This window comes from Rhopalosiphum padi, chromosome 3, assembly GCF_020882245.1.
Source record: "Rhopalosiphum padi isolate XX-2018 chromosome 3, ASM2088224v1, whole genome shotgun sequence".
NCBI lineage: Eukaryota > Metazoa > Arthropoda > Insecta > Hemiptera > Aphididae > Rhopalosiphum > Rhopalosiphum padi.
In genome coordinates this window covers 24686270-24798062 of record NC_083599.1, presented here as the reverse complement: position 1 = coordinate 24798062, position 111793 = coordinate 24686270, and the positions used below count along the sequence as shown (strand labels likewise).

General features: G+C 24.9%; 9 protein-coding genes and 1 pseudogene across 27 annotated transcripts; 5 read left to right on the top strand and 5 right to left on the bottom strand.

Annotated features, from left to right (window-relative positions):
- Window positions 1-1512: 1512 nt before the first annotated feature.
- On the bottom strand, window positions 1513-10480 carry LOC132927211 (MARVEL domain-containing protein 1-like). The gene is made up of 5 exons (XM_060991693.1): window positions 10103-10480; window positions 6113-6261; window positions 4933-5106; window positions 4725-4823; window positions 1513-3520 (listed from the first exon to the last, which is right to left on the bottom strand). Exons 2-5 carry the CDS (start codon window positions 6242-6244, stop codon window positions 3392-3394), a joined length of 534 nt encoding a protein of 177 aa, XP_060847676.1. The 5' UTR covers window positions 6245-6261; window positions 10103-10480; the 3' UTR covers window positions 1513-3391.
- Window positions 10481-16136: 5656 nt separating this feature from the next.
- LOC132927504 (signal recognition particle 9 kDa protein) lies at window positions 16137-18530 on the bottom strand. Its single transcript, XM_060992045.1, has 3 exons — window positions 18228-18530; window positions 16915-16983; window positions 16137-16625 (listed from the first exon to the last, which is right to left on the bottom strand). Exons 1-3 carry the CDS (start codon window positions 18294-18296, stop codon window positions 16530-16532), a joined length of 234 nt encoding a protein of 77 aa, XP_060848028.1. The 5' UTR covers window positions 18297-18530; the 3' UTR covers window positions 16137-16529.
- A 5376-nt stretch (window positions 18531-23906) lies between these two features.
- On the top strand, window positions 23907-44309 carry LOC132927325 (probable phospholipid-transporting ATPase IA). Of its 6 annotated transcripts, none has more exons than XM_060991841.1 (20): window positions 23907-24082; window positions 29430-29623; window positions 30492-30590; window positions 32465-32625; window positions 32680-32877; window positions 32948-33228; window positions 34383-34489; window positions 35340-35435; window positions 37443-37559; window positions 37729-37855; window positions 38978-39174; window positions 39259-39543; window positions 40329-40481; window positions 40858-41052; window positions 42207-42365; window positions 42426-42611; window positions 42818-43075; window positions 43177-43295; window positions 43569-43703; window positions 43792-44309. In XM_060991841.1, the coding sequence occupies exons 1-20, from the start codon at window positions 24028-24030 to the stop codon at window positions 43832-43834; spliced, it is 3165 nt and encodes a 1054-aa protein (XP_060847824.1). In that variant the 5' UTR covers window positions 23907-24027; the 3' UTR covers window positions 43835-44309. The 6 variants fall into 6 exon arrangements, 5 of the variants coding, with proteins under 5 accessions (XP_060847824.1, XP_060847822.1, XP_060847823.1 ...); XM_060991839.1 differs by having other exon boundaries at window positions 29328-29623; XM_060991840.1 differs by lacking the exon at window positions 35340-35435 and having other exon boundaries at window positions 29328-29623.
- Window positions 26602-28561, top strand: LOC132927801 (uncharacterized). Its single transcript, XM_060992389.1, has 2 exons — window positions 26602-26881; window positions 27047-28561. Exon 2 carries the CDS (start codon window positions 27058-27060, stop codon window positions 28111-28113), a length of 1056 nt encoding a protein of 351 aa, XP_060848372.1. The 5' UTR covers window positions 26602-26881; window positions 27047-27057; the 3' UTR covers window positions 28114-28561.
- Window positions 44310-46770: 2461 nt separating the features above from the next.
- LOC132924366 (deaminated glutathione amidase) lies at window positions 46771-50574 on the top strand. Of its 7 annotated transcripts, none has more exons than XM_060988629.1 (9): window positions 46771-46973; window positions 47046-47191; window positions 47256-47418; window positions 47516-47671; window positions 48192-48392; window positions 48853-49065; window positions 49120-49411; window positions 49494-49669; window positions 50308-50574. In XM_060988629.1, exons 2-9 carry the CDS (start codon window positions 47151-47153, stop codon window positions 50461-50463), a joined length of 1398 nt encoding a protein of 465 aa, XP_060844612.1. In that variant the 5' UTR covers window positions 46771-46973; window positions 47046-47150; the 3' UTR covers window positions 50464-50574. The 7 variants fall into 7 exon arrangements, with proteins under 7 accessions (XP_060844612.1, XP_060844611.1, XP_060844613.1 ...); XM_060988628.1 differs by having other exon boundaries at window positions 47033-47191; XM_060988630.1 differs by having other exon boundaries at window positions 46771-46977.
- LOC132924368 (uncharacterized) lies at window positions 50575-53895 on the bottom strand. 6 transcript variants are annotated; one of them, XM_060988637.1, is made up of 6 exons: window positions 53601-53717; window positions 53269-53537; window positions 52514-52692; window positions 52307-52388; window positions 52026-52210; window positions 50575-50968 (listed from the first exon to the last, which is right to left on the bottom strand). In XM_060988637.1, the coding sequence occupies exons 3-6, from the start codon at window positions 52646-52648 to the stop codon at window positions 50879-50881; spliced, it is 492 nt and encodes a 163-aa protein (XP_060844620.1). In that variant the 5' UTR covers window positions 52649-52692; window positions 53269-53537; window positions 53601-53717; the 3' UTR covers window positions 50575-50878. The 6 variants fall into 6 exon arrangements, with proteins under 6 accessions (XP_060844620.1, XP_060844624.1, XP_060844622.1 ...); XM_060988641.1 differs by lacking the exons at window positions 53269-53537; window positions 53601-53717 and adding an exon at window positions 53873-53895; XM_060988639.1 differs by lacking the exon at window positions 53269-53537 and having other exon boundaries at window positions 53601-53727.
- LOC132924367 (lys-63-specific deubiquitinase BRCC36-like) lies at window positions 53837-58415 on the top strand. The gene is made up of 6 exons (XM_060988634.1): window positions 53837-54330; window positions 54400-54616; window positions 55425-55513; window positions 56737-56853; window positions 57611-57716; window positions 58014-58415. Exons 1-6 carry the CDS (start codon window positions 54211-54213, stop codon window positions 58307-58309), a joined length of 945 nt encoding a protein of 314 aa, XP_060844617.1. The 5' UTR covers window positions 53837-54210; the 3' UTR covers window positions 58310-58415.
- A 2260-nt stretch (window positions 58416-60675) lies between these two features.
- On the bottom strand, window positions 60676-75674 carry LOC132924487 (single-stranded DNA-binding protein 3-like). Of its 3 annotated transcripts, XM_060988840.1 has the most exons (15): window positions 74934-75673; window positions 72897-72969; window positions 72671-72732; window positions 71600-71684; window positions 71477-71518; window positions 71309-71395; window positions 71131-71226; window positions 70968-71045; window positions 70850-70895; window positions 70629-70661; window positions 67815-68017; window positions 65633-65671; window positions 65413-65473; window positions 65274-65344; window positions 60676-65186 (listed from the first exon to the last, which is right to left on the bottom strand). In XM_060988840.1, exons 1-15 carry the CDS (start codon window positions 74987-74989, stop codon window positions 64962-64964), a joined length of 1257 nt encoding a protein of 418 aa, XP_060844823.1. In that variant the 5' UTR covers window positions 74990-75673; the 3' UTR covers window positions 60676-64961. The 3 variants fall into 3 exon arrangements, with proteins under 3 accessions (XP_060844823.1, XP_060844824.1, XP_060844825.1); XM_060988841.1 differs by lacking the exon at window positions 70629-70661; XM_060988842.1 differs by lacking the exons at window positions 65274-65344; window positions 65413-65473 and having other exon boundaries at window positions 74934-75674.
- Window positions 75675-79959: 4285 nt separating this feature from the next.
- Window positions 79960-80453, bottom strand: LOC132926757 (thioredoxin-2-like; annotated as a pseudogene).
- Window positions 80454-85402: 4949 nt separating this feature from the next.
- Window positions 85403-92677, top strand: LOC132926756 (MAP kinase-activated protein kinase 2-like). The gene is given in 9 exon segments (XM_060991148.1): window positions 85403-85957; window positions 85959-85985; window positions 86071-86210; window positions 89311-89375; window positions 89479-89586; window positions 89732-89830; window positions 89902-89977; window positions 90780-90990; window positions 91062-92677. Coding segments are annotated over 9 exon segments (1062 nt in total). The 5' UTR covers window positions 85403-85828; the 3' UTR covers window positions 91269-92677.
- The last annotated feature ends 19116 nt before the right edge of the window (window positions 92678-111793 follow it).

The following is a 111793-nucleotide window of genomic DNA, read 5'->3' as shown; positions in this document are numbered from 1 at the left end:
CTGTTGTGGTCGAGACGTGAATATGAAATGATTTTGCAGACTTGCTGATATAGTAAAACAATGATTAATCATTATTAGTATTACATAGCTTATTGATATAAAATATATTAATATAATAAAATTCATAGACCAAGTGTTAAAGAAGTCCATCCGAAAATATTGTTTATATGAACTTTGAATCTAGACATACAATGCAATCAGCAATGCTAAGACATAGCTAGAACAGTGCAACCGAGTACATCAAAAGACCTAAACAATAAAGCAACTATCATGACAAACATTCAATTGAAGGAGATAGTCCCCAGAGAACAAGGTTTTTGTTTAATATCTACACAGAGCATCAGGGTTTTTTCTAGCTATTAGTCACCAAACTCGTCTCTCCAAGAATTCTTGGACTTCTAAGAAAACTGCAAGTTACCATCAGAACGACACAATCAGAGTCAAACTCTTAAATACTATTAAATTTTACAACTTACATACATAAATTTCATAGCATCATGTTTTTTGTAGATTTTATTTATAACTTTTTAATAATAATTAAATGTCGACCTTATAAGTTACAACATTATACAACACTAAAATTTCACCCATTGACATGCAAACATTTACTGGTCAGTAGTCACGGTTGTTCAACAACCTACCTCAACAGTTTGGTAAACTTTGATCCACTGCCTGCTGGTTCTGTAATGCTGAGCAAAACGATTCGTTCCACGCCCTGTTTGCGACGCATGGCAAAACGGTAAACACTTGCCATTCTAGTCCAAGTCCATATTTTCTCCGGAACTCATGTTACTATCAGTGAGGAATAAGGAAGCAGACGAAAAAATACAACAACTTCCCACATTAATTTACTTAGATAATAAAAATTTACGCCAAGGGCAACTTTTAAGAGAATAAGCCTCTTGTTTAATGTACTTCACCTTCATACAATATACCCATTGTACCCTATAAATTATTGATTAAAATATTTAAAAAAAAGTTGGGATATTTAAGCTTTTAAGTTGGAACCAATTCTAATTGTATAGCATACAGAACTTGTATTTATACATTCTTAGTAACTTGTGTAAACTCAGTAGACTAGAAGCAGTAACAAACCGGTTCTGCTTAAGATAACATTATTAATACTATTATTATATTGATTTAGGGTTATTGTAACCCAATTAAGCCGATATATTTATCCATAATTTCTTACATATATATAGAATTCTCATCGTCATTTACCAAACTGTACATAACTTGTAAAAATTATTATTATTTATTAGTCATAATAATTTGGTTCTGTGGAAAACCATGGACAAATTTTATCCGGCCCGCAGACAAAGAATAAATAACATATACTATCACTATGACAACATTATATGTGTTATTATATGTACTTAGAATTTTGATGGCCCATAAAAAATGTTCAGATTACTAATATGGTACTTAAAAAATATTATTTGGTAGCCCAAATAAATTATAGCAGAAATAACATAAAAAGTTATACTTCGTAAAAACATTATCTGACACAAATACACGTCGATCGACATAAAACGTCGTGCTTTATTTCTCATTTATTATTTTTGCTAAGTTGATTATTAGTCATAACAGTGATAAACGTTTCTATACAAAATATTAAGCATATAACATTGAATTATAAATAATTAAATATAATTGTTTAAATTGCATATACTGTTACAAAGTTAAAAAAGGCAATAACAGAAAATAACATATTTTAACTCATATGTATACGAATATAATAAAAAAAAAATTTATATCATATATTATTGGACGGATGTCTTGCTGATTTTGATTAATAAGTGCACTTAAAAATCATAAAATTGACAGATTTATATACCAATACATAAGTACATTTATCAAAATAAATCCATGTGTAACTAGTTTAACAGTTTAGAAATTTAAAAAATATAGATACCTTAGTTCAATGACATTTTAAACAAAATATTTATCAGTAACTTTCTATAAATAAACTTTGAAATTCTTTAAATGTATATTTTTATTACAACAATAATAATAATAAAAAAATATGACCAGATTTGAACATTTAGAATTTATATCACATATTACATTACTTGAATAATTTTAACCATTCTATAGAATGTAGATCTTTAACATTTATCAATAATAAGTTTGAAGTAATAATATTATAAGCTCATATAATTTTACAATACAAACATAATTATAAACAATACACGCATTGTTTAAACTGTTAAAATAAATAAATTAACAACATTAAGGCATGTAGATTTTAATATGACTAGGAAAGAATTATTTTTTAAGACATTCTTTGGTAATAGTTGGTTTATATGCAAAAAAACGCACATTATTGATTACAGATAAAATAAAGAAAAAATTATATGAAATTGTAATAAAAAACAATAAATCAAATTGACCAATGTAAAAATTTTTTTTCGTTTTGATAAAAATAATATAATAATTTATAATCCATAACGACCATAACTATTAATTAAATATAAAAAAATATATTATCAAACAAATATTTATTGTAAAACTTAATATCGTTTTTTGAATAAGTAACAAAGATTTTAATATTGTTTTTGTTTTGGTAATAGTTTAAATCATTTATACATTAAGATCTAATAAAAAACAAAATAAAATAAACAAACAATTTTTAACAAAATATAATAATAATAAAATGTCTTAGGTCAAGAAATAACAAAAGATCAATTAAGCTGATAATTTGGTATAAAATAATCAAATTAATAGATATATTTTATTTTGCTATTATACATTATTAATTTTGATTTCTTTTTTTTATTAGAAAAATATTATATTGAATTCAATGATTATTTTGATAAAAAAATTTTTTTTTTATTAAAATTATATATAATGTTTCTATTTAATCTAATTTGATCTTAAAATAATTAATATGTTTAAATAAAAACATATTCATTTTGTAAGTGCTTATTATACTAACCATCATAAAATGTATATATATTAAGTAAGACAGATACGTTAGATAAACTTGTTAAGTTTTAATGTAATTTTATATTCTTTAAACTTTTAAAGATTTTATACATAATTATTTAAGTAGTTATTTATACCTGTTTACTGTTAATGTATAATAATCAATTAAATTATTTATTAAATCAATAATAAAGATACTAAATACCAAATAATCAGCTCTATTACTCTTTAAAAATGATATGATATTTTACAGTGGTATAGGAATAATATTAAAAAATAGCTATAAAATGTCATTAAAAAAATATATGTTAGTATAAATATTAAAATATATTAAATTAATTTAAAACAAAAATGATTGTGATGTTTGATTAAAAATTATTATTATATATTAATGTTAGTAAAATAAATATGGTAAATAGTGATGAAATGTATAAATTAGTAAAAAGAAAACTATTAAATTGTATCAGTATGATGCAGTTGATGTGGTTGTTTGTTTTGATATATTTCCTTGTGCAATTTCTCCGCGTTGTATTGCTTGATACTTCAATAAAGCATCATATCCATACGCAAACATTGCAGCAAATCCAAATAACTATATAAATTCAAAAATATATGTTAGTATTATTTTTTAATTTTCATATATTAATAAAATATTTCTTAAATAGTTTATAATTATTATTTATAGATAAAAATTTAAAAAGTAATACATAAAGAAGAAAGCTAGATTGATAAATATGTTAAAAAAATATAGAAATATAATTTATATTTATTAATTTTATAAATTATGTTCTTAAGATGAATGTACCCTATAAAAATTATTATGTGAATTGCGTATTTTAATTGGTAAATATACCTAGGACATGACTAATCTATTATGAATTTCATTAAAATCAAGACACATATTTTTTATCATTAATTCAAATGTAATTATTGAATTAAAAATGTTAAATTTAATAGGAAAAAAGTTTTTAGTTTTAAAGTATGTTAGGATAAAATACTTAAAAGCCATGTAATAATTTTGATGAAGAAAATGTTCTTTATCATTTAAAAAATACAAGTTTTATAACAAAAAAAATAGGAACAATTAATCAATTTGTTTTTTACAATATTTATAGTTTTAGATGTTAAGAATACATTAATATAATAATTACCTAAATAATTTATTTTTTACTTTTGTGTAATTAATTTTTTAATTTTTGCTTTGTTGGGATAGGGGGTGAATCAGGTTTATCAGGAGAGAAAATATTTTCTAAAGATTAATCTAACCTAAATGAATGTATTAAAATATAAACATAAAAATTTTAATTTATAAAAAATAACTTAAATATATAGTTTTATGATCAAAATAATAAAATAATTTAAGTTGAAATAGAAATACCTATCTTCAATTATTATCTGAATTTTTAAACAATTATTGAAAGTATAATATTATACCTTTCATAAAAAAGAACTTCACAATACTTAGTATTGACAAATACAAATTAAACATGTTAAGTTCAATGTGTATAGTAGTAACTGATTTAATAACTGTAATACTTTATAAAAGATAATTTAAATAATTTATTTTATGTTATAATATCAAACAATTAATAAATTTTTTTTTCACAACAGATGTATGAAATATTTTTTGATTCCAATTAAAAAATATCCATAAAATTCCATAACTATTGAAACAATTTTAAAAATAGCAGATTATGTCATAAACTCATCAGGTAAACTAAAATAAAATATAAAATCTTGGGTCATACAACAAAAATTGTGATTAATAATTTTAAAGTTAACTTATAATTACATACCAAACTTATCATGTAGCTAAAATGTAACCCAGTATAAGCTGCTGCAGATGACGCTGATAAAAGGTAAAGTATTGGCCAACAAACGTCAAAAATCATCTCCTAAAATTAAATTATTTACATATTAAAAATAATAACATGGTAAAAAATTTTTAGAATCTTATTATGATATATAATAATATAGTTGCATTTTCAGTTCAACAATACTTACAATTTTAAGCCATGGTATTTTATAAAAACATTCAACCACGTGAAATATATAGAACACCAACATAAATAAAGAAAACCAAAATCCAAACATTGATATTGATGTGACAGCGCTATTTTGATACCACATACTGTATGTAGAGAATGAAACTGCTATAAGACTTAATAAGACAAACACCTAAAGATAAATATAGTTGTATTAATTAATAATTTAATGTCATCAAAAGGTAAGTGTTGTTGGTATTATTTATAATAATTTTAATCTTGGTTTCTTATAATATGAGATATTTAAATTTAAATTGGATATTTAACTTAAGATTATCAGTGATAACAAAAGCATTTAAAATTTAGAAGTCTTATGATATTACATATACTAGGTATCTTAACAATTCACTAATAAACTGTCTTAAGATACCTAATGGGACCTTGTTTCACTTTTAATTGATTATGAATCATGGGTATACAACCTGTAGGTTTTTAGCTTAAAATGCTGATTGCATAATGAAATTTTAAAGGCAATTTTTCATTATTAAAAAAAGAAATACACAAAACATTTTTATCTAAAATTACGAGAGAAGTAAAAGCAAGGGCTATCCACAATAATAAATGGAAACTTTGATTTATAATTATGAGTAATACTTTACATTCATATACAAACTGTGGCTTATACCCAGTATGATGAGTGATTAAAGTGTGTTGCAAAACAAAAATTTAATGTAATAGCGTATCTCCTTTGCTTAAAAATCAGTTGCAAAAAATAACTCAAATAACTTAATATTTGAAGATTTTTTTAAATAACACGAAAACAATCTTTTGTGGAATATTTATCATTATTATTTACTCAAAACAACATTTTTAACCATAAAATAATTATTAATGTAACAACCTTTATGTTTATAAGTTAATTTTAATACATTTTTATAAATTTATAAATTAACCTTAGACATTTTTCTTTTTATTCTTTTGTAACCATATAAATTTATGTTAATAATAAATACATTTATTTTAAGAAATCAAAATTACAAAACCAATGATAAGCCACATAAATTATTATTATTATTATTAATTAGGTACTGAGTTATAATAATTTTATTTATACAAATTATATATTATATTATAGCTAACTATAATTTTAAAATGTATACTTAGTTTTTAAATATCTGCATTTATTTTAAAATACTTACAATTTGGGCAATTTTTAATTTTCCTTCTAATGTGTATAAGTATGTATTGTCATATCTCAAGTTTGAGATAATTTCAGTATTAGTAACAGTAGTAGTAGTTGTATGTTGACTAGGAAATCCTGGATCAGCCATTTTAAATTATTTGAACACTATAAATAAAATAAAATTTAATTTTAAAATTATTTTTGTATAAAATAATCAAGCTAAAAATAAATTCTTTGTAATTCAAAGTAAATGCCTATTTTAAAATTACCTATGAGTTATGTAAATTTTCTTAACTATATCATAGCCAATTTTATATAATACTATCTATGAATGTATACATGCAAGGGCACCCAAATTTTAAAAGAGGGGTAATAAATGTTTTAGTTGGTATCGGTAAATAAAAAGTGCACATTTCTTTGTTTTATGATAGTTAAGTCATTTGAAATAATAGTTTAATTTCATGGTAATATATATAAAATTAATACAATTTTTATACAAAAAAAATCATTGTATTAGTTGTTATTCTTGACAATGTCTACTTATCATAATTTTATTAATTCTCAAAGAGGATAATCAGACCTCACTAAAAATTATTAATTTTTGTTTTCTGTTATAATTCAAAAACGAATAACCATAGATATTAGATACTTAAAACTTTTACCAAATGTTTATACTATCACTTTCATTATATGAAAAAATGTTCAAAACTCTTTTTGAGCTATTTATAAGTATAACAAATTTGGTTTTATTTTTTAGCTTCTTTTTCTATAAAAGTTGATAATAAGTTATTTGCTGAGATAAAACCAAACTTGAAAATTGAATTAAAAATCCCAGATAAGTTATTCTTATAAGTGTATAAAATTATTAAAAATACATGGACAAAATGTTAACAATAACTGTATATACATTTGAAATTCAAATGTAGACTAAATTATATATTTCAATAATGAAAACAGATGTTAATCATTTTTCTTTATTATTTAAAAAACATTTGGGGAACTTAAAACTTTTATGATTTTATTAACTTTATTATACACTGAGCTATACACAATGATGTTTTCAAAATATGTTAATTAATTAAGATATTATCTATGAACCCATTCACACTATTTTAAATCTACCATAATAATCAAATAAATTACTTTATTGCAATATAAAAAACATAATATGAAATATACTAAGTGATATAGGCTGAGATTATTTTCCCTGCTCAAAATCATTTTTTGTTACAATGATATATGATTGAATTCAAATTGAGCACACTCATTTGACATATAATGTATGATGGATCATTACCTACTTGCATACCTTTTTTAATCTAAATATAACATGTATATTATATTTAAGTTGTACAATTAAATAGTACGATATAAAAATCTATAAAAATTAAATTATAAGCAATTACAAAATTTTTCATCTAATTAATGCAACAAGTAGTGGAATAATCCTATCCTATACATTTGATATAGATCAGTGATGCCCAACCTTTTTTATTCGGTGTGTCACTTTGGTAAACAATCATCTCCGAGCGGGCCATCAAATATAAAAGTACAAATAATCCCAATCTTAATATAATAATATAATAATATAATTTTATTATACATAATAAGTGTACAATCTATATGGCGTGTATCTTATCTTTTATTGACTATTGAAAAGATCACGGATTGAAATATATAAGTGATGTGAACTTTGATATTAAATATTATTAGTCTAATACCATTATTTTTGATAATATAAAATACATAACTGATAACATACATTAAATTCCATCTTAACTAAATAGACTAATTTTAATTATTTAAAAATACAAACATATCAAACATGTATGTATATTGCAACACATACTATTTAAAATAAATCAATTTTTTTATAAACATTTTATAACAAAAATACATTATATGAATATAAATTTCATATAATAGACAATACCTAAATTATTAACTACTTTATATAATTGTTTTAAAGTAATTGTTAATACACAATATATTAATTTAAATATTTATATTTATAAATAAGATTTATCATAATAAATGTATTTTATGTTATAATACATTTTGAAATTAATCAATCAACGAGTTGTATTAGGACTTAGGAGTAACAAAAATTGATAGTGGCAAAAGGGTTCACTAAATTGTCTAAATTAAAAATGTGTTATCACAAAACAAAAAATAACTTAGATGTATAAATTACATAAAAATTGTATATTTCATAGATTTTTAACTACAAAATAATTTGCACATTTTAGTGAATTTGGCAAATTTTATCCAAATTAGAACTACAAAGTACAAATATTCATAAAAAAAAATATAGTAACAATGTATTTTTAATATTTTTATATGACTATAATAATAACTAATGAGGAACTTGGTATTAAATTTTAAAGCTCTTTGATTATTAAATATATATTTTGTTAATTTTATTAACATTATAGAAAAAAACAAAAAATATCAAATATTGAATGTCTATTATAATATATAGTTCAAAAAGTAATATTATAGTACTATATTTTGAATCGTATAGAAAATATTAATATAAACATTTTGTGAATATTTTAAGTGTTATTTGTTTTTGAATTACAACAAAATAAGAAAATGGATATGTTAGTAGTGAATATTGTCAATATATAAACTCCAGACACTTGAAGATAAATAATTTTTATATGACTGTAAACTTTTTTGTTTATTCTAGTAAAAACAACTTGTGATAAACCTTGAATAAAATTTATTTATCTGGTTAAAATATTAAATTTAATTTTAGACATTTTAAATACCATAATTATTTGCAAACTTTTGAGATTTTTACTTAAACATTATTTGCATAATAGAGACTAAGTGGTATGTAGTCATGCTCATGCAAAAAATGAAAAATTTTAAAAATATGAAGCTAAGCAAATTTAAAAATAAAAATTTTACTTAGCCACTTTTTGGATAATGGGGGCAATATTTTTATTTAAAATTGAATGTAATTGTTAATGAAATAATTATTGAAGTAAAATCATGATTAGAAATAAAAATACTCCAAAAAAAATATTATATTTTATATATTGTCATTTCTTGTCAATTAATAGGTACTTAAAAGATTAAACAATTAGGTACATTTGAAAAACTGTTATTTTACAACACTTGTATACAGATTTATACAATCTCATCAAAATATATTTTTCCTCTTCACACACGTCTTCTGTGTTTAATTTGTACGTGGTATTATATCAATGTATTTTAAAAATTGAGATTTTTCATGATAATTAGATTTTAGAAGTCATCATAAAAATAACGATTCTATTAAAATCTTCTGTACCTACTTTGTTATAATCAGGAAATAATTTTCTATTTGAAATAGTGAGTACATTTTTAATTTATAAATATGTTTTAAGAAATAGGTACCTACTGTAGTTTTGTCACATTTTACTATTTTAGGTGTACCATACGGACTATTATATATAATATTAAGATAAGAGTATCTGTCTATTTATATTATTATTCACATGAAAACATCGAACCTTACTTATTGTTTATCAACAAAATAATAGTTTATCTATACTGTATAATATACAATGTGAAAGTATATAGTATTATCACACATTTTACTTATGTATTCATACTTAAAAATCATTGTCCTTGCCCAGAATTTAAAAATACCAAACAATGCAACATAACTTTCGGCTTGGTAAAATATATGTCAAGTATAGCATTAAAATAAATTGATAATTAAATATTATATTTTATCACTAGACGACGAATTTTTTTACCTTCTATACTGTTTACAAGAGAAATACCTGTTGCGAGTAACGAGCACCTACGGCTTTAATATTAACATACATTACCCTATCAAATGAATCATAATGGGCGATGTGTCGCAATATGACCAAATTTGGTAATTAGCAGAAGGACAAGGCATAACAGATACATTTATAATAAGTAATACTCGACGTACACTCACACAAACACACACACACACACATATATATATATATACACGCACACAGTATAAGATAGTACTTACGCGGTGCAGGACGAAAACCACAATATTTACGACCGAATCGAACGCGGTGGAGAGGACTGAGAGGAGATAAACAGTAGTGTCGAAAATCAAAATTCTACAGGACCCGTGTTGGTCGGGATTGATAATATTACCAATAAATTGGCAATTAGTAATTTATTGTTAAATGTATTAACTACATACACACGCACACGCCAATGCGGTTTTACGTCAAAAACGGTGATAATAATAATAATATGATATATGATATTATATAATTAAAAATTTTAAGGTACTACACTAGTATCACTGTGGCAACTGGCGAGGATTCCCGATAACGCTCGACAAACCGCTGAGTATCCGTCGAACTCGGACAGTTGGTCGGGCGAGTGCAAGTGGTGTTCGACTTCCGTTCGCGGGCCAACGCTCCCGCAATTATGGTGGGAGTGTTTCAAATCTTCCCCACCCCGTCTCTGCGTCTCCACGCTAATTAATAAATGGACGCAACACCCGTAAACGGTAAACGTAATATCATTGAGTACATATACTATATATACTCAATGGTAATATTTAAGGACGCCAGCAGCACACTGCCACACTATTCGTTTTTTCTCTCTCTCTCTCCAACAGTCCGACCCACGCGCAACACAACAAAATTTGTGATCACCAGAACCAACAAACCTCATGTCAACTTGTGTTGTTAGCTCTAATTTACAGTCATAGTATAAGTTGCAGAAAACACGCTCAGCAGCGACGTGGTGAACGACGTTCGTCTATAAACGTACAATTGCTTAGCCCTAGAAATGTATGTTGGGCTTAAAAATTAAAATTTTTATGGATGAATGAATACCTAGTTAATTATCATAGTATTTTTTATATTAAACTGTTATTGATAGCCTATGAGGCTATGACCTATAATGAAAGTTCTAAATTATCAGTAGTTTTAGATTATATACTGTGTTGTAGGGACTACATAATGTAATAGTGGTAATAGTGATTGGCGGATGGGTCATTGCTTAATTATGGACTTTGCTTTGTTTTGGGTTAAAATAATATAAATATTAAATATTCTATAAATTTGAATATCATCAATATAGCCATATAGGTATAAATATTAAATAATAATACACCTACGAACTATATGTACCTATCTATATGCACAGCGGCATAACTAGTTACTTGCAACATTTTTACATAACTCCCGAAAAAGAAACCAGTAACCATTATGCAGAGTAGTGTCGTACTGTCGTGTAATTATGTGTAGTTACTAGTTAATAGTTACTATTCACTAAAGTACGCGAGTGGTAGCATATAAAATATAAATATATAATATTAGAGTCTAGAGAATCTAGATACCTATACCTACCTACTAGTTACTACATAATAGTACTGTACATAGGTACCCATGAAAAATTGAAAAATAACGAGTAATATACTAATATATTATATATCTATTACCTATGTATTTATATACTAATATTATTATAATATTCTGTATATACCTATAGATAATATAATATAAATATAATAGGTTTTCTAGGTAGCGTCTGGTTTTAGCTGTCGATAATGTGCACACTTTCAACTTCTCAAAATGATTTATTGATTTATCAGAGCTAAATCAGTTTTGTAAAGTATTGGAATACAAGTATTTAAATACATTTTGAAGTAAATTTTAAGTATTCTGACTACATTTTAGAAGTATTTTTAACAACATTTAAATACTTGTAATTAAGTATTATAAAGAAATCAGTTTTATCAATTTCAGTAAAATTTTAAATATTAAAAAAAGATCAGATAAAAATTTCGAAAAAAAATTTACTTTATAAAAGAACATGTTTTGGGCCAACATGTTATTATCCCTAAAAATCTTCAAAGAATTGATTGTAAACATTTTTAAATTTACGGTATTAGGTACGGTTTAGGTATGTACATTTGTAAAAATTAAAAAAAATACTTATATTTGTATTCAAATACTTTATAAAATATATAAATGCAAATACTAGTATTAGTATTTTAACACTTTTTTAAAAGTATTTTTTATAAGACTGGAGCTAATATAGGCAGTATAGGTAGGTACTTAAAAAGATTAATTATTTTATACAACTGTAGGAGCACCCTCACATTAAATAACAAAATATAATATACTAATATAGGTATTGCCTCAGTAAAATTTGCTTCTTGGGCCCTGCCAATGTTAGTGACTTGCATGCTAAAATAGTAAAATATATATCATAATAATTAATATTATGATATTTATGCGTCATATTATGGCTTAAACTAGTTAAACTACATATATATAAGTAATGTATATTATATTTTTTATGTTAAATTCCATTTATACATCTATAGTATATTATCTAGTATAGATAATAGATACATGCAACAATTTATAATGTATTCTGTTAATTTTTATAATATTAATGATAGGTAATAATAGATAATATTTATTAAATCAAATCAATTATTAATAAATATAACGCCCCAGTAAAAGTACAGTTAATATGTGAAAAACAGCATTATCGTTAAATTAATATTTAAATAGAATAACAAAGTATTCAAATAAAAACTGTACATCAAATATTTAAATTATAAATACCTACAAGTTTATAGCTTAGTACAGGAATAATAAAAAAAAAAAATCAGGTATATATTTGATTTAAGCACATTATCGGCAAGCAGCATACGACTTAATTGACGTTTGATTAGTAAACATTTTATATTTTGAACAAGGTGTAGCAAAAGGTGGATTAAATCTGAATTAAATCTTTAAACAGTTTAAACTATATTTAATTCGTCGATGAACTAATCGATAATACGATGACGGCTGTTAGTTGCTATATCGACGTATATTCGTTCATGAGTTGAATTGCAGAGGTTCTTGATTGATTACATAGAAATAGAACTTAGAGCTTATACAGCTCTAGGTATAAGAAAAACGTCTTTTCATTATTCTGGTTTTTAGATAGGTACCTACTAAACGAAGCTATAAATATGACCAATATAGGTATTACGTATTAATGGTGTAGGTAGTTTTTTTTTATAAGCCTATACAGGATATACATAATAGAAAAATGCTTTGGTTTTCAACTTAGAAGGTGATTTCGAATAGAAAATTTGATTTAATTTATACTTTAGAGAGGTCAAAATTCTTTATAGGTACTTTTCAAAATAATCAGGAAAAACAAACAAAACATTTTTTAAAAACGGGAATTTTTACTCAAAATCCTTTTTTAAAAAAATCGATTTTTTATTTTGTTATAATTTAATAAATAATAACCGTGAATATTTAATATTTTCAAAGTATTAAAATTATAAAACTAAAAATATTAGTTGTCTAAAATACTATCCCAGAATAATTCATCATTGTTTATTTACGCGATAGTACGATACAAAAATTATATGTTTATCATAATTAATAACCGCAGTGAAGACGAGGTTATTTTCATTCACAGAAAATGTCCTAGGTAGTAGGCGAACAAAAAGAACAGTGATTCAGAAAATATAGAGTAGATACTTCTTAGTTCTTACCTATATTTAAAAACTTAATGTTTTCTAAAAGAGAAAAATGTATTGAAAACTGTGATTAATGTTTGCTTTTAAAAATATAAGTTTTTCAATCAATATTAAGTAGGTACCTATTATTTATATTTATTATATTTTATTATTTGTCATAATTTTAGATTATATTAAGAGGAGTGTTAAATTAACACTTATTTATTAGCACTGTTAATAAATATATTGTTTTACGAAATTCCTAATACATATTTTTTTAAAGTGTTTTGAAGTTCAAATTTTTATGATTAGTTATTTTCTATGTATAATACTAATACTGCAGTTTAATTTTTTTTACTACTTACAGGCAAACTGACAATTTGTCGATTTTAACATGAAATCTAAAACATTTTAGTTAGTATTATGCTATTTATATTTTATAGATATTTAAAATATGAAATAGGTATGCATATAATTTTAGGTAATATATTACTTATTTATAGCTTTATTTATATACCACGAACCTTTTTACACAGTTCATCGGTATAAGCTGGTATATTGACTTAAAAGTTAAAATATATAATATAATATTTTAATTTTAAGTTTTTTTTTTTAATTGTATTATAGATAAAATTGAGTGTATCAATATAATGAGGTGTTGTGTCTTGTGTGTGAAGAGACTCTACTCTCTTTTTGTCCTTAAAAGTTGAGGCCTTTTGGGCTTAAGCTTTAGCCCTAAATGTACTTGTATTAAAGGACCTGATTTACGACTCATCTTTATTACAGTGACGTGTCCGGCACAAAATAATCGGGTAGGCTCGTTTTGTTCTGTATTCTGTAGTATGTACAGAAGCGTATTTACAATTTTAGCGTCCTAGATGCAAAAATATATTGGCGTCCTTTCTTCCCCTTAAAAAAACTGAATCCTAAAAATTTAACTTTTACTATTAATTAGTTTTTATGCATTTTTAACTAGAAAATAGTTTGAAATTTTTTACGATGTTGAAGAATTTTGTCAACATTTTAACTTTAAAGGCATAGAATAAAAAAATATAAACCTGTGCCTATGCATTTTTTATATTTTCATAGGAATATAAAAATATCTTTTGTGGGATCTTGTATTAAATTTTCAAGCATAACTACCCAGCAGATAATTTTTAAAATGTTATCGTATAATGAAGATGATAATATAAACATTTAGTATTTTAGTGAAAATTTCAAGTATTTGCAGTTACTCGTTTTCGAGTAACCTAAAAAAAAACAAAATCCATTTGCATGAAAAATTCTGTTTTTCTTACATTTTTCGTTTGTATTTCCAAATTATAAAAATAAGTATTTCAAATTTTTTAAGTTTGACCTCTGAAAATATATAAACTAGTTAGTAGACCCAATTTAATATTTAAAACCACCTTCATTTTTGAAAATTATAGCATATTATTGACAACTTATCGTACACTCATAAAAAAAAACTATTATTCTAATACATTTTTATGTAACTCAGCATTAGTATTTTAATATATACTTATAAAATATAACATAGCTAAATAAAAAAAAAATTAATAAAACTTGATTAACTACAAAATAAAATTGGTAAATATTTCTTTGTGTCAATGTTTAATTTATTATGTGTGTAGTTAAAAGGACACCATACTCACATTTGTTTTTATGTTTATGTTCTTCAATCTGTAAGTGTAATACCATTGAGTATAGATAATACTATCTATACTCAATGGTAATACTTAGCAAATGTACATTCAATATTAATGGTTTAATTTTTTAGTTTTAAATGTTAATATTACAATGATTGACCATTGACCAATTATCAAATCTATAAAAAGGTAACTATAACATAAGAAGATTTTTAATAATTTAAAAATGTTGAGAGCACACATTTAAAGGTAACATCTAACAATGTAATTTGTCTTAAAGATTGGTTCAGTGTTTTATAAATTGCTGCAAATATTTTTATATTACCCACTTGAAGTTAAGACAACAAAGCAATGTGGTGTTCTAATAATGAATAGTTATTAGTTATAATTGTGCATTGGAATAAAATGTGTCAAATTTAAATCAAATTCACAACTTAGAATATTAAATAATAGTCGATACCCAATGCTTATTTATAAATATATTGACAAATTAAACAATGTATTTAATGATATTTTTATAAATATATTAGCAGATCCAGTTTTCAAAACATAATCTTTAATTGTATTACACATTGTGATTTTTTTTTTTTTATACTATAGAATTTTAAGGCTTATCTAGGGCCCTAGATAAAATTTTTACTTTTGAAATTAATAATTATAATTATTATAATTATTAAAAGTTGTAGTAATATAGAAGATTATTCTGAACATAAAATATAGTATGTTATGAGTTAGTAAAATGGATATAATAGATGTGGGTAAGAAGTCCTCTTTATACATTTTATTAGACAATTTGAAATACTGCAATAAGTTTAATTTATATTGAAATGTATTACACTTTTAAAACAAATTTCTTGAAAATATAGTCAGTCTTAAGATTACCAAGCTAACTAGGTAAACAAAAATACATATATTAGTTAATTTTTTATTAATTTTTGTTTTAATTATTTAAAAACATTCAAATGAAATTAGTATTTACACAGTATTAGTATATAAATACAATTTATAATACATTGTTTAATTTCATTATCAAATCAAAATTACAATTTGAATGTATTTTATTTGAGCAATTTTTTTGCTATTTTTAGGAGTAGCAAACTCCTAGCTCATATAATAAAAAATTATTCAAAATAATTACGGCCTCAAATAATAAGACAACTAATCTTATATGGTGTTTTGTGTTTTCGTTTGGAATGTTCTTACATTGTATTATTTATATACTTTTTTTGTATATTTTGATGTTATAACAATAAGTACTTATACAATTATACATTTTCACAATTTAAAATAAATAATTTTTGATTATAATTTCAAAGTTCATTAGATATTATTTGTTTCATAATTGTAGCATAAAATACTTCAATTTTCTTTACATTTTGTATATCTGAGGTTTTAAACTGCAAGCACTGAAATACAAATACATTATTATTAAATGTTATCGTTAAATAAATGATGGTATATTGTAATATATATTATGATGGTGTACATATATCTATCTAACATAAAGGGTATAATTTATTCTGCAGAATTAAAAAAACCTGAGTATTTTTTTCAGGGTTAGCAGAGATATATGTATCAAAGAAAACATTTTAAAAATAAGACAATTTAATTTGACCATCAAGTATATATTACAATAAATATAAACATCATAATGTATATTTTAATAATATAATATAAATTAATTAAGTTATTTACCGAAATATCATCAGTTACTTTTAATTGCACAGTTGATTCACTATGACAATACTTCATAGTACATCTGACCTAGAATAAAAATATTTTCCATTATTGTCCACAATACGGCATTCAATTTTTACAACAAAAATTATTATTGCAAATATAATTAATTAACATTAATTATGCAACTTATTAAATTAACATTAATTTTGCAACTAATTTAATTAAATAAAATAATTATTTTATTTTATTAATTTATTAGTAGATATATTAATTGTATAATATGTTTTATTTAACAGGTAGGTATTTATTAGAAATATAATACTCCAATTCACTAAAACAATTTAATTATTGTTTTTATCCATTTTTTTTTTTATGAAAAGTATAAGGTAATTTGGTACATATGACTTTTTTTCAATACCGAAAATTTAAAATTTGTTATAACTATAGTAAGCAAGTTTGATTTAAACTAAAAAATAATTATATTGTTTTGATTAAAGTTTAAAATTTGATTTTGTTGCTTAAACTACTAACAAATTATAGAATAAGCCATACAAAAATACATATTTAAGCAATAGAAAATTGCATTCTTTTATAATTGGATTTGTTACTGTGGTGCTAAATTTTTAACTTTTAAATATTAGTCTACTATTTTATATTTCTAATGTTTTACTTACACAGATATACAGGTGTTTAAACAAATTTTTTTTTTGTAACGGTAATACATGTGTTTCTTATTTTTACAAATATTTAAGTAATGTTATTTATACTTTTCTTTTGCAAAACTAAAATGCATAGTAATTAATAGACTAATTATAATTATTGAATAGTTTTATGTGATTTTATTTTAGTGTTAAGTTTAAAGTATTGTATGTGAAAACTTTAATAAAATGATAATAATTAATTTTTACAAATTAATTTATGTAAAAAATTGTAACAGATTTGAGATTGTGGATTATATTATGAAAAATAAAAAAAAAATATATAATTTAATGCCTATTTGTTTTTTTATTAGATGCACTTAATACATAATTTCATAAGGTAGGTATATCATTTAAGGAATAGATTATAGAACATACTACATACTTCTAACTTCAACTGTGAAACACAGAACATAATAGCTTAAAAACAACTGCCTAACATAGAATACTAATCTTGATATTATCTGAATACACAAAAAAAAATGTTAACGATAAATGAAAAATTTATAAATTGGTTTTATTAAAAGTGAATTAAGGTATACAAATTTATTTGTACGTATTTTCACTGTAAGACGTGCGATTCACACGATTAAAATTATTGTCCTAACTAGATAATAAAACGTCAATCACCCTGGTCGGATCTTTGAGGAGCAGATTGTACGAAGCGGTTTCAAATTCCTTCCACGTCTTTAGATACATGTCGACGTTCGGATAGTCGCTTCGCTATAAAAGGTCGCCGAAAGAGAAATACGGAACGGTCAGAACGGTCAACCGATGAGAATTCACATTGGCGTCGTACTTCTTTTCCGGAGCGTGTCCACGATGGTGAACGCAAAACAACGACAAACACAACAGATTAAACACAAACCGCTACCTACGATGACGCTCGTTGCTCGTCGATGTCGTGGTGCGGACAGACGGTGACGTCGGTATTCCTTGTGAATTGATAACGTTTGTGATAAGCTGATAAAAGGCGTGGGACAGTTTGCAGGGGACACACAGTCGTCGCGATAAACAACTTGGCACGCATTTATAATACCGGTACGGCGGTAAAATAAAATTACATACCAGCTACCTAACGTATAAGCATAATATTATACAATTTAATTGGTCTCAATTTATCAAAATAACTATATAACTTTATTTTATATGTATAGCCTTTTAGGTTTGTCTTTATGGGTAAAAATGTATTTTAGTTCAGTGGATAAGTAGGTAAGTAAAAAGTTTAAATTTAAATTTTATTAATATTCTGTATTTATTAGTTGGCAGGTACTTACCACTTCGGTTTTATATTTTTTAATTATAAATATTGCAGGTGATTTCGAATTCATTATTTCAAAATAATGTAGTAAAAACATCGTTTATACGAAAATATTATATATATTTCCTAAATAACGTGAAGTTCAAATTCATTGTTTCCAAATAAAGTAGATTTAAAATGTATTTATTTGAAATTATGTCAGTTCTACATTTATCAATTCCACGTACCTAATCTCTATTATTGAATTATTGTTCGTTGGTTAGGTTTAACTTAGCTTTACTTTATCATGCAAGATGCAACGATGCAACCTACTATACTTGTGTTATGTTACTTTGTAAAATGTGAGGTATATAGGCATATAATAGTTATATCATGTTGTAATAAGGCAGACATGCGATATGCCTAAGATTTCTATCAATTATATTATCTGCAGCATATTGTATTGAGTATTTGAATGTAAGTAGGTATCTAATACATTTGTTTGTGTACAGATGTGAAAAATGAAAATAAAACTAGGAAGTTAGATTGTACCTATCTTTTTCAATTGATCTTATTTGGTAGGTACCGTTTTTTGTGTTTTTCATATTTTTCAAAATACTTATCTACTTACCTACTAATTAAAATTCTGTTGAAATTGTAGTTCAATGTACATAGACATCAACAATTGATCATTTAGTAAACGAGAAATTTGTCAAAAAATTGTATGATAAGGAATACCAAGAAATAAGAATATTAATTCAATTTTGAAAAATAAATAATAATATATTAATATATATACAACTATATATATTAGGTATAGGTACCGCTTTGTTGTAAGGTACATTAGATGTCGAGTGTTTCACTATAGTCAATAGTTTTTGGAGTGTTAAATTTGAATTTAATAATATATCATTAAAAACAAAAAACGATTCTTAACGGAGACGGTCTGTCAAATGACAGCCTAAATTTCTATAAGTATATTTCATGATATTATTGCTTATAACAATTAATTAATACATTGATATTGATATCATTAATTTTTAAAAAAGTTAATTTTATTCTAATTTGTACTTCTTCAAGTGCCTATAAACAATAATCGTGTTTGAACATATTTTAGATTTTTTAGTATAAAATATTTATGAAAAATATTATATTACATTTTCAAACTTTAACTATAAATATTTTATTAATTTTTTTATTTTTACTACAAAATACTTGTAATTTTCGTGATTTTGACATTTGTAAAAATTTGAATTTTAAATACACATAAAACAAATTTGCGCAAATATATTTTTAATAATTTTTACAGAACAACTAATTCGGGATCTTCAACACAATTTACAACAATTTTGACCGGGAGAATAACTTTTTATCAAAATTTGTAGAAAAAAAAATACAAATCGAAAATTGTTCAAGTTTATAAATACCTTGAAAAAAGTTTAAACTATTTTTAAAATGTTATCATATAATGAAAATGGTAATATAAACACTTGATGAAAATTCAAAGTATCTATAGTTCTTTATTTTTGAATTACAAAAAAAAAAGATCGAAAAATAGTTAATTATTATAAGTACTGGTAAAGTGGTGAATATTCGTAATCTGCATTGTCGTAAAATAAATTCAAACGGTCTTAAAAAATTAATTTGACTATTATAATAAAGGTTGCATAACGAATAATGAATCTCAATAACATTTTCAAATTTTAGGCACAAACACATTTTTTTTATGCATTTTTAACTATAAAATAATTTATATTTTTTGAGATTTTGACGAATTTTAAAATTCTAAAATTAAATGTTTACAAAAAATATTGTGGCTATACATTTTTAATATTTTTTATTGGGAACCTTGTATTAAATTATCAAATATGTTTATTCATTTATACATTTTTAGTTTCTATATTAAATTCGAAAATTTCATTCATTTATAAAATACTGAAAAAAATTCAAAATATTTAAAAAATTATACCATATTATACAGAAAATGATAATACAAACAGCATTTTTAAGTTTCTATGGTTTTTTTCCCTTTTAAATTATAAAATTTATAAAAAAATCAAAAAAATCAATTAAGTCGAAAACTAGTGTAGTGTAAAAATTTCCTTTTATGTTAATTTTCTATTTTTTATTCTGATAATAAAAAAAAATTATTGGGAATTTTTAATTTTTATCTTTTTATAGTACTAACTACTAATTAGATTCAATTTTCTGCCTAAAAACATCTGCAATGTTGAAAATCAAAGAATTTTTTCGACTTCTTATGGTGTATATAATAAACACATAAATAAAAAACACACATCATTGTAATATCAATACATTCATTCGATCTGCATTCTGCTCAGAATCTAAAATGTATACCTATATAGGTAGCTACTATAGATACTATATAGATAACTACTTATTACCAATAAATAACAATTTATTAAAAAATAATAAAAATGTTTGGTCTATTATATATCTATCTTTTATTCTTTTATAAAAAAAAGTCTATAGTAAAAATTGTTAAAATACTAGTACCTACTGTTTTGTATAAAGCGTGTATTTTATTATTATTACTTATAGGTATTTAATACTTTGATAGAACTGGTTATGTTAGTGAAAAATGTATAAATTTACTTAGGTATACATTTAGTTTTTCATTATCTGTGATAAGTATGATAGTGTGATATATTAAAACAATAAAACCACGGCTATAGATACTATAGTACCTATCTATAGCCGTGATTAAAATGCCTACACCAGGCATGTCAAACACGCGGCCCTTGGCTCATTTTTTTGTGGCCCGCGGCTACCAATATTTATGGACAAATCAAAAATTTGTATAAAATATATTTTTTTTTGATACATTTTTATGTGCGGTCCGTATAGTAAACTATTCAACATATTTAGCACACTTTATACTTTGAGTTTAACATGTCTGGTCTACATCATTATCCTAAAAAAACCAACTTAGTATTACATATTCACAATTATATGATATACTCATATTTATTATATACCTATCTGCTATCTAAGTATTATTTATCTACATATATTATATTTCTATACATATAGCCCATATAGGTAATTAATTTAAAATTTAAATAATAATTTATTAATTATTATTATTATATTATTGTTTATTAATTTATTACTACCAAGATTTTTGTTTTGTTTATGTAAATAATTTTTATTTTCAGTACAATTTTCCATATTGTACAGTTTTGGTGGCAACTATAAAATACGCTATACAGTCAAATGTCAATATTAGATAAAAAAAAAAATCCTTAATAATTACACAACTTTGAATCAATTTTACGGAGGAAAACTTCACTTTTTAAACTAATTAATTCTGGTTCGGTTTTATATGTTTAAAAAAACATTTTTTAGTACATAGGTATACCTAGTGATGAACGATATGGTAACACTGTACATATAATTATCTAGTAAATAGTCTAGGTATTATATTCACCAGCCACCAGAAAAAAGAAAATTAGTAATATTTATATTATAATATATATTAAAAAAGTAATATAATTTTTTGTTTCCAAACGACATTTGGTAACTGTTTACCTTCCGAATATTGACTTGAACCTTCGTCAGGTGTCGAGATAGATGTAAACCAATTGAATATAAATGATGAACTTATACTTATGGAGTCCTGTTTAAAATTATTTTAATAACCTTTTTCCATAGGGACTTAGGACATTTTATTGGGCATACAATTTATTGATCAGGGCCATCAATTCTCCTGACCATTTAACCATTAAATATGAATTTATTGACTGGGAGTTAAATTTTGAATCCTATTTTCAGGTATCTTATATTTAATAATAAAAATGCAAAGCAATTTTCAAAATTATTAATTATTATTATCACTTGGCATAATATTATAACGGCATATATTTTATGTGGTAAGCATTTTGTAATATTTGTAACTAAATATATTCTTATATTGTATATTATTGAATGGTACCTAATCTATTTTGAATAGCCTAAAAATTCCTAAAATATTGTAAACTAAGACATTAACATAGTAACACTTATAGTAATTAATAATAATGAATATATCCTACACTATATAGGTATCCACAGCCAGTCCTTAATATCTTAAATTTCTACGAACATTCACTGCAGTAGAATAATTTATTCCAACTATCAAATGATTAATTATTTTGGCTCCAATATTTTATTAATTCAAACAAATAAGTACTAACGACTTACACTAAAGCTCCTATACTTGCATTTCTTGGTATGTTAATAAATTATTATTCCACTAGTTACGTAAATTAGATCGACTGATCGACTGGATCTGGTCGTATTATTCCATTGCAATGAAACATTGAATAACAAGTTATCGTATTCAGATTAAGAATCAAATAATTTAATAATATTTTCAATTCAACTAAGTTAGTTGTTTAAATGTTTTAAATATCAATATAATTTAGTTAACATTTTTAGAATATTATTTTATTTTATGTATAAGACCAAGATTTGTTATTTATCCCTATCTACTAATGTCTAATAAACTATAATTTTTAAAGCAACACATGAAAAATTATATTATAGAATCACATAACCAATCCAAAAAAGCAATTTTTTTTATGTAACTGTTAAGAATCATAATTTACTGATGTTTAATGATTAACTCATAGTTTGTATTACTTATATAATATTTTCTGCGACTACTGCTTCCAATCGAGTTTTTGAATTTATTAATTCTCTATTTAATTGTTATCATTTAGTTTTTTTTGTTTTGGTTTTACTAACTCGAGTACCTTCTTGAGTAATCTAATTGTAGATGATTGCATTCACAATTTTGAAGAATAATAATATTCTAGTAAATATACTAAAATTTTAATGACTGCGTAAATTAAATAAACATTTTTAATTATTTGCTTTTTATTTATAAATGTAGGTAGGTACCTACTCTGTATAGCTAATTATGGATAATTTTTAATTTAGATTCATTTTCAGAAAGAAAAAGATAACTTCTATAAGTGACTAATAATAAAGATAAGATAATGATTTCTTGAAAAAATATGAGTGTCAAGAAGTGTACTTCAGTTTAGACTTTTTAATATGTACATTTTACGTAAATCTCAATATTTTTTTTTCGTTTAATGTTTTTAGTTAGTATTAAAATCAACTGTAACTTATACAAACTGTTTATATTTAAATAAAAAATAACTTTTTATTTTTGAATTTGAAATGTTTAACTGGAGGACGAAAAAGCCATCTCAAAATGTACAGTACAAATACTCCGGTAAGAAAATATTTTTTACTATCATATACTTTTTATTCAGCACATACAAAAATGACACACGACATACATTATGTACATAATTATTTTTTATAATATAATGTAGAGGTACTATATGTTTTAGTCTTTAGCCCTCAGGTTTATGATATTTAAAATTTAAATAAATGTTTAGACTATAAACAATGTTGTAAATTGTTTCTATAAGTATTTCGCGTAGTTATCCTAAACCAACATGAGTTATAGACTTATAGTGTTATACTACCTATAGTTTTTAAAAAATTTAATGTTTTAATTAACTACAGATAATAAATACCATATAATAGCAGTTAACTACATAAAGCATAATACATTCAAAATCCAGTATATAACTGAGTTATAGTTCGCCCCCGCAAATAAAAAAAAATTTCAAACACTATTTGCGCCTATGAGGCTACTAAGCTAACCAGACTAAGCACTTAATTAAAAACAACGGGGTGTTGTAGATAATCGTTTTGCTGTATTAAGTGACGAGTATTTGAGTATAAGTCACTGTAATGAATGTGTTAAAATTTAAATTAACGATAAATAATAACATATGGAATTTTTATTACGATGATCGAAAACATTTTGTCAGCTTATAAAATTAACTAGGTATATTTTTATGATACATTTTATTGCTATTATATACATGTAGGTTGAATTACTTTTTAGATAAATTAAGTAAAATTAATAATTAAAGTTGTAATAGAATGTTTCAAATTTAACAATTAATATTTGTAGAGTAATAATTTATTGTAAAATATTAAAAATTATTATTATACGTTTGAATTTCCAGTACCGTCAAATTTTGAGCTTTAATCACTAAAAATAATAAATTAGCGCTACTTTTTTTCCAAATAAAAATTAATGAGAACTCTTGTAATAAATGTTTAAACCTTAGGAGCTAAAATAAAAATATCATACATTTTTTTTAATTACATAATATTTACAAATGTTCGTGTTATTGATGAATTTTGTAAAAATTTGAACTTTTAACGGTTAAAAAAAATTGTAACCATGACGTATTTCTGATATTTTTTAATTATGGTATGAATAATTAATGAGGAACCTTCTATTAAATTTTCAAGCTTTTTAATTCAACAACAAAATTATTATATATCAATATAAATTTAAAAATCAAAAATTTTAAATAACACAAAAAGTACCAAAATATTTTGAATAATATCAAATCTAAAAAATTCTAATATAAAAATATAAATATTTAGTTAAATTTTTACAAAAAAATCAAAATTTATTTAGTCAAAAACAGGTTCTGATTCTTTTGAATGAAAATTCCTATTTTCCCCTATTTATTTTTTATTTTTCCCGATTATATTGAAAAATAATGAGAATTAAATTACTAACTACCTGCATGCAATTTGCTTCAAGAAACTGATCTTAAAGTTGGTTGAAGATTGAAGCATTTTTTACCACCAAAATAGATGATGACAGATAAGAATAAAAACATTATTTTAGAATCAAAAAGTTCCGAAAAAAGTACAAATATCTAAAATTATAATTATAGCTAAACAGTTAGTATACAATTAAAGATGAAATTCACGACAAAATAAATGTTTTATTTTTATGTTCAATACATCGAGACATCGTTACCATTTTAGAATATTTGATATTGTTTTCAGTGTTGTAATGTAGGCATAAAGTTATAGATACTTATTGGGCATGTACTTATAATGTTTATTCTGATCTTAAATAATACTATTATTATTATGAATTATTTAAATTTGTCTGGATTGTAATCCAGTGTTCAAGTGACTTTTAAAATATTAGATAGGTACATGCCTGTACATATGATTAATTGAGTCTGCGTCTGACATGTGCTTGTGCAATGCACATTTACCTATCTATTGTTTATATAAATATGTAATATAATTATCTATGCGACTATGTATACGCATCATTTATAATTAAATATGGATAAAGTCCTATTGTAATATACTAATATATATGTCAGGATATCCTATTTGTGTTTTATGGAGATATTCAGATATGTATTATAATATGCTTAAGTATTTTCATTTATGTAAATTAATATTATTTTTTCGTATTTGAGTACATCATTATTAGGCTTAATAAATAGAAAAATAGTTGAATTATAGAAATATACTTAAACAATTTTAAATTTGATTAACTATAAAAACTTATTATAAATAAGTCAGTTATTGATATTGTAAAATCTAAAAAAAACAACTTTATTTTTTATAAACTTTATAACTTTCATTTATAACCTTTTAATACTTATATCATTTTCGAATTCTTTTAAAATAAAATGGTCAGGTCGTATATATTAAATTGTTGAGTAGATTGATTAAAAAATAATTATGTTATAAAATTGTCTTATTTAAACTTATTATGTGCTTGTAAATTCCTTATGTAAAATGTGATAGAAATGATAGAATGAATACAGTATAAATATATATTATTGTATTGATATAAATGTTCTAGCGGGATACAAATAATAGACTATATCGATACTGTCACTGCAATACCACGTAAATAACATTTTTTTTGAAAATGACATATTGGTATCACTGTATAGATTATAATTTTCTCTATCACTTTTATTATGTACCACGAGTCCATTATATTGTTTTTTCCCGCTCAAATTAAAGGTTTTGTGATACCACGTATTACATTTTGATTTTGATAACACGTATCTACCATAATGAACAATATTATAATATTATTCAACATAAACGCTGGTGGAGCTAGACTGCTAGTCTAAGACGGTTCAGACCTTATAATATTGAACGTCTTACTATACAGGTAATTATAAATATTAAGTTATAGTTAATTTATTTCAATAAAACATTGTATGAAAGTAGTTAGTTTCAATTATATTATTATCTACTCAAATAAAATTACAGTTTTATGATGATAGTTATAATAATTAGGTACACTGTATGATTATTATTATTTATGTTTTTTTAGCATTATACATCATGACATCAAAAAGAAGAATTAAACACCTATTGGATCTTGCTAATGAAGCTAATAATAAAGATGACGCTATGAACAACATTACATATTATAAAAAAAAAAGTAAGACAAATATTACCAATTTCTCTAATAGGAAACCAAAATATGAAACTAATTTAATAGCCAATTCATCTATTTCAAAAACAAAATATTATGAAGTTTTAACAAAAGATTCCTTAAAGGATATTGAATTCATTTATGAGAATGTTGTAACTTCTATAAATGAACCAGATAATATTTATAATGAAAATAATTTAAATGTTCCTAATAATACTTCACCAACCACTGAAAATCAAGTTGATGACAGTATTTATGACAAGACTGACTGTATAACTAATTTTGAAACTGATAATGATGAATTTATTAATTATGATCATGACTATTCAAAAGAAATTGAAATTGAAACTTCAGATTCAATCACTGACAAAAGAGTGCGTAAAAGAGGTATAATATCACAAAAAAAAAATTGGAATAGGGAAGTTATGCAACAAAATAGATTGCTAGGAAAGGCATACATAGGGTTTCAGAGGCAAGGCAAGAAAGTATCTCAAGATGTAAATAAGGATGAAAGGAAAATGAAACCAACATGTGCTTCAACATTTTGCAATAAATCAAAAAACAGATACTGCGACAATTTTTCTAAATCTGAGAGGAGTGAGCTGTTTAACCATTTTTGGAATAATTGTACATCCTGGGCAGAAAAGAAAACTTTTTGTGTAAATATGATTACCAAGACAGAAACAAAACGTATAATGACCGAAAATGAAAAAAGTCGAAGAGATTATTCCTACACTTATCACTTAAAAAAAGAAGACATATCATTACCAGTCTGTAAAAAAATGTTTTTGAATACGCTCTGTTTGAATGAATGGATGGTGAGGAATTGGATAAACTCTTCAATTAATGGATTACCTCAATCAACAAAGAATATAAAGAAAAATAATTTACAAAACAATCTAAATTTGGAATTTGATAAATCAGATATTATGTTTTTTTTTTTTATAATTATTATGTTTTAACAAGATATTTTTATTTTAGTTAACTGTTGTATATTTTATATTATTATTATTTATACTACACACCTAGTTCAAGTTTTTGATTTTAATTAATATATTTTATTGTTTATGTTTTTTATTGATTTGTAAAATAAAACAGGTTCATTTATTTCAAAATTTAAAATGTATTTATAGCTGGTTATTATTTGATACTATAATACAAGCCGGTATCCAGGGGGATTTTAGGGGTTCACCCCCCTTCCAAAAAAAAAATTGATCCTGAGTACGTGCTTGCTTTAATACAGTTTTGATATATTTTAAAGACGTATTAATTAATATTATAATAATATTATTAAATAAGGTATTATATAAAATTAAATAAATATAAATTACACGTATCTACAACATTTGTATTTAAACAACACGTATCTAAATCCTTCAATACCTCGTATCTTCATTATATTGCTGAAAAACCACGTAAGTACTATTAATTAAATTAAATGATATTACAAAATATAATTTTCATTGTTTTTAAACTATACTAAGCTCCTAATATCAATATAAGAAAAAAAAATTGTAAAATTATTTCTTGCACACAAATTAATTAGTTTTATGTCTCTCCTGAACAATTTGTGAAATGTTATTTACGTGGTATTGCAGTGACAGTAGCGATATGTAATAGTTAGTTGGGGCTTTATTAACATCTTGCCTATAACCACTGAGTACTGACCAATGCCATAACTAACCGTGATTTTGAGGTAAAAAATATTTTACGCTCTATGTATTATAACCACTAAGCACATTTTTAAAATAGGTATGTACTCCTTATTGAAGGATTTTTTATTATAATATTCTTCTGGTGAACAATAAACTATGATATAAATAATCTAAATTTTATAATATATTAATTTTCACAAATGTACATTATTATTAGCTTTTAATAGAAAATTATTATAGTTTATTAATAATCTGAATCGTTTATAAAATTATAATAATGGCCTAGTTATAACTTATAATATCTTGTAACTTGTAATATTTATCATTCTATCAATTATAATCTCAGGTCTTAATAATATATTATATTCAAATTACTAAAGTCGAAGTTTGATAATTCGATTATATAGGTCCTATCATCCTATATTATAGGATATAAAAAAAATTAATAATATAGTTTTTAATTCGTAAAAGTTGTTTTATCAATTAGGCAATATATAAGATTATGTTCCTTTTCTTTGTAGGTCCCTATTTGGGCATGGACCAATTGCGCCTAACATACAATTTTTGTTTAAGGTCAGTATACCAATTGCGCTCCTTATCCTTTTGTTATGTTTGTTTTTTAGATTGTCACGGAGATCAAGAAAATAGACAAAAGTGTTTCAGAGTCATACGATTCAATGACAAAGAACAATTTAAGAAAAAATCAAATCGAGTCGTGACTGCTCGATACGGAATTTTATCATTTTTTCCACTTTTTTTCATTGAACAATTAATAAAGTTCAGCAACCAGTATTTTTTATTTATATCTATACTACAGGTTAGTATGTAATAGATAATTTACAACTATTTAAGAATAACTTAATAGTACTGTACTATTGTAACGTTGTATAATGTATTAATGCCTATAATAAATTAACTACACTAATGTAATATAGTAGATATTATACTTTATTAATATTTCATTGAATTACAATTATATAGGTATCTGACAATAACTCTTAAACTTTCCATCAACATAATGGTATATCTAAGAATATATTAATATGCGTTATTACACTTCTTTAAAGTTTACAAAAAAATATGTTAATTTTTTTGAAAATTAAATATTTTAATTGGTTTAATGATTCCTCTAAACTCGGTATTTTTTATCATTATCTGGCTAAGCAGTTGGAATCTTCATAATTACGATTTTAAACTAGAGAAATTTCTTCAGTTAAAGTTTCTTCTATTTTAATTCGTTCTGTACTTTTCTAGTCTAGAGACTAGAATAATTTAAGTTTTTTCTAATAACATGTTCTCCTTCTATTTCCACACTACTGTAATACCTATAATTACTGTAATAATGTTATATTTTTATAATAGTCTAACCCTTAGCATAAAATCAACAGTAATACCTACCAGCTACTACTATAAATTATAATACCTATAGCACTAATTTTACATAATTGATAGCCTGTATTCTATATACTATATTGGTGTATATTTATATTAAAGAATAATCAATGGAAATATTTAATAATATGTATAAATGTATCATACTAGTTATATAAAAATATAGATACTAGATATTTTTAATTTTTTAAAGTTTTGAAAAAAAACTGACGGTTAATATTAATTTAAACATAGGTACCTATATTATTAGTTATTACCTACCTATTTATATATTATATATGTATATTTTTTAGCAAATACCTGATGCATCTCCAGTGGGCCGATTTACAACTATATTACCTTTGACAATTAAGTTTGGATTTTCGGCTATAAAATCAATTATTAAAGACCTAGTAATTATACTTATACTATTTATTTTATATACAAATTGTAGCACACTCTTCATTAGGTATATGAATTTTAATTTTTATTATTTGGTGGCTTAGTGCACAAATTCTTGATATTTGTTACATCTTACTTCTTAGGTACCTATCAAATATATTTTTAAGTTGCATTATTTATAAGTTGCAAACATTTTCTACTTAATATTAAATATTAACTCTATTAATTATAACAGCATTACAATGTATCACAGAATTAAGAAACAGTATAATATAGGTATTATATAAAGTATAGGCTACTACCTAGTACATATTAGTAATCACTAATTTGTTAAAAAAAAAAAATTATGACCAGCACCTTCTTTAAAACAAGCCAATTTTCCATTTAAAATTCTAAATGGAGTGAATGTGTACTGTGTAGTGTGCTTTTGTGAAAAATGTTCAGTAAATTTATTTTATATTAGCATTTTTTGGACATAAGTTTCAGGATAATTTGTTTTTTTTAAGTTCATTATTGACATTTGAAATATTCTAGTTTGTATTTGTCAAGTATTTTCTTTTTTTAATTTATATATAGGTAACAATTTTGTTAGTAAGCCAAAAACGTTAAAAAAAAAAGTTCCTGAAAAAGCATTTCTTAAAATTTATTCTTACAGGTAGACTGATACCTAATATCAATGTAAGAACCTCAGTATTTTTATTTTCGATTATATTTTATTTATCAATCTTATCTGCATATTTGTGTTCTAAAATCTTTAGTGACTCAAATGCTTGTTTTGTATTATTTTACTATTAGGGACTTGTCTACTTATATTTTCTTAAATTTGCTATAAATTGTTGTTTTAAATTAAAGTTTTTAAGAGGATGTTATACCCGCATGTGTTGTCTCTGTCTTACTAATGTAAATCATAGCAAATTTTCGTTCAGCAGAACACATTTTGTGATGTTAGCTTTAATATTAGAGTAAATTTACCTATCATCAAATTTAAAGGTAAGAATATTATCTAGTGCATCTCATAGGTTTTTATTGATATCTTAATTCTTAAGCGAGTTATGGTTATGTAAAATATTAAAACTTTAAAATGCTCGTAACTCGCTTGAAAATTAAAATACCAATAATAGCCTATGAGATTCCTCAGGCCCTTAGATAATATTATTACCTTTAAGTTTGATAATAGGTAAATTGACTCTATAATATTAAAGCTAACATCACAAAATGTGTTCTACTGAACGAAAATTTGGTATGATTTACATTAGTAAGACAGAGACAACACATGCGGGTATAAGTCGTATAACGTCCTCTTAAAGAAAGTATTATATGATAAAAAGTGTGTACCTATTCAAAACAGAAAATTAATGATTTTGACTCTAAAAAGATTGATAGATAAAATCCGCACACTTTATTGGTTTTGGCGTAGTAAAATAAAACCGCACAGATCAGATATAGACATATAATAGGTAATTAAGAAAGTTAAAAATTTTCCAACAAATTTCGAAAAGATGCTAAACTTTATTTTGAATAGCATTATTCTAACCATCTAAAATGGCTATTTGTTACAAATAAAACAAAATATTTACTGTAACATGTAAACAAATATTGAATTATTTTGTAATTATTATGATGAGTACCTACTACCTAGGTACTTGACTGATAGTAATATATTTTATAATGTATTATATTTGTGTAAGTGTGCAGTTTTTGGATACAACGACCTTAAAAAAGTGTGCGGTTTTGTCCTGTATTTTTATCTAAAATGCATGTGTGGATTTTAGATTCAACGATGAATAACAAGTAAATAACTAATTAAATGAAATCTGATCTATAAAATATATAAAATCACGGTTGGTACAAATACTATCTTAATAATTGTGTATATGTTTAATAGATTGATCATATTAAAGATTATAAAGTTAATCATAAATATGTGGAAGTGTTAAGAAATGGTATTTTAGTTCAAGAAAGATGGAGTGAAATCGGTATAGGAGATATTATTAAAGTTAAAAATAATAATATCTTTCCAGCAGACCTAGTACTACTTTCCTCCAGGTATTTAAACAATTTCAGTAATTTATTTATTTTCTATAACTAGATAATTTTTAGCGAACTGTATGGAACTTGTCACATAGAAACTACGCATTTAGATGGTGAAGAAAATTTAAAAATCAGACAATGTGTTAAAGAAACATCTCATTGTAAAGAATTAAAAGATTTGATTGGTTTAAATGGAATAATTGAATGTGAATTGCCAAATAAGTTACTTTATAATTTTTTAGGAAGACTGACAATTATGAATAAAAAGTGAGACATATTTATAATTTTTACGAAACCACATGTTATGCATTAAAATTGAATACACCTACTTTTATAGTCCTATACCTTTAGGTAATAAACAATTTTTACTAAGAGGATCAGTTCTGCGAAATTCAAAATGGATCTATGGAGTTGTGATATACAGCGGTCATGAAACTAAAATTATGCTTAATAAATCTTTGCACTCTTTAAAAGAATCAGCTGCAATGGAAACAATTCAAAACTCGTTACTAAAAACAGTTTTTCTATTGATTTTTTTACTGAGTATTATGTGTGCTTTATGCTCATTGTGGTGGACTAAAAACCATACTAATAAACATTGGTACCTTGAACAAAGAGGTAATATAATATAAGTACCTATTTAAATAGTTATTTTTATTTGAAAAATATTTTTCAAAAGTTAAACAAATTGTAATAATAACTAGGACTCGGATTTATATGTAAATACATATTTTTACAGTGGCTTGATAAATTAATAGTGATAAATTCGTTTCAAGGGATTTCCAATGAAATTGACCATATTTTATTTTACATATTTTTACATAATTCCATTTTTTTTTATATATATTTCGATAATTTGTTCATTTACGATTTTTTAATAATTATTAATTATGTACGATTGTATTTTTCAATACAGACAATTTCACATGTTTCCAAAAGTACAAAATAGTAACAAAATAATACCAATTATTGAACTTAATCTACGGTTGATATAACTTACTTCTTCATAGTAAAAATGCAATACTGTCCAATAACATCAGTGGAAGTCGAAAGATCATTTAGTCGGTATAAGGCAATTTTACGATCAAATCGTAGATCTTTTGAATTTGAAAATTTAAAAATGGCTGTTATCATAAATTGTAATCAAGATAATTAAAATGTTTACCTATTTTTTTTTTTTTGCTTTTTTTATTTATATTTTATAATTTGTTATACCTTTTTTTTAATAATTTTACTATTTAAAATATAATTTGTATCATTAGAAACTCACATGAATATATTATATAATTAAATATTAATAAATAAATCATATTAGTAAAATACATTTTTTGATTTTTTTAGCACATATTTATATACATATTTTAGTTTCATAAATACATATAAATCTGAGCCCTAATAATAACTTATCTATTTAGTTGTTCATTTTTTATGATAAATTTATTTATATTTATATAAATATAAATCGACTGCCGACTGGCCATATATCTATGGCCAGTCAGCCAGAGTCTATACAATTTATACCCTCACATTTGTTAAGCACCCGTTAATTGAACAATATAACTTACAATTATACTATTAATTATTTATAAATATATAATATGTATTATTGTTGCCTGTTGGTACATATTTAATAATTATAATTATAAATAAATTAGGAAGTAGGTAAGTAGTAAGTACCTATCTGAAATTATCAGGTAACAACGTAAAATTTAAATAAGTAAATAAATTCAAACTTTATACTCACATAGTTGTTTATTGTTTTATATTAATAGATGTCAATGCGTACACGTTTCTTTTACAATCAATCAGTTTTTTCGTTATATTTCATAATACAATCCCCGTATCACATGTTTACATTGAAGTAGTGCGTTTCTTACAGGTAAAATGTTTATTATTTTTTTTTTAATATTAAACAAATAATCGTAAAAATAACTAAAAAATATTATTATAATAAGTAGGTGATATAACTAATATTAAAGAGCCAAATATATGTGCCTATATTTGTTAAAGCTATTATATAAAAATAACATTTCAATAGATATTTTTACAGAAGTACTTTAACGTCTTGAACATTGAACATTTATCTCTAAAGTTACCACATTTTATAATTCCCATCATAGATACATCTGATTTCTAGCTAGCAGTAAACGACCATATAATCGACGGATATAATAAAACATATATATCAACACTTATAGATATCTATACTCTTTTTATTTTTTTTTCAACGCAATTTTATGATATGAGTTATAATACCAACTTCGATTAGATAGTATTATGCAGGTGGTTGATGATTATATATTATATAAGTTTAAAGATAGAAATATTTCTAGTATTTGAAGGCCAAATACCTCTAAGTTACTTACTTGCCTATTAACCAGGCGTTAATGGATAAAGAGCACATGTTAGTTATATCATATATCATTAGTTTATTTTTTGTCAAAAGTGACCTCAGTCTATTCCATTTATAATCTGGTTAACTAAATTATCTTGGCAAGTTTAAATTAGCTTCAAATTTAAAAAAAATTATTTAGGGAATTTTAAAATTATAAAACGATTGAGATAAAACCATAATGTATTGTTTGGTAAAATTTTATTTTTAAGTTAACTTTGTAACCCATTTTAGTTTTAGTATCTAGGTATACTACTTTCTGTATTTATTTTTAGTTTAGTTTTTCACGATTTTTGTTTAAATTTCTGATATTTATCGATATTTATTAATTCTACAGGCTTGGTTTATTAATAATGACATTGATATGTATCACAAAGAAAGCAATACACCTGCTAGGGTTAGATCACAAAATCTGAATGTCGAATTGGCAAAGGTATTTATTTATTAATTAGATATTATTATTTTGTTATTATAAGATAATGCACACACGAGTACATGACACAATTATTGCTGTATTAGATTGGTACGCCAGTGTCGGCCTGGCCATGGCCGCTGGGCCGCGAATGCGGCCGGGGCCCCTCTCCTTTTTTTTTTTATTTTTTTTTTTATTGTCGTCAATTTTGTTCAGCCGTTATAGGAGCAATTTTTCTTCAGAGGCCCAAAAAATTGAAAATTGATTCAATAATCAGATGCTTTCCCATAGGTTAGGTTAGGCTTTGTACAAGTTAGAGGAGGTTTATTTGGATCAATTGCGCTACTGCAAGTTAAGTTAGGTTTTATCCTTATTTTGGACGAGACCACGAGGACCCTGCTTGCCCGACCCTGCAGCCTGCAGAGGCCCCGGTGCCCCGATGTTGGATTCAGCAATCATACAAATATTGCATAGAAAAAAATGTATTATGTATTAATTTACAATACCTACTATAGTCTATAATATCTGTATAATATATAAATATATAATAATGATGAAGGTATGACATTTACTCTTGAAAGTAACTTAAACAATATTATTCTTATTTCTTATATAGCTTATAAATTATGGATATGTTTTCTAAGTTTAAATTTTATAATAGAAATATAATTTTAGTTTTCGTAATTTCATTTCTGTGTTATTAATAATTATTTTTTATTGTTTTGTAGCTTCAAACGTTTCAATAGTTTCATAGTTTATTTTTAAATGAATGATTTCCATCGCGTCGGCTTCGTGTTAATATAATATTATTATTATAATGTTATTATTATTTATTTATAAATATTAAATAATGTTTTTCTCGCACCCATCGACCATTAACACGATTCATGAAAAATGAAAATTTATTAAAAGACTTGAACTGGTTGGACCCTAGAAGTTTTGCAGTATTTAACAACATTGAATTATTGCCTGTATCAGCTTTGAGTACTTTATGTAAAATATCTGGACTGAATCATGAAGTAATCTTAACAGAATTGAAACAATTTTCCAGTCAATATGAAAACTTTATACCACAAATACCTAAATATACTACCGATTGTGATTCAGAAAATAAGATACTTTTAAGAAATGAAGATGCGAGTGATGAAGATAATGATGAAATATCAAAATCAGTAAATTGCAATAAATGTAACAAATGTATTCACTGTGCATTTTTAATTGTACGGGAATTATCATGCCAGTCAAATTTATTTTCAAATTTATTTGTCATATATAAGTTTGCTTTGTTGTTGCCATCAACACAAACAACTTGTGAAAGAGTATTTTCAAAGCTTAAATGTATAAAAACAAAACTTCGCTCAACGTTACACCAAAACCACCTTACTCCATTAATGTTGATGGCTATAGAAAAGAATATAGCCATTGATACTCAAAAATTAATTGAAACAATAGCTTATTCATTTAATAAATTAAAAAAATTACTTATTTAAAACATTCTTACTAGGTAGGTATTTCAAAAATAATTAGTTGTAAAATTGCTTTTATATTTAATTTAACTCATGAATCATGATTATGATATATAGGTATTATATAATATGATCTATATTGGAAAAAATGTAAAGTACCTATATTTAAAGAAGTATCTTAAAATAATGTTTCAACAAAATACAGTGTACATTTTTTGGGGGCCCCTTAAAAAAACTGATCCATGGGCCTTTGGTATGCCAGGCCGACACTGTTGGTACCTACCCTCATTATATTCATATTTTATATGATTATGCTTTATAATCTTAATAAATAGACACCACATATTAATTATGAATACCTAATAGGTAAATTTTGTTTTATCATAATTAGAAAATGTTTAATTTACTAAAAGCATATTTTTAGTAATAACTTATAAGCTTGTGTATTTCTATACTATTTATTAGATAATATATATATATATATATATATAAGTACCTATATTGTTCAATCGTATAATAATAATTAATAACTATTCATGATCAAAAATTTAATTTATTTTAGGTAAAATACATTTTTTCCGATAAAACTGGTACTTTGACTAAGAATATTATGAAATTAAAACATTGTTCAATTGCTGGAGAACTTTATCCAGAAGGATCTCAAAATAAAATGATAAATGTAAGTTATCTCTGTTTAATAATTAAATCTAAACCAGTTTTTGACCAAATCTATTTTGTTTTTGTTGTAATTCAAAAAAAGAAAAACTGTCGACTAAACAATTTAACCTAGAAATGTCTTATTAGTAAGGCCGTAAGAGCACCTACTTATTATAGCTTATAATTTATAGAACTCGATCAATCACTCTACCAAAAACTATATCTTGGAATTTTTGAGAATAATGTCTATCTGTCATACAGTTATACCAGAGAAGTCAAAACTGACGGATGAAATAGTGTACAACGCATCGTCTCCTGGTAAATACAAATTTATGCAAACAATGTACCTACGATATTTGTATATTCTAAGATTAGTAATGCAAATGCATTATCACAATTGTTAATATAGTTACAATGTTAGAATTCTAAAATGTTTATACTGTTTATAGGTGGTTTTATTTTTAATGTAGACGTATTTACTAAATTGAACCACTAACCTAACTAGAATAATTTCTTTTGCGAAGAGGTAAAGAAGTTGTTTTTATTAGAAATAACTATATAACCCTGGTAGAAATTAATTAATGGTTACTGTGGTTTTAAATAGGTGCTCGATTAGTTCGTACATAAGATATATACCTATATACATTTCGATATGTATTTTTAGGGTTTAATAGGTTTGATATATGATTATAAAATATAGTCGTAATTCATAAGTCAATAACAAAAAACAATTTTAATTCTTTCTTTTTTATGGTCTGTGGCTTATATTTTTCTACCCTCAGCATGATCACTATCGTTAGACTTGGGTATCTATTTCTTTAACAGATATAGATGAGTGAAAGCCTACTTGCACGCTTCGTATATTCTTACGGAGACTGATAAATAAAAGTGTTGATGGTCACTATTACTTCTTCCTTAATTAACAGTTCAACTTCTCATTATACAAGATATTTTAGACATTGCTATTATTCTTTTGCCGTTTACATTTAAAATATATACTACTTGATTTTTATGGGAGAAACCATCAGATCGATCGTATGATTTGTATGATGTGTTTGGTTATGAACCTTCTAACTTTTTAGTTTATTCAGTTTATTATAAATTATTTATAATCATTTAAGTATCATGAAGAAAGTGTACAATTTTACTGTTGTCTGTTGTTTATTTTCAAAAGGACCTCGCAAATGACTAGCTTATTTTTGTGTAGACACTTACACATCAAATGACAAATATTGTATATATACAAGCGCGTAGGAAACTTATTAAGTACATAACATTGTAAATAGTAATATTTATATGTATTTTTATTTTTTTATTTTTGTTTTATTATTATACTTGGGTATTTATATTTGTTCAAGTCATATATTTTTTTTTAGATTTTAGTTTTCTGTTTCACAATTTATTCTAGATAATTTATATATTTGTATGCATATAATTTAGATGAACAAGCATTAGTCAATGGATCTCAACAATTTGGATTTACATTTCATACTCGTTGTCCAACATCAATTACTATTACTACATTATACGGAGAGGAGACTTATGAAATTTTAAATATAATAGAATTTACAAATTCTAGGAAAAGAATGTCAGTTATTGTTCGGACACCTGATGGTCAAATAAAATTATTTTGCAAAGTAGTACAAATGAAAATAAATATTAATATAAGTATACATGTTTATAATTTTAAAACTTTATTAAACCTCTGCCAATTTTTCTAGGGTGCAGATACCGGTATCATTAAACGCTTATCAAAATCTGGCGAAAAGTACAAAAACCAAACCTTGATGCACTTAAATGATTTTGCCCGCTCTGGTTATCGTACATTATGTTTTGCATATAAAAATATTTCTGAAAGCTTTTATAATAAGTGGAAAGATGAATATCTCAATGCATCTGCCGTGTTAATAGACCGAGAAAGTGCAAAAAATAAGGTCGCTGAAAAAATAGAAAAGAAACTGACGCTAATTGGAGCGACTGCAATTGAAAATAAATTACAAGACAACGTTGGTTAATATTATGCTTTTAACAATACTATTACGTACATATATATATATATTAGTATGTCTTATAAAATACATAACAAATTATTTTTTACTAAAAATTACTGAGTTTCATAAATAATCAATGTACATTTAATTAATTAATAATGGGCTAATGGTCCATTAACATGATTAAGTGGCCTGTGATTGATTCATAAAAATTTAAATGAATCGATTTTGTGTCCAACGCTCAATGCTCAGCTGACGTTTGGACTGCGGTGATCCACCTATATTCGGCATCAGCCTATCCCGGGCAACCATCGTTTTCTAAGCCTCGACGGAAACGACACCTGTGTCCTTCACAAACGACAATCTGGTATCGAACCAATCCCCTAGCTAGTACAGTATGGCGCGCTGCATCGGAATTTCACAACCGTTCACTTGCAGGTGTGGTGAACGGAAGGCGCGCTTCTTCATCAAAATCACGCATTCTGATTTCTCGGGAGCAAGTTTGAGGCCGTTGTTGGACATCCAGTTGGCGATATCTGACAGAATAGAACCCGTACCGGCCGTACCTACCTACTTACTTAATTTAAAAATATTCAGCCAACACTGAGAGTTAGATTAAATATAAAATAACAGTACAGCAGTAGCATTGTTACAATGTTACAGTTACAACACCATTATATTAAGTCATACAAATATGTATATTATAATATTGTTTAATTTTTATGCAAACCCATGTATTTAATTTTTGTAGTTACTTTTTACTTAAAATCTCATATGTTGATTGATATTGTTTGCTGTAGGTACCAAAAACTATCCAAGCATTAATGTGTGCAGCAATTAAAGTATGGATACTAACTGGAGATAAAGAAGAAACAGCAATAAATATTGGATTATCTACAACACTCATTACACAAGATAGCTCAATAATTATTTTTAATGAATCAAATTTAACGGTAAATTTATAAATTATAAATAAGCAATAGATAACTAGGTATTTACATTCAAACAAATGTAATCTTAATTACTTAACAACAAAATCAATCTGCTGTGTAATATTAAAATTTCATATCTATTAGTATCTCTAGAACCATTAAGTTTAAGATTTTGAGTTAAGTAAAAAATTATGTAGGTACCAACTAATGGTTTTAGTTTGTAGTTTTCGTAAGTGTATGTTATTAATTAGTTCTTTTATGTGGTAATTATACTATTAGCTAAAGGTATTATTATTCTTAGAAATACAATTAATAATTGAATAATATATTACCTACCAATAATTTTAGTTGAAATGATTTGAAAACTATATTTTACCTTATGTACCTGAATTTCAAGGATCTCAGGCATGCTATAAATCAAAAAATGTATAATTTGGACCTTAAAGTTGAAACAATAAATTGTACATTGATAATCTGTGGACGATTTTTGAAGCACGCATTGTCTAGTGATCTTAAAATGAAATTTCTCAAATTGTGCTTTAACTGTAAGTCTGTTATCTGTTACAGAATATCGCCTACACAGAAAGCTGAGGTAGGTGTCTAACTGATTTAAATTATTATTTTAATTTATATGATAAATTATTACTGGCGACTCATATAAGCTAAAAAAAAATTGGTAAACGTTCAATATGTAACCAAATTAGACTACACGATCTATTCGTATTTGAAATGATGGCCTACTTGCTACTCATAAGTATAGGTACCCACATACATGGCTAATTTATGTTTTTCTAAAGTAGAACTTTATAACACTACGGTTGCTGCCTATGAAATATATGGCATGAATAATTTGTATTATTTTGTGTTTAAAGTTTATCAATTTATATTTTAGTAAACATTTATTTAAAACTGATTTTTTAGAATTGAATAATCCCATATAATTCAATTACTATTAACGCGATGAACCAACAACTAAATATGAACTAATAAATTATCGATAATTATCAAAATAATATTATTATTTCAGACTATATGTGAAATATGAAAAAATATTTTTATTAATATTAAATAAAACCCATGAGTGTGGGCTATTAGAATTTTATTACAGAGAATTATTTTAAATTCTAATATTTGTATTTTGTATAGTTATTTACATTAATCATTTAAGGGTTTATGATCCAACATAAATATAAAATTTTTATTTTGAATATTTACTTATTTGATATACTAAAAATTATAATATTTTCTTATAAGAATAGTCTGTGATATTATTGACAAACATGCACGTCATAAAACATGCATTTTAATAATAAAATTAGGCCCACGTAGGCCTTATAATATAATATAATCATGACTGTGGAGAGTAATCAAGGGCACTAGGCCTATTTTTAAATTTAAGTAAAATTAGGTAAAATATAAGATTTGATTGCTTTGGCCAGGCCCAGGCTACATACTGCCCCCTCTCGTCGTGCCTGTATATAATCGAATATAAATATAACTATCGTTACTGCGTCGCCAATTTATATCGTTTTAGTAGGTCACATATTAAACCCGAGTTATTATTAATAGGCCCAATATTGAACGAATATCGAAAATTTAAAATATTGTACATCTAAAAAAAAATCTAAATAATATAAACTAAATATAATCAGATAATCTAGGGAGAACTAAAATATTAACACAATAATAAGTTAATTAGCTTTTAGAAAAAACAATGTATTACAATTGCTGAAATTCATGTAACAGATTGTTGATCTCGTAACAAAATATACAAATGAAGTAACCTTGGCTATAGGTGATGGAGCTAATGATGTGCCTATGCTTCATAAAGCTAGTATCGGAGTCGGTGTAGTAGGATTAGATGGATTACAAGCATACAATGCTTCAGACTACTCAATTGGTCAAGTAAATAAGTAAACCTAAATTATTTTAGTTGTGTGTAATTTAAATCAATATTTTTTTCAGTTTAATTATTTATTAAAATTATTGTTTGTGCATGGCGCTTGGAATTATGAAAAGATTACCAAAATGGTTTATTTTTATCACTATAAAACTGTTGTTTTTAATTCATTGCAATTATGGTTTGCCATTTATTCTGGATGGTCTGGTCAAGTACTATTCGATAGATGGAATATTTTCACGTACAAATCAGTAAGTATTTAGTCAAAACTATGAGTTGCTTACTATAAGTTGCCTAACTATATGAACATAAATATATAATATCAAACTCTCTTGGTTGTTAGCCATATAAGCATACCGATTGTGATAGATAGTAGATACCTATCAAAAACTAATCAAGATACTTAAATTAAAATTAATAACCAGATGCAAACAGGTTTTTTTTTGTGTATGTTTAGTTATTTACAGTTTCACTACCGATTGTAATGGGACTATTTCTAACTTCATGCTCGACAGAAACAAGATTAAAATGTCCACAGTTGTACTATAAAACTCAAAATGTATTTAGTTTTAAAATGTTTTGGATATGGATAGTTAATGCTTTATTTCACTCAATATTCTTATTTTGGATATGTTTATTCATCATGAAGCATGAAGTTATATGGATCAAAGGGAGAGTAGGCGATTATTCAGTATTCGGAAACGTCATATACACTGTAACGCAAATAGCATAATGATCTACAATTAATAATTATACCTAAGTTATATTTATAACTATTATCTATTTTAATAATATTATTGGTCATTATTTATCTAGTGTACGTTGGTCATTGTGTGTTTCAAGGCAGGTTTACATATTCAGTCATGGTCTTTTATTGTACACTTAGCTATAGGGGTATCAATACTACTATGGATATCATTCATAATAATTTATGAGTAAGATATGTAAATATGTAATTAATTATTTATTGTAATATTGGCTATTGTACTATTTGTACTAATTAAAAAGATGTTATACTCACATATTGTATTGTCTCCGACTTACTATACGTTAGACAATTGTATGTTAAAAAGAATACTTATTACTGTTTTAAAATAATTTCATGATTATTATTTATAGCCTTAAATAAAAGTCTTTAATAGGATATACTTATTCCTTTTTTGTAAAAATTATTCATTTATAATTTCTTGTTTTGTTTTGTTATTTAGCGAATTAAAGAACATGTTAATGCATTTTACTGTGTTCATCAATATAAATGAAATCATATTTAGATCGCCAATCTTTTGGATTACAATACTATTTACTACGAGTGTAGTTCTATTACTCGATATTATAATTATAACGTAAGTATTAAGTGTGATTTGATAAACTGCATACTTAATATTTTCAATATATTTGTTATTAAATACATTTTACTTAACTTTGTTTTAGAATTCAACGGACTCTAAGCAATGATATGACAAATAACGATTAAGAAAAATGGAATTTTAGAAAAATAATGTGATACCAGCTACATAATAAATAAAATTTCATAACTGTATTGAAATAGACCTATTAGTAATTATATGTTTAAATCAATTGAAAATATACGATTATGTATGAAGTAAGCAATTTACTAATTTTTAAGAATACTTTACACTACTTTCTATGAACTTTTATATAAAATTATTTACCTATTAATTGACCTATTTGTTAAAAGTTCTTGGGTAATAAACTGATAACTAATAAGTAATAACTAGGTATATTATGGTTTTTCAATATCGATATAGATTTCCAGAGCGCTGTATATTATTTATACTATTTTGATTGGATATATATTGCATATTATTCTTTTTATCACATATTTTTATGTAGATATACGAGTATGTTCAATTTTGATCTTTACTTTGATACTATAATAGTAAATAATAATATTTTAATCGGATATAATAAAATTAACTGTTAAACTAAGTACGTATTGAATGTAATAAATTGTTGCATTTATGTCATATAAGACTTGTTATTATTGTACCCAATTCTGTTCATGTTTATAATATTATTAGCTATTCCACATGGCTTTGCGAGTGTATTAAATTAAAATGATTAAATTCCTTCCAGAATCTCTTAAATGTCGGAAGGGTGATTTTAAATAAAGTATTGTTCAGTCTTGAAAATTATCGAATATATTTTAGGGGGAGGAGTGAATGCCTCTCTGGGTTTTTGGAACTTGATTTTTTAACTTTAAATAATTTAATCGTTATTAATTTTTTTAAGTAATTATTATAAAGCAATATTCTAATATTATTATCATTATTAAATATTAATAATAAATTTACTTGTTTTGCATGTTAAATTGTTTTAAATAACTATTAATCTAAATGATGCTATTAAGCTTTTTACATATTAATATATTATTGATTAATATATATATTTACTATATTATTATATTCATCAATCATCATTCATTTTTCTTTAGATTATAGGCTAATTTACGAAATTTTTATCATATGATATAATGTACACGGTCAAAAGTAAGTATAATTTAGAAGCAGTTACTTGATAAAAATTCCAATAAAACTAACCTTTTTAAATTATGAAAAAAAAATTAAAGTTATACGTAATTTATGTTAGAGGCGCATCAATAAATGGTATTTTTTATTTAATATATGTAATTATGATGTAGAGGCCCGACAAATTGAAAATTGCCCACTCCCCTTAATGTTTTTTCAAAACTACAACTGGGTCTATCAGTCTATATCACCAAGTATATTTCATAATGTTTTTTCAATTATTTTTATAGACATCTAAAGAAAAAAACTAAAATAAAAATTGAAAATTTGTCATAACTATAAATAATAATAATAAAGAGTTAAATTTTTTGAAAATATTATTATATAATGAAAATAATAACAAACTTTTAGTGAAAATTTCAAGTATCTTAGTATCTACTGTTATTTTTTTAAATTTAAATACAACGAAATATAACCGCGTAAATTCAGATAATAACATTATAGACGACATTATTACGCACGACCTATCGAAATCGACGTTAATTCGATGTAATATTAATAGATACAGCCATATGGGCTATAGTGATGTTAACAAATCGTATATTTAGAAGTATATAGGTATACCTATAGCCAATAGGTATACAAAAATGTCCAAAATTGAACGAATATTGCATAGGTATTGGTATGTAATGTATACTCAAAATACACACAAACAATTTTATTTTCACGCTGTGCAGGGTTAAACTACCCAAAACAAACTTAAATTTTCGTACTTCGCTTATACGAAAAACTCACAAAAAATATATATGCCAATTCTACTCTACCCAGACCGTATGATATAAATTATTTTCAAACTAAAAATGACAAAAAAGTCTCAGATATCAAAATAACTTTTCCCCTAAGATGTAGTCTATTTGTGCCTATGTTGTGATTATTACCTATATTAATTTATTTTAAAGCAACTATCAAACCAAATAAATAATTTGTACATGCAATTTGTAAGATAAGAACATTTTCGAATTTTGGGTTAATCAGAAGGTTTTAATCAGGTTTCATTTGATTGATATGTTTTAAAAAGATTTTAAGGGTTTATAAAGATGTTACGAATTACTGGTTAGGATTTAGTTATGATAAAAAACCCTGATTTTAGATTTAGCTGATAGGTATATACCCTAACTTAATTCAACATTTAAAAGTATATTTGAAAGCCAAACGATTCAAAGGAAAAGTAGGTATAACACAATGGTTTATGGTTGGAAAAACCTTTATTAGATTATTAAATTTAAAAAAAAAACATAATAATTAATTGAGGTCCGTATAATAGATGTTTGTCTCTCCGCGTAAGACTGTAATGCAATCAATGGAATTCTACATCAGCAAAATTCTCTCACTCACGGCAGCTGTAACAAAATATTACGTTGCCTCAGCGCAATGTTTACTTCACGAGTCCTACTTAAGTTAGTAACTTACACTAAAGTTTAGAATATATTATGTCTAATATATCGAAAAGGACTTTTTTTTCACAATAATTTATCTAAGTAAGTTTAAGTGACCTAAACAAAAGTATATTATATTACTTATAATTATTTTTATAATGTTAATGGCTGTCTATAGTATACAACAGTAATAAACTCGTATAGGTAAACAAAATGAACAACAGTGATGGATTCCTTCAAAAGTAGAATATTAAGACATTAATTAAGTAGATGCTAATTAATAGTAAAAGAAATAAATCGAACAGTGATAGACACTCGGGATCGAGTCGGCAACACATTTTACATAAATAATTGAATAGTAATAGATTTTCAGGTTTTGGATAGGCAACTATGTGTACAAATCACGGATGAATAATATTATGAATATTATACGATAATATACATCTGTGATTTAGGCATTCTTATCAGTTATCACAAACTGACAACTGTATTTAATTTTTAATTCTTATCCTTACGCTTTGCATTTTGCAGTTTGCAATGTTTGCATTTCGCAGCATTAGCCATATTAATTGTGTATTGTTGATAATCACTGTGTTCAGCGTATTAAATATTAGAGAAGACTAAATACATTAGACAGTAGACACACTAATCGATAATAAGACATTCCGAAAATATTGTGGAACGATTGGTAGGTAAATATAATTTTCGAAAATAAGATGGCAAGAGTATGACTATTAAAGTTATTAGTTTGTACTGATAGGAACGATCATTATGATTTATGACAATCTTTTTGATTTATGACAATCATTAGGATTTATGAATAATTTACTATTAGGATAATCTCGAGTTCTTAATAACCGAATTAATGGTTAACCCCACAGCTACCTACCTAATCAAACGTCATTGGTACGTAATTGTTTCACTTATCATTGTTGTTAATTGCCAAGAGAATCATTTAACATTGTTACAGTTGTCAGATGTTAATCAAACGTTTATACTCAGTATTTAAAAATACATTTTCCGACATGGACAATCTTATTGCCGTTTGTCAAATAACATCAACTGCCAATAAAGAAAAAAACTACCAAATGTGCAAGACACTAATTACTAATGCCCATAAATGTGGAGCTAAAGTAAGTATGGATAATGTGATGTCATATTTTAAAAATAGTTTTAAGCCACTAATTATTAAATAATTTATTTGTATTTATTTGTATTTGTTATTCTCAGATGATTTTCCTACCAGAGTCATTTGATTACATCGAGGAAGACAAGGCTAAGTCATTAGAGATGGCCGAGTCTTTAGATGGATCTCTTATCAATAGTTATAAATCGTTAGCTAAGTCATTGAATATTTGGCTATCTTTAGGCGGATTTCATGAAAAGGTAATATTGTTAATAATTTTAAATGACATTGTTTTTTAAATTATAAAAACTTTTTATTAAAAACCAAATAGACATATAATTTTTTAAGTACAATTAATAATATGTTAAACATAGATAATACTTTCAATGTTACTAGTTAAAACCATTTTCATTTGTTAGAAAGTTATATTTAGTTGGTTTATTTATAGATAAGTTTATTAGAATAACATGACTATTTTTGTTAGATTTGTTTAGATTTTAAAATGTTTATAAGTATATCATAATGAAATACTAATAAATATATTGGTAGTCTAGTAGGATTTGCAAATTAGATATAATATAATATAATAATATAATCAACATTATATAAGAATTTAAATATATCGTTAATAATGAACAGATATGACTTATATGACATAAAATAGTGTGAGACTATATGAATGTCAAACATCTCTCAACTTAAAATTTAAACACTTTACTTATTAATTAAATTAGTTTCTATTTTTTAAATTAATTTACAATGTATTGAATTATTTTCAAGTTTTCAGAAACTAAATTAAGGAACACACATTTGGTTATCAACAATAAAGGCGAAATAGCTGAAACTTATCATAAAATACATTTGTATGATGTTCAAATACCTTCAAAAAATATTCAAGCGTTAGAATCAAGTGTAATTGAAGCTGGTAATGAAATCTTACCACCAGTTAAAACACCAATTGGGAATGTTGGTTTAGCTATTGTATCCTTTTATATTAGATAGTTAAGTTAGAATAATTTATACCTATAATTAAAATTTATAAAAAATAAAGTCATAAATAACAACATTTTTATCAGCAAAATAATTTTTAAAGTGTACAATAACAATGTCAATTACAATAAAGAAATGTTAATGTTCATAATGATTTTTTTTTTAATTCAATAAACAAAATTTTTATTTTTATAACATTTCAATTATTAACCTAAACCATTATTGTATTTTTACAATATTGTTCTGCTAAAATATATTATTTTTCATTTATTTACTTTTAACATTATATTTTATAACAATTGCTTTTCATAAAATGCCATAATAAAGTAATAAACCACATTTTATTTACTTAAAATTAATATTAAAAATCAAGTATTTTAAAACATTAAAAATTATTGTATAGTTTTACTTATTTATACATACAAAAATATTTCTTTAAATAAAAGTTTAGTGTTATGATATGCGATTTTCTCAGATGGCTATAGCGCTAGCTGAAAATGGAGCAGAAATTTTAACATATCCATCGGCATTTTTTTTCGGGACAGGTGCTTATCATTGGGAAATATTATTGCGAGCCAGAGCTATTGAAACTCAATCTTATGTAATTGCTGCTGCTCAAACTGGCAATCATACTTCAACTAGAAAATCTTGGGGCCACTCTCTGGTTTGTTTTATTACTATTTAACTTATAAATAGTTTTATATTAAACATTGTATAGGTGGTTGATCCACTAGGAACAGTTATAGCCCAGTGTTCTGATGAACCTGGTTTTGTTTTGGCACCAATTGATTTATCGTTAATAAAAAGTATTCGCCAATCAATGCCTATAGAATGTCATAGACGATATGATATTTATCCAAGAATGATGTCAAGTACCTTATGTAAAAATAAGTCTGTTGAAGATTCTTATGAATTTAAATTTGGTTCATCAATAGTTAAAGGGTTACAAGTCTTTTATAAAACACAATTATGCTTAGCATTTACCAATATTAAATGTGTTTTACCAGGTCGTATCCTTTTAAAATGTATTAAAATTATATTATTTTTATTTGTTTTCTCTATGTAATATTTTCATTAAATATAAATTATCAGATGTTTTAGTGGCTCCTCTTAGAGCCGTAGAAAAAATGACTGACTTGTCTAATGACGAAGTTGGAGATCTATTCCTTACAGTTCAAAAGGTTCAAAAAACCATTGAACAAGTACATAACACTAATTCATCATCTATTGTTATTCAAGACGGCCAACATGCTGGACAAACCATTAAGGTGTGTATTATTCATTTTTTTTATATTATATTTGATGTAGTTAAATTCTTTGGTATGTAAACATTTTACATTTCTTGATTTCTATTGTTACACACAAAGTTCTAAAAGAAATATGAAAATGTTGATATTAGATGTGAACAATTGCTATTTTTTTTAAATACTTATTGAATACTAAATACTATCATATTTCCATTTTAAAATTAGTTTCTTCAATTATTTATTTGATTTTTTTTTAATTATATTTATTCTTAGACTTAACATTTAATTAAAATAAAACAATAACTCACGAATAAACAATTTTATAAATTGAATAAGATTCAAAACAAAAAATAATTAATTTTGCTCCTAAAATTATTTACTATTAGTTTATTACATACCTATATGAATTAAAATAGATAATTTTTTATTATGAATCATGATAAAAATTTAAAAAAATATATATATTTAGCATTTAACTGTTATTTTAATAGACATTGAAATAATAATGAGTTTAAGTTAAAAAATATGTTTAAATTAAAAATAATTAATTTTATTGAAATATTTTTTCTTATGTACAAAAACTATGATTGAGATTGCACTATACATGCACGGATAAAATATTGTTCTGTTTAATTTGTGTATGTTATTTTTATTATTAGCATGTTCATGTTCATATTATTCCAAGAAAAGCTGGAGATTTTTTGGTGAATGATGATATATACAGAAAATTACAAAATGAAAAAGACTGTACAAATCCAAGGAGAAGCGATGATGAAATGGCACATGAAGCTAATCTATTAAAATCGTTTTTCTAAAAAACATCGTTTTAAAAATAATTGTCATTAGTGGGGTTTAGATTACATTATTACTCTTTGCCAACATTTAAAATATAAATATAAACATAAAAATAAATAACTTAATTATAATTCATGTTTTTTTTTCTTGCTTTATTCTTAATTTTATAGGTAATGTAATAGTATAATTAAGTCTTATATATGATAAATACAACAAAAACGGCCGTAACTAATTTCCTCCAATCAAAATAGGTACTATTTTCCACAACAAAAAACAAAATTATTATTTTTAATATGTGAAGGAAATATGACTTGCCCACAAATTATTAGGTGTTTTGAAGTTAATTTTAAATGGTAACTGTGAAAAATTATTACAAAATAGTGTACACACAACACAAATAATATGTTTTTTGATAAAACAGGGTGTAATATGTATTTAATATAAATTGGTTTTCTTCATAATTTGAAGAAATTCTTCTTGACTGACTTCACCATCACCATCTTTATCTGCTTCGTCTATCATTTCCTACAATATCATTAATACCATATTACAATAAAATATATATCATTTTACATAATTCCAAAATTTTATTTTTTATAGTCAAAATTAATTTATATTTATTATTATTTAATTCTACTTGATAAATCTTTTAGAATTAATTTTAAAATAAATTTATTATTTCCAAGTAATTAAAATTTTTTTTCACCAATACTAAGCTATAAAAATTCTAACAAACTTTTTATAAAATATAATACATGACTGAATCCAATTTTAATATGTCATCATAAAAACCAGATATTAAATAAAAAAATTAATTATATTATACATATTTATTATAAACTAAATTGTAAGGGATGCCTTTCATTTTTATTGACTTTTTTTATAAATATCTTGTGGTTGTAACAGTATAGACTAGTGATGCCAAGCTTTTTTTCCTCGGAGAGCCACTTTGTTAAACAATTATTTTTGAGCGGGCCACCAAATATAAATATACAAATAAGCTCAACTTTAATCTAATGACATAATTTTGCCACACATAGTAGATAATAGTTATACATAACAAATACAATATACATTTAAGTACAATATGTATATATTAGACTTGTTTTCTTATCTTTTATTGATTTTTTAAAACATAAAATTTTTATTTGAAAATATTCGACAGAAAAAAGCGCAAATACATTTTTGATTTATTATTATAGTATTTTTGGAATATTTAAAAGAATAATCGTATTTTAAAATAAATTTACTTTTTTTGAATAATTTGTTTTATTTTAACGGGCTATATATAATGTGATCTATGGCCTGTGGGTTGGGCACCACTGGTATATACTACCACATACTTAAATTATTTTTTACCACTGTTATGGTTTTCTATGGACTTCTGCACAGTAGTAAGGGGAACGCGAGTGGTAGTCTTTTTTTCTTTAGACAGTATCTTACTAATAAAGAGAGTCTGTCCGTGGCCAAGGTTTTAACTAATAAGTTATTGAACTTGGCCACTTCATCCTCTTGACTAAATAACTAAATGTAAACTAGCAATAATAATTAATATATTATGTTTTAAACTATTTATATTCACCTGAAGTTCTTCATCAGCAATATTCTCGCCTAATTCTTGTGCAATACGTTTTAAATTGGAAAATGTTATTTTTCCTGAACAGTTATCATCAAAAAGTTTAAATGCTTTAATAATTTCTTCTCTTGAATCTTTATCTGCCATTTTCATTGACATCAAAGTAACAAAATCATCATACGTTATGACACCTAAATAACATTTTAAATATTGATTAATTAATTGTTATTTATTAAGATAATTAGTTATATAAAACTTAAAAACTGATCATTAAATAAATAACTTACCAGTATGTTGTTTATTTAAGTTAAGCAACATACGTTTGATTTCTTCTTTTTTTGGTTCAAATCCCAAAGCCCTCATGGCTACCTAAAATTTAAATTAAATTAATATCATAATATTTCTGATATCATACAGTGACCATAGGTAACTAAAAAATAAAAATTATAGCCTATGAAGCTAAATTAATTTTATATATTTATGAAACTAAATACCTTTAACTCTTTGGTTTCGATCGACCCAGATCCATCTACATTAAACAATTCAAATGCTTCTTTTATATCAGCCATCTGTTTTTCACTGAACTCAAATTTGTTGCCTCCAGACTTTTTTCGGTTTGTAGCTGGCATATTTATACCAACTTATGTACTACCAATAATAAAACAACAACAATCTAAAAAAAAAAAACAAACAATGTGTATAAGTGTCTGTTCTAGGAGACCACATTCAATCGCTGTATTGCTAATTTTTCAGAGTATATTTTAAACCGCACAAAAATGAGTGTATTGACAACAAAAATAATTAAAACCAAAGCCGCTAGTAATACATGCAATGCTTGTGTGTATTATTAATTTTTAATATAAAACATGAAAAATTCAATCAGATTCGCAAAAGAAATCATGAGATAAACATAGGGACTTGATCATTTGAGGAGTATAAATCTGACGAGTGAATAGTTAGTGGATACAGGTCTCTGGTATGCTTGTATCGGTCGAGGAGTGAACTCTAGGTCAAAACTTCATGAACCTACTTGCTACGTAAGGCGTTAAATTTATGTTTTTCACTTTTATTACAGTTTTGTTTGCAATACAATTAATTGTTTCGGTATGAAAAGCATTTCCGGAATTGGAAATGAGAGAGACGTGAATTGTGTAAAATGTGTGTACGTGTGTGTGAGGCAGATACACCGAGCGCGTTCGTGGGGACTGTTGTCCACTTTAAACACACGATGACGGTTGTGCACACCAACCTAAAGCCGGGGCGGCGGTTTTCGTGCTGTCGGCCGTCAAATCGATGGCGAACGCCAACGGATATCGGACGGGCAACAGAATGATCGAATCGACTATTGAGTATACGTGCCAAAACGCAACAGAATTAATGCACTGCTCGCGATTTATTTTTCCAATTATCGATGAAAACCACCACTGGATCGATGACGAGCGACTGGTGGGTCTGTGCCTCTGTGGGACGGAACAGCGCGGCTAGTGGCTTGGTTATCAATATCACACATTCACACCACTATAATATTATTATAGTTAATAGTCGTGTAAACAAATTGTTTGCGTTCCCGGCTAACCGTACCTAGGCAACGCGATTTCGATTGTCGGTTTGAGAAAAAAAAAAACCACCATCAATAATAATATTTCGTTCGGCGGGTGGCGGTGAAGGAAAATCGATATTGAGAAAACTTATTGGCCGTATACACGGGTGTCGGGTAAATAACACGATATCGCCAACAGTCATTCGAGAATCGTGATAAATTGTAAAATATACAAAAAATAATGGTGATAATCGTGAAATAAATATGTTCATATTGTGTGTAACAATAATAAACAGTATATTGTAATAGGTACCTATTATGATTTGTGTTCAATATGGTTGTTGCTTTTCACAATAACAATAATAATAATAATATCGTTATCTGCGTGTAAAGCGGCGCATTCGTGATAACTGCACCGTGCAATGTGCATTCGTTTAACGCGGCTCTTACTACACATGACGGTCGATCGGTCGAAGCGAGATCAATAGGCAGCTGTTGCAGTTAAACTTGCACAGTATTGCACTGTAAAATACTTTTGTAAGGTTTCCTAAAGTCTATTCGGCCCCTCTTTGTTTTCCGTTTCTAGACTTCGCATTAGCACTACGATCGGTGTCGTGTTTAGTTGGCCCGGAGTTTTTGTGCACCGCAATCATGAATAAACAATTAGATCAGCTCACGGACGTGTTCATATCGGATGAGGTGTTGTTGATGTGCCACAACTTAGCGCTGCTCACGGAAAAGGAAGAGGTCGCTGCTCTGCTCATTGGCCAGGTAAGCGTGCCGATGCAAGTTTTTTCCATACCTAACACGAATGCGTCCACTTAATGTTGGTTTTTCTAGAAAATAATACACGAGAATGGGACTACTGTGTCCGTGTCGGCGCTGTCGATACCGCCTCGGGGAGAGATAAAAAAGGACCGAGTAGAAATCATGTCCGAAGACTTGGTAAACGCTATGGAAGATGCCAAACACTTTTCCCGCATCAAAGGTGCTAACTTGAATGTCATTGGCTGGTATCATTCACATCCTCACATAACTGTATGGCCTTCTAATGTCGGTGAGTATTTAATTATTTCAAATAATATTTATAATTAGGGAACCTATACCTAATTGAAAATATTTAAAATCATATCATCAATGAGATCTACTATTCATACTGTAATTCATTTTAAAATTATGTATTTATGCATTAAATAAATTTTTAAAATTAAAATATCAATAAAATCCTTTTAAATACCCTAGATAATAGTATTATCTATAAGTTTGATAATAGGTAAATTGATCTTAATACTAAAACTAACAACATAAAATTGATTCACATGAAAGCAAATTTGCTATTTTATGTTTGCAAGACAAATCATCACATATGGTTATAATATCTTCTTAAACAAAACCAATCTTGTGTATTTAGCATTAATAAAAAATGAATTAAACCATTTAATAACTAAACTTAAAGTTAAAAATATTTGTGTTTTTATATTCACTTTTTTCAATATTTTTGCAATTTATGATAATTTTTAAATAATTTAAATATCTTACAAACTCATGATTTTCATACAATTTTAATTATCATGTAAAAGTAAATAATTATATTTGTTTAAAACGGTTAAGTCATTACAGAGCTTATTTTAAAGGGCTTCTAATTTCAAAAAGAATGACTATAACTACTGTGATTAAATTATTCATAAGCAATCAATTATAAAGTTATAGCAAATGCGTTACATTCTTTATAATAAATGGTAATTTATGCTTTAAAAAACTACCATTTATGTTCATAAAATATTACTCTACTTATTACAATGATACATTATTTATTAAAAAAAAAATAAAGTTAATATCTAATTTTGATTTTTATAATTTTTCAGATTTACAAACTCAACTAAACTTACAAAATATGGATTCATGTTTTATCGGTATAATTTGTTCATCATATAATACAGACACTACAACAATGGTAAGAAAATAAATAACTGAAGTACTTATTAGTATGCAAGACTTTTTTTGTCTGTTGGACCCCAATAATTCAACATAGTATTATTTTAATGATAATGTGAGATATAAAATAGTAATTTACAGCATTTTAAATGAAAAAATTGTCTAACCAAATATTTTTAACACTGTATTAGTGTGATTAAAATATTTAGAATTTATGTACTTTCATACACATTTATTAGCCCAATATTAACATATCACCATATTAATCATGCTACATAAATAAATGTTAATATAATAAATTCTACAATATTGTTTTTAAAATTATAAAAGTGTGATTTACTTTTTAAAACTAATATGAATAATTGTTTAAATATTTAAAAAAAAAAGTAGAAATCATTCATTACATTGTATTGTTTGTATTTTGTTTTTATACTTACTACTTGAATTAGCTAAATAACTACAAACAAAATATATTTTGAAATGAAATTCCATTAGTGGTATACTACAATTTATGACTTAAAGTGCAAAAACTATATTTAGTTTTAAACTTTATGTATGCAGCTCTTAAGAGTAAAATAATTAAATTTATTAACTAAAATGTTCATATTCAATTGTTGATATCAGAATAATTGTTATAACTATAAAGAGGTTCTAAATTATATTCAATTCTATTTATTACTTACAAAAACAAAAATAAATCTTACGGCCTAAACATTTTTTATTTATTTACTCAATATTTACATAATATACTGTAGCAAATTCTAAAATACCCAGAACATGGTTGATTAACATATTATAATATTATTGTATTAACTTACTGAATAATTGAACAACTTAAGTTTGATATACTTTCATTCAGTTGTTCTTTTTTCATCATCATGCCTTTAGATAATTTTGATTCGCTTTAATATTCTTTAAAATATAACCAATAAAGTGAATTTCTCTCCTCAATTTATGCTACAACTAAAATTAATAAATTATTTGTGCAATCATATCTTGTCAAAGTGCTATAATTCATTCTTTATACATTAAAAATAAAATAATAATAATATAAGTATAGTTATGCTACTAGCATTTTCAGAGTATAATTATTATGACTTATTGTCTCGGTAAATACCCATTTAATATGAAAAAGTAATAGATATTAGCATTTATTTTAAGGCTAGGTAGACCTTAAAGTGAGGCTTTAAATTTAAATATAAATATTAATAATATTAAAATATTGTAAATCATTTGTTTTAGATGAAAGAAATGAAAACAGTATGCTTTCAAGCAAAACAAATAAATGGTATGGTGCACAGAATAGATGTTAAATTTCAGGTTGCACCTACAACCTGCACCAGTCAATTGTCATTTGGAGTAATTACTTATTTATATTTTTATGTTTAATCAAATACTATACATAATTAATATTATAATTATATTGATCTGAGGTCTGCTGCATGCTATAAACATTATAATTTATTGATTGATGTATGTTATTAACAAATTTGAACCTCCCTTTCTCATATTTAAACATATCATGGTATTGGACATAATCTTATTAATTTATTTTTATTTTTTATTTATCTTGATATGTATTACTTCATATTGATTTAGTTGATTTAGTTGCAGATTAATACATTTATAATTTTTACTATTACCTTAAATAAATAAATATATAATAATTTACACTTAAATTACATAAAATGGTTTCAAAAGAATAAGGGTATTTTCTACACTTGTAAGTAAGAAAAAAATCCTAAAATCTATTTGAAAGTAATTTTGATATTAAACCAATAACTTATTTATTAAGCGATTTTTTTTTTGATAATATTTTATATAAATAACAGTTTTAATTATTTGATATTAAATTTAAGTCATACAGGTTCGAGCAATATATATCATATTCCAAAATTTTGAAATCATTACAAATCAACAATTTAAATTGTAGCTTGAGAAATATTTACGATAGAAAACTGATCTAGAATATTGTTCTGTATAAAGATTTAAAAATTTTCAATACACAATTTAATATTTTAGATGTTTATAATTGTGTAGGACACAATCTTTTTTGTGTATAAATCTGATCAAAGAAATATTTATAAATAAAGCTAATTTATATTTATATTTTTAGGTAATTGTAAAGCATATTGAAACATTGTATGACGAACTTATAAAAAATTATAATGAAGCAAATGAAGGTGATATAAGTCCAATGGCTCAGCTTCATAATGATTCAGGTAATTCTATCATGAAAAAAGTTTTTCTAAACTATCATTTTTGTGTAATATGGAGTTGACCGCTTAAATAACTTAAACATTAATCTTTATGTCTGAAATACCAAGTTTTAAATTATATTCACCTTCTTAACATTTATTTATTAAGTCATGTTCCTTTACTTTTATTAGTTTTGTAGTGAAATTACTTATTTTTATTAATATTCTATTCCATTCAAAACCATAATAGTTGTTTTTTCATCATACTTACATAATTCAGTTTAACAAATAAATGGAGATTAATAATATTTTGGTTTTTAGTATATACGTTATCTGGAATACATATGTTGGAAACAGTGGCTAAACCTATGCTGCAAATGTTAGAAATACAACGTGAAAGTTCAACTAAAAGAATTCTAAGTCTTCAATCAAAACTAGAACAGCTGTCATTAGGTATTAATGATGAACCATATTGTGACGGTACAAACAAAAATTATGATGATCAAGAAAATAGTGATGATTCCTCTGAAGGCTTGATCACTTCAGTACTAACAAAAAATCAACCCAAAGATAAGAAGAGTGCGAAAAAGTCTAGTATGGTCTCCTCTCCTGTGTAAATTCATGAATAATGAGTATCTTACTATATTTATTTTATTATTACTTGTCATTTTTTTTAAATATAATGTATATTGTTTAATGTATATAAAGAAAATTTTGTTTAAATGTTTTTTTTTTTGTTATTATTATTATTATTAATAGTTTTACTGATCACCTATTTATAGTTTGGGACATTTTTGTGAGTAATTTGAATGAGCCAAGAAAATATTTTATGAATGGTAAAAATTTTGAATTGCATAGTAGACATTTCATCTACATAATATATTATTAAAGACAAATCGTTTATTTTCAAACAAAAATTAAATGTAAAACCGTTTTATAAATGTTATAAATTAGCATTGTTTTCAAATGTATAAAATAATATTATATGGGCTGTGAATTAAATGTTATGTTAACTATACTCTTTAAACTATACTTTAAACAGTTTAAACCTCTGGAACTACAAAATGTATTTTTATTTAAAATTTAAAATTTATAGTCAAAAGTGGGAAACTTAGTTACCACTTACTGTATAGTAAGAATCAAATGAAACTTGTAATTTAGGTCATTTTAAATGATGTATTAAATATGAACTCATTGATAATTCAATGCATTCAAAAATTTTGAGCGATCTGTAAGCATATATTACTAAATATATTTTATCTTATTTTTACATTGTTTCTAAAGAAATTTATTTAACTTAAGTAATATATTATATTCATAAAATTTTAAGTCTAATATTTTTGAATTATAACAGAATGATAAATTGTTATGCCTTTTTTTAAGCATTAATTTTTTCAACAGAACTTCAGATATCTATAAAAAAAATTAAATTTAAATTTCAAGCCTTAGGTATAAAAATTAAAAATATATTTTAATTACAAAATAATTAATGAATTTTCATAATTTTATCAAATTTAGTATAAATATTAAACTTAACTTATAAAAACAAAATTTTTAAATTGCTAAAAGAATAGATTAGGTAAGATCGTTTTAAATAGCCAACATTTTTAACCAGACCTAAAATGTTTATTCATTTCAAAATAAAAACTTGAGAATTTCAAATGCCCATAATTAGCATAAAATTTAACTAAATATTTTAAAAATTTCATTGAGCATGTAAAATTATTTGCAATTTACTTTTTTAGTCTAATTAGCAAAACTTTTATAAAACATAGTACTAAATAAGTACTAAAAATGTTAAGAATTATTCAAAATGTTCATATTTTAGATGAATGTCAAACTATTAACTTAGCGTTTTTTTTTTTAAAGTGATTGTACCTATTTGTTCATTTTTTTTGTATTCCAGTAAAAAATAACCTTATGAAGAACCCAACATTTTAAACAAATTTTTTTTCGACTTATAGGGCCTAATAAGATTCATAAGGCTCATGATTATAAAATGGGCCAAAAATATATTAAAAATTATAAAATATTATAAAATTAAATTAAATATGAATAATAAATGCTAATAAATACACTCAACATAAAAAATAATATAAAATCCATTAATTTATTTGGAGCAACTAAAAACACCCACTCAATAAATTAAAAATAATAACTATAATATTATAAACTACTGTCAGCAGTAGAATTTAATTATATATACAGTGAAACCTTAACTTAACGGACATGTGTACGGGAACATTTTCACTATTTATGTATAGGAAAACCTCTAAATACAGGACACTCTAAATAACGGACACTTTTATGACATTGATATTAGTTATTTTTATCTTAAATTAAGAATTAAATTGGAATACCTGAATAAAAACCTGAATTATCAAGTTATCTTATGTGTACATTATTATACTGTATATGAAAATCTTATCTTATCCGTTCAGTCATTGAAATATTATCGCGTCAACGAAGTATTATAACTAATGCATTGTCCTATGTGCGTTTAGTTGTGTTTGTGATGCCAACATTTATTGTAGTGCGAATTTATTATACGTATTGTTTATACGAACTAATAAATGTATTAGATGATTAGATTGTAATAGATGATTAACATCTGATTTATAAGATCAATTTTTAAATTTTATGGCAAATAATTATCATTAATTTTTGAATCTAAAATATATATGAACAAAGAATCTTGCAAAGATTTGTTATTAAACAAATGGTAAATTTAATAAAGTTCTAAAATTTGACAAAATGTAATACATACCATAAAAAACATATTGACATATTATATTAGGTATTATATTACAAACACCAACAATTAATACATACTGTCAGGTAGTTTAATTTGGTAATAAAATGATTTACAACACTGAATTTAACACCAATAGTATATACATGCTATAACATATATATATATATGTGTGTGTGTGTGTTGATATATATAAGTATATAATTTAATATAAATGTAAAATAAACGAAATGCTTAATCGTATAACTTGTAATTAATAAATCATACATGAAGATATTTTACTTAATGTTGAACACATATTATAGAAAAGAACTCATTATAATTATGTTTAAAGATATATTTAATTAACAATATACACCGAAATGTCTCGTACTCATAAATTCCCAGTCACCTAGCTCAAGTATAATTCCACTTAAGACTAACTATAGTACATAATATTTTGTGTGCAAACCAGTTGAACAATTTATATCTACTTGTAGTATAAAAATTATAAACTATACTAATAAATAACTAATTAATTACAGTAAAACTAATTGAATAGGAAACGATCAAAATACACAACCCGTTAAGACTACCTACTATGTAACTAGATTGATGTAACATTAGATGGGACCGAATAAAAATATTAGGAGAACCAACTATCCACTAGATTGGTATTCCAATATTTCCGAGACATTTGGCATACATAGTACATTATTATTATAAATAATTTATCGCAAACAGTTCTGATTTAAACATAATACAATAGTAAATAATATGATGAAATGTTTAATAGTATTTTTTGATAAATAAAAAGATTGCACGTGAACTTTCTCATCTCAATTTAAATACAAGTATATTATTTTTGTAAATATAATATGGAGATGAAATTGATAAACAGTCACTTTTTTTACTGTTTGGTAATTAACAATTTGTATTTTATTAAAAATCAACAATTTTTGTTAATTCATATAATTGTTAATAGAATATTGCCATTACAACTTAGAACTTATAATATAACCTTATACAATTTTGAACTTCTAAATCATATTATATTTTTTTATAAATAGTGCATTATATTTAACTTTAAATCAAAAATAATTAATATATTTTATTTAAATTGAGATTTTATAAAGGAAAAATTATAAAATACTTGTACATTGTACTTAAGTATTTCTAAAAATACCATTAAACTTTCCAGATAACTATTTATAATATATACCACAGATAAACAAATAACTATGAAATGTATAATAGAAATAATAATAATAATAATAATAATAATAATAATAATAATAATAATTATAATTAAAACAACGTACAAATTAATAGTACAATTTTACAACATTGTTTACTTAAATAAAATCTAGATTAAAACATTAAGCCTTAGAGGGAATGTATTTGGGACGAGAAACAAATTAATTTCAATATAAATACAAATTTAATAACATTTTGATTAAAAAAAAAAAAAAAAAACAATAATAATTAATATATTATACTTAAAAAAAAGGTGCCATTTTCAGATGAAATGTTACATTATATTTATAAAAATAATAACTAAATATGAAATGACGGTATTTACCTTTAAATAATAATAAATTTGTAAAAATAATTCATAGTAGATGAAGTTCTTATAAAAATGTTACGGTTTATGTTATAAGTTTAAATTGATCGATTAAATTTGGCTAATCAATTTATATAATATATACATATTTTTAACATGTAAATCTTACAATGTTTTTAAAATTCTTTTCATATTGCTAAACTTTATAGCAAATAAAGAAAACTTCTAACAAAACATTTACACAGTTCTTGGTATTTATTAAATTATTATTGGACTGTTTTAATTATTACTGATCGATATCAGTTAAATTGTAGATTATGGATTATATAAAATATTTGCCATTTAGTATTATTTACAGTAAGGAACCTAAAATTGTTAACTATTTGAAATAATTTAGTATATATTTTTCAATAGATTTTCTTGTATCATTTAGAAATATTAAGTAAACACAGACAGTAAAAATACTTAACAATACGGTTTTCTTCAAATGATCAAAAATACAAATTACAAAAATGATATACCACATGATATTTAATAAAGAGAGACTTCATAGGTAAATCATTATATTCAGTTTGGTTTACATTAATATGTAATCCCACAATAGTTTTGAATTAAGTTTTGATAAATATGAATTGAAATATTTTATGATATAACATGTGTGTAATAGTTAAATACTTGACTAATCATTAAAAATATATCATTCAAATGCAGTCACTTGAATAATTATTTAAAAAAATTATTTATTATGAATTGGGCTTTAATTTTTAACTTATCGTAATTTGTAATTAATAAACAATATAAAATATTTATATATATATCGAGATTTAATTAAGAAAAAAATGAGTTTCAATTGATATTTGATTAAAAACAAGTATTAAAAATTTACAACTAAATGGCAAAATCATTAACAAATAAAATGAATTTATATTTGATTTAATGTTTAATACATTAAACTGTATAATTTGTGATACATAGTCATATTAAATTAAATAATACATTTATTATATATATTTTTAATTCATTAAAACATGAATTTTAAATATATATATAGATTTATTTATAATATTGAACAGAAATAGTTATATAAAAACATTGTTATTTTAAAAAGTAGAAATCCCAAAAAAACATAAAAGATCATTTTAAACAAAATGTTAGTGCTTTTGAAAAATAATGACTGCATTTCAGCCATTAGATAATATTATGATGTATGAAATAGTTATCAAATAGATGGTGTAGTTTCCTATTATAATGATGTGATTATAACATAATTATTATGTTGTTTCTGATTTAAAACAAATTTATCTAAAATATATTTATAAAATACTATCCATTAATTCTGTTATAATACATTGAATAATAGCATATTCATAATAATGATTTAAATATAACTATTTACACTCTATTGACTATGAACCATCAAATTTCAAAAACGTGTCAGGAATGAACATGTCATTATAAACGTATTGCACTGATTTTTATGGCAAGAGCTTTTAAATCTATAACGTTAAAATTTCAAGATACAATCATATTTTTTACTATTGGATGTAATATTCTGTTATTATTGCAGCAGATTCAGTCTGATTCTAAATCTCGCATCAAAATAAATGTTAGGTACATTAAGATATAATAATGTACCCTTATTGGAGTGCCAACAGTTATGGTTTTACAATACAGAAACGACTAGGACACAAACAGCAATACAAGAATATTGAAATAGTTTACTTAATAATATGATATGAGATTAATAATTACAACTTCAAAGAAATATTGTTTTCTAAATAGTTATAATTTGATAACCTAAATGATTTTAATTGCATCATTGAAATACTAATAAATATATTGATTTGTTAAGTTGACAATTTGTCGTCAACATTACTGTAATTTTAATTTTAATTTGAAAGGTGAAAAATATTTTTATAGATTGAGAATAAAAAATAATATACCACAGAATAATGATGACAGATCTACCAATTAGTAATAGTATTTTTTATATCGTATACCTCTCAATAGGGATAACATAATTAGTAGTTATTTATCCAAAGTTTAAAAACGTGACTATCATATAGTATAATTCAAACTAGAGAATAGATATCAAGTTTGGTCGTTAATATAAAACTGTTACTAATAAATGATAGTAACAGAGAAAAGTTATATAGATTGTTTATATAAAACTTATATCAGCTTCCTTAATTTTACCATACAAATTAAAATGCTATACAAGAAAAGAAATTAAGTAAATTTATCTGATGCTTACTATTTTCATTTTTAATTAAATAATTCAAAATAAACATCATTCAATAATGTTATTCTGTGAATCTTAATTAACATGAGAAAATGTATTGATAAATTATATAATTTTAAACTGCATACCTTTTCATAACATTTTAGCTGGGGATGAGTTTGATTTAGTTATACACTAAATAATAGTGTAAATAGAAAACTAAAGAAACACTTATGCTGACAAATAATAATACTAATATAAAAAAATTTACCCAGATCAAAATATAATATGCCAAATACTTGTAAATAGATATATGCACAAGCTCTATAAACACCAATTTAAAATTCAGGCACAATACACTGTATATAATAAATTCAGTTTATACTGTATTTAAAAGTTATTTCATGTCTTTAATATTTTTTTGGGAATCTACAAAGTTTTTAACTCATAGTGATAGTTTTTGTTAAACGCTTAAGGCAGTTTATGACAAATTATCAATTGTGGATTTAAAAGTCTGACAAAAAAAAGATGAATAACAACCCGATGATGGTGAGATGAAAAAAATGGTGAACAATACTGAATGTTACAAAAAAAAAAAAATTAAATGCATTTTAATACTACATTAATGAAAAAAAAAAGCTTAAGTTATAATCAATTGTAATTATTTGCCACTTTATGTTTCTTGGTCACCATACAATTGTCATCACTCCTTAATCAGTATGTAGTTCATCGATTGTCTTCAACGTCCCTAAACTAATATATATCCAGGCCAATTACATTTTCTCCTGCTCCTCCAAATCCTGACAAATTATAATCGCCCATGCCACTTCCACTATCTTCTCTCGGTGTCCCTGGGCCACCTGGCGCAGGTGAATTTTTCATACCATCTAGTCCTTCACCGTTCAAAACCGAATTCATTGTATTAGGACCCATTGGTCCTAATGGTCCACTATCTGATGCATTATTCATTGGAAAATCCTAAAAATAGTTTTATATATTTTAAGGAAACAGTAATTGAGTTTGAAATATACATATTTGTCAAAATTCTCTTAATTTATAACTTACACCAGGCATATTCCCTCCGGTAACCGGCTTCATCATTGTGTACATACTTTCTCCTCCAGAGTTTGAAGAATCTTGAACATTATTGCTCAAATTAAGATCATAAATAACTTAATGAACTACCTATATTTATTTATTTTACCTTGAGGACTTTGCATAATTGGTGTGCCTGGTCCAGGAGGGCCGCCTGATCCCGAGGGTCCCTAGATAATATTTTATTTAATACCCTAAATCTCTCTTTATCAATATTTTTACTGAATCGCAGTTAAAACTATTAAAACTATAAGTATCCACATTAATCTAATTTAGAAAAAAAGGTTATGTTGTGTATTTTTAAAATAAAATATTAAATTTAAACTTACTCCATACGCTCCTGGTGATGATGATGAATAACTCATTGGCTGAAAAAATATTAATAAAACATATCAATTAGTTCAATGAATTCCTTTTTTTCTTAAGGTGACTGAATTACACTTCATGAATTATAATTCTAACAAAAACATTTGATTAAGAGAAAAATGAATCCTATACAATATTTGTATTTGTAAATTACAACTTTTACTGTTGAGGCCATGTGCCATCACAATTTAATTCAATCACGATCAATGTCAATTATTAAAGTTTTATATTCAATAAATATTAAAACTTGTTTCTAAATATTTTAAATTATATCAATATTTTTTTTTTAATTTTTCGACAATTTCGCTTTGAAAACCCTGATATTTTTATAAATTAGATTCATCTGGTAATTAAACAAGAAATTATCAAAAAACACTATACCAAAATCATTTATCGTTGATACAATATTCAAAGATAAGTAATTAATTGTATCATTTTTTGTCAATTATAATAGTATTTATTAATAATAACTTCATACATTTTAGAGTTAAATGATAAATAGAATCTATAAATGTTACTTTGAAGCAGATGACACAATGAAAGGCTTAATATATGTTAATAGATAGTATAATTGTTAATATAGTATGTAGTAGGTAATGTAGTACATAATTCATTAATTCATTATATACTCTGGTATAGGGATTGTATTAGTTGTTCCACAATGTAAACCATCAAAATATTGTATGTTATTGCAAGATGTCTTTAGGGTTACCAGGTTTGATTTTGAGCAGTCGCTAAATTAATCAAAACCTTAAATGGTGATGTAAATAAATATAAATAAAAAAAAGTTTATTAGCTTTAGTAATACAGTGAAACTTTCATAAAACGAACTTCTATTTTACGAAATATTTTTAAAAACTATGACCTTCATTGTTATTGATGCAAACGAGTATACATACAAATTTTCTCTTCGTCCGTACAAAAAAAAATGTCAAAACGTAAATGTTTATCTATCACCAATAAATTTTAAATTTTAAACAAAGTCAATGAAGGTGTTAAAAAAAAAAAAAAATTAATAATGATTTATAAACTTTTTACAAAAAAAAAAGTACAATTTAAAAAAACAATAAACAAACAAAACTCACTGATTATTTTACTAAAAATTAAATTTGTATAATGATATATAATGTTGTTTTTACATAACACATTCAACATAGAAGTATATACATACATACATACATAATTACATTTTAAAAAAAGTTGAAAAAATACATTTTTTTTGTTGCTTATTCGACTTTTTTATATAGAAGTTTCACTGTAAATATATCATTATTTTTATTAGGGAAGTATGGTACATAAAAAATTATTAGCTTTAGTTTTTCTGTTATCAGATATATATAATAACTGATAAGTAACACATCTATTAAATTAGCATTTTATTTTGATTCAAATAGTTCAATTCTCTTATGAAAGAAACCGATTTCATTTTTGAGACTATTATTTTATTGTTTTAATCAGATACTACAGAACTAAGATAATTGATTTTAAACAAAAGTGACTCCAATTTAGAATCGTGAAAATTAAAGTTCTTTTTATATCTAATAAATGATTGTTACTTTATTTTGAAGGTTCCATTAAAATCAATGTAATTTTTAATTTGTTATTATTTAATATTTAGTTTACATAATTCACTTTAAAAAACTATTTATGTATTAAAGACTAAAATAGCAAAAATAATAAATATAAAATGTATATATTTAATTATAAACAAAATTAAATAGTAATATTTGTGTTGTAGAGTATTGGTTTTAATATTAGTTCAAAGTTTATGCAAAAATTTATCAGGTTATCAGTTTTATGTTGTATGAGAGAATCAGATATTGAAAAAAGTTTAACCTATTATTATTAATATCATTTTTAATCAGTTTTTAGTATCACAATTCATTAGTATAATAAAGAAAGAAAATAAAAAGGTTGTATTCAAATTCTGTAAAAAAAAACAATATTAAAAGCACCACACCGACATTTTAATTTAACTCAACGCAATAATAGCTAATCAATAACAATGCACATGTTAATTAAACAACAGTTTAACTAGTGCTATTTGGTAAACTTGATATGTATTTATATAACTTTATCACGGCAAATCTATGAAAATTAAATATAATAATATTATAAAGAATAAAATGAGAATAGATAACTCACAGTATTTGCATTTGGTTGCCATTGTGGCCTTCCAACAAGTCCACCCATAGATAAAGGCATGTTTGGTCCGCCACCACCAGGGCCTAAGGTTGTATTAGGCGGAGGTCCACGCATTCCAGGGCTATAAGATCCTAATGGACTCATGTTTTGAGTGTTTTGACCTCGAGGAGGATTCATACGAGGATTCATTGGTCCCATACCTCCTGTTCATTAAAAAAAAAAAAAAAACACATGAAAAATGTAAATTTTTTTTATATATATAATATATAATAAATTACATTTACATAAGCAACAACTAATTATGAAGTGCATATAATGAACAAACATAATACGTTGAAGTATAGTTCTTATAACTTGAATATTAAAACAATATATGTATTTTTAATGTATTAATTTAATGTGCTTTAAAATAAATTTGTAACAAACAAATAATAAATACATTATTATGAAATTATAGATTAACAAATAAATATCAATTAATTAAAACAACCTTAATAAAATAAAATAAAAATTTAAGCAACCGAATTAGAAAAATTGTATCAATCCAAACTATAAATAATTAATAATTAAGACTTCCAACAATTATTTATTGAAATACCATTTTATTTATTTTAGAATTAATAAAAATAATAATAGATATTATGGCACTCAACTGGTAACAAAAAGTATATACCTTATGAGTAAATCTAGGTAAAGTATCAGATGATAAAATATCCACAATTAAAATGTATGCTTCGCCATTGAACAAGTTTGAGTTCAATAAGGAATCATAGTATCTAATGAAAAATTATTATGAGTGGAAATATACCGTTGGCCTATAACACTAAAAATATTTTATTATATTTATATTGTTATTAGTAATTTATTTTTCTAACAATAGGTTAACTAATTTTTGGCAAAAACACATTTATATTATATAGTAATTATAAATTATTATAACATAATTAATATTTAATATAATATTGTTATCTATTATAAACTTAAAAGTCAATACCGATGTGCTGTTAAAAGGTATAATTAGATTTGTGGTATAAATATTGTGAACTAAATCTAAATATTTTGAAAAATTTCTTGTTTAGAGAAAATAATGATAAATGCCATAACAAAAAATTAACTAAAAAAAGTTGTTTTTCATCAAAACATTTATTGTTACGCAAAGAATCTTAAATGCATATTAAATTACAAGAAATTTAATTAAAAATGCATCTATGAAGTATGTTAGTAATGAATTATACAGTATTTTATTAATGTGTTTCAATGATGTGAAAGCATTTTAATAATTTAGTAATATTAAAATGACAATTTTTATGTTTTTCAAAAATTGTATTATACAGAATAAAATGTTTTAGTTAGTATATTAGATGTAAACTAGCTATAAAATTAATAAAATAATATTGTACTCAATGAAATATTTTTAATGAATTAATATTAAATCAAGAGTATATTAAAACTGTTTAACACTAATATAACACTAATAGTCAGGCTTAGGATATGGCCAGGGTTTTATTTTGGGAGACAAGCTAAAAAAAGTTAGTAAGTAATATTAAACATTCTAATAATTTAAACAAAAATGAAATTTGTAATGACCTATACATTATAATCATTTAGTAATTTTTTTATAACATATAATTAATTATTAATTATACAAGTATAAAAAAAATTGTAGAATTCAGATCCTATCTTTCTGGCTATGTCTCTGCTAATGGTATTGCATAGCTTGGTTTTAGATATTTTTAATGTGGACATTTATTAGATTCACTTTAATAATATATTTATAACTAGTTAGAACGAACTGATCCATTTGCCTAACTCACAGTTAGTTAAACCCACTTTTGTTTATTAAAATAGTCAATATCCAACAATTAGTCCAATGTTTAAATATATTATCTAAGTTAAAAGTACAGATTTTTTTTTTTTTAAATTTGACAAAATAATACTGTTTTATAAATATTTAATTAAAAAAAAAAAAAAATTAACACTTATTTAAAATTTGTATTCAGACGTATGTTGATCAAATTTTACTTTTCAACAAAAAAAAATTGCTAAAGTAAAACAATTTTTAGTTAAATATTTTTTGTTTTAATTAAATGAAAATTTATATTCAAAGCATAATTATTAGCAATAAATTATTTATTCAATAATCAGATTTTACAAAAATTTTATACTTCTTAAAGTAACATTTAAAATAAAAATGTAGAAAAGCAGCCGTGTAGTACAACAAATAAAATAAAAAAAATAATGGAAATAATTTTTAAGTTTCTTAACTAAATAATTCGAATTTTGCTACATTTGTAGTAAACTATAATCCTTTTATTCATTTTTTATATTAATTGAAAATATAATTCACCAAATATAAACACACATTTTAATTACTTAACAACATCAAACACAATTTATGAGTTTGAATTAAGTATGTATCAAGGGAAATGGCAGTGGTTAATAACTATATTTATGTATTTATGATGAAAACTTATTAAAAATTACCATAGAACAAAATGGAATAATTCACATTTTTTAGATTTTTATACTGCCATTTCTCTTAACAATTAAAATTGCTATACCATGCTTTTTAAAAAAAAAAAAAAAATCAACAATGAATATATCATAATAATAACTTTAAAATATGAATCCAATACAAAAATCCAAAAATAAAATAAAAAAATAAAGATATTTAATTTAAAATGACTTAAAAAATTAATATAAATTCCAAGAAAACCAATAGTGTTATTTTATCATCATTATTAAAACATAAACTACAAAATATTTGAGTTAAGAAATAGTGTGCATAGTAAAATTTAAATAATACTGGCCTACCTTGCCAACCTACAACATATTCTCCAGCTTCACCTACAGGAGAAAAAATTATTAAGCAAATAATTGATTAGTTATGTATTTTATACTTTCATTCTTAATTAATAAAAATTAGTAAAATATAACCTAATTACACAACAAATATTTTTTATTGTTTAATAATTATGATTTTACATTAGATTTGATGTTTTAACATAACATGCCAATACCATAGAATAGTTTACCTTGTCTTAAAGGATCCATCCCAGGCATCATTGGTTGACCTGTAGGCTAAAATATAAATATAAATTATTTAAAAGTTACTCATGTTTTATAGTGATAATTTTATAATTGTTAACTTACAGAATTAAAATCATTTCCTAATTGTGACATGCGAATTCCAGGCCTTGGACCACCTGGATATCGAGGACCCATAAAAGGCTAATACAAAATAAAATATCAACATGTAAATTTGACTTTTACATTGTGCAATTAAATATTTAAAATAAAATAATTAATAACAAACCTGATTTGATAACATTTGTCCATGTGACGGTGGTTGAGAATGAGGAGATTGTTGTGCTGAAGGATGACTTGGAGGTGATGGTCTCATTGAAGCATTCTAAATTGTATTCAATGAAATTATTTTTATTTAATTATATGACTGCTATTAAAATTTATAAATAATTTTAAAATATACGAACTGGAAAAAATCCACCAGGCATTGGACCTCCTGGCATTCCATCATTTGGAGGCATTTGTCCTAAAGGACTAGGAGAAGGTCCAGCATTCTATAAATAAATATATTTTATTTAATTGTCTTGTTAATATTAGTTAATAAAAATAAACATTTTGTGATCTTAATTACTTACATGTGCAATACCATTTACACCATATCCTGAATTTACAAAACCCTATAAAAAAATAAAAAATTACAATTATTATAATAACTAATAACTATGTATAATAATTTTTGTAACTATTCAAATGCATACATAATCATGAAATGCTTTAGCTTCACTTGAATGTTCACATGTATCACGGCGCTCTGGAGCTGCACAATATAAATCCCAAAATACACTAAAAATATAAATCAAGTTTATTAAAAATATAATTTGTAAAAGTGAAAAGTATATAGCATTAAATAGTTTTGACGATGTATGCATTAGGCTATAATAAATGTTAAAACAATCATTAGTATACTAGAATTTAGGAAATAGCTAATTAAATTAAATAAAATTTTATAGTTATTATAATCAAAAAATATAAATATTCAAAATTAATTTTCAATTCTAAATTTAATCATCATAATTTAATTTTAATAATAAATATACTACTTAATATCTGATAATAAAATTATGTATGAATTAAAATAATTTAATGAATGATTGTTTACAATGTTTTATCAAATTATGACAGATATAAACCTAATAGGAAATTTAAGAAAATCTGAACCAATTTTTAATTAAAGCATTTCGCTAGTCGAGTTTTTATAATAAAACATTATAAATAATATTTAAAAAAATAAAACAATGATTACTTTTAGTTATTTATAATTTCTAAAAAAATATTTACTAAAAAAAATTATATAATATATAAAGTACATACACAATTTCCAACTGATAAATGTACATTTACAATAAATTCCTAATTATACTACTACCCATTAATCGCATGTAAATACACTATATAAATACGCTTGTCGCTCAACAAACATTCAACATATCATAAAATGTCAGTGTTAAAATCTTTTTGATCTTATACATGAAATAAAGAAAAAAAATCAAATATGCATATACTAATTAGGGTCTTATCACTGAATAGTTTCCCTTCTTATCATTCATATATCTGTAAATAATGATGTATATCAGCTACTTTGTTTTTGCATATCTGTGTACATATTGTATAAGTTGTTAATATTTAATCAAAATCCCACTTTAACGGTTTTTGAATAACAAAAAATACTGAAAATTAATTTCTAAACTCTTCTAAGCATATAAAGATATAATTAGTCGACATTTTTATAAATACAAATAAAACTTAGTTTGTACAATTAAATTACTTACCACCACCAAGAATGCAAAAATCCTGGTGGTTCGCCAAGTGTGATATTCTTTTCCCATCTAATCTAAAATAATAAACAAAAATAGCTAATATTAGTAAATAATTTATTATTTGGCAAATTATAATGAATAATAAAAATTAGTACATCCTATAATTAACATATTCTACCTAATATAAACATATATATTGAAATAAATATAGAAAAAATAAATTGTAATAAGTACTCACTTCATTTAAAAATGTTTGAGCTGCTTTCTGAGCTCCAATATGTAATAAATACTCATAAACGTACAATGCTAACCTAAAACAAATAAATATCAAAAATTATTCCAATCATTCTTATTAATTTATATATATATAATTAAGACTAGATTTATAATAAACAATGAAACCTCTAAATAGCAAACACTCTTATTTAAAGATGTCCACTATTCAGAGTAAGTACATTTTTAAATTTTTAAAAAGTAAATTTGTAAAAGCAAAAAAATATGCATTAGATTAAATTAAATTATAATATTATTATTTAATGTTTTAATGATATCATAATTTTAATATTTTAATAATACATATGTATTTAAGTAAACATAAAAATGTTTTTAAAAAAAATGCATATACATACATAAATACAATTGAATTTGGTGTAAAAAAAATTGGTCACTGAACAAGTTTGTATCGTTATACTATTGCAAGTATATTTTACTGTTATCTTTTTATAATTATTTTTATATTAAAATTAAAATAGGTGTTCGATATTCAAAGATTTTTATTAAAAGTAGTGAAAATGACCCCATTTCCAAAAAAAAAAAAAACCATTTGCTATTGGAAGATATCTATTAAGGAAAGTTTCACTGTATAGTGTAAATATTTTAACATCTATCACACTCCTTTTTCAGCATTTATAGTTAAACTTGCTGTCTCCTTAAACTCAAATTTTAGATTTGAAAAGGTTTAGTTTTGAATCTATTTATTTAACATACTTTCAAAAAATTTCAATCAACAAAAAAGGAGATGCCAGTTAACCAAAATAGCTTAATTGGTTTTACTAGATTGATATAATTATAAAATATATAATTTTGAGTTTCAAAACAGAAATTTGAAAACCAACAACATTCATTCCTTAATATTCTAATAATACTTCAAATATGCACAATATTTTTATTGAAAATTAGTTATATCAGCAAAAGCTCAACCTCTCAAATTGCACTAGTAAGAACAAGTGATTAAATATTGTATTAAAATAACCAAAATTACGTTAATAAACATTTTTTTTTTATTAATAACTAATCATAGCATTTTATTTATTACTTACATTAGGTTAGGTAAATAAATTAAAAATTGATAGATATAGTTTTATATTTATAGAATGATGTTAGTACAGTACACAACCATATAATATTAATTTTCAATTATCTAACTATTAACTGTTAAGTAAATTTATTATTAAAATTAGTGTTTATTTTAATTCTTAATTTGTACATGCATTACAACAAAATTCAATAGTTAGAAAACACAAGTATTTATATCAAACTGATCGATCAAATAATCATACTATTTTTGTTTCATATGTTTTTGCTTTGCCTAATCAATTTGTTTTAAAATCCAAAACCTTAATATATAATATACATTAATTTAAAATACAAAGTGATTTATTACTTAAGTACAAAACTTAAGATTTTATTAACAACTAATGAGCTTTAACAATAAGTATCAAAGTTTTTCAACATTTTTAAAAGTGCAATGACCAATGCTATATATAAATGTTTATTTCTAGTAATTATTTTAAGCATAAATGAAGTTTGTAATCAATTAATTTACGATATGAGTATGGAGTATTGGAGTGTGATTATAGTAGAGAAGATAATATTTTAATTCATAAATATACAGATTATAATAAAGTCAATAATAACTCATAGGTGATTCAAAAGTAAAGTATTGTTAATAGTCATAGAAAAAATCAAAACAATAATAATTAATAAAATTACATAAGTACTTTAAGTTTGATAGTTAATACCTAACTACTTAATAAACTATAAATACATAAGATAAATCTTAACCGATAAAAATATTATTTATATGAATTGTATTTATATTTTATAGTTATCTAGAGTTAACACCTAATAATAGGTACTATATTAATTAGTTAAATTTAAAATTTCAAAAAAAAAATAACACAACAAACAAATGAAATAACTACGCAATATATTATATTTACGTACATAGATGTACCAATTGTAATCTAAACTTGGAATGAAAATAGTGACTCACTTTTCTCTAGCCTGAGCATCTGATGGCACTGTTGCGCCCTTTCCTTTTGCATACATCTCAATTTAAATTTGTTTAGTAGCTTTGACTTCAAACAAACCCTGCAATTACGGCAGCAACAAAATAGGCCACACTATACAGACAATGACAAAAGCGCAATTGTTGTCATTGTAGTGTATATTGTAATAGTTGTTTTCAGGCACGTTTAGATACTTGTATACTGTCCTTGGTCAGTTACTTGCAAATCAACGCCTGGGCAAAGGAAATAAGCACTGAACGTATCGAGTCCCGCGTCTTCGTTTTGTGCGTCAGATAAAATACGAGTCAAACGATTCAAACAGCCGTTTCACGAAATTAATTCAAGATTGGTATAAAACATTCGATGGTCGCGATGGTTTAGAGATACAAACTTAATTATCCACGCACGATTTCGACACTTGTTTTGCTCCAGAGTGCATACACTCGATCTAAGGAGTACGTACCTCCAATAAAATACACGTTTACGGTCGTGATTATATTATATTTTTATCAATGAACGGACAGATGGACGGACGACTGAATGTAATAAAACGAGCGCGGAAAGAGTAAAACAAATAAAATCTATTTGAAAGAATAAAAAACACTATATTCTTTTTCCTCCCCGAAAAATTAAATCGATGCGGAGAAAAATATCAGAGCATTACCTACGATCGAGGTGCAGCGGGTAGAGACGACGTCCAAGATAGTCCTTTCCGAAAATGATAATAATCAAACATTGATAAATGGCCGCGGTGTTGCCAACCACCCGGACCACACGCTTCCACTACTATTATCGCCTACCCCTTCACTAAAGGTACGTCCCACCTACAATACTGCAGCTCGCCGCGTAAGAGTACCGCGTCCGATGACTGAGAAAACACAAAACGAAACAATAAAAAAATAAATTACAAAAATATTATCACCAGTGGGCAGTGATTCGGGTTCCCCACTTAGTACTACTTACACGGTCATATCAAAACAGCCGAAATGACGCGTATCGTTTTTTCTACAGCGTACAAATAATACGGTACACGGCAAAGTGCTCAAATTATTAAAATAAAAATACAATTCACCCGTGTATTGATCCCCAGTTGAAAAAAATTGTTTTTCCATTTTATCGCAATAATTGAATAGGTAACAAATAGTATTTTTCAATCAAATATTTTTATTATTATAGCTACTTGTTTCCAAATAATATAATTTATTGCCTACATGGCTACACATTACACATAGGTATATGGTTATTCTCAAATTGAAGCTAATCTATTGCCAATCATAATATATTTTACCGATTAACAAATATATTTATTGAACAGTGAACACAATAATTAGATTAACTTATAAACAAAAAAAATTACATAAAAACTAAAATATTTCACAGTAACTAAATAGAATACCTATAGACCAGATGAGAACGTTAAAATGTAACAACTAGCGGGCAATGGACATGAGAGTATGGAAAGGGTTCTAGGTCACTTTATACGGTCGAGCATCAAAAGTGCGAAACGCGGACACTTTGTACTATTATAAAGACATAAAGTATAAACATACCTATGCATATTTATATACAATTATTAAAATTTTTATTAAATTTAAATATTATTTGGTGAATCTAAGTATCTTAAAAATTCTCCCAGTTTTTGGACAGTTTTACGGGCAATACAATTGGACAAATTTCCTAGGCTAGGTACATAAGAAACAAAAATCTAATTCTGGTGAAAATAATAAGCAATATTAAATATAATATATTTCATTTTTACATTTTAATAATTTACATTACATACAAAAAACACTTAGGTAATTACTATTTACATTAATACTAATACCTAACTGTGAATATATTTTATATCATTTGAAGTTTTGAATGTTAAGCTTGAGAGCTGATATAACTAGACCCCCAATTACCATTTTTCGTATTTATATTTTTTTTTTTTATTCATTCAAAAAAATAAAATAAACCGGGCATGGGACGGGACACAGTATCACACCAATTGATAACTGATAGCTAGACACTCAATTACAAATTTTGGCATATTTTTATTATTTTTGAATTCAAAAAGAACCATGTGGCATGCGATGGGACAAATTTTTACACCGAATAATAACTGATAAGTTATAGAAAAACTGATAACTCACAAATACGGTAATCGACTTAATTACATTTTTAGAGACCAATTTTTAGACAATAACCGATCACTATACCCTACCGAATTTCCAGTAAAACGATTTTCACTTAACCCTTTCGAAGGCGACTTCTATAAAACGGAATCAAGTTTTACCAGTCACTAGTTACTTCTATAAATTATTTACTAATTTACTATAACTAATTTTGTAAAGAATAGGTACTTTTAAAAAGTTTTTACTTCGAATACGTATATTCAAATATAAAATAAATATCAAAATATAAAGTTTTAGATAGGTACCTGTGCATTTAATTTTTGCATTTTTTCTTATATGTGTTTAAACTTAAAATTATATTTTGAATAATGCATAACTAAAATAGTATAATAACGTAAAGATACGTCTACGTTAAAAATGATTTTACGATTAATTTTGCATTTTTTTATCTAACGCCCATAATGGATTAACAATAGCTCAAATGCTCAATGCACAATACCTCAATAAGCTCAAATGCTCGAATATATAACGTTGACAGAGGATCATAGGATCATGTAGTCAAAACCGCGAAATCCCGAAACGGTATTTTAAATAAATTAATACCATAGGCGCAAATTCAATATAAAAACTGAGCGTGCTTAAGCTCTTCATTTTCCGTGCATAGCGTTGGATCGCTGCTGAATGTGATATTATAAAAAAGTATTTGAGGGTGCTAATTTTAAAATTGGGGATGCTAATACAGTAATACACCCTAAGCGCCTCCTCTAATTGCACCTATAATTATATATACCTATGCCCTATTATGGACTAAACTTATTACTTCTATAGCTCAGCTATATTATTACAAGCGAGAAAGATTCAGTGGAAACACATTTTATACTGTTCCCTAATGATATAGTAAATTTCAAATGCATTTCGTACTAACACCAATAAAGTAATAAATGATACATGTATATTCAATATTGTATCTATACTAAAAATATTATTGCTAACACTAATAGATTAATGAGCTGGAATCCAGATAACAAAAATCTTCGTTTTGAGTGTTGTATTTACTACTTATACAACACGTATATTTCACACTTGAACCTGTTTAATATCTATACGGCTATATACGCATTAATTATGTATTGATCGATATGATCACCAAATTATATACCTATTTCCTACCTATAGGTACCTATATATTATTAATTTCTGTAATCCTCTGCGATTATTATACCTAAACACCTAATAAGTATAATAAATTTTGTATATTTAGCAATGAAGTTTAATGTACTAAATATTAAATTTTCATTTTATTTTATTTTTTTCATTTTTCGGTAATTAACTGTTTTTTTATTGCATTGTACCTTTTGTACCTTATGAGTTATGATATATAATGTATGTATCAGCAGGTGATCAGTATTATAATAAACACGGTAAAAAATAATCAAGGTAAAAAGGTTCACAAAAATATGGTCAGAATGGTCAGATATACGTTGTCTTTAATTAAATATTTTAAATACCTAATTGTGATAAAATAACAAAAAAAATTATACGTTTCACATATTGAATAGATCTATCGCAAAAAAAGATCAATTTATATATTAAAAAAATATAAATGTCTCGACATCTTATTCTATATTCATATAATAATATAATATGCACCTATACAATTTTTACATATTTTTAATATTTTAAGATAGGTATTGATATTAAAAAGTGTTTGATAATAATATATTTTCTTAAATTATCAATTATCATCTTTTTAGTAACTTCAAATAATGAAATATAATATATTATATACTTTAATACTTTATATTTTTTTCTATTATGAAATTGTGTACCTATTTATGTGTACTGTATATAGGTGTCTATTATATTTATTTATGTGCATATTGGCATATTGCATATATTATTTTTTATGTAATTTTCTATGTATTTGTTGACATAAACTCCAATATTCAACAACACATTAAATTAATAATTTACATGAGTAGGTATTAAAGGGATGGATTTATGATGTTAATTGACATTTTCAACACGTTGTCATTTTCAATGACATTTTAATCACAAATAAACGCCAATAAATAATACAGCCGATAACGTTTACAGTTATATTCAAGTACCTGCAATATTGTTTAAATATTGTTAAAATATAATTTTGCTGTGTGGGTGAGAGTGACTACTCAGAGTGTCGTTTTAAGTCGTTTTGTTTTCAACAATTTTTACTTCGGTGTTTGGTTGCGTTTGTACCGTGTGGCGTGTACCATTTATTATTATTTTATGTGTTTTCTGTTGTTACCGTCATTGTCAACCGTTTGACACCGTCGTTAACTATATCCATTCGCGACTTGATAACTACAACATCACCTCAAATACCACCCACCATTCACCCTTTTCCGCCTACCATTCACCATCATCTCGCGACCATCACCATCTTCATTCTTCACGTATCGTTATTTTGATATTTTTATTTATTATATAATATATAATGGTGTCTAATTTAGTAATATTATTAGTAGTTATTATTTTTTTTTTTATAAGATATAAATAGTCCCTCTATCGGCCGGCATACTTTTGTGACCATTTTATAATATATATAATATAATAACCTATCTATTTGGTTGTTAATGTTTTATACAATTATTATTATTTATTCAATATAGTACTACGCCAATGAGGTAACTTAGCAAAAATGTATCATTTGTTTTTATTTCTTTTATTTTAATACATACAGTCCACTTTTATCCCAAACAGTAGGTAATCATTTTAACCAAGATTTTAACCAAATACAATAATGAATGACGGTATAAAATCTATTTTTGTTTCATTGGATTAAACAATTAATTGAATATATACAGGTCCATTAAGACACTATATATCATGGTTGAAGCCAATTTTTACATTATTATTTGTGTTTCAATAAATTCTCTTTTAGGCTTTAATTTATCTTTGTTAGCACCAGAAAACCGAACAACCTCTGTTTTTATAATTTTATAAAGAGAAATGTAGGCATAGATTGGTGAATTAGATGTTATAATCAATAGCAGCATCTTCACATTCATCAACATGACAACATCAACTTTTAACTTGACTACATCAGGGTACTCGTTGGCGAGTTCTTCAATGAACGGAGCCATTAATTTGCTTGGACCACACCTTTTGGCAAAAAAATCGACGATGACTAATTTTTCTTCAACATCAGTCAATTTAGTTTCCAGGTCGACGGCGTCGGTGACGAATTGAATCATTTTAAATGTCGGTGGATTCGGCGGACGTACTGGACGTGTATCGCAATTCGGTTTCGGCAGTGGCGATGGCGAACTGGCGACAGGTTCACCGATAGAGCGTACCTACTTGGTGCGGATAGCGTGTAAATCGTCGACCGCGCTGCAGTGATGTGTAATAAGAACCGCTACAGATAACAAAATATTATTCTAATAAATACATAATAATATAACATATTACATAGAATTGCCATGATGGCACAAACACTACCTATCAATATGTACATCTACATATTTAAGTAGGGTAGGTATAATAATTTAAAAATATAATCTAATGCGCAGACAATTGCTAGTTCAGTGTTATAACACAAATTTATATTTATTTTATTTACACTTTTAATTTTTATATTATCCTAAATAGATACGTATTTGTAAAAATTTATATTTGAACTTTGAATACGCATTTATTATTTATTTTTAAATCAATAAAATGGTTATATAATTGTTTACTATTATTATTTTAATTATATTGATGAATGGTGATATTTTATAAATACCAAATATCTTAATTCTGATTACCTAAATTTTATCAGAAATATAAAAGAATATTTAGACAAAAATATATTTATCGAAAAATACGTAACTTAGAATCGAATAACATTAGATACTTAAATAGTTCAATGTCATCTTAATTTAAGTAATGTGGCCTCTCACCCCTTAACTTATAAGTTATAAGTACATACCTACTTGAAAAGTTGAAATAGTTGAAAGGTTACTGGTTATGTTAAAAATAATTAAATAAATATGCCAAATACGCCATTAGTCTTGTTATAAATAAATAGGTAGTAATAACTATAATCACTCCTATTATAAATTTATAATATAATACTATATAAATTATAAAATATAGCACCCATATTTTATTATTAACTGGCAAACGGAAATTAACTTCTAAATTCAGAAAGTAAAATCGAAAATATTGATTTGAAATTGTTCTACATTTTTGCATTACAATTATGTATATGATAAATGATAATATTTTAGTTTTTAAACTAAAGAATGAAAATTTAACTCAAAATTCCTCACAAGTTTTTCATATCCCAATTAAAAAATATTGATAATATATTAATATATTATATGTTAAATTTTTTTAGAAGTATTTAAGTTTACATTTTTGAAATAAATAAGTCAAAATCACAAAAAATGATTATTATTTTGTAGTTTTTAAATTTAACTCATTAAGTTTGAAAATTTAATAAAAGATTCCTTATAAGTTCTGACTGTTTAGAGTAAAGCCACAAAAGTATTTTATTAGCGATTGCAATTAGAATGTATAAATATGACTACTCGAGAAAACAATTTTTATAATTTTGTGATTCAAAAAATATTAACTGTAGGACCTTAAAATATTCCACTATTACAAACTATGAAGTTATAAACACCTAATGGTAATTTTTAAATATATAGACTAATTTTAAGCTATTTATTGTAGCCATTTAAAATTTAAAAAAAATTTTTCGTTAAAAACTAAATTCAAGCTCAAAAAGCTTGAAAAGTTAATTCTAAGTTTAAGAACCCAAATGAATAATTCTAATATTGCTATTTAAAAAATATTAAAAATATATTGGTGCTATTTTTTTTTTTATATAATAGTGTTTAAATTTTGATAAAATTCATCATATATATCTTATATATCTATATTATAATAAAAGTTAATAGTTTAGGTTTGAATATTGAATACTAATTTCTTCAGAAATAAGTAGTTCTAGCTGTTAACTATAAAAATATAAAAATTATTAATGCTCATTAGGTAGCTCATTATTATTATTTTTTATAGACATGTTAAGTTGAAATTATGATAATATTTGATATTTAAACAAAAAAATAACAATTGTAGATATTATATACCATCATCTATCAACTTATATATTTATTTATACTGAACTATAAACACTAACTAACTCTTAAACTTTGTTGCATTTTTGTTTATTATGTTTGCCACCATTATAATACAACAGATGTGTGCCAATTAGCGAATAAAAATCTGATTTTCCGCTAAAGTGATATAAAAACTGTATTCTATATCCTCCATGCAGTCCTTCCTATACTTTATACTTATAACTTATGTTAAAATATTCCGTATATTATACTAAGCATTGCTCACATACACAACACATATTTGTATAGATACATTATAAATATTAAGTAAACATTTTTAAATTATACTGTATTCGTTTATTAATCAACAAAAATATAAATATTTTTTTTCAATTATTATTTTATTCAATCAACTGCATTAATATACATTGCAAAATTTTTACTTTATATTTCCCTTGCCTGACATCAGTGGCGTATCCAGGAGAGGGGTCGCAGGGGCCATGCCACCCCCTCGTTGCCCGTATTTACTATATTTTTTGTTTTAAAGATTTATATTTATTTGTATACACGAATGCGCACTACAATATGTCTTATATAATTTTAGACAATGTGTGCTCCCTAAAAAACAATTCTGGATATGCCACTGTCTGACACCACTAATATATAAGCACTCATCTTACTTTGTACTTATTGCTATTGCGATACGCTATATTTTAGGAATTGTCATGTTTAGTAAAAAAAAATCTGTTAGCAGGAAACATATTATACAGTTCAGCAATGTGCATCATAACAAAATTGACCTATATATTTTAACAATTTGTGGTATCTATACATTTGTTAATCAGTTTGAATTCTGTAGTGATTCAGAGGAAACCCTATAGGCTATATGTATTCCCATATTGGATTTGACAGCGATGTAATATTAAATAATATTTCAGCTTTCATCCACATATTTGAAGTTTGACATTCAAAATAAGATTGACTCTATAGTATCTAGGTATTTAGATACTAAAAATATCAATTGTATAATACGAATAAAAAAATATGAGCCATAAAAAATAAAATAGATATTAGTTAGATAAGTATCTTGAATAAATTAAAATTTTTTTTAAAATCAATTTAAAAAAATTGAAGTCACTGTTAGGTCTTTGTACCTATATGAAATGAATAAATCAATGGTCTTGCAACACGCACTAACTATTTGTTATGTAAAAATTAATAAATTATTAATAATTTTATACATTTTCAACTTCAAAATAATTAGCAAAGAGTGGATTTGTCAGGCTAGGATAATTAGTAGGATATATTATATTATTACCTATATTTAAATTGTAATATATCATTATTTTACGTGATTTCGTAAAAAATTAAATTTCACACACTCATACAATTTTTTCTATATTGTCGCTTGAATTTTATTTTACAGTTATTTGAAGAATAAATTATGGACAACCTTGTATTGGATTTTTTAACTTTATGTATATATCACAAAAATTTTATGAAGATGATGTTTACTTAAGAGTTAAGAATTCCTTACAAATTTTTACGATTTAGACATATTTTGTAAACATTTGAACTTTTAATGCTTATAAACAAAAATTGTGACAAACGATTTTTGATTTTTTTTTACTACGATAAGTTCAACTTATAATAAACCTTTTATTAAATTTTAAAGATTTTTTGGATAGCCAAATTTTTTTTATCGGCATTTTAAGAAAAAAAAACTTAAAAAAGTCAAAAATTTCAATTGTCTATAAGTAGCTTAAAAATATTCTAAATATTTTGAAAATTTAATCGTAAATAGATAATGCTAATATAAACATTTGGTGAAAATTTCAAGTATTTACAATGGTTCGTTTTTGAGTTAACGCAAAATCAAAAAATCGATTTTTTCAAAAAGTGCAGGTTATGCGTAAAAATTCCCGTTTTCCGTAATTTTTTTAGGGTTTTTCCCGACGCTTTTGAAAACTATTGGAAATTTTTTACTTTTGACCCCCCAAAGTACCAACTAGATGAATTTTCCTTTTCAAAGAGGGGCTGAAGTCAATAATCGAAGCATTATAACTACTCCAAAAAGTGATGACAGACACAAAAAAAAAAAAAAAAAAACATACATCATTGTAAAATCAATACATTCATCACTCCGTTCAGAATCTAATAACCGTAATAATTGAAATTGTCGTATGTTTTTATAATGGCTTACTATAAATGTTAACATTTTCAAAATATATAAACTTTTTTAAATTACTTACAGAAATTTCACATTTACGATTTTTTTTGTTTTATTTCTATGAATGTCGATAACATTTTCCCTCGGTAAAAAAAACTTAAAATTTAATACAAATATTTTAAGTTAAAATTTTTTTAATTATTTTGTAGTTAACAGTTCATTAAATAATAAATGATAAATGTTAAAATATTTATAGCTATGAGAATGGTAGAATGGTAGCTAGCTCGTAAGTAATCATAACTCATAAGTCATAAGTAGTTCATGTTGAAACTAAAATATTGTATAATAATATAATATAATTTATATTTTAGATATATTTAAATCGATGTAGCGCCGTCAATATTAATGAGTACACAATAAATATCGCATTGATGTAGTAGGTACGACGTAGGTAAACATATAATATTATGTACCTTATACTACTACATACTACTTTTATGTAAATATCAATATAATAACTTTATATTATTTTACTTTTATATTCCGTAGTTCGTAGTGTTCGTACAATAGTTTCGTTTTATTATCGCTTTTTATCGATTTTACGTTTAAGTGTTTGACATTAATTATTCTGTTTGAATGATATATACAATATACGTGTGCGGTGTGTATTCGTAGGTGTATAGCATATTACATAACAACGTGATGTTTATTAATAACGAGAAAAAAATTATATCTTAAATTCTAATAAATCGACTACGTTCCATTTCCATTTATATTTTATTAATCTGAAATAGACGTCATCACAAAATAAATAATTTAATAATATTATATATATATATAATTCGTTATCGACATAATATCGTTTTTATTTTTGATATTAATGTGTTTACCAGCTTGGCAACTCCACTACCGACTCCCACGAGTTGATTCTTCGCATTGTGTCTATTGTGATTTCGTTATTTCGTATAATACCTATATTTTATTATTAAAGCATTATTGAAACACAATAATAATAATATGTAATGTATGCGATAATAATAATAATAATAATAATAATTTATCACTGTTGTTATCATTAGCGATTAAACTTGTCTATGGATTAGCCCATTACTCATATTGTCATATTATTATTATTATTATTATTCAGGGTTAAAGAGGCATTATGACGGAATGACGGATAGTGGCCGTACGTGGTAGCGGTAGCCGGTAGCTGATAGACTAGTACTGACTTGCTTCACCGGACTATCGCCCGATATTTCTCGTCACAAATAAAATCGAACGAACGTGACATTTTTATCACTGTTTTGTTATTATCGCCATCGTCATCGGATATTATAATTGTTACACATCGATTTTCGGCTGACTTCCAGAGTCCGCGACCGAGACCTTGGCCCCTGCAATCGCCCAGGGACCACGTCCTGAGATGTTTCATAGCAGTCGGTGTATATCATCAATCGCTGTTGTAGTACTGCTGTAGTAACGCCGCGATAAACACGGCAGTTATGGAAGGAAACGATTTCTATTTTCTCAACAACAAAACCAAGACTACACCGATTGAGAATGACTACAAAATATCCAATAACGTACTTGGACTGGGCATCAATGGCAAGGTGGTGCAGTGTTTTTTCCGTCAAAACTGGTCAAAAGTTTGCGCTTAAGGTAATATTCGACCAATGTAACATGTCGTACAACGACTTCAAAGTGTCTGTTATCGTTCCTGTTTTCTCTATTTTGATTTTTACAGGTTCTCGTTGACTGTCAGAAAGCTAGGAGAGAAATCGATCTACACTGGAGAGCTAGCGGTTGCATAAATATAGTCAATATAATTGATGTATATGAAAACCACTATATGGAACAGAAATGTTTGTTGGTTGTCATGGAATGGTAGGTTATACTTTATACTATACTTATTATAAAATACATTCTTTAAAGTCTAATTTATAATCAAAGCATTAAAACAAATATTCTTAAATAAAATTGAATAGTACCTATACCAATTTACAATGTTACAAAACTAAATTACCTAATAGCAGTTTTCAAAAAATAAGACTTATAATATGTAGAATAATAATTTCAATTGTTCAAATCCCATGATATGCAATTAGTGTTGCATTATATGTATTATATGTGTTGTGCCATATTATTTGAATAAGTCGTTTTGTGGAACTATTACCTATTTGTTGATGCAAAAGGTAAACTCTGTGTACTAATGTTTTGTGAGTTGAAAATTCACTATTACTAATTTTATTAAATTTACTATTGTTTTTATTCAAAAATTTAGTATTTTAATATTAGGTTAGATTCTGAAAAATAAAAAAATAAATATTATTTATTTTAACTATTATTTCTTTGAAAAAAAAACCAAATTATTTACTTAAGTCTAATAATTATTAAACCATTGTATCTTTTTTATTTTCAATAATAACATTTTAAGTTACTTAATGAACAAAATAAAATGTTGGTTATGTTATAAAAAGTTAATAGATGTATAACTTGAAGCCTTAAAATAACTTCATTAATATTACAAAATTCCAACATAAAAATTATGGTGTTTTTTTTTACTCTATTTAAAGAGTCCTTTAGAGTTTTATATTTTTGGTCGAAAACAACTTTTCTATATTTAATTGACTCTGCAACGCATTATCTGAAAATAATTTTTTAAATAGGTACCTATTAATATATTTTAATATTTACTTGATTCATGATAATGGTCCAGATTTTAATGTCCTAAAACTATTAAGAAATAGTGAAAATGAATTTTAACTACAATAATATATTTAAAAAATTTCCACCTTTTATATTTAAATTTTTTTGGTATTATTGCTCTTATTAAAAGAATGAAAAGTTTTAATGATTCATGTTTTGAGTGTTGAGTGGCTAAAAAAATAATTTTTGAGGCTGAATTTATAATTAGTTTTATGTTAAATTTTACTCTTTTTGAGTATTGAACAAATTACAGCCATTAACTGCATTGTAGATAGATACATATGTTATAAACTTATTAAAATTGTAAATAGAATAATTATTAATCAACAAATGATTAAAATGGTTGGTACCAAATGTGTTGAGTTAACATTTTGAATTACCAATTATTAAACAAAATTATCTAAAAATGATATACATATATATATATACAATACATTTGTCTGTGTAACATATGTTACATTAGATAATATACATGAAACATTTAATTATTATTGCTTGCTTTTATTAATTTTAATGTGCGACAAGTTGTAATAATGATGTTCTCAGTGGCATGACAAAGGCTCTATGAGACCTGGGTCTCTTGGTCGGGTGAGTGGTTGTCGGGATATGCCATGTTAGTAGTTGGTACACAATTTATACCTACAGTTATATTATTATAAATGTTATGTACATGTAAACTATTTATAATCAAAGATATTAGGTATAGCTATTAGGTATTACGTATAGCTATTTTTAATACTGAAAAATTTTAAACGACAATTTTGGAGGTGGGTGCTCCCTAAAATTGTTTTTGTCTCATGAATGAAAAATGTTCACGCCCCCACTAATTGTTCTAGATCAGTAATCGGCCGCATCAGGCCCATTGTATACGGCCCGCTTTAAATTTTAGAACAAAAAAATTTTTCTTATAAATTTCATTATTTGAAAGTTTTAGATAGTATTTTTTTTTCATAGTAAATAATTTAAGAATATAAAATTTTTATTTATACTCTTTTTAATTTGTGAATGTTAATCAAATTACTCCATTTACTTAATAGCGATACTGATATTTATAAAAATTGGAAATATATTTTACTTACAGAGGCGTTATTGATTCTTTTTTAAGTTTTTAAATTTTAATGATATCTTTACTTACATAATCACTAATGATAGTTTCATGTTTCATTACAAATATGCGGAAATATAAAAAAATTACATTTAAAATCAATGAATAATGAAACAAAGTTAGGTTAGTATTCATATTTGCATAGGTCCAAAAAAATTAAAAAGTTGCTATGTTCCATCTCTAGTTATTTACTTATATCTAATAATATTTATAATATACTATAACTTATAAATTTGCTATAGTAGAAGTTTAAGAATATTAATTTTTAATTTATTAAAAATATATAAGTGTTACCATTTTACGAATAACTTACTTTTTAGTCTTTGAATATCTGATTAATGGTTTTTAACTTTCTTACATATTTAATATGTAAAATTTAATTTTCACACAACATATTTTTCAAAGTTTATATCTTTGATTTATGTCTTGCAAATAAATAAGCTGATTAATTAAATTTTTTGTCTACAATATTCTCAAGCTAATCGGTTTTAAGTTGAGTGTAGTAGGTAATTTGGAGATACAATTTCCTTTTCTTATTATTTATTTAATTACGAAATCATATATGATTTTTTTATTAGGTTTCCTATGTGTAAAGAAAAACTACATAGATGTGTTTAAAAATGGGGTATGTGATTTAAAATATCATAATGTATCAACTGAGATTAGAACACTGTTATTCAAATGTTCTTATCATTACTTTCAAAATACATCACTATTTTTTCAGCAAATAAATGGCAAAAACTGGGTCCTACCCACCATCATTGTAACATGATATACAATTTTTCAAATTTGAATGTCCCACTATAATATGTGATAAATTCAGTATAAATTGTTTATAATGAAATCAATTATAGTAACATACTAGATTTAATAAACTTGTTATGGTATTCTTAAAATAATTATAAAGATATATTGATTTTGATTTTTGTTAAACTTAAACAAAAATTTTATTTATAATAACCATACAATAAACAAGTCAAATTATCAATGGTTTATGACAATATTTTCCTGGTCTGTTGAATGTCATTTTAAGTAATTTATACTGTATATGTCAGCTATATTATTATTTATATTAATAAGTTATTTAGTTTTATTATTTTTTCTGTTACAATATATTTATATTAGTTTTGAATAATAAAGTGAAAATTTAATATTTAACAATACATTTTTTAGCATGGAAGGTGGCGAATTATTTCAACGTATACAAGATCATAATGAAGGAGCTTTTACAGAAAGAGGCAAGTTTGATAAATTTATATTATTTAATTAATAATTAAATTTAGTTAGATATATATATACATGTTTTACATTTATGTAATGAATTCATTTTGGTATTTATAGAAGCAGCACATATTATGACAGCTATTTGTTCAGCAGTCAAGTATCTTCATGACCTTAATATTGCTCACCGTGACTTAAAGCCTGAAAATCTTTTATATTCTAAACCTGGTAATAAACTTTAACTTAATTCTTCTAGAAATATTTGTAAATTATATTTTAAACTATGTAACAACTGTTTTTTAAAAAAATTTTATTCTACTCAAACAACACATTACTTATTTCAAATAATTATTGATTTTATTTTCTAAAATAGGTGCTAATGGAATTTTAAAATTAACTGATTTTGGATTTGCCAAAGAAGTATCACAAAAAGCTCCATTAAAAACTCCATGTTATACACCATATTATGTTGGTTAGTTAACATAAATAATTATTAAGGTAAAAACAATTACCTATATTAATTTGTTTATGTATTTGTTTCAGCACCAGAAGTTTTAGGTCCAGAAAAGTATGATAAAAGTTGTGATATATGGTCATTGGGTGTTATTATGTATATATTGTAGGTGTACTTAAATAAATTATTTATTAAAAAAAACTATATAATTTCAATAAAATAATAAATAATACATTTGAGCACTAGTGCAATTCAGGTCCATTTAATTCACTAGTAGAATCGTCTAAATTAAAATGGTATTAAAATAAATATACAATAGTGTCGGGGTAATCCAAAGAGAATTGGAGAAAGGATCCCTTCCGTTTGTTTGATTACTGTTACAAAATTGTCTCGGGGGGGGGGACGTTTTTATGTACTTTTTTCTGTAAGAACTAAATCACTATAAACAGTGTTAACTATTAAGTATGTCATGCGACTAACAATTTTTACATATGAAATCTCAATAACTCACACGCATAATATGCAATTGTAATAATCGTTACGATTATTATTTTATTGGTCTACATAAGTATAATAATTGAACTGTAACGATATACACTCTAAGCCTTTTGGATTAGCCTATGTTCGGATTACCGTGACGCTACTGTATTAAAAACATCCTTATGAAATACAAATTATGTCCTTTTTATACTTCTTTTTAATAAGTTATTATACTTCAATCCAAGCCATTTAACTATAATCTGTGAATTGTAATGTATAAATACAGGAATGGCTTTTGGATACTGACTCACTTAAAGTTCCAGTTTAAATGTCTATTTTAAATTTTCTTATATTTGATATTATTTTTAGATCTCCTCTACTCTTTTATAAATTCCTAGGTACACCACTGTATAAATAATAGTTTTACAACACTGTTTGTATACTGTAAATCACTTAAGCACATTTTTAAAAAACAATTTTGTTCCAGATTGTGTGGTTTCCCTCCTTTTTTCAGTAATCACGGGCAAGCTATCTCGCCTGGCATGAAAAATCGAATTAAAACTGGACAATTTGACTTTCCTAGTCCCGAATGGAATAATGTATCTGGTGATGCTAAAACTTTAATTTCAAGTATGTTATCTGTTGATCCATCAGTTCGTCTTACCATCAATGAAGTTGTGCAGCATAAATGGATTGCAGTGAGTACTAAATAATGTTTTAATTCAAGATAAATAATATTCAGAACATTTGATTTGTTTTAATAATTTAGAGGTATACTGAAGTACCCCAAACACCATTATATACTGGAAAAATGTTGAAAGAGTCCGAAGATGTGTGGCCTGAAGTACAAGAAGAAATGACCCGGTCTTTAGCTACAATGCGTGTAGATTATGATCAAGTCAATATAAAATCATTAAATACTTCTAATAATCCGCTATTAAACAAACGACGAAAAAAAGCTTCAAACAGTGCATAGACTATCTAATAATATAATTATTTTCCAAATTATTTTCTATAAACTGACCACTTCTTTAATACTCATGTCTTAATAACTTTTGTTGGTTTTTATTTTATGTATTTTTACCAAAATTTATATTTGTATCACTATTTATTTATTTGTAGTTAATTATTATACATGTAATAGCACTCAAAAAAATGTAACAAAAAATATCTTTTTCTTTAGTGAATCTTGATAGAATTATTAAAATTATAAAAAATAATGTCATATACATAAACATTAGTTAAAATATTAATATATAAATTATATCTGACTTCAAGGATAAGAAAAATAATTTTAAAAGATTTTAAGTTGTTTAAAAATAATATAGCTTGCAAAATTTTGTAAAAAATATTATATTTTAGAGACAATGAATAAAAAATAACGAGATTAAAAATCAATATTTAAACTAATTATAATATTTCATATTATAAGCTATTGCAATATTTTTAACACATAAAATTAAAACAAAAAGCTATCACTCATTTTCTATCGATATCTATTTAAAAAAACAATTAAATCATAAATGTATCTTTATTTATTTGAAATTTCTAATATTGTTGATAAAAAACTAAAATATTTAATTTGTTATAATTACCTTAGTGAATGAAGACTGTATACGTGTGAAAATTATTGCAATTGTTTTCCACTTCTTTAAGTATATTTTTTAAAGTTTTTTTTTTTGCTGAGTTTAATATATGTTTGCAAAGTTTATCCGAGATATTCCACTCATTACGTTAAAAATATGTTAAAGTGAATAATGTACAAGTATTATTAAATGTAAACTGTATAACTATATTATAATTTACTCGAACAAATTAAAAATAAGTATACTTATATTGAATTATTATGAAACATACAAACTTTTGATGCTTCATTATGATAAAATAATAGACATATTAGTATAATTAAATTAAAATAAATAATAATATGTAAGAATGTCTATTCTATATCGGTTGTGATGGAATATTATTTTAGAAGTTATGATTTTCTATCTTTTTAATTGTAATTTTTAATATTCCTGATTCAAGTTTATTTATACTTCATAATAACATAAGTTTTATTTTGATGTGTTTGATGATTGATACATTTTTTTATTCACATATTGTAAATGGTGCATTAAGATAATGTTATACCCGTCTTTCTATTTTAATAGGCAATATAGCAAAATAAAAATTGTGATGTCTAGAATAATTTGTGTTGTGTTATTTTGCTATATTGCCTATTAAATAAATGGAGACAAAATATGTGGTATAATTTCTTTCTTAAATGATACTAATTTTAGAAGAATCATGTTTGAATAATTACAAAAAATAATAGTGTCATTCATAATTGACCATTTAATCAGTAGACAACTTTAATTTTTAATAAAATGTAAATTTAAGTAACTAATTGAATTGTGAATGTAAACTAAACACCATGTATGTTAAAATTGTAGATCAAAGGTGTAATAATTATTTAGAAATATTATTAACTAGTATGAACTGTAGATTATTTAAATGTATAAATAGTTTTATACATACTAAAATACCTATACAAACTATTAATATTTATCTATTAGTGTAACTACAAAAAATATTTATTATTTAGTGGTATTAAGTTAAATACACAGAAGTGCATTGCAACTTAATAATTACACTCATGTGTTAGTAACTACTAAGAACAATTAAGAATATTTTTATACACTACTAATGATTTAATGGAACTTCTTTATATGAATTGTTAATATTAGATATACAATGATTAAAAAGTAAAACATTCATTGTCAATTAAATGTATTATTTTTAATTTAATATATAACTAATGTTCCAATAGTACTTATTAAAAGGTCTATTATAAAAAATATAAATAATACTGTTTTTTATTTATACACCAATAACTCTTGTAAGCGTCACACTTTAAAATCTGTAACTATTTTTTGGTAATGTTATATCTATGTTTTGGTAGTACAGGATAGAAAATGTCCACTTTGATAAACTACATCTTAATGACTATTAACTAGTAAACTAATTGAGTAGTATGGACTTAATTTAATGTAGGATTTCAAAATACTTTTAAAAACATTGTATTATTACTGTGGTTTTTATATTAATATGTCATTAAGTTGTAAATTATAAAATATAATTATTAGTTTATGATACCAATTCATAGTGCTCAGTTTCTAAAAATAATTTTAATGGATAATAAATAATTGATATAATCAATAATTTAAAGATTAAATACAAAATATTAAGTTTTTGATTGTTTAAACTAAATCATATAAATTATATTTATTAATGGATTTGATTAATTAGTAAATGAGTGTAAAGAATGTCAAGCTTTTGTTTTTTCATTGAACTAGTTTAAGACTAAGTAGGAACTTACAATTAGGTTATAGGTTTTATAATTTAAAACTCTATAAATAAAAATTGATGATCTATAATCATGACCACTGATTCAAATACTTTTACCATAAATTATTTATAAGAACAAAATTACAATTGACCTCTATATTTGTATTCAAATTTTATTTTATATTATATAATATTATAATGATGTTTTTGCATGTTTGATCATCTTACACCAGCCGACCTTAATTATTAATATGTCATTTAATTTATTATTTTATTTTTAATGCACGTAGAATATAATACTTATATTTTACTTATTTAAATACATACATCTATTGTTTAGCGTGCTGCTGCTAAATAATACATAATAGGCAGTTATATAATACACTAAGCATGTATAGCCTATGCACAGATACCTAATATAATAAATCAGTGAAACAATTTCCAAAAAATTATCTTATTATAATGTTCTACTGATTGATGATTGGTTCTAATTGGTATCAAGGAATTAATTTAAATTTAATTTTGATCAAATATAGACTTAAAGTGACCAGACTCAATTTTTCTCAAAATACTCTCATTTTTTTTAAATTTCACAGGCTTTTAAATAATTTCTTTTATAATATTATAGTATTTTAATAGTTAATTAATGCAATAGTGCATTAATATTGCGTAGCGTAATTTTATCAAAATATGAATGATTCATTGCTACGATTGTACATTATACATTTATACATAATATAAATAATATATTTTTTTGAAGAACTACAATTTTGTATGTACTTTTTTAGATCTTTATATCTAATACCCATAAATATAGTATTCAGCATAAAATTAAAATATTGTTATTTGTTACACATTTATTAAATACTATGTAACTAGTCATAAGTTGAATTATTCAAAGTGTTTATAACTCTTCCTCCCTCACATTTAGTCCGATACTTCAGTAATTCGTATTTTATTTAATAAACTTATTAAAAAGCATAACTTTATTTATTTAATAATAGTAGATGTGTAAAAGAAAATATATTATTTTGAATTTCTGTAGGTATGTAGATATCAATAGAGTAATATTGTTTTTACGCATTTCAAAAATATTTTGACTAGTTATTGTTGAATATAAAATGACTGATAAGTGATACATGAATTTGCAAAGGCTATTAACATCCAATAGGATGAATTTATATTGAAGTGTTTTATCTAGCAGATAGTAATACTTATATGGCTTATGTTTTAAAATAATAATAATAAATGTAGTTGTAAATTTAAAAAAATATATTTAGCGTTCAGTATACTATATAGTATATATGTAATACCTGTATATTATAAAAACTTTTAAATGTATATTGAATAAGACAACAATAATAATTTAGTAGTTTAATAATCACTTATCAGCATTGCGATATGTAGTATATAATAAATGTTTATAGTATAATTGAAATTTAATTTTAATGTAAGAAGAAAAACAATTTAACTTGGGCCTAAGTACTACTATTATATTCTTCATAAAAATTATGAATTTAAATCAATAAATTCATAATATACAATATATAGAAGTATATATATATACCTATCTATTGTAAATATTGAACCGCGTCTACATAAACTATTATTATTAGTCCTATACACATTATATTTACTATACACAATATTACATTTATTAAAACAATTACAATAATATTACTGATATTAACTAATAAATTATTATTTCCAATTGTACATCGTAGGAAAATTATTTTGTATTTTTAGTGTATGCAAGTAGGTAGTTGATTAATAACTGCGGATTATTGTGCTAATAGCTATAATTTATTATACTGTTGTATTTGTATTGGCCTCAATTAAAAAGCACTATAACAGTGCCATTTTTGTATTTTAAAATAGTTTAGCTAAATTTAAAACGACATATATTTCGTCACTTTATGATGATAAATAAAAAATGATGCTAAATTTTAATAGAATACCACTCAAGAAAATCTTTTTTGTTGAATATCATTTAAAACATTTACTTGCATAAATGAAAATCTGTATGACATCAATTGTTTGATAGGAATGTAGATGATGTAAATACAACATACAAGAAAAATATAATAAATACCTAACCTATATTTAAATTATGAGAAATGTTTATTATTTCCTCAACCTCAACATCTTTGACATAATTTTAAATGTGTTAATCTACTCAATTTTTCTAAGTCTTGTCCATTTAATCATTACCTACATTTCAAGTTGTACATGCAAATAAAAATATTATATATTTCTATAAAAATACTTAATTAATATTTCTTACCGTGCATCAATTGTAATAATATGTAAGCATCAAAACATTCACTAAACATGTATATGTTTCTCATATAGTAGAAGGCGACAGTTGGTTCTGTACGACCAAGTCAATGTACAGTTATTCTTTTAATATTTTAGTTGTATAAATTAATGTCGTACACTTTGCATCAATTAATGAGTATTTAAATTTCAAAAATAAATCACCTTTTTATGTTCAAGAGCTCACGCCTTGTTAATACAAGTATTTCTAATCTATGATTTAATAGAGTGAAATATTGCTCCACCTGGATACAGTCCATGTTATATAGAACTACAAACAACATAATATTAACTTACAGTTGATTTGTTCTATTTGTAAAGATGCAATCTAAGAATGTGAACAATTAAGTACTCAAAATGTTTATAAGTAATACGTGACCATATAATGACTAAAGATAGTCCTTATTATAAAATAGAAGAAATTTCATCAACAAATAAATTATACTCACTAACAGTCTGGAGGAAGTCAATAACCAACAATTTCTTATCTTAATAGTTAGTATTTATTTTTATTTCTTTATACAAAATCATTATCAACACACTATAAAATAATTGACAATTAATAAAACATTTAAAAGAATTATATACATAAAATTAAAAATATAGACAATTTTCAAGGTTTTATTGAACGATGATGAAAATTGAATAACTTGAATCTGAAAAAAAAATATAAGCTTTGACAGAACAAGGTGAACACATTTTCACGAATAATTTGTTTTCGACGTAAATCAATGAGTACCAAATAAGATCTTTATATCCTCGCCTTGTTTGAAAAATATCACAGGCGAGTTTATCAAGATCTCACTCAATAACAAAGAATATGGCAACTGAAAATAAAACAAACGGCGGCGTACACGACTAATACAAACGCGAGTCCCGGTTACACAAGCGCTAGAAAAAAAAAATTACAAAATATGGTGGGGAAAAAAAATTAACAACGACATAAAAACGTTTAAAAATCATATTGCATTATTACAACGGTGATGGAGGAAAAAACAGCACGGACCACCACCGACGGATGACACGGGAATGACGATATTGAAAACGAACATGACGTCTTGAACCGAAAAACCTTGAAAGCCGATTGCGCACCAGACAATGCTGCTGCGACACGATTATTATTATTATTATTTGTACAAATCGTCCGCGTGCAACAAACGGACGACCGCGATCTGTAACGTTTTCCGGTCGAACGGGCGCGTTTTACTCGCGTTCGTACGTGAAGAATTCCATACTTACCGACACGACGCGCAGTAACCGCGCGAACCACCATTGTGTTACGCACAAAACACGTGATAGTTGCACGGCGGCGGCGGCGGCGGCGGGTACACCACACCACCCTACGTGACATTGAAACTCTCGATATTGTCGTCGTCAGCTGCTGCTGCTGCTGCTGCAGTAGTCGGCGCCGCCACCGCCGCCGCCGCCTCCTCCGATGTCGTTCTCACGTGTTCCGCGTTTCCACGAACAACGTACGTAGCGGCGCCGCGCTCCGGTGCGTGCGTGCGTTCCATTCGTATGCGCGCACGCACGAAGCACGTTTCTTCGTCGCCGCCGCCGCAGCCAAACCTCAAAAAAAAAAAAAAAAAAAAAAAATGAAAAAATGAAAAAAAATGTTAACGCGTTGCTCGAGAAACGGCGATATTGCCGGGGAAATGAAATGAAATCTCGAGTCCAGAACGGTACAAAAAAAAAGGCGAACGAGAAAACCCGTAGTCGACGTAACCACGAGTAACACACGTTCTCCTGGTATGCGACGACCGTTTCGAAAACGCTGGACGTTGACTAATGACTTAGATGAATGCGAAATTTATTAGTTAAAGAAATGATTTGAAAAGTAAAAAGAAATAATAAATGAATGAGACTTGAGAGTTAATTAATTGACGACGGCGGCGGCGGCTGCGGCGGCAGTGGCGACGGCGGCTTCAGAGTTCGGATACGGGAACGAGAGTAACTGAGGACCGAACGCGTCCGAGGGAAATGTGAAAAAGAAAGAGTACTGAGCAGTGAGCAGTAGACAGACCATCACACACACGGCGCACCCGCACTCGCAACGGTATGCGCGCAGCACGGGCCTTGGCCACACACACGCACACACACACACACGCACGCACGCGACGCATCGCGACGCATCGCATCGGAATACGAATGCATTAACGTTGCTACATGCCTTCCCCACCGCCCGCCCGCCGGCCGATCCCCACCGAGTGCACGCACGCACGCACCGCAGGCGAAGGTTTTACCGTCGGAATTCCGATGCGGTTAGTTCGCCGCCTATAATGACGTCACGGCGCAGGGACGACCGTTTGTGTGCGCGCGCGGCGGTATGTCGTCGCCATCGCTCGCACACTGCTCGCAGGCCGTACCACCAATATCATTACTATAAAATATTATTATATTTATTATATTATATTGTCGTCGTCGTCGTCGTCGTCGTCGTTTGGTATGTGTGCGAGGGCTTTATAAAATAATATATAATATATATAATGATATAATCTCCCATCTCGGTGTCTTACGGTCGACACTGTGTAAAGAACGCGATGTCACCGAACACCTTTATTTATGTCGTAACCAACGGTATTATTCTTATTCACGAATACCTATGTTGGTTTCGTCCTCCGAAATCGTAGTATTTATTCGAATAACGCCTACTCGTCGAAACGATAATGTTATAGAGATCGCTTGTATGTGGGTAACGGGTGACCGACCAAAAATTCGAGTAGAATAATATTGTTTTAGGTGAATATTCGTCGATTCCGACAACCAAACATGGCCATTTTACGACGTTTTGAAATCGAAAAAAAAAAATATATATAATCCGTACACCGGCCGAATGAAATAGAGTATTTTATTGGTAAAAAATGTGTACGGTTTACCTATGCCGACCTACGTTTATTCAATAGTTGTCTTTACGTTTTATGGGTAGGAGGCAGGCTGTAGGTGGTATTTTTCAACTTTCTACTTTTGTTTCGTCGTAGGCATATAATACAGAATGCTTATCTGCTTACAAATTGCAGTTTCATCTTTTCAAAACTAATTCCGTACGAATGACACAGGACAATATTTTATTCCGATTATCACCACAGTTCATGTTGGTCTCAATATATTATTTTATAATAAGCTTATACAACTCGGTTTAGTCAACCGAGTCATAATCACGAGTGATAAATATAATAATATTAATATATTATAATTATAATTAAGAACATTGAGATACGTACACGGAAATAAAAACATGATATATAATATTATTATACCTACGCGTTACGCGGAGTTTTCAACTGTGTATTTAACATTATAAATAATAATATATATTTTTATTCTGCGGACACGAATATACATTGCGATAATGCATTATATAATAAATTATAATATATTATTATAATTGTTATTTCATATTTGTTACTCGTACCTACAGGCTACGGATGTGTTGAAGCCCACCATACATACCTACCTAAAATTATTGTATTATGATAGTATGTTTTTGGAACATAATGGTTTTTCAATATTATTAATATAATAATTAATAATATAACATAAAATTGGTTATATTAAATTCATTTAAAATATGATATAAATAGGCAGATAAGTGCAGAATTCAGCGAAAAACGTCCAATTTTTTTTTAAAGTGGAGGTCGGTACCTATACTTACTTTTAAGACTTATTAGTTAGCATTCGTGAAATACCTTATAATAAAATTTTAAAAAATAGTTTAAATATGTTAATCGTAAAACGTTTAGTTTGCAAATATATTTCAGAAGGTTATATTAGGTATTAAATTATAAATATAATATATAAATTAAAACACAATCTTTCAACACGTTCACTAATTATTACCTAGTCGTTGATTAATATATATTGATTTGATTATTCTATACAAAGAAACAAATTAAATTATTATTTTTAAATCTACTTTAAATAATTAAAAACTATTAGTATTCTATACATCTCACAAATATTTATTTTTAAATGCAATGATTAGACCAATAAATTTAATTGTATGACTATTGATAAAACAAATTGACATGTATGTATTCTATAGATACCTACTTATAATTTGTTTTCGCTTATATGAAAAAAGTTTGTTATTAATCATTTAGTTGAATATTTTTATTTTGCACTGAAATAATTAAAAAACTGATTGTTTTATTTGAATATTTTTTACTTGGGTTTTTTTTCTGCTATTTGTTGAAGAGGTAGGTATATAATTCAGGTAAAAACCATAATATTTAATGATACAAATGAGTATAATGATGACTGATGAGTAATGGAAATACGAGAATAAGAAATTGTCAAGACTCGTCAAGGAAAACAATTAACCGTTCGATACCTTTATCCATAATAAGTATTTAATATAATAATATGTCGATATATGTGTAAATACACGGTACCTATAACAATTACGGTAATTTGATCCCGAAAAATTAAAAATAATCACCATTCACTGTATTATTTTATATTTTTATTTTACTTGATGACGAAACGCATTTGCTAACGGCGCATTCGGTCTAGACCTATTACAGTTCATTCTACAATAACGTAAATCATAATAATTATTATTTATAATCGATGACATTAGAATTAAGTAGGTAATATAAACTTCTTCATAATACTACAATAGTCAGATGGTTCAATATATGAGTATCATGTGCCCACCTAAAGACATACGATTATTAGAACTGTTATTTGTTTGACCCGTTTCTTTACAAATATATTAATGTATTATAATATCGACTCATGCATCTACACTAGACATTCTTTATGATATATATTAACGTGTACAATTATCATTATTTTTTTGCTAACATATGATATATCTAATCGATAACAAACCAATTTTTTATTTAATTTGTTAGAAATTACAAATTATATCACATTTTTAGAAGAATTGCATATATAAAAATATTAAAATTATATGCGTGCAACACTTAAATAGTTTTATTTAAATTTTTAACGATGCTTTTAATTTTATTTTAATAATGTATTACATAGTACAATATTTATAATAAATAATAATAGTGTAAAATCAGTTTTTATTACTGGAAAAAGCCCTATGTAAACCGTACCTTTTCATTCTTTATCTTTATGTGTACCTACATACCACCTGTTTGTATTAGTGTGAACAAAGAGTGACACTTGACACTGTCAATGTGTACATTTAAAACATGAAAATATTTTGAACTGTTTTTCCTATCTTTGTATCAATTTTTGGAAGCAGACATTTTAAAATTTAATAAAGGTGATTTCGAAAGTATAAGATTCGATGGATAGGTAGGTACCTACACTTATTTGAAAATATAACACAAACAACTCGACCAATTGTCTTAAAATACAAAGTACTGTAATAGTATTAATTATTGAGGTATATTTACACTTCATACGATAAATAAAAAAATAATACATTTTAAAAAGTATAATGAAATATGTAGGTACTTTGATCTAATTTATCATTCTGTTTCTATGATTCATCGTACTTATAAAGTTCAAGTAGGTACCTACAATACGAAGTGAAACACGGCAGCAAGTAAATACAATTTTAGTATTAACCGATCATTGACGCGTGATAACTATATATTATAAATGTTTAATATATTATATAAGTAATATTTAATAATAATAATAATATTATGTCGTTGTGATGTATCTATTTAGAGTTAAATGCGTAATCCGTCTATTACAATCCACGCCGTACAATATAAATATTAAATTGAACATAATATTTATAGTTACTCGATCGACGGAAGAAGAGATGTTTTGTTTCAGATAAAATAAAAATCTGGTCCGAGTTTGGAGTTTCAATATAATATATGTATAATAGGTATAATACTACATTGCATAGCCGACACACGCGCGGTATCCGGTCACGGTACGGTGCCACCATACTTCTATAATAATATCCAAGTAATTTTTGACGTACATCCTGCCATATAATATATGATGCACTCGAGTATGTGTGAGAATGTGTGTGTGTGTGTGTGTGTGTGTGTGTGTGTATGTGTGTGTGTGCGCATGTGTGCGCGTGTGTTTTCTGTGGCTGTGTCTGCGTTTGTGTGTGCGTGCGACTATGTGAGAGTATATATGCTCGCGCGCTCGTGTGTGTATAAGCGCATATTTATACGACTCCAAAACTCGGCATGTCCCCGATATATATAAAGTCCCCTTTTTTATACTTTACGAGGACCAATGTAGTTCTCAATGGCATGCACATTTAAAAGGAGGGTGGTCCGAGGGTATATTATCTATATGACTATATATCTACTGCGACCGGAGCACATCCGAAAACACCGAAAAAATGTGGCATTATATGTGTATAATACCAACATTATACATACACTACAGACGATATAATATAGAATATATATCTTAAAATATTATTACATAACTAAAAAATTACAAATACAAATTTCCGAATGAAAACGTTGATAAAATGTACAGCTATAGAGATGTATAGAATATATCTAAACGGAGAATATTATCGTGTATAATGTACTATAAATCCAGAGAAAGAGAAAGAGGGGGGTCCCACACATTATTTTTAATATAATATATGTATAAATAATATAAATAATTATAACGTTAGTCGAATAAAATGTTCGCTCAGCTCGTCGAGAAAACGTCATACTACACGTTTATTATTATTATTGAAACCGTTCGAAAACATAACTTATTGTAACAGGTTTTCGAAAAAATTTTGTTGAGTAAGCATGGTTGCAATTTTTAAAAAGTTTTTGAATTTCAAAATGATCAATGTTTTATATAATATGTTATGTATTTTCAACGTGTGCGCCTACATCTATTAGTCTATTACGATAATAATTAATTAAAAAAACTTCGATTCATTTATATGATTTTATTTCAAAACCTATTTATTCATTATTTGTTAAAAAATTTTCGATTTTACTTGGAGCATATTTATTATTTATTAATACTGGTTTTATTTGAACAAAACTTGTATTATTGTCATTTACATAATACTATAGTTAGTATATAGTAACAAAATTGAAATGTATAGATTAATTTATTGTAAATAATTTAATATGAACTAATATCTAGTAGATAATGTTAAAAAAAAATAATGAAAAATAAAAAAAGTTACCTAGTAGTTACACAATATCACTGCAGCAGCAAATAGTCTTGCTTTCAAACAGTTAATTTCAAACAAATAAAATATGTAAATACTTTTCAATTTAATAATATTTTGCATTTTTTTACTTGTTTTGTTGTATATACTATATATATACGTATATGTATTATTATATATCTAAATTATTTTCATCAGTTTCATATTTCTAATACTTCTAATGTTCTATATTATTACTCGAATATTATATTTAGGTTGAAGTATATTCAGTATTCGTAGATTGACATTTACACCCTATATGGGCAAAACAATCCTCGGAACCCATATCCCTACTTTGAGTATCTATATAACCTTAAATATATAACAACGTAGCTACACATTTAATTAATGTAAATAAGCGTATTATATATACAAGCATACGACTATTATAATGAATAATTAATATTTATTGTTTTTCAGCTTGGTTCTTAAATTGCAATAAACATAATAATGCACTCATTATCATAATTCATTTAAGTATTAAACACAATTATTATTATAATTATTATTCCAATGGTAAGAAATATGAACATTGTTTTTAAAACAGGCAGCATTATTTTATTATAATAGTATAACACATCTACCTTTATGCCTATAGTCAAATAATCACAATAACTAAAATCAGTTTCCAGTTACAAATAACAATAATAACATTAAAAATTAATACCTAGTGAATGGTAAGTCACTAGCCTTAGGGCCGACTCATATGACAACGACTCATCATAGTAGATTCCTTTACATCGAAATTATACTTGTTGGCCATTGTCGGCACCCAATGTGAGATTATACTTTTGTGATTTATACTTTATATTTGTTATTATTTTTATAAATAATAAATATCTAATATTTTAATTTTCAGAGGACGCTCTACTACGGTTACACACACATTTGGTTATGTCTTCTTTTGTACATATAATATACAAAATATTAGCAATATATTTCCAATACAGTTACATTATTTTAAACATTATAGTATGTATGAGTTAGATCTGTTAGGTATTAAACGACATTATCCTATTATTAAAGACGATGATAATATATCCGTGATCACTCGTCGAATTTAAAAAAAAATTCTTTTTAAGCTATATGTAAATTTTTCCAAATTAATATGTTATATTTATGTACTTATAATTCACTTTAAAATTAAAATATAAAAAGCCGACAAGAGAGCACGGTCAATAGGTACCGCCATAGTTGAGTTTAATACTGGGTAAATTTAGTCTTAGCTAATATTAAAAAGAAATAAAACTATTTTGGAAATGCGATTTGCAAATTTAGTGTTGTATGTAAAAACAGAGATAACTAATGTGTGCAGCGTCTTCTTAATGAGTGTATTTTAATATTTTTATATAGACTAACAATTAACTACTTAAGACTTGGGTAAGATTCGTTACCAATACTACCTATTAGATACTTAAAAAAAAAAAATTCTATAGGTATTTTCAAAAAGGTTATTATTATATAATTTATTTGAAAAAGTAAAATTCTTAATTAGGTAAAATATTTGTGTATAATATTGCTTATTATAAAATAAATATACTTACACAACTTTTAGCTTTATATTTACCCACATAATAGTAGACTTGTATCATACTGGCGTATACCTAATAGTTATTGCTGCAGTGGTCACTGGTCAGTAATGTTTACGACGATATAGTATATCCTCTACTGAATGGTAATATTTTAATGTGTTCATTATACTTTTTTTACTTTATTATCTACTTTTACAGTTAATTTAGTATTTATATACATAATAATATAATGCATGGAATCGAGTGTAATAATGAATCGAAATAATTCTAAATTATAATCCATTGAAACATTTGTTATAATATATAATAATTATCTTTAAAAATTTTAAATTAGAATAGCCAATATTGAATGTAGTCAAACTAAAAGTTACACATCGAAAATATAATAATATTATATACAATAAATAGAATTAAATAAAATTATTTATCATATGAGTCTATGGTGCAGTATAATGGTGTATGAACTAAATGAAAAAATGATTAACGATTCCGTCATAAAAAAAAAGGAAATGTTAACCATTTAAATGAAACTGTTGTAATCATTATCAGAGGTCAAATGTTCGTGACTCTGTGTGTGGATATGAATGGTATAATCATCCGAATACCGATAGAGATAAAAATTGATCTTAGTCCCATTATATAGACATAACAATAATCATTTTTATTTTTCTCTATTTAATTATTATTAATTTTTTTTTTTTTTTAATGAGTAAGCAACTTATTTATTTGTATAATATTATAATACTATACTATCAGTTTTCGAAATGTACAATCTTCATCATTAATAAAATTACCAGTTTGTATACAATTTAATATTATTTATATTTTACAATTCCTATTACATACATATTTATTATATGAACATATTATTTAAAATAATTATTCACTGAATTATAAATGCATAATAATATAATACGTATAAACTATAAATACTTAAATATTTGTTTAATTTCCAATAAACAGCAATTTTCGTTTAAAAATTTTGATTAATTATTTTATTTATTTCGGGTAAAAATAACAATCAAAATAGATAATAGTTGAGTCGAATGATTTTTGATGAGTGATAATCTTAATGCAGGTAAAACTTAAAATTTTGAATGAGCAGTTTTATAAAAAGTAATTACTTATCCTTAAATGTTCTAAGTTCTATGATTATGTTATGACTTGGATGCAATATTAGAAATTAATAGAATCGAGGTTTAGTGCACGTTATTGAATCATAATAGCTCTAAAATAAATCAAATAAGTTTTGAAATATGTCTTTAAAAATGTGATGTGTATAGTGTTGTCCCATGTAAATATATATGTTATATTATATATTATCATTGAGTATATATTATACAACTAATTTTGTCGCATTCGTTCACCACAGTAATCTTTTAAAATAAATATATATTATTTTAAGTCAACAATTTTCGTATAAGTAATAAACTTATGCCAACTACCCAACAGGGAAGTGATTTAATTAAATAAAATGAAATTTATCACTTGATATGGCACCATGAGTTGTGTTCCTTTTGACCTTTTCTTATAGTTTAGTTGACTTTTAATTAGTAATAAATAATATATATATATAGGTATTATAATAGCTTCGGAGACTTTTAAAGCTATAATACAGAGCTGCTTCTTCTTTAGTTTTTTCTTGTGATTTTCAATTCATGACTTATTTTACAATCATGTTAGACGTTAGACCTTATTACATGATCTAGCTTAGTAAGTATATAATAAATATATATATATATTATGCGATGTGTTATGTATTTTTCAACAATAATTTAGATTATCCATCTATCTTTTGTATTAAAAATATAAAATCATATTGACATTTAAATTTATGTATTTAAATTAATATTAACTCATTTCAGAGTACTTAGCTTTAGGTAATAGGTATAATAGCTGTTACTCTTAATTAAACTCGTGCTTGTTAATTTCAATAATATAAGTACTTATACATAGGTAAATAATAATTGTATATATATTTTTATTTGCTTAATACTATGTATTTCTTTTTTAAGTGATAAGCGACTAACATTATACAATGCTGTTTTACTCACGGCTGCAATGATATATTTAAGTAGTTAAATATTTTATCTCGAAAATTATTAACGAAAATAGCGGATTACGCAAAGTTGTTCAACTGGTGTTCGTGTACCTATTATAGTATAAATGTATAATTATAGATAGATTAGGTACATAGAAATAAAGATATAGTTAAAACGTAAAATGTAAATGAAAAGTAATAAATACAAATTATTTTAATGAATTGAATTTTTTTTTAACTCATAGAATTATGTTCTTTGTAGTTTGTACATTGATTAAAAACATTGACGATAACATATGCTTTTTATCGGTAATAATGTTATTTTATGTTATGTACCTATATATATATATATATATAATATGTATTAACAAACATAATTATAAAAACGGCTGTTCAATTCCCATAAGTATGTTATCTATCCCTTCTCTCAATTAGTTTTAATTGGTTTTATAACTAAGTAAGTAATGTTTCCTAACAGATTCAACATTCATCGTATTGTTTTATTAAATTACTATATGTATTTTATACATAAAGTTAGCAAGTAAGCTTATGAAATAAGTAGAAAATTAATTTAATTTAAACTAATATTATACTAAATATACTAATGGAAAAATTATAAAATAAGATATTAAGTAGATGTATACTAATACTATACAATGTTGTATTAAAATATATAGGTTGTAAATATGCGACTAAACATAAATGTATTGAATTATTTCTATGAATTTTTTTATTGAAAATATAAAAAAACAACGTAACACCTACATAATCATTATTCATTACTTATATGGTTATTATATATACCTATATCTATAATCTGTATTATTATTAGAACCATATTTAATTTATTCAAGAAACAATTTTACAGCTTGAAAAAACTTGAGGTGCAAATCTTTGTTTCACTTAAGGGGCCGGTGTGCTCACCAAAATTTGTTTTCTTTGTCTATCTCTCACATAATATAGGAACAAATATATTTCGTATTTTTAATAGGTTTTACGAATCTGGTTCAGTTTAGTGCAAAGGCATCTATCATATATTTTATAAAGACAAATATTTCCTGTGCATTGACCAGATAGATTTTTATATATATAAGCACGTTTTAATTTAAATTAATTTTGATTATTTTTAACCATTAATAACTTATTCAAAAATGTAAATATTAAAAATCTATCCGGTCAATGCACAGGAAATATTCTTCTTTATAAAATATATAATAAATGCCTTTGTCCTAATCGGCCTAAACTGAACCAGAGAGTCGTAATTGTAAAAATACGGAATATTTTTGTTCCTATATTATAATGTGGGAGATAAACAGAAAAAACAAATATTGATGTAGCGGCCTCTTAAATATATTTAATTATTAATTAACATTTAAATATTAATAAGTCATGACACTTTTTCTGCCAGTCAAATATTTCAAATTCCTCTAAAGTTTATAGATTATAAACCAATTGTTTAAAAATAACATAAGTATTTCCTATTTATTATTTAATGTTAATATACTGCCTTATTTTTGTGCTGATATTGCATTCAACAATGTACGTCAAAATAACTTAATAATAATTTTAATTTTATTTGTTAACTCGTAGTTATATTTCAATTATACTTTTGCTTTTTTAGATGTTAAATTAATATTAAATAGGTAAGAAGTACCTATATAAGTAATTATATAATCAATAGGCAATAACTATTAACCAAATGCTTTCTTAATCTAATTCAAAATTTAGAAATGAAATGATTTGAATTGTTCAAAGATATTAATTAAAATGAATAATTGATTGTAGATACAAATAAAAAATATGTTTTGGGGGACATTATTTGTAAAATTGAACAAAATAAGTAAACTAAAACTATACATACATAGGGTAGGGATTTAACATTTTTTTTTTACCTCAACCATTTCATTCAGATACCTACTGAAAAATTAGCTTAAGTGACTGAGTAAGATTTTGACAAAATGTATGAATTGGGTTTGGTATTTTATGCATTAAAAATTCCTAAGAGGATGTCAGAGGTTACTTTTTTTTTTTCTCTGATCCACGCACAACTTAGCAAACTTGAGTTCAATAAACTAATCTTGTGTTGTTAGGTTTAATATTATATTAAATTGACCTATTAACAAACTTAAAGATAAGAAAATTATCTATGTTTTTGCATAACCTAACCTTTTTATAATATTTAAATTTTTATGCTGATTATGAGTATGTAAAATATTACAATTTAAAAATGCTCATATATCTCAGAAAAATTGAAATATTGTAAAACGAAAACATGTAAACACCGATAATATCATTAACTTAATGTTTTATAATAAGTCAATTATTAAAGTTAACAACACAATATTATATTATATTATATTGGTTCTGGTGAACGCAAATTGTCTATATTATGCATTGGTATTTAGAGAGAGAAAGAAAATAGTGCGCTGATATCTGATAAAAAAAAAAAAAATCAAAAATATTAAAAAGTATCTTAACTTCCGAAATAATATAATAAAAAAAGAGTGTTACTTTTAAAAACATAACTTGGGCACAAAAATTACATAAGTTAATACATTGAACTGATTTGTTGGTAAACTACTAATTGTATTAGTTATCTATTCCTATTGCACATTTTCGTTTTTAGGATCATGTTATTTGTTTTGTTATAGATACCTACGTAAGTAGTTGGTACCTAACGGCTAACTGTCCTAATTCGTAAGTACCTAGGCCAATGGTTTTCAAATGATAACAAATTTAAATGTACTATGAAATTATTGAAAATATATTCATAAATATTTTCCACAGTTATTACAAATTATTAAAGAAAATGGAAAATTATCATATTATCTATCATAACAGTACTTACCATAATCAAATCGTATGTGTTTTTATGTTTAGTGGTCAGTCTGTTTTAATTTTTATATTAACTGGATATTAACAATTAATTGAAATATAGTTCATATATTTTATAAAAAAATTTTCAATAATGATTGTACTTATGTTATTGATTTGATTTCGATCATCTCAACTGAGATTACCAATTAAAATGTTAATTAACCTACAGTAGATACATTACCTAGTTTAAAGGAATATGTTAATAGTTGTATATTCGTTTAACGTACTGCTATGATATATTCTGAAATATACAAAACTTTATTCATACTTAGGAACCGTGGACATAATTTCAATTTTCAATTATAAATTACATATTATATGCACGATTACACTATGTCTAGAGCATGGGCGCAACTAGGGGGGAGTTTTAGCACTCCCAATATCAAAACTAGCACTCCTAAATTTTCTATACTGTTTTTTTACAATGTTTGTAAAATTTTTGTTTTGATAATTAATAATTTACGAGCATTGACCAGTAAAATTGATATTTTATCAAAGTATTATAAATGGATACTTCAAATACGTTTATTATTGTAGACTGTAAGGCCTACAGTATACACAAATACGTAGAATCAGAATTTTTTTTTAAGAGGACGTAGTACCCGCATGTGTTGTCTCCGTATTAAACACGTACGACATGGAAAATTTTCGTTCACCAGTTTCAGTATTGTACTGTTAGTTTTTATATTATAGTGAATTTATCTATTATAAAATTTAAAGGTAAGATTATTATCCTGAGCCATACGTAGCTTTTTAATGATATTATTATTTTTAAGTAAGTTATGATCTTTTTGAAACTGTACATTTTAAAATGATCATAACTGTTAGATCCTTGCAGTTAACAATTGCCTGTGAAAGATCGTTTTCTGTAATGCGAAGAGTGAAAAATTAGCTTCTAACAAGCATGCAACAAAATAGTTTTAAAAATCTAGCTTCAATATGTATTGAAAGAGAAATTACCAATAACAAAAATACTGATAACATTTTTTTAATTTTAAGATTTTAAATGTACTCTAGTTATTTAGTCTGCATATAATAGTTAAACTGTTAAACTGGGAAAAACTGAAAGTGCTTTTTTCGATTGGATTTTTGTATGAACTCGCGATTATATGCGTATGTAACATTTGTCGGGTCAGCTAGTTGTAGATAAAAACATTTTTGTACGGCCAATAATCTTGAAAATGTAATCCAAGGCTCATAATAAGTTTTGTTATTGGCAAAATTAAAAAAAATATTTTTCTAAAGTTTAAAATACAACGGATTTATTGGAAAATAACGATTTCTTATAAACATTTTTTATTATTTTGTTATAATTCGAAAACGAATAACCGTAGTTATTTAAACTGTTTATCAAATTTAATGTTTATATTTGAAATTTTCTTATACATGGTATAAAGGCCTTTCTATACTAAATAGTAAATACGTCAGCGTCCATTGGGATGACGTACTATATTCCTATATCACCGTAGGTACTTTTTTTTAAATTTAACGTATTAAATACGAATCCACACACTGGATGTCTGGTACGACGCGTCAAAAATTGGAGACGTCTATACGATGACGCGCGTTTACGTACGATATAAAATTGCTATCAGTTAAATGCGTCGACGCATTCAAATCGAATCATTTATCGTTATTTTAAAATAGTTTTATCTCCGTTTTCAGAGTTTCAGACCACGTTTGATTCATAGAACGTACCCAAAGTCTAGTTTTTTTATTTTATATTTTTCTTTCTTCTTTTTAATAATAATAATGCCAATATCCGTTCAGATCGTGTACATAACATCATAGTTATATTTATCACACAGATTTACTAATAAAAACTTAATAAACAAACGAAACTCGTCCTATTCAAAAGTATGATTAATACTAATTTATCAATAGGTAACTGGTTAGGCAGTATACAACTGAAATCAACTCCCAAGTTAAAGATAAATAGGTTATTGGTCATATCGAAATAATTGTAATTTATAACTAACTTTTATCTAACGGATAACTAATAAACATATTCAGTGTGAGACACTGAGTACATTGCATTGTATATTTTTACATAATACGAGTATAGGTACGTCATCGTATCGGACGCTAACGTAGGTACTACCTATCTAAATAGGTATACTATTATACTAATATAATAGTATTTATAATGTGGGAAGACCTTAATTTTATAATGTTCATAATAATTTAACTATTTTTGAGCCAAAATATCTTGTATTCAGAAAAACAAAATAAAGAAAAATTAAATATTAAATATGTTTTAATATTTAAATAAGTTTAAATCCTGA

Coding starts and splice junctions, on each gene's coding strand:
- LOC132927211 (XM_060991693.1), bottom strand. CDS start 6,244: ATGGCTGATCCAGGATTTCCTAGTCAACATACAACTACTACTACTGTT. Junction 5,107..6,112: donor AATTAAAAATTGCCCAAATT/GTAAGTATTTTA, acceptor ATTTATCTTTAG/GTGTTTGTCTTATTAAGTCT. Junction 3,521..4,724: donor TTAGCTACATGATAAGTTTG/GTATGTAATTAT, acceptor GAATTTATATAG/TTATTTGGATTTGCTGCAAT.
- LOC132927504 (XM_060992045.1), bottom strand. CDS start 18,296: ATGTATCTAAAGACGTGGAAGGAATTTGAAACCGCTTCGTACAATCTG. Junction 16,984..18,227: donor TCCTCAAAGATCCGACCAGG/GTGATTGACGTT, acceptor TTTTTATTCTAG/GTCAGATGTACTATGAAGTA. Junction 16,626..16,914: donor AAGTAACTGATGATATTTCG/GTAAATAACTTA, acceptor TTTGTATTTCAG/TGCTTGCAGTTTAAAACCTC.
- LOC132927325 (XM_060991839.1), top strand. CDS start 24,028: ATGTTTAACTGGAGGACGAAAAAGCCATCTCAAAATGTACAGTACAAA. Junction 33,229..34,382: donor TTGGTACCTTGAACAAAGAG/GTAATATAATAT, acceptor TTATATTAATAG/ATGTCAATGCGTACACGTTT. Junction 34,490..35,339: donor AAGTAGTGCGTTTCTTACAG/GTAAAATGTTTA, acceptor TTAATTCTACAG/GCTTGGTTTATTAATAATGA.
- LOC132927801 (XM_060992389.1), top strand. CDS start 27,058: ATGACATCAAAAAGAAGAATTAAACACCTATTGGATCTTGCTAATGAA.
- LOC132924366 (XM_060988629.1), top strand. CDS start 47,151: ATGGTTAACCCCACAGCTACCTACCTAATCAAACGTCATTG. Junction 47,419..47,515: donor CCCATAAATGTGGAGCTAAA/GTAAGTATGGAT, acceptor TGTTATTCTCAG/ATGATTTTCCTACCAGAGTC. Junction 49,066..49,119: donor AATCTTGGGGCCACTCTCTG/GTTTGTTTTATT, acceptor AACATTGTATAG/GTGGTTGATCCACTAGGAAC.
- LOC132924368 (XM_060988641.1), bottom strand. CDS start 52,648: ATGCCAGCTACAAACCGAAAAAAGTCTGGAGGCAACAAATTTGAGTTC. Junction 52,389..52,513: donor TCGAAACCAAAGAGTTAAAG/GTATTTAGTTTC, acceptor TTTAAATTTTAG/GTAGCCATGAGGGCTTTGGG. Junction 52,211..52,306: donor CTTAAATAAACAACATACTG/GTAAGTTATTTA, acceptor AATGTTATTTAG/GTGTCATAACGTATGATGAT.
- LOC132924367 (XM_060988634.1), top strand. CDS start 54,211: ATGAATAAACAATTAGATCAGCTCACGGACGTGTTCATATCGGATGAG. Junction 54,331..54,399: donor CTGCTCTGCTCATTGGCCAG/GTAAGCGTGCCG, acceptor TGGTTTTTCTAG/AAAATAATACACGAGAATGG. Junction 57,717..58,013: donor TCAGCTTCATAATGATTCAG/GTAATTCTATCA, acceptor TTTGGTTTTTAG/TATATACGTTATCTGGAATA.
- LOC132924487 (XM_060988840.1), bottom strand. CDS start 74,989: ATGTATGCAAAAGGAAAGGGCGCAACAGTGCCATCAGATGCTCAGGCT. Junction 68,018..70,628: donor ATATGTTGTAGGTTGGCAAG/GTAGGCCAGTAT, acceptor TTTAATGAACAG/GAGGTATGGGACCAATGAAT. Junction 65,187..65,273: donor CCGGAGGGAATATGCCTGGT/GTAAGTTATAAA, acceptor AACTATTTTTAG/GATTTTCCAATGAATAATGC.